A 127,420-nucleotide genomic window follows, 5' to 3' on the forward strand; every position below is an offset into this window, starting at 1 on the left:
CCTTTTAACGAGCTTGTCGCTTTGCAGCAAGAGCTACTCTGCGTAACACGAGCGAATGTTTCGGTGATAACAAACCAAATGGCCAGAATCCGGACAATACCGAGGCCATTATTTTCTTTGCGACTTAACGCGGGATCGGGAGCCCCCGACCCGTCGAACCCATCAAGAAAACAAAATAAATGATCACTTGTTGCACGTTTTTTTTTTGTTTGATCAAGTTCGCTTTTTTGTCCCTCTCTCCCCTCCGCCAGCCACCTTTCGCGACCGAGCGGCCTATTGACACTCGTCGGAGTTCGGGACCGTGCGATCCCCGAACCGACCGCACCCGAACGTCGTTTAGTCACCGCTGTACCGTCGAAGGAGACGTTTATTCTCCGCGTCACTGTGAGGACAATTCTACAACTTTCAAGGACATTCGTGATATATGTATCGGTAACGTGTTTTTTTTTGTGGGTTCCTCTTTAGTGCAATACAATAGGATTATAACAGAATAAATGGATTTATGTGTGCTTTGACAGTAAGTTGACCCGAGCTAGTCCCGTTCTATTCGCATACGTGGAACAGCAGCTTCGCCACTGAAACTAGACTGCTATACCAGGAAGTGTTCGATTTAATTAGCGTGTGAAAGTGTACATTTGCTGCCAATTTCGTGCACTTTCAGCAATTTCACATGCAGTACGCAGGCCATTACATTAGAGTCTACTTTCTATGCATCGACTCTCGACGCACAATTCATAAATAAAAAAGTTCCAATTTAGCTTTCGTAAAATCGCCAGTTTTAATTTATTCCTTATAACTATTGTCACATTGAATTTAATGACGTAATTGGCCTCATAAATCATAATTCCTGGTCCTTTGTCTGTGCCTTTTGCCCGCTTGAAAGCGCGTCTGAAGCTTCAATGGTGTAGTTCCACTGTTCCGTCGTTAGCGGGCGCCACTAACTTGACTCCGCAAAGGTACACTGACCCTTGGGGTGGTGTGTTTGTGTGTGGTGTTGGCTCTCTATTATTGCTTTCTCTAGTCCCCGATAGGCGATATTAATATAAATCGCCTTAAATTACTTCGACCGTTTTTGTCCGCATAGAGAGATCAAGGACACTTTTACTTTTATTAATAAGATGGTTGAATCCTATCGGTATCCGTCCGGGTGTTACGACATTAACTTTCCTGGTCTGGGCTGTTACAAAACGTAAAGATAATTTATGGCATGACGCCTGCAAACGTGTTAAGATAATCGTAATTTCCTAGAACGCGGTTAAGTAGGTGGCATGCTGAGTGGGTATTATCATACCTACATTGTTCAGGTATAAAATTTTCACTGATGACTTTTTATTTCTTGGAGAAATTATTTATACATTATCTGAGATTAGAATCGGTTATTCCTTATTTTCGGTTTAATCAGTGCCTGAGGTCGTGTAGAGGTCGTATTAGTACAGCAGTTCCTTCGGGGTATTGCCTTAGAACAGAGTTTTATTATAACAGAGAACCAACAGCTTGGTAGTCTGTAGATTGCCAGTGCCCGTTAAGGTTTTCATAATATACAGTGTGTAAAAAAAATATTCATATACCATGTTTTTCTTAAACAGTAAACGTACATGAATATATTCTCTTCAAATTCAATTTGCTGTAATACAGTGATATACAGCCTGTCCGAGATTTAAATAAACACCATGGAGAGCTTGAAAAGGGTAATACAATATTAAATCGGGTAAATTGGAAAAAAGTTTCATAATTTGAAACAAATTAATAATCTGTTTTCATACTGGATGAACTCCGAATGGTTATGAATATATTTGGAAAAAACGAATTTGGTGGTTTTCGTTTTTTGCAAATAACTCTTAAATAGTTATAGTTAAAGAAACGAAAGTTTTACATTATCAAGACACTTTTTTGAGACATTTGTGGCAGTGTTGCCAGTTTTCTTGCTAAATTTTGACTTTCGGAGATAAATTGTTGAAGTTCTAATTTTCATGTAGGCGCAACATAAAATATTTTTACATTTTCAAAATCGTCATGAAATTCCCCTTTCAGCAATTTATTACATTTGATATTTTTGTCAGAAGCTATATAGTATGGCCATTGTAACATTTTTTTAATAAATAGGTCATGATTTTGACTTATAACAATGGTACACGATAAATAAAGAAATTGTAGGGAACCGTAAAAAATATTTTAAAGGTGCAAAACCTTAAATTTGATGACATGTACATAATTATACTTACTACGCGTATTCTCAAAATTAGCTTAAAAGAAGAAAGAAACTAATCTAATCAAATTATGTTTTTAATAACAACAATATTCGCGAAATCGCTAAATTTAGATTGAATTGAAGTTTTAAAATATAACAATTGTTCAAATGAATCACCGTTATTTTCAAAATATTAATATGTTCTTTTTAGGGTCAAATCAAAAACTTTTTTTTGGCATTTGTGGGGTAATCACCTTGAGTGCGTCTCTTATAAATATTTGTAATAGTTCTTCGTTTTCAAAAGTTTGAGCGTACACTCTATTTTTTATGTAACCCAAGAGGAAAAAATCCAATGGAATTATGCTCGGAGATCGTGCGGGCCACAAACCGCCGCCATTATGAGTTTCAATACATCTTGGTGCTAACTGCTCAGACATTTCAATAGCATTGATTTATATATTGCGTATCATTGCCAAGTCAAAATCATAACCGATTGATCACGCTGAAAATGTTTTAATGGCTATACCTCATAGAGTTTCAGTGAAAAATACAAAATGTACTAAATGGGTGAAAAGGGAATTTTATGACAATTTTATGAATGTAAATATTTTATATTATGGATAAAAGAAAACTTGGTATTACAGGTATGCGAAAACTGCTTTTGCCTTTAGTGGAAAACAGTTGAAGTTATTAAAAAATTTCTGACCATTAAGATTGTTCCAAAACTGTGATCGCAAATGCGGTTAAACAGTTTAAAAGTCTATAAATCTTTAGAAAATACTATAAAGCAATGAAGAAAAAGAAAAAAAACAGTCTTATTTAATAGACATTTATTAATTCTGTCAAAAAAAAGATAAAAAAAACGTCTAATTATCTAGAAAAAGAGCTCTTCGGTTAAGAAACACCCACAGTTTCAACAAGAACAATGTGAATGCGTTAAAGTAAGAAAAGTTTGTTTGGAAAAGTTTCTAGAAAAAAATCCATGACGTCAAAAAAGAATAGAAAAAAAAGCAAAACTTCATATTGGATGGCCAATTTCCTTATGGAAGCAGGTGTTGTGGTCGGACTGAACAAAAATTAAAAAAATTCGTTTCCGATGATCGAGTTTATGTGAAGAGATCTCGTAACACAGAATTTAACCCAAAGGGCACTATAATGTCCATCAGGCATGGTGGCGGCAATATTAAACTGTAGAAATGTATGTCTGGGCATGGAGTTGGACCCATTACCAAAATTGACGGTATTTTGAACATGCACAAATAGCGAGGTATTCTTGAGAATAATATGCTGCCATATGTACAGAATACCCTTCTTGTTGTCTGGCAGTTTCAGCGGACAATGACCCGAAACATGCAGCGAAAATTGTAAAACAGTGGTTAGTAGAAAATCAAGTTGGTGTTAATAAGTGGCCTGCTTGCAGTCCCGACTTGAACCCAATTGAAAATGTATGTTGTTTATGTAAAACACGCACTGAAAGATGAAAATATAACAAATCTTGCTCAACTTTGCGAAGAAATTCAACAGGCTTGGTATGCCATACCTCAAACACGATGTCAGAAGTTAATTGACTCTTTGCTACAACGATGTAATGAAGTAATTCGGAAAAAAGGATACCCGACTAAACTTTAGTTTCAGTTTAGTAGTACACTGCATGACATAGAAAAGAGAAACACCCCGTAAAAATGGTTTTATTTAAATAATTTTTTGTATGCATTTTTGTATATGGGAAGTCGAAAAACGATTAAATTTTTAGTCATATTTATCAATGTATTTATGAGTTCTCAGGAATTTTAGGATTTTTTTTCCTATAAAAATTACAATGAAATATTAATAATATGATTGCAAAGTATCATTTGTTGGTATATAACGTGCTTAAAAAGTGTTTTTAGATTAATCTTAGAATGTGCCTAGAAGAGGGATGCAGAGAAATTTTCATGAATTTTGCGAGTTTGAGAGAATTCAAATAGAGGGCCTACGAAAGGCTGATCGGTCATTTAGAGAACTGTCACTAGATTGAACCGTAGCATAAACACTATAGTGAGATATGGTCAGACATGGTTCCAAGAAGAGCAAACAGGCAGAAGGAGAGGTGCTGGACGATTCCGAAGAACTACAGAATGCCTTCGAATTATGGTCCTAAGAGGTAGGTTCGTCTCATCAAGGACGCTGGCAAATCAGTAGTTTGCTGAGTATACAAGGCCGATTGGGATTCAAACCATTTATCACTGGATAAGATGTTTTGGACTGATTTCCTACCGTCCCCATTTTGTGTTACCCCTCACCCTAAATCATCAAAATCGACTGCAGTGACACAGAGCACGGATACATTGGAACATGTAACTGGATAGTGTGGCGACTAGTGACAAATTCAGATTCTGTTTGGGTATGCATGATGGTCGAGCAAGAGTAAGAAGAAGACGGGGTGAAAGACGAGATCTTCAGTTTATAATACAGAGGCATATCTATTAGACTGTTGGGGTAATGGTTCGGGATGCCATTGCATGTGGAAGCGGATCATCTTTACTCTTCATTAGATGCAGTATGGCAGCTCAAGAACACATTCAAGAAATCCTGGAACCTTATCTCATGTCTTACATGGAAGCTCTTGTTAATCTAGTTTACCAGCAAGATAATGCACAACCACATGTGGTTAAAGTGACTATGGACATCTTTCAACAAAATGCAATCAATTTGTTCGTTTGACCACCTCGATCTCCAGACCTTTCACCGATTAAACATGTATGGGATACTATAGGTAGAAAGTTGCATAATTTTTCCCATCCCCTACAAACCATAGTGGCGCAATGTTATAATAACTGTCTAGTTAGCCCGATATGAGATCCTCCAAGAGGACATTAATCACCTCATTATATTCGTGCCTAGACGTGTACAGAGATGTATAAGACATCGAGGAGGACCGACAAATTATAATATTTTTTTTCGGTAAAAAAAAAAATTTATTTGTTCAATTTTTTTTGCGTAAGAAATATGAACAACAAAAATTATTTAAATAAAACCATTTTGACGAGGCGCTCTATTTTCTATGTCACCTAGTATGTTAATACGATTATTAGTAGGTTTAGACCATTTTAGGGTTGAAATTTCATCTAAATGGAATCGTTCTTATTTATTTGTCCAGAAATATTTTGTTTATTTGTCATGTGGACCTAAATCTTCATTGGAAACGTTAAAAATGTTATTAAAAATAAATATTATTTAACATAAAGCTAATGTGATAGAGAAATATTTTTATTTTACCAATTTTAAGTAAGGTTGGGACTTTTTAAAGACCGTTCTTGTGTATGTGGCCCCCACTCTACATGAAGAAACATGTTTCAGCTTCAATTAATGGAAATACTTTTTTCTTCCCTATTTGTTTTCGCACTTGTCTCTGTCGAGCCCTATCGGTAGCAAGTAGCGAGTTTTGCATACGCTCCCTCTGATAATCAAGGGCCCCCCACGCTTTCATGCCGTCCGGCCAATCGCTTCGGCGGACTTCACCCACGACTCCCGAATTAATCGTCATTTTTCTTCATTCCAGATCACCTAAACCACAAAGATCTTCCTGTGTTTGCCGCTCCAACAGGACCCAGGATTACTCAACTCTTGTGTAAAAAGTTGTGATATAATGAAGTGAATATATAATATATAGTAATGTAAGTTTGCACCGAAACGCAGCGGTATATTCAGTGCTTGTGATATTAGGAGTAATGCTACTGTGATATTAAAAGTACGGATGAAAGGTCTATGTGCGACAATTCGTCGTGGAATGTGCATGTGAGCAGTGCGTCCGGTTTCAGTAGTGCAATCAAAGATCGGGCGATAGTGGCTAATCACCGAACCGACCATCCAAGTGGACAGTTATCTGCCAAACCCAGCTACAGCAGTCTCGAAAGTCGTGGAATCAGTGGTGAAGTTTACTCATTTAGAGGTGAGTACTGATTCAGTATTTTGAGTGAATGTTGATGGGTATTACATTGGCTGTTAAGATTTCTCTGTAAGTTGGCGCTTGTTTTCAATTGTAAAGGTGAGGATGAAGGCCCAGTGTGTTCGTCTTCGCCCTTCAGTAGGATGGAATTCAACGAAACTCATAACTCTCTTCGTTTTGCCGACGATCGTAGCGACTCTGGCGTGAGTTCTTTGCGTTCAGGTAGCGGGGATGAACGCTCTGGATCCAGGTTAGTTTCAGTTATGTTTTAAAGTCTGTAGGTATTCCAGAATTTAATTCAAAAGCCATGGGTTGTTTAAGAACAATGCCGTAATACAGCAATAATGTAGAAGTTCTGTGATGGAGGCGGAATGCGATATTGGCTGGACATAATTTTGAACATACTGGGTGGCCCAAAAAAACTAGGGTTCAAATTTTTTCTTTAAAGCGAAATCCCCTGCGTAATTTCATATCGCTTGCCACGTTCTGAATTCGAATTATTGCGGGAAATATTAACGTTTGAAATATGACAATTCTTTTGCAATTGACTAGTGTTGAAGTCTCCTAAAAGGCTGCATTGGTTTACGTCAGTTCGATACGAGCATTGCTAAGATTTTGATTGGACATAAAATTGTGCAATGACAATAGGAAAAACCCAATAAGTATTAAGCTTTAAAATATCATAAAACATTTGTAATCTCGAAGCTGTTACTCACCATAGCAGTCATCCTATCGGAATGCTTCGTAATTGAAAACCCTCAATTTAATGTGTTCAATTGGTGAAACTCGTAATGAGATTTGCCAAATAGCTACCAAGGTCAAAAATGAAAACATTATTGGCCTAATCGAAATTTATAGTTAAAAAATGTATTGAAAAACTAGTGCCAATTGAGCTACAATTTGTATTGGCACATGCAATAAATAACTCCTTTGAGTGAGGCATTTTGCCAAATGCGCCCAAAGTAGCATCTATTAGTCCATTATTAAAATAAGGCGACTCAGATTTGTCCAGATAGACTCACAAGTTGGACTTTTCCAAATTGTTTGATATACCCAAGAGCATAAGGTTAACGCTGTTAAGCTATTTTAATATATTAAGTATGAGTCACCATGATATATTCATTCACCGAAGACCCACTCAAATTGCCATATTTGAACATGTCAAGCCGCAATCAAATATGCAGATGACACAAATTGATTGATGAGAATAATAAAAACTTGTAGATCTCTTGATTGAAGCAAGGAAAACCTTACGTTACGATCAATGAATAGTTGACTTTCTGAAAATAGGCTGATGGTAAACAGCAATAAAATAAGCAAAGTTGATCTCTAAGGTATTTAATTCTAATTCGTTGTCAATAGATTTAAATTTATGGAATCCATCAAAATGTTTAAATGAGAAAATTATTGATAGAAGTAGTGCTCGAAGGGTTAGCTTGCCGTATGACCTCCTTTTGAGGCCTTTGATCGCCGAAAATTTTCATGTTTCTGCACGCTTACAGTTGCACCTGGCTAGTGAAGTGACAAGAAGAGTAATATATTAATTTAAAGACTTTATCATAGCTAAAATTGTTCTTTTTCTTTTTTGCTACCCTGCGCGATCAGAAGAATAATTTTAACTGTTGCTTAATGATGTAATTAAAACAAAATTATATTGGCGACTATTAATCGGTTAAGAAATTACCCGTCAAGGCTAGAGCAAGGAATGGGACTATTTATCAAAATATCAGAAGCTCAAGTTTTTTTTAATCAAAATTGAATTAGAGTAGAACCGATTCATGAGTAATAAAAATTACAAACACTAATATGTCAAAAAAATCAGCTTATTTTCTGGACAGAATGGTGAGAACGCTCAATCCTTTAGAAAGGATTACTAAATATGGCCCTGGAGGCGCATCGTTGCACGTGTTTACTCCAGAGTATATTGTTGTTGATGAGTTCAGTGCAGATGACGGCAGCAAGTACCGGAGAAGGAAAAAAAATGGAAAATTAAGAAAAAAACTGTATATTTCAATTGAGTAGGGCGATCACAACATCACTAATTTGAGGAAACAACATTGCTCAACATGTATTGTGTGTAACTACTAATAAACAGCCTAATTAATATATTCCAAAAATATATTTTTTGTTGAAAAATGCGCTTAAACTCGAAAAAAATCTATAATCCGACCTTGTCTTTAGTTCTTAATTGCATTTTACCGCTTGAAAACTTAAAATAAAAAATTAGTAGAAAAAAATATTAAATAAACAAATTACTATTTTTTTTGCATTAATTTTTTGTTTTTAAATTTTTGAAGCGGTAAACAGTAATTGGCCATTGAATTGGGAAATTTCTCCGCTCTTTTTTTATGCACGGATAGCAGTTAAAATGTGACCTCGTTTTTAATTTACGTTAAATGCCTATTTGCTTGAAAGTCACTCAAGTACAATCGCTATGTAAGCTTCTGCAAATTTTACTTTAAATCTAATCTTCCTAAGAAGGAAAGTAAATAATAATTACTTAATGATAATCAAAGAATTAAAACGAATCAAAGATAAAGAGAAGTTTAAAATTTTTTGATATAACCATGAATATTTTTTAGGTGGATTTTGTGCATCATTCAGTATTTTCTTAAACGTAGTGTTGACCACAGGTCTTAAGTAATTCGATTCTTTATAGGTCCAGTGCCTTAAGTTCATCCGACGAACCGAACATTTCATCGGGGCGTCCATCGTCTAATTCGACCCCCACACTCTCGGCTGCCACTCGTTCGCCCCTGTTCGTTCCGGCCGGCGCCCCCATCGCCGAGCCGGTGCGCGTCTGGCGCGATCCAGGCCTGCTCCTTCAGGTAAGAATTGAGAAATCTAGTTCCAAGTCACTCGCACCCAAAGAAATGCAACGGAAAGCATTTTCCTGGCCACCCACATTAAGCTCAAGGACGTCCGAGAGAATGAGAATAAATTTGTATCGTAGGAGGAGCCCCACGTGCGGCACGTGCATAGCGTGCAGCATCAGTCTCTGCTAATGTCGCACCCGCAGCCCCCATCGACAGGCCCACAGCCGCCAACTTCGGCGCCGACAAGCCTCCCAGCTGCTTTGTATCCCCCATCAGTACCGTCAATGGCACCCCATCCTTTAGCTCCTCATCCTGGGATTCCCAGTGGTGAGTTAACATAAGCAATTATATTATGAGTTCAGATATTGGATATATAAATTATATTTAAATTTTGAAATAACCTGGATATAACATCCATTTGATGACTTACTCAGTTTCAATATTTTGGCCAATTTATCGTTTTAACTGTGCAAGGATATTTAGACTTATTTACCTATGGATCGTGTCTTGTCCTTTCCAGTAGGGAGTCATCCTCACTTACCCCCTCATCATCTCCTACACCCGAGCTTCACGGATATCATATGGAAGCAGCAGCCTCAGCGATACGCGACCATGCCCTCACACCTCCTCAGTGGTCAGCAACAGTCTCACACTGCCGAGGATCTTGAGAGGGAACGGGCAATTTTGCAGGAACGTCATACCGAGCGTATGATCCGTCAACAGCACCAGGAGCAGCAGCACAGAGAGTCCAAGGAGCGTTTTGAAAGGGAACGTCACGAACGGGAGAAACAGGAACGTGAAAGGGAAGAAAAAGAGAGACAAGATCAGGCACTACAGAACCATTTTGAAAAGTCTCTGGCTCGGGCTGCGCAGCAAAGGGACCAAAAGTCGTGGAATTCGATGGGGTCAAACAGGGCGCAGCAAGCGCGTTCGGGAGAAGAGGAGAGGAAACAGAATGAGATGCATCAGAGAGAGAGGCATATGGCGGCAGTGAGAGCGAGTGAAGCGAACCATCGGTAAGTAACTGATTTAGGATTGACAAGAGATTGATACTTAGGTAAACTTTATGATGATATTCAACCACCAAGATCGCTGAGTTCTCGTGATTATAAAATGTTCTGTGTCTGATGACTTCCCTACAATTACACTTCATTAAATTTAAATTATAGCAGGATAACACCATCTTTCGTTGGTTTCAGGTCATATTATGGGTCTGTGCCACCAAAGGCGACTGTGTCGGCTAAAGCAGACTACCCGCCTCCACCTGCTCATAGTAGACTCGCACAATCAAAAGCAACTGATAAATTAACGAGTATGCATCAGTCAATGATACCAAAAAGTAAGTAAAGTGTGTTGGTTTTTTTTTTGTTGATAATTGAACTTTAACGATTGTTTTTTCTTTATAATGGATTGTCTGCATTTTTCAGCGGATTTGGCCATGTACGGCTATCAAGTCCACACCCCTCCGACCGCCTACTATGAACCAAAGAAATCTGACCTGCACAAATCGTCATCAAGCGGTCTGGTGGTAACCAAAACCAGCGCCATAGACAGCCGCGATTCCCCCGTGGTTCTAAATGAGGGCAAAAGTTCTGTGATCGTGAAACATGACGGCAAATCGTCACATCACGTCGACTCTCGCGTGTCCATTTCCCTTAGTCCCAGTCCTAAATTGAGGAACGAACTGATGGGACATTACATTTCGGCCTCTGGAGGAGCTGCTCAGAAGGGTATCTACGAATACAGTCGCAGTCCAAGTCAGTCCCCTCATCATCTCAATCCTCTGGCTGCCAGTTCTCATCACCATCTCGAAACCTCAAAGTCGTCCTCGCAGCATCATCGGCCTTCTAGCGGTCAATTGCCCAGTCCTCATCAGCAACGGCAGTCCCCGCATGCGAGTCAAATGCATCATCCACACAGTCAGCAACATCCCTCACCGGAACTTCGATATAGGCAGGAAGCGGGCCCTGCTGGTCAGAGTTTGATGTATGCAGGTGTTGGAGGTAAGTGATATTTGAAAGGTAATTGTCGGACTTGTGCAGTCATTGTTTAACCAGGCAAAGTGGGGGGGTTCAACTATCTGTCATCGTCGATTCCGGCCTTGACGATAGCGTCAGCGTCGAATTCATCTAGTTCAAAACCGAAGGTTTCATCGCCGGCACCTCATCACATATACGGTAAACCGACAGCAGTGAGTGTGGTTCCTGTGAGTAGACCACAGGAAACGCAAGCGCTTTCCCCGGCCATACATAAACCCTTGAATAGTGGCATCTCCTCTCCGTATCAGCAGGTGAGAAAAAGTGTCTGTGCTAATGTTATTTTCAGAAAGTGTAATAGATTTTATATTTGTTTTAGATCTCTCAGTACCAGCCCCCGGTGATTACTGCCGCTTTGCCTGTCAACACGTGCCCGCCACCCGCACACACCAGCCGATTGACTTCTGCTACTGCTCTGGGGTGAGCGATTTATGCTATGTGAATATGTTCGCAGAGTTGAAAATATTCAATGGATTGTCAAATATACAAGGTGTTTAAAGAATATGCGGCAATATTTAAAGGGGTGATTTTTCAGGTTATTTTATGAAAAGAAGTTCCTATCAACATAGATCCGGAAATGTATGGTATCCGAGACACAGGGTGTTAAAAAAATGTTTTATAATTCAGATATCTTTTTTTATTTGGTAACGTTGTAATAATAAGGGACTGATTTGGCCCTAACTATTTCTAGAATGTTTGAAAATGTTTTTGTATGATAAATCGATGTGCAATAAAATGGTTTTTATTTTTTTATCTTGTAAACGAAGCAAGACACAAAAATACAAGCTACAAAAAGAACTATTTTTAGTAGCTTCATCTCACAAAACTACTAGATTAAAAAAAAATCAGACAAAAGATATTTAAATTATTTTTTGAAAAACCGATATTAAAAAATGTATAAACATTGGAAACAATACATTTCCGGACCTATGTTTATAAGAACTTTTTCATAAAAAGACCTGAGAAGTCACGTTCTTATATGTATATTGCTGCGTCTTTTACAAACACCCTGTGGTTTATGATCGTGTTTATATTTGATTTATGTACCGATTAGGAAAACGGAAAATACGGGACTTCATTTCATTTTGAAATGGCCTCTTAGTCTCCACTGTCTTGATGTACCTTTAGGCCAATCGGAAGGTCCACAAAAAAATTGTCATAGAATTCAAAAAAATGAAATAAATTTTTATGAGAAAAACTTAAAAGAATAGTTTAAAATGTTCATGAATGCGCAAAACGCTTTCGCAGCGGTTTCACGCCAAAATGCGGTACGCTCGGAATGCTCGATTAACCAGGCAGCACGACACGCAATAAATTAGGGATTACGGGAGGAATTTTGCTTTTGCCGGTTTACATTGTCTTTCTATTATCTCATTATTCATTAAATTGTTTAGTGCTAAAAATGGAATGCGTTCAAAAGATATCGTTACGAAGGAAACAGCATTAATGGAGACGTCATATCGCGCATACCTTCGAGTACGAATATAAAAATACACTTCTAATTTGCGGATACGATCAATTCACTTACATCCTTTTAAGCTTTATTTATTTTATTTCAGGTATGATCGGCCGCCTTATCCAGCAGGTACTTTGCCCCCAGTTAAGAACATGGGTCAACCTGGCACTTCACCACCCACCATTGTCTCGGCTCCTCTGACTACTCCTCGTTCACACCCCAGTTATAGCATATCGCCTGGGCCGACCAATATTCAACAGGTTCAGACCCAGCCATTGGATTTGGGAATTAGCTCAAATAAGTCTAGGTATGTAGGTCTATGGATGAACATATGTTGTAGGTTTTCTCGTAATATTATTACTTTTCTGCAGAGTGAGAATTTATTACAATGGATAATGATATTGATTCCTTTCAGTGAGAACAACCAATCGCCTTCGTCCAAACGCAAAGGCATTCCCGTAGTCGGTACTCCTGTCAGTCTGGAAGTGAAAAAACGCAGGATAGACGCCCCAATGTTCAGCAACAATGTTCCTTTAACGAGTATGCCAGTGCAATCCTCTTTAGCCGGACAGCCCCAGTTGGCGCGAGTCAGCGAGCCAAGTCCTCTGATCGCTGGCGCCGCCACTACCATTACTACCTTGGTGAATACGGCTGCCTATAGGTGAAGAGTGGAAACCGCTGCATGAACGTCTTAAGATTCTAATTTAACCGAATTTTTCAGACCCCCCATCAACACCACATTGTCATCCGAGCCGCAATTGGCCGCCACCCTTACAGAGAACTTGCCGGACTTGAGCGTGACAGCGGTGACCATTGAAGTATCCCGGCCTGCAAGTACAGAATCGACACATTCCGTTCCTTCGGTCAAGCCGGGTACGCCACTGGGCGTGCCGCCTAGTTCAAGTCCAGCACCCTCCTCTAGAAGTACGGGTACTCCGAATACTGTAACGAATATTGGAATTAGTAGTGCAGTGACAGGAAATAGTGAATCGTTGCTTGTGAACGCGGGTAGTACTGATGGTACGTCTACACCCCCCGTGGGGGAAGAGTGCCCTGGGACACCTCTTCGTGTGGGACCTGTCACGCCGAGCGTAATGGATTCTGAAAAGAGCAACAGTCCCGGACCGCAGAAGAGCGCGGGAGGGATTTATCCAGTGAGACATCTTAAGAAGGTATGGTGATACTTGTCACAACAATAAAAATTGTTCAATTTTCTATGGAAGTGATTAAAATGAGTCTCAAATATAAATTCGCCCATTCCCAACGCCTACCTAATACCTCTGTGGAAGATCATTGTCATTACGTGAAAACATTTCTATAGGTGTTCACAAAGGAACTCCCAACAGTACCACTTAAAAAATGACAAAACAATAGCTGCAAAATTACTTAGGCGTAACACAACGACATTAAATACTAAAAAAATGCAATTCAGATCGAGAACCGGCCATGACTGGGACATACCACCTCCGTTCTTCATAGAATGGATGTTTGTCATTTTTTGCTATGCTATTTATATTTGATACGAAATTATACCGAATGTTAGGACTTTGAGTATCCATTTAATATGATTCGCTTTATTGCTAAATCGCCATGTTAGTAAGTCTTCTTCTTTTCTCTGTGTCGTTTCTCTATAGTGAACTCTTGCAATAAACAGCGTTCGCTACCACGTTGAAAGACGGAAACCGCATGTACATATATGTGGATTAGTAGAATGAGTTCAAATATTTTCAATAATTTTTGTCTAAAATGGCATGAATATATGTAGAAATTTCTTTGGATGGTGTTAAATCTCTAGTTGAAACAAGGTCATCAATGAAGAGGCATTACCATTATATACGTGAATTCATTTCAAAAATACGTAGTGATCTCAAAAGGGCTTTATTAGTATGTGAAGATTTATTTTAAATTTTGCAAAAATGTTTATTCTAACCCGAAGGTTCTTTATTGATTTAAAGAATTGTAGTTGCTTGGAGTAATACCAACTTTTGTGGATAGGAGATTGTCCTCCCTTTTTGGGACAACTTTAACTCTAAGAAATCGTCAAAAATTCGAAACCGCCAATAATCCTTTCTTTCGTCTATCTAGGCGTGGCTTCAAAGGCACACTGGAGAAGATCTCGAAGACACTGTTGGAGTGATCGGTTCCGGCAGCTGTGTTACCTTACCACTAAACATCGACCCCCCGACCTCACCGACGATAAAAAACGAGAATCCCGTCAATTCCATCCATTCGGTCGGGAGTATGGCCGTGAACAGTATCAACAAGACCAAACATTTTTCCTCCAAGCCGGCCAACAGGAAGACGAAGGAGGCGAAGATTAATGGACATCCTAACGATTCGGGGAAGAATGGCGATGACTCGTCTAGTTCAGATCAAGAACGCAGCGGGCGGAAGAGTCCACCCAAGAGGAAACCTCCCAAGCCGAAAAAGAGAAAAGGGAGCGCTGCATTAGTGAAAAAAGTCGCCGAGGAGAAAAAGCGGAAAGGGGAAAAGTTGGTGAGTGAGCTAAGATTCTTAGGATTGTAAATGATTATTGCGAAGTGAAGTATGAGCATTGTTACTTATGTATTGATTTTTTTTACTGGATAATGCAGGCTCCTCAAAGTGAAAGTGGAAGCGACAGTGACAAAGAATCGGACAGTACCAAAGATAGCGATTCGGGGGCGAGCACCACCGTTTCCGGGAGTGGCAAGAAGCCAGGAAAAGAGCCGAGAAAACGAGGGAGAAGGCCAAAAAGTTCAAAAAACGAAAAGGTATTACATTGCGTAGATGTGTTTTCTACGAATCTTATAAAAGTAATTTTTTTTAGGGCGAAGACTCGCGGCCAAAAAAACCTAAAGAAGATCCTCCGCGAGATCCCTTTCGCAAACCACCCGTTGGGCAGCTAAAAAAGACTGGAGAGAGTTTTTTGCAAGATGGTGCTTGTTGTGATGTAAGTTTTCGAGTAATACTGTTTGCAGCAAGATTTCTTAATTTTGTTATTTTAGGTAGCGCCCAAATTGGCCAAATGCAGAGAGTGCAGGTGGACTCCAAATCAACGATCTCGTAATATGCCAAATATATTTTGTCGTTTCTACGCGTTCAGAAGGCTGAGGTACACCAAAAACGGCCAACTGGCGATTGCCGGTTTTAGTGATCCGCACAAGGACGCAATGGATGTAAGTAAAAAAATAAAAACCTCCCGTTTCTCTGGTTAAACATTCATTCTTGCCAGGAGGATATAAAATTGTGGTTACCGAATACCGAGAATCCCCCTTCAGACTTGGATTTGGACACCTCGAGGTTTCTTTTAACCCAAGTCGGAGACCATTTCTGTGGACTTTTGGTGCAAGAAAAGGAGGCCCACGACGAGCATCTGGCTGATGGTTAGTTGGTGAATCTTAAAAAATATTAAATTTCGAGTTTTGAAACGTCTTTTTTATTATAGACAAAGTGGTGGCGTGGAAACGAGTAGTCCAAGGTGTGAGGGAAATGTGCGATGTCTGCGAGACCACCTTGTTTAATTACCATTGGGCCTGCGGCAAGTGCGGGTTCGTGGTATGCTTAGATTGTTACAAGAGTCGGAAAAAAGGAGCGACAAAGTCGCTAAATGAGCCGGGAAAGGATCGGGACGAATTCATGTGGCTGCTGTGCACCAATCGATCTTCACACGAACAGGAAAAACTGATGCTTACACAGATTATCGCGGATGATTGTCTGCTCAAGCTGGGGCGAATGGTGCACGAGATGCGGGATATGTTCAACATCGAGCAATTTTGCGGTTGCCAAATTTCTAAGGATCCGAAAGTGGTTAGTTTGGAGTGTCGCGAAGCGGTCAAAGCGATTTTGGCCGAGAAAGTCAATGGGGTCAAAAAGGAGGGCAAGGAGGATTGCAAAGGTAAGATGTCGTTAAGAGTGCGCGGTTTTTGTGCGCGAATTTACCAGTAATACAAGCCCTTAAAATGTAATATTTATGCGTAAAATCACCCTGCGTCTGTTTCCTTTCAGCTGCCATAAACGGTGTCAACGACGAAAAACAATCATCCCTCAACTGGTTGGCTGATGTGGCTCTCGCCAAGCCAGACCCTGATCGTTCACCTAAAAGCAACGTAAAAGATGAGCCGTCCAGTAGCGAGGACGAGGGCAACTTTTCCACACTTCGGGAGCTTTTAATTCGACCCTCTCATAAAACCAATGGATCATCGAGAGCGGCCTCGCCAGTGCTCAAAAGCAACTCCGAGAAAAAGAAACCAAAACCCGAAAACAACGGCGACGCAGACCCATTGGCTTCTTTTGGGTTGGAAGCGATAACACCCAAGTTGGAAAAGGAAGAAAAAGAGGAAAAGATGGAGCTGAAGCATTATATTCGCCGGTACAACTGGCAGAATATGGGAAGACAGCAGCTGCCCATCAGAATAATGACGCTGACGGAGAGCAAAATTATGTATCCGAACGTGCCTCATTCGTGGCTGTGCGATGGAAAGTTGTTGAGGCTGAGTGATCCTCTATGCAAGGATAACATGAAGATATTCCAAGTGAGTTCAGTGACGATTATAATTCTTTGCGGATAGTAATTTCACAGTTAGAGCCGCGGTAAACATCTCGCAGACATGAAATTGCAGTCTTAAAGGTGTCTATAGAATCAATTTTCATCGATGCTTTTCTTTTTAGGATCAATGGAAACGCGGTCAGCCCGTAATCGTTTCTGACGTATGTAAGACCATCGACAAGTCGCTATGGAATCCCGAAGCTTTCGCCCGCGACTTTGGAGACGAAAAAAACGATTTAGTGAACTGCATGACCGGTAACCTGGTGCCGAATCAGCCCATGAGAAAGTTCTGGGAAGGATTCGAAGAGCCCTCAAAACGTCTCAAAGATGAACGGGGCGAACCCATGTTGCTCAAATTGAAAGACTGGCCTCCGGGCGAAGACTTCGCCGAAATGCTACCCGCTCGGTTTCAAGATTTGATGCAGTCGCTGCCTTTGCAGGAGTACACAAGACGTAGCGGGAAGTTAAACCTTGCGTCCAGGTTGCCGGAATGCTTCGTGCGACCGGATCTTGGCCCTAAGATGTATAACGCTTACGGGTCAGCTTTACATCCCAATAAAGGAACCACTAATTTACACTTGGACGTGAGTGACGCTGTGAATGTCATGGTTTACGTGGGTATTCCCAAGGACGGCGACTCGGACGAGCACATTAAAGAAGCCTTTCGTGCAATCGACGAAGCTGGGTGTGATATATTAACAAGGCGGCGGGTTCGCGACAAAGGTGAACTTCCCGGCGCTCTGTGGCACATTTACAACGCGCGAGATGCGGATAAAATACGCGATCTGCTAAATAAAGTGACGGTGGAACGAGGCGGGAGGTTGGAGCCACATAATGATCCCATTCACGATCAAAGCGGTTATTTGGATGGGCCGCTTCGAGAACGACTTTACAAAGAATATGGAGTGGAAGGTTACGCCATCGTGCAATGTCTAGGAGATGCAGTTTTCATTCCAGCAGGAGCTCCCCACCAGGTGCGAAATCTACACAATTGCATCAAAGTCGCGGAGGACTTCGTAAGTCCGGAAAACGTGGCGCACTGTTTCCACCTGACGCAGGAGTTCCGGGGCCTAAGCGACACGCACACGAACCATGAGGACAAGCTGCAAATTAAGAATATCATTTATCATGCCGTCAAAGACGGGTTGAGCACTTTGGGATCAATTGTCGATAAGAAGTTAGGCAAGAAAGTGGTGTTTGTGGATGGTGGAGATTCGGCGCAGGAAGATGGCGAGTCATAATGACGAAGCCACGAACAGGATTTGAGGGTTTTAGTACGATTCTGAAGACGTGAACAATTTTTTGTCGTTCAAAGCGTTGTCCCGAAGTGTCGATTTTTAGTCAACAGTCGTCGACGCGAATATTTCCAGTGAGAAAAAAGTGTGACCAAACGATGTGTAAAGAAAATGATTCTGCGGTCCTAGGCCAATCAGTCGGCCCTCATTTCCCCTACTCTGTATATACATGTAGCTTAGACACTACCCTGTACAAAACAGATATTTAAATTCGGTTGCGAGTTGCACGGTAAAACTTCCTGTTGTAGATTTTCGTGTCTATACGGCACAAGAGATTTTGTATTTAGTATGTTTACACTTTTTGTCTGTTATGGCGCCTTGAGGCGCTTCCGGCGGCTAGTCGTTCTTCACTCACTTCATCGTTATTAGAAAGCTGTGACGAGGGCCTAACGACTAGGCTCGATTTGCATTCGATACAAATAATACCGTTGGTATTTTTAAGAAATGTGTGCCTATTCAAGCAAATTCTCTAAAGTCTAAAGAAGCGCAGCAGTAAAGTGGCTGCGTTTCAAAATTGTCGAAGCAAACCATTGGCTGTAATATGTGGGACGACGATTTTGAGACAATTTCAAAGCTGTAAGTGCCAATTAAATTCCTCCCAGGATTGTTTTCTCCCCCCCTGAAAAACTATATAGAGTTATGTGCATGAGGATTGACAGAGAGAAGTTGGCTGAAGCGAAAACACATGATCTCGATTTTTCAGTTGTTACGAATCAAACAACGACCTTGGAATTTTTTAAAATAATTTGTACTTTTCCTCTCCATGTAATGCGGTGTTACGTACGTTGAGTGTATTTGCGCCTAAAATGAAGCTTGGTCTAGTTTTAAACACGATGTGTATATTGTTTCAAATAAATGAACGGTAATTTATTTGCTTACAAGTTGCATTGTACAGTTTTAGGTTATAAGTTTTGTACATGCAGAAAGTATTTTCCTTCTTATCCTTTTGAGGATAAAATTTTTTTGTACTATGTATATTATGAAGCATAGGTTTGAATAAAAAATGTTCAATTAGCTGAGTTCAATTTAAATCAAGGCGCAGCCTAAAAACTGGAAATCTCAGAAGAATACTAATAGTACGTTTTCCGTTAACTAAGGTATAGCTATTTGAAAATTTGATGCTCCGCAAGCAGAGAAAAATGAGACAATGTCACAAATTTAGGTCGAGAACCAATGGCGTACATCCCAATTTCTACTAAGAAAGATAAAAAAAAAAACAACTAAAATTACTCCGATTTTAACGAAGTTGGGTTCCGCAGTAGGCGTACGATACAGCATCGCTATGCTGCGGACAAATCTCGAATCGGATAACTTCAATTTTTTGGCCCTAAAATTTTCATGATATATTAGTCTATGATATTTTTCGAATAAAAAAATCGAAGTTGTTCGAATCGAGATTTGATCGCAGCATAGCGATGCTGTATCGTACGCCTACTACGGAACCTAATCTCGTTGAAATTAGAGCACTTTAGTTTTTCTTTTTTCGGACTAAGTTGTCATGTAGGCCACTGACTTCTTTAAAATCTAATTGCGCAACAAATCATTATAAATTTTGAGTGAAAATTTCAGTTGTTTTGGTTTTAAAAATATTTAGTTTCAAAAAGCAAATACTACGTTAATTACACAATTACAAAGTACTTTAATATTCATCTAAGAAACCCAATTTTAAGCTCTTTAAAAATTACAAAACCTTATTTCCTATTATGTACAATTTTATTACTGAAAGAGTTAACGGAGAAGTCGTAAATCAAAGTGTTTATTGCCTTAAATGCATCCCAACACGGCAATCACAACTTCTCTAACCATTGCCGTTTTAATGCTGAAAACGCTATTTTTCTGTGATACGAGGTGCTCTTAAATTTCGCTCGCTCTTTTTAGACCGGTGGCGTCAACTATAAAGCAAGCACTCACAATTAGGTAGATTTGTTCTGTTACGCAAGGCTCAGTTTGACTATTCAAACACAGATGGCGCCTCGTGACAAATTGTTTGATAAACAAAAGAACGATAACCAAATAATTAAAGGTTTCTCTATATAGAGAAAGGTGTAGTGATATAGATGGCACTGTGCAAAGTAACTTTTAATAGAAGATAGGAGGCAAAATTATATCCCCTAACACTGGTAATATGTCACAATCTCAGCGACTTTTTACCGGTTTTACAAGAGGACAAAGTCTAAATTGTATTCGAAATTTACAAATAAATTTTTCGTTTTTATTGAGTTCACAGCCTTAACGTTTTTTGTTTAAAGACGTGTACCGCATGGCGTTTTCGCCATTTCCTCATCGTAATTTACTAAGGTGATTATAGGCTTAACGAATCTTCGAAAGATTTTGTGATATAAGTTATTTCTAGCCGTGAGAGGGTGGTTTTGATGATCACTCTCGAATTGACGTATATCCTTGTAAAATTACTAGACCAATATTGAAATTTGACTTGGTTATTTGCCAATGGTTTATCTCAAATGTCGAAAGTATGACAAACGTCAACATTGTCAACCTAAAATAAATAAAAAAAATAAAAAGGTAAACAACATTTGAAATTTCTTGGGAATGATAAATTCCAAAAGGTCTGCAGTTTTCTGATCAAAGAAAGAATTACCCTATATCAAGAACTGAACATTATGTAAATCAAGGAAATAACGTTTTTTGTTGAGTTGTTAACAAGAAGGACAAAATGAACTGTTTAATGATTTTTGACCACTCAAACGACCTGATTTACACAAAGTATAACAATATAAGCTTTGAGGAACATTTCAAGAAATTAGCAATTAGCCAAGGTCTCCTTCCAAAGGTAAGTTAAACTGTACAGTTAAAATAATAATTACCCTTTAAACACAAAGATATAAGAACCAATCACTAGTGCTGTGACCATTGAATGGATTTTAAATCTACCCCCTCTTGCACCATTTCCCAGAGAGGACTCATCTCCCTTAACCTCGTTACATGATCTATACATTTTTTGGTAGTATAATCAATTTCTTCTTCAGTAGTAAAACGTCCTATACCAAATCTAAGAAAACAAAATAACATATTTAATAAATGCCTAATTACACAGAGCTAAAAAATTTAGCCTACCTGATGGAGCTGTGAGCTAAATCTTCATCTGCTCCAATAGCTCGGAGGACATAAGAAGGTTCTAAAGATGCAGATGTGCAAGCTGAACCACTAGACAATGCTATATCTTTTAATGCCATAAGTAATGATTCTCCCTCCACATAAGCAAATGATAAGTTAATACAGCCTTAAAACAAATACCAAAATACACTATATAACATTATTTGTTAAATAGTTATACCTGGGTATGTGTGTATAGGGTCCCCATTTCTAATTACATGAGTTAATGCTCCAAATATCTTATCCATGAGTCTTTTGCTTAACGTTTCTATCCAAATATGATCATATTCCATTTCAGCTAACGAAATCTCACATGCTCTTCCCAAACCTAAATATTAATACAAATTTTTCAAGCAATGTTTAGAGGAATAGTGGAAAAAAATTACCCACTGCAAGGGCTGTTGGCACAGTTCCACTTCGAATGCCACGTTCCTGACCCCCACCACTTTGAATAGCATCAATGCGTACTCTAGGCCTTCTTCTCACATAAATAGCTCCAACACCTTTAGGTCCATATATTTTATGACCACTAATTGATAACAAATCAATGTTCATGCTCTGTACATTAAGGGGAATCTTCCCTACTGCTTGAGCTGCATCAGTGTGGAAAAACACCTTTTTTGACCTACATATTTTGCCAATATCTTCTATGGGTTGTTTAACACCAATTTCATTATTCACAGTCATTATAGTGACCAAGGAGGTCTCAGGAGTAATTGTCTTTTCTAGTTCCTCCAATGAAATTATTCCTGGAATATCAATAAAACATAAAAGGCTTTATTGTTTTGAAGGGTTTTTTGCACTTGATGTGCCAAATTTTTTGAACAATTGTACAGACTTTCTAACTAAATGCTAACAAGTTTTTTCAAATAACCAGTTTTGCTGATTGTAAATTTTTCATAATGCATAGAATAAACATAAACTTTTTTATGTTAAACCAAATTATTTCTATGCCCTTGTGAATCTTAAATTTCTCCACATTAAATTGACTCAATATACTGAACATATTGCTGAAGATTTTCCATTTACATTCAAAGCAATCTTGTTTTTTTTGGGGGACTTAAAGCTCTCACATTCAAAATTGAGGACCTATTATTTGTCATGTCTATTGATAATCTCACCATTAGTTTGTACAGGTAGATAAGTAACATTAAATCCTTCAGCTTCAAGAGCCCTGCAAGAATCCAACACACACTTATGCTCTGTCTGTGTGGTGATTATGTGTTTCTTTTTTGAAGCATAAAATCGAGCAACTCCTTTAACTGCAATATTATTGCTCTCTGTTGCTCCAGAAGTGAATATGATTTCTCTAGGATCCGCCCCTATCAAGTTGGCTACCTGTAGTAATAATTGTACTAATGCTACTTCTTCAAACCTATTTTGTTGTTATCACTTACATGAGTACGAGCCTTCTCTACAGCAGCTTCTGATTCCCAACCATAAGCATGAGTCCTTGAGTGAGGATTACCATAATATGAAGTTAAATAAGGCATCATTTCGTCTAAAACTCTCGGATCTAAGGGTGTAGTTGCCTGGGCGTCTAGATACAAAGGCCTACCCTCAAAATCTCCCTTTACTTGGAATTTGTTTTCGATGCTGAATTCTCTTGGTGTCGTGCATGACAATTTAAGAGCTCGTTCTAAATATGCTGGGAGAAACTTTGGGTTGCAAGATTTTAATAGATTTAACATCTTTTTTCATTAATTATTAACTTCTTTCGAATTTTTAATACAAGTTGTTTTTGTTGGTTTTTTATAACCTCACAAACTGCGAAATGGAACAAACACATGACGTCATCCTTAATTAGAAATGACTAGGCATGGAAAGTTTTGTAGTTACTAGTCAATAATGAAATAATTGTCTTTGCAATTAGACTCCACGAATTTCTCGTTATTAATTTGGTAATTTCATAATGTGCGGCAAATAACTTATTCACATTACTTCTAAGTCACTATCGTATTAGTAGAAAGTAGAATCAATAATAATTTTGCTTAATTTTTTAAATATATTTACGTATTTTCGTTCTTTAGGATGACGGAGGAGGAGTTTTAGACAAAAATGTGTTAATTCAAATATTTTCACCAATCGTATCATCCCATCAAATTATGCATTACCAATTTGGCAATTCATACACTTCGATAACATTGAACAATGACTTAAAACTTCATTTTTACGAGGTATGTTGCTTATATGTCCTACAGCAACTGCTCAATGCAAGAATATTTTTAGTTCATGGGTTTTCTCTTCATTTCAATTGATGATGATATGATTGAGAATTTAATCGACATATACGTTACTTTAGCAAAGTATCTTTGTGGGCCAGATATTTATCAGTAAGTACATTGGCCGAAATATAGTGTTTTAACTACGCATTCTACACTAAAACTAGTGTCAATTTGCTATACAAACCACGTTCACCAAAGTGTTAAGATGCCAGACTTTTAAATTTGATTTCTCAACTGCTTCAGTTTTCGAAGGTATTTTTGGGAGCAGAATACGTAATTAAGATCCTGATACTGAAAACCGGACACCTTGTATGGAAGACAAAATCACCCCATGATTGCAACTTAATTTGCAGATTGCAACTAAATCAGACATGTGCCGTACTTTATACTCAACTCATAGATAAATGGATGTCGCTTCATAATACAGAACAGAGTGTATTAGTTGAAGCTATTGAGCAATTAATAGTAAATAATGACATAACATCCACGTGCTTACAATCCTTGAAAGACAGTATTACCAAACTGGCAGTGCATGAAAACTGTAGCAAAGTTCATGCTCTTTTATTCGTTGATATGAAATTCCTTTCGTTGTACTCCAGGTGGGTGGATTAAATATCATGAATTTCCCTCTAATTTCTTATATACAATTTTCAGCTCTAACGCAAAGCAATTATCCTCGAGTGATATTTTGTTTATATTGCTGTTAACTCAAAACAGTTCAGACAAGTTACAGAGCTTTAAGGTTTTTCTATCTGGCTCTGAAATCGACAATAAATGCCTGCCACACTCTGTACACATTGTACGGTTATTCGAGAAGCTGTCTCTGGTTTATTTAATCGAGGATGGAGATCCATTAGTCTCAGGTAATCAATCAAAGTAACAAATTAATCCCTGTTAATGTTTTGATCTGTTGCTCAGTGGCCCTTTACGAAACCTCTTTGCATCTTCATAAACTCAGGTTCATTCAAGCCCAAAGGGAGAAGGAATCCATTCAGCTGGGATTCGAGAATTTAGAAATAGCCTTAAGGCGTTTGAATGACGCCATCAAGAAAACCAAAATGAAGTCTTTAAGTAACGATCATAAGAAATTGTTAGTCAAGTGGGACGTTCTTAAAGGCAAATACAAGGTAATGATAGTACTTCAATTTGATTTTAGTTATTATTAAAGCGAATAAATATTTCAGGATTATTTGAAATCTACTAATGATGAGGACCTATTAAGAGCTGAAACTTTATCAATGGGTTTCTTGGATAATCTAAAGGAGTTATACAGTGTTTCAGTGACAGATAACTCAGTACTGAATTCCAGTGCTGCTCAAGTAGAAACGGTAATTCCTAACGTATCTGCGGCTCTCGGCGACTTTGGAGAATATTTTAAAGTCAGGGGCATGAAGAATTTTTCCCTGGGATCATATCCTTTCCAGAAAAGCAAATTTTTATTAATTTTACTTTAAGTTCTCCTTAATTAAGACTGTACAAGAGATTCCCTAACTGTAAACAAGTATCTGGAGGAATTTCCAGGTTTGGTGCACTTTTTATATATCGATAGGAATACGAACAGGGTCACGACTCCGTCTCTGGATATGGATGCTGAGAAGGCGGAATTCATACGGGAAAGGGTAAGTGGGGTTATTGATTTCTTTAAATTAATTAAATTGAAAATAAAAATATTTAGATATGGTCCATGGTGTCTCTGGCAAGATCGCATCTCCAACAAGGCCACACGGCTGTCATATGGAAGGACAAAATTTTTACTTACGGCTATTTTTTATGGTTTGAAGATAGTGGCGGTGAAGGCCTAAAATTGACAACAACCAAAAGCACTGGAAACAAAACACCTGGGATACTAGGGGAAAATTACTATATGTATGCAGGAAATGTATTTAAGGACGCTTAATGGGAGAGTGTTTGCAGGAAACTGAAAGCCGCTCATTTTCCGAAAGTATCTCCGGTCAAAATTCGAGTTTACGAATTATATGTGATGCATTTGGGACTTGTGACACCATCCGCAGTGCTGGAACAAGCCAGGGTGTTGTCGTCTACTGTATGGGAATTGAAGGGTTTTCCTACGCATGCCATTGATTTACTTTGAGTGTAAACAAAAAATCTTGAATAATAATATAATTATTGTTTAGAATCAACAATAAATTTATAACCTAAAGTGTTTAATTATTTTTCTAAGTAAAGCTCGATTTTGATTGCAAGAAATATTTTTATACCCCCCTTAAAAAGACTGCAAGAACTCGGAATGTGTGCGGTGATGAGCCGCAATAATTAATACTTTGTTTTTAATACTTTTTTAACCCCGTAAAAATATCAACATCCCAAATTTAAAATACTAACATAATACTATATTTTGGACCCCTAAGCTTGCCTTTGAATAAAAAGCAACGATAAGGAAGAATTAAAATAAAAGTGCGACCTTACTACTTCCTATCGGCAGGCCTTACATAGGATTTTCCCCCGTTTTTCTCCCAATCCTTATTAAATTCATTTTCTAGAATTTCAGCGCCTCTCTTTCTGGTTAACCCCGTTTCTTCTAGAGAAAGCTCGCACATTTGCATGTCGTCTTTACCTACAAAAGAAAAGGGAATTATGTCAAAAACTTGTCTCGAATCGCAATATTAACATTTACCAGCTACTAATAAAATGGGTTGTTTATCTGGATGCAATTCCATTTGGCGAGCGACGTATTGACCATCGAAGTGAGCGTACCACCAACCTTTCATGTTAGGATCTCCCCCTGATCTTTGGAAGGGGATTCTAAAGAAGCGTTGCGTGTTGTTGTCAAGCACCGCCTTCTGAGGCAATCTAAGGAAAATCTCGATGAAACGTAAAATCCAACTTTAGTAATAAGCAAGAACGGCAAAAAATCCGGTCAAAAGTACTGTAAAAAGATTTGCAAACAAGGCTGATAACCAAATATCAAACTTAGTCCTACCTGGGGGTTTTCTGGGCAGATTCCAAGACCGATAAGGGAGCCCGTTCGTTATCATTCATCACAGTTCTCTTCTTATTCTTCGCCTTCCAGGCATGATACACCTTTAACCTAATGGTCGCAATAGTAAAATAGATTAAAGGTAAATAGTAAAAGTATTACCTGCGATGAAACTCGTGCCTGCAAGCCTCCAACAAGTCAATATCGCAGGAAGTGTTAATAGTGTCTCGCAACTCTGAATACTTCCACTTGGAAAGGTCGTATTTGCCCTTTGTTAGATTTGCTTGTTGGGATCTAACAGCCTCAGATCTATTTCAATGGGATTGTGGTTTACAAAGAGGTACAACTCGGAGGTATTGACAATTAATTTAAGATTAAATAAAATGGGGACAAATTATTATATTGCGTGATTAATGTGTTGATAAAACTATTACTATTCGGTTACTTTTTTTCATGCAAATGCGGTTTTAAATACTGTACAATCTTACAAATCGGTCAAATCTACCTACCAAATTAAATGATGCGAACTACTTTTTAATGTTAGTAATAAATTTCAAGCCGTGCAACTTTGCGCAAAGTATCGTGTTTCTGTACCTGTTGAGTTTAAACGACGCCCTTTGAGGGTCTGTTCCATTGTATCCACTGATGTGCCATGGAAAACAAGAGGCAAATACGTATATTACAATCAGACATATAGAGACAGTCACCTTTCCTACAGCGTTACATTATGTACAGTTTATATATTGGGTAAAAATTGATTTTTAATGGTGACTGATTGCAAAATAAATACATACTTTCTGATTAACGGTGGGCTTTCTTCGATCTGGCCATTGCTCTCTTGAGCCAATCTGAGGGCAAGTTCCCGGTCTTGTCTCTCTTGCTCTAGTTGTTCTTGATACTTGCGTTCTTCTTGTTCCATTTGTTCCTGTTGTTTTTGGAGCTCGATAGCCATCTTTCTATCTGCTTCCTCCTAAATTAAAATCGGTTTAAAATTTTTAAATCTATTGAAATATTAAAATACTAGAAAACAGAAGAATGGAAATCAAAGGACAATTATTTAATTGACGAATTATAAGGAAAAAATCAGTATATACCTGGAAACCTTAGTAGTACACAATGATGTGTGTAACAGAAGAATGATTGAATGTCGTGTGTTAGTCAAAAACAAGAAATGAACGATTTGAAACTAGAAACACTGCATGCAAATCTTACTTGGGAGATTACATCGGCATAGCGGATATCTTGATCCTAAATCCAGCAAAACAAAACAACACATCAACAATGTAACGTTCGTGCATATACAGAAAATTACTCTTCTGAGTTTTCACTCAAACACATTGCATATTGAAATGGTAACTAGAAAAAAACTAAGAAAATTTAGACGTACCGCTCTTAGCCTTGTTTCCTCCTCCAGCTTCCTCTTAGCCTCCATTTCAGCCTTCTTCTTTCGGTTGTCTTCTTCCTCTCTCAGCTTACGTTCTTCTTCTTCTTTCTTACGTCTCTCTCTTTCCATTTCCTCTTGAATTTTTTTCAACCTGAAACCATATTAAGAAAATCTTTCAGCGTCAAATAATTTCAGTTCCACTTGAACCAGATTGGGCATTGACCATATTCGTTTTTATTCAATAGTGATATTCTGTAGCTATTTTTGTAATGTAATCTAAACCTTTAAAGTAACAGATAGTTCAAATTAAAAAAAAATGTTGTTGACGACTTTGTGGACATCACCGTCGCAAGTTAATTCAAAAAATTACCTCTCTTCAAATATTAAAAAAAAAAAAGGTTTTCGACTCAGTTAGATAAGAAGAAAAATACATTTTTAACCTAAAATTTGGACAATTATTTTCTTGCTACTTGTGTAAGAATTCATAACATACCGATCTTGCTCCTCTCGGTTCTTTTGTTCTTGAACCTTTTTCTCCAAATTAGCCAGCTGTTGGTTGATCTTCCCCACCAAACCGGTGTAAATACTTTCTGTAGCTTTCTCGTCCATTTTGTCATCCTTCTGCAAATAAACTTACTATTTATGGATTAAAACCACCACAATAAACTCGCCTTAATCTTCTCAACTGAAGCATTAAGCTCGGACTTCAACTGATTGATTCCATTGATCGAAACTTCTTTATCCTTTTTCAGTTGCTGCGCCACGCTCTCCAGTTGCTTCAGTTTTCCATTCAGTAAACGGATATTTTTAACAGTCTTGATCCTAGGGCCATACTTCTTTTTCACCAGATACCCCCTGAGGTGTTTTTGGACGATAATCAATGCCTGGCGCCTATAGATTATCTTATTCTTCACTGAAAATTTCCAATGTTTCAAAAATTATTTTTCTTAAATAAATTATTACTTTTTATGACGGTCAAGGCACAGAACTGTGCTTTTAGCCATCTGGACTTAATCACCCATTTTTTGACTTTGGCGACTATGGCCGTTAAATTCTCCGGGTCGGAACGCATGATTTTGTCAAATTCGGCAAATTTCCCAGGTCTAAAAAATAACCGAGTAATGCCGAACTTAAAATCTTTGTCTTGAAGCTTGAGGCTGTGCAACATGGACTGAAAATCGAAATGACTTAAATAATTATCGTTTGATTTTTTAAAATTATACTTCGCAGAACATTTTAGAGGAGAGCTGCATTAATTCTTTCGGCAGGTACGTTTTGTACAAGTTATGGAGGTCGGCGAAAGGTGCCCTACTGGGGAAACCATGCTCCATGAGCTCCAAAACGGACGCCATTCCTAAAATATTTTGTGTATTCATTGAAAGCAAAGAGTGGAAAGGCTACCTGAACAAGTTAGCTGCATAAGACTTAAACTGCCATCGAATTGATGGTCGACCATTTTGTTGTTGGGCTTAATGCAACGAATGAAATTTGTACCCTAAAATAGCAGAGCCTCTCGATCACTTGGAAGACATTTATTTAAAATTACTTACATTATTCCTCAACTTTTCCATTAACTCCTGCAGCTGCGTTTTAAATTTACTTCCAACACTAACAAAAGTTAATTTGCCCTTTTGAGCCATGGAAGTGGCGAAGAGTGTTTGGATAAGTTTGTTTTTACTCTCCTGGATGATGCCCTCAAGAGAGGCGTGCAGAGCATCGTTATTTTTGTCGATAAATTGTTTCTTAAATCGGTATAAAAACCTTAATGAGTTAATATTGAAGGGTTTCCAAAATCACTTACAGTTTGATAACAAACCGCGCCGGCAAAATGCCTAATAAGGAAACCTTCGTCGTCTCGAATACTCCTATGGGCTTTAAGTTTGGAAGAGCGTGGCAGCCCCAATCTGGAGATATAGAAATAAGGTGAAAATAAAAACAAAAAATTTTCTATAGCATATTACCTGTAATTCTTGCCCCACGTTTTATGCACCACTTCGGTAAAATGCGTATAAGAAGGCTTGGGTAACTTTGACTCCTCATCCAACAAAGTTAAAATTCCCTTACTTTTACCCTCAATAACATCGATAGAGTCCTGGTTGTCGGTAAACGAGATCTCCGGCACGCTCAAACCTTCTCGCTTGTATAACTCTTGTTCAAATTTTAGGATGCGTTCATTGAAGAATTGTTGCAGCTTTTCGTTGCAATAGTTGATACAGAATTGCTCGAAACTATTTACCGTAAAAAATTCTATGGGAAAAAAATTGTATTTTGTGAGTGAATTTGAATATAAACGTACCAAAGCCTGCGATATCCAATACTCCGATGTAATACCTAGAAGTCTGAAACGGAATGCTTTGATTGATTCTGCTGACAATATAGTCGAAAAGGTTGCTGTAAACTGCCTTTGCCAACGCATCTCTTGCGTTGTTTGCTTCGTGTAATTTCAAAGGTACCCTGCAAGTAAATAAATTGGATGTAACGAACGATTAGCCATTTACCATCTGACGCATAGACAACAGCTGATGAATACATTCATTAGTTGCTATTTGATCGTATATTGTATATATTTAATTTATAGTGAATGTACTTAAGGCTTTTTTTAATTGTCACTCTTTATTTGTAAATAATTTGATCAGAATCTTACATTATAACTGTGCCTTTAAGGCCGCCTCTAGCGCTTTGCATTACTCTCGAGACCAAGGCCTGCCTTAGTTCTTCAGGATCAATTTCTAATAATTTTGAAGCAGTCACCAAAGGCTTCTCACCTCCTTTGGCAACTCGACAACCTCCCCTTGTATCTTCAGGATTTTCTTCGAACTCTGTAACCAAAATAAACATGAAAACTACAGTTTTTAATATAAAAATTCCTTACCGATATTTCCCAAATGTAATACTGCGGCCACTGTTGAATATACCTGCAATCTCTCGCCCTCAGACATGTCCAATCGAGAAAGAGCCAAATCCAAATTTTTAAAGTCGTCTACGTCGTCAATAAGTATATCCCTCAGTGCACCCTGCTTGATCTGCGCAGCACTCTTTTGTCCGGGAGAGAAACCTTTCTCGGTGGAAGGTTTAGCGAAGTATCGCGTACAACCATGTTTTAGATACTGAAACCAACATTTCACAAAGAAATAACACTGGAATGAGAACTAATTACATTGAATTCATCAGGTTTTCCAAGTCCCAGCTTCTGTCTTAAACTCTCAGGACCTCCTGCCATCAACATGTAAAATATGTGGTAGCTTCGCTCCTCGCCTAGCGGAGAACAAATCCTGCTCTTCTCCAGCAAATAATGCGAAATGTAGCCTCCAGCCACTTGGAATTTGTTGTCGAAATGTACCTCAATAAATTTACCAAATCTCGAACTGAAACACAAAAAAATCAACAATTTAAGTAACTGTTGCACACAACACACCTACCTGTTGTTATTCCTTGTGGTTTTGGCATTACCAAAAGCCTCCAAGATAGGATTAGCATCCAGGATTTTGTGTTCTATGGGACCAGCGCTTCCGTCCTCACACAAATACTTCAGCAAATGTTTAGTGGATTCGGTCTTTCCTGAGAAATTGATCACATTAATAAAACGAAATAATATTTATGTAAAACGTGCGTAATAAGATTTTATGAGACTTCGTTTATGCACATCAGTCACTTGCTTTATTGCACGCACAACTTTATCGTAAAGAGCTCTTTGCAATCAAGTCACACATAAAAGAAATTTTTGGCCGTCAGTCCATATACAAGCATTGTCGATTCTACAAAAGATACATATTTTACCTGTTTTATTGACCTAGATGCTATAATGAGTGAATTTATGGTTGTAAAACTGTGCCATAAAGAGCCCCTTTTATCCAAATCCGACATAAAAATTGCTATTTGAAACATACCGGCTCCTGATTCTCCAGAAACGATAATGGATTGGGACTGCTTAAAAACTCTCATGTCTCTGAAAGCCTTATCGGCAATGGCAAAGACATGTGGCGGCAACTCTCCTAACGATTTTCCCTTGTAGGCTTTGATCGTCTTGGAGGAATATAGTTCTGGAATTTCTTTGTAGGGGTTTACTGCTATTAAAATGTTGGCTACGTAGGACTGAAATAAGGGAAAATTGCAATAAATACCTTAAAATTATGTCAATGCATTTGCAACTCACATAGATTTTATTTTTGTAATACCTAGTACGAATGTTGTTTAGTAAAGAACCTTCATTGAGAAACATCATCTCACCTAAAAGTAAAATAGAGCGTTAGAAAATGATATTGAATGATTGATAACACTCACAGTTATCATCATAATCTCTGTCTTTTTCCACGTTAGCTCGAAAAATGTCGCTGAAAGGCAGGATTCTTTTGGTATATTTGGGGTCTACTGGCGCCACCTCAGCTCCATCGGCTGTGATTTCGTTGATTCGACCAAGGATAAATCCTTCGATAGGGTCACGAGCCCACACAGTTTCATCCATAGTTTGATCTGTAGCACAAAAAAATATTTATGATATTAGACATGTAATTAATTAAGTTCTCTTGCTATACCTGAAATAAACCCTTGTTTCCTTGAATAAAACTGAGATTCTGTGAAAACCGTTGTATTCTCCGGTCGCAACTATAATAATTTCATTAAAACCATAGAAAAAGTACGCAAACCGTTACAAACCACAAAAAAGCAACTGTTGCTTTTTAACTTTAATCACCATGATAAGCCTTATTTAATTTTTTGCTATTCTATCTCAATAAATACCCTCACCCCCGCACGTGTGCCATTCCTAACAACTTACGAAGAATTTCTAACTACCATTTTGTGTCAACATCACAGACTAATCAGCTAGATACAGCGTTATAATATTATCAATAATGAATCAATGATCTCAATGAATCAGGGATTAAAAATGTACCAATACAATATCACGAAACACATAAAACTGAAAACCACAAGTAATTTAGTACTATCATTATCAAATCTCACTTGAATACCTTACACTTGAAAATGTTTGCTTTTGATGCTGGCCTACCGACTCGTTGAAGGGTTTATCTGTATATGTGTTCAAATCCTAGATAAAGTGCTAGATAATTTCGTAATATGTGAATTGAGCTATAAATACGTATCGGTAGAATTGTGATTTTGTAATATTGCACAGCTGAATTGAAAAAAAAAAAAAAAAAAGGATGAAGGTGATTATTTTCGATTTTTCGAAGTCAATTTCTCTCTGGACTCTTTGATACGGAATTTCACAAAAATCTAACTAATAAAGAGTAGACCTGTCTAAAAAAATATCGTTACCGGATTGCCAAGAGCTAATCGTACGCGAATAACGACAATAGCTATATGAACAAGGATTATTGACGACAATACTGACGAACCCCGTAGGAAAAATGAGGTCTATTAAGATCGGCTCTTATAAGACTTCTATGCTCCTATTCAATTTTTCCATAAAATTGAGGTCACTCACCTACTAAGGCTTTCAGTTCCTTTGTTGCAATGACCCAACTAGACGGAGAAACTTTTAAAGTTAAAAGAGCCCTTATTCTGGCCTTCTTGCTATTTTCATAGACCAATCGTTACATATCAGTGATAATAACTGAAAAACTTCTATTTTTAACTGTCCTGAAGGTAGGGTTTCGTGTTTTATCTGCCGTCGACGAAGTTCCGCTTTCCTGCCGGAAATCGACTTATCTACCGTTTCGACCTAATGGAAACAAAAATTGATCTATAGCGACGCGACATTACGGATTTACGGTTGGTGCCCATTATCGACCCTTTATTTATGTGCACCCAGAAATTTATAATAATGCAATAAAACGACAACTTTCAATTTTAACTATTAAAAATAGAAATTGAAGCTCGAGCAAATTAATCTTGAACGGTAAACCGCTTTAGTAGGTTACAAGAATTACAGGTTTATACTCTGATAAATCCTAGTTTCACGGGTTCTTGCCCATTTCTTCCGTTTTAAGACAATTAAATTACTCAACAAGAGATTGCTTTCTATACCGAGTGTCTCACATAAGAAGGAACAGCATGGAGATCTTGAAAGCGCTATGAGATACGACATCGTTTAAAGGGGGGAAAAGATCCACAGTGGCCATAAATTTTGGATTGAAAGAAAATTTTAAATATTGCAATATCTTCACGTTTTTGCATGAGTCTGCGTTCGCCATATTTTCAAGAAACATTGTATGTTTTGAATTTGAAACGAAAATTTTTTATAAATTAGGCGACCTTTTGAAGTGAAATATTAATAAAACAATAAACGCTATTAAGGTACATTCGCTGATTATTCGTAAATCAATTTTTTGTTAAATAAACTTCCATTATTCAATCAAATTAATAATGTAAACTAAATTTCTTAAGAATTTCGACCCGATACAATAGCGAATAGTGATATTGTAAGAACACAGTTATAAACAGCCCCGTCTCCCGTAACGGCATATGCCAACAAGCGTATCAAAATCATTTACCTAGGCTCTAAAATACGGAACATTTTTGCCTTTTAACCGACTTAGTATCTCGCACTATGCCCCAGATTCCAATATTATTTGATCACGCATGGAACAACCTGCATACAACTTCTAGGACAAAAAGTGAGTACTTTATTCATACAAATGCTCATATTTCCGAACAAGATTATTATCGGTATGGAAACCCTCAAGGTCTGAATATTACAGTGTAAAGGTCTATACTTGTGCCTAATCTACATGGTCGAGTATTAATGGAATTAAACCTTTTCACGTCTTACTTTGCTGCTGATTTGTTGGTACATAATTGCAAAGCTGCATGAATCACTCAGTAGGTACCAACGCTGTATTTTACATTTAGATTGTACCTAATTAAAACTCATTGCAAAAGCAGCTATTTGCGCTAATAAAATCCAATATATGAGAGATCATTCGCCGCAGCATGGATGCGATGAGGGTGAAAGTGTTAAGAGTTTGAGGATTTTATTTTTCATTTTTATATGATTTTTATTTTGTTGAAGGTCGTGCGCCACGGGGCTAAAAACGGATTTGTCACACGTTTTATGTCGCCGACGCAACCAGAGGATCCCACGTTCATTAGTCACATAATATAAAGCTTAGCGAAACAAGAACAATGATCCATTACCCACTTGTGAAACATGGACAATAAAATAATGAATATTGCGTTTTCAGTATTGCAATCATAATATATTGCATTAAACATAACTGTAAATACTGCATTGGCGGGTATTTTGAGAAATTTTCAAGAAAACCTTGATCGGATCGTGAATTGGACAGGACTTTTTATGAGCCCGTTCACTAAAAAAATGCCTCAGTGCTATAAATACATAAGTTTATTGCATTAGTACTTAATACTCATCACTTATTAATTAATTTGGAGACAAGACAATGTTACTGATAAGAGATAACATCACTGCTATTTGATAATTTTCACAAAAATGTAAAATTTTGTGATTTGCACAGGAGCAAGAGGGATTAAATGAGTGGTGACCAAATTTTCATGTTATTCAGTCCTGCGCGTCTCTGATACAACTGAAGAGTCGTTGGAGAACCACTAGCTCTATTCATTTCCATTACTTACACATTTTTATATCAATTTTGCGGTATTTGTATAAGATTTACATTTGTCTAATTGTAACTTTCTCATAGGTCTTAAGGATGCTAAATAATATATACTTCATGGAACAGATTCAGAGAATTGTTTTAAGTAGTGCAGACCGTCACTCAATGATAACACCTAAGTTGGGTTGTGACTGTTATAGTAAAACACCATTGAAATCCATTACTCGGTACTCGATAAAAAAATAGTTTGTTAAATGACTTTGCACAGTTATTTAGTGGCGGTCTTTGTAAACCTGTACTACAGGTCAATATTGAAGACATTACACTCAAGAATTGAATAATAATTAATTAGCATAGCTCTTACCTTAATGCGATACTTTAAGGTAGTTTTAGCTGGTGTTAAACTAAAAAAAACAACGGACTTCTACAAAGACACCTGTTGAGTGACCACGGGACAAACCTCACAACAACAAAGCAGGTAGCGACTAATGACGAAACACAAACGCGAACGCCGTTTCTAGTCAGACAAGTGACAGTGACAAGTAGTACCGGGTCCATGTGATGACGTATTGGAAAAAAATTAATTTGTGTTTGAAGAAAAACTTTTCGAAAAATTAGAAATATAACCGGTAAGGAGGAAAGATTATTAAAATGGACGACTATTCCTGACCTACCTACCTTAATAAGTGGAACGGTTTCGCAGGATTCGCTCGTTAATTAATTTTCCAGCGAGAGAGATGCAAAACTGGAAAAACATCGATGTGGTGCCAGGTGTCGCATTCAACTGTACTTTTCTTTTTTACACTTTATTACAAAGGTGCAATAAAATGAGACAGAAAATAGCGACGTGAATTAAACGCTAGTCTAGATATAATACAGTAGCGTTTCAGGGTCAACATTTAAAGACCATAAATGTTGAAGGAAAATGTTCAAGTAGTTACCATTTTGATTTTGTTGGTTTGACTGCCAATTACTTTGTATTTACATTTCGTGCACAGAACTTTTTACGGTTCTTGATACGTCTTGCTACGAAGATATCCCTTCAAAAAAAAATTAAGAGGCCTTTTATTTTTTTTGTGCGCCGACTCTGGAGAATTTTCCCGACTCAGCATTGTTGCCACATTTAGCCAATGTTCACTAATTTATATATTCTGCGTTCCCTAAAAATTACGAGATATCTTCTATCTCTGTCTAGTAGATTAAAAAATAAAGGAACCAATGACATTACAGTTCATAAATACAAATTTAACAATATCTAGACCTAAAAATAAGAAATAGTTTGGTTATATTTTATTTGAAAAGTATAAAAGACGATAATAAAATATTCTAAAAAACTCCATGGACGAAGACCTTGCTGAAGACTCAACTTCAGAGAACACTATCCTTATAAATTATGATGGCATCGACTACTTACATCAAAAAGCCTCCTCAAGCAATGCCCATTTACCTAAAAAAGCTTCTCCTCAAAGACCACACAAAAATGTATACACTTTAGATGATTTCTCTGATATTGAAGACGATTATGTGTGTTTGAAAACTAGAATATGTAACAAATTATCTCAGAAAACTGCATCATGGACTAACAAATTCTCTGCTCAAGATTTTTGTGAGAATTCTAATGACTTTGACTGTATAATGAATGCCGTATCTCAGTTCAAATCATGTGAAAATCTCAAACAAGAAAATAGTAAACAAGTTTTTGAAAGGGATAATATCAAGAGGCTCCAAAATGAGACTGATAATCCTGATTCTGAAGAACTGAACATGGCTGGTTTTCATGGATTGGAATTACAGAAAACTAACAGAGGAGAGAGTTTTGTTGTAGGAAAAACTACAGGAAGTGTGGATTTTGGGGACACTCTCGGTGAATTACATTCTTTTAAACTATTCAGTGTAATGTTTAATTAGGTTTTTGTTTTTAAGAACCAAAAGCTAAATTAAAAAAAAAGAGTGAGCACAACTCAGAAATTGGAAATAACAGAGGCAATAAGAAAATAGATAAAGAGTTGGTTAGGGCAGCCAAAGCACAAGAGAAGGAACTGAAAAAAATTGAAAAAGAGAATTTAAAAGAGCTAAAAAGGGTTTTAAAAGTAATTGACAATTCTATCAAACCTGATCAGTGCATGCAGGTAATTATTCCTCTTTATTAATGTTGGAAAATGTACTATATTCAAATTTTGTAGTACTTTACTGTTAATCTTGATGACAACCTGCAAAAAAAACCATATGGGGAGACTATAATCATGTTGTTACAAAGCAAAGCCTATAACTATCAAATCTCCAAACAATGCATTCCAAATTTAATTACTTTTACACGGACAGTACTTACTGTGGAAAACATGGTAATAAGAATTGATTGATTTTGTTAACCTACATAGGCACTGGCTTATTTCTCTGGCTGTAGCATTCTTATTTTTCCACAGATTTTGAAAACAAACTATAAACAAGAAAAACACTGTGTTACAGTTATAGAACTCCCTGAATTGTTAAAACTTATTAGTCAAGATAGCCTAATTGGTTACATTCACTCGCTCCAGAGTATGCCTGAAATAGAACATCTGTCTGTAGCCATTTTAGGGCTGCAAAAATACTACAATACCTTAAGAAATGAGAAAAATAGAAACCGTAAAGGTGAGTTCAATTGCCTGAAAGATAAAGAATAAAGGTACACACTTATATAGTGATGTTGCAGGAACTAGCAATCACAAAACTGTTAAAACGCAATTTGAAAATTTGCCTAAAATCAGCAAACAGAATATAGATGATCATCTAGTTCAATTACAACTATTTTGCAAAAAGCTCTATGTACGTCCTGTAGAAAAATATGAGGAGTTGGCAATCTTTGTTGGGGAATGTGCAAAATCTGTGGCCCAAATTCCATTCAAGTAAGATTAGAAATTAGGCCAACATGGTTTTATGACTGACCATATAATTTCAATTTTATTTTAATAATAGTTTTTTTTATAAATTTCATTAGTTAAACTGAAAAGAAGACATGCAAATTCAATTTGAATAAGTATCAGGAGCTCAGGAAAATTTAATACTGGTTAAATTTTTTGTTTGTGTTTCGGGTGTATTATTAAAAATTATAGAATAGAAAATCTATTGAAGAATACACAAATAGTCGACTGTTCAAGTTATTCAAATGGTCTAATAATGTTAAGCTATCGAGAAGTTCTCAATGGTTAAACTACAGAATTATTATAATAGTTTCCAACAGTGTTAATTTATTGACTATTTGAATGATTTCATTTCAGTGCATTCGATTTTTGGAACATAATTTACTACTTAAATGTTTAAATAATTTGAATGTGATGTAAATTTCAAGGGCGGGGAAAGAGCAGTTTCTGCAATCCGAAAACCAGCTCTTTACTGTAAACAACAGGGACTGTGTACGAATTGACAAGGACGGTAATGGGTTAAATCGATTGTGGAACCAGTTCTTGAGGATGTTCCCTTTGGCTAGTTTGGAAACTGCAGAAGCTATTACATTGGTTTATCCAACTTTAAATTCGTTGATGGAGGTAAGCAACAAAGAGTTGTGGGAAGTTTTTGAACAATTTAAATATTTCAGGCGTATGAAAATTGTAAAGAACCAGAAGAGGGGGAGAAGCTGCTGCAAAATATATCAGTTAGAAGGGCAGCAGGACCGTTGAGCGGCCAAAAAAAGTTGGGGCCAGCGTTGAGTAAAAAGATTTATAAAGTGTTCAATTCGCATGAAAATGTTTCGCTTAAGAAGTAAATCAACAGAGAGGTTCAGAAAATAAAAATCAATTCTATTAAAATATTTAAAAACTTTTAGAAACGACCGAATAATTACATGTATAAAGTTTCATAAAAATCAAAACACATCTTTCAATAAGAAAAACCTAGAACTCGTGAACGCGCGAAACGCTCTCGCAGTTGTGTGATGTCACAAAGAATATAACACTCAGTAAGTGTAACCTCTGCTGCATCATTTTCTACATTAAGTAAAAAAGACTAAACTTGCCTATTTAAAATATTGTGACTACAAATTATAAATATTTTTTTAAATAAAAGTAACCCTTTCACCATTAGTCTTTCTTTACTTGCGGATTACGTTATGTGATCAATCGAGAATCTTAAATCAATATAAAAATTTTAATTCCTGACATATTGAGTGAATTTGTGGAACTGCTCGACTATAACAGCCACAACTGCGGTTACCGAAGAATCGATTAAGATCTGCATATCATTCACTGCTTCTTCGTCACCTAGATTTAACATTAGTTTATCCTGGACTTTTTTCACTGCTTTATCCGGCTCTAGCGCTATATCCATCACACTTGCATCCACCATTAGCGAAAATAGATTCAAGATCAGGTTGGCGTGCCTGAGTATATTAATTCATATAACGATGACAATAAATTTTAATTTATAACTTACCGCCTCAAGTGCAAAAACGCCGTATTGCATAACTTTTTAAATCTCTGATAATGCTCAGAGTTAACCCCGCCCATGGCCTCTACCATTTCTTTACTGAGTTTCATTGGAGGAGGTAAAGGCTTTGGGTCTCGGCCCAAGATGTATCTGAGAGAATAAGATCAAATATGCCAAGAATTTTAAGGTAAGACTCACCCAAAATCTATATGAAACAAACGGCCATCTTTGGTAAGCAGTAGATTATCCAAATGCCTGTCTCCCACTCCAAGTAGGTACGTAATGACGCAATAACCTGCACAGGAACGTACGTAAGCGTCCATTATTTCCGGCTGAATGCCATAAGGGGCTGAGGGTTGCGGATGGTGTTTTTTGAAGTAGTTTTGAATGGTTCCTAATAAAAAATAGTAGTTATTATTATCATTACTTATTAAACAATATTTTATACCCTCAGTAGCAAGAACTTCAGCAACAGGTAAAGACTCAATATACTGCACAAATCCACTCTTAATTCCAGTGGCCAACACTTTATAAGGGGTAAGCTTGAGATCGAGATTCTCTTTATTTAATAAATTATCCATAAGAGTAATCATTTGCAAAATTAACTGATCCTGTCTCAGATCATCACCCAACTTAAATATGGCCACATACTCTTTACCTTCCGTGGTCGTAAAGTGCAGCTTTGCGGGCATTTGCGTAGACTTAAACACCATAGTTTTGTCTGCTATTATGCCGGTGATGTAAATCTGTAAAAACACCAATACTTCCCCAAGAAATAAAATTAGTCGCAATATACCTCTGGATCCAAGGGGAAGGGAATCGGATCGAACCTATTAAAATTAAACTTAAACATGTTTGGATCTGCCAAATATTCTTTTAACTTTTGGTTTTTTTTGGACCGCGAAACGTTCTCTTTGGTGACATCTCCGATCAGTTGCACCAACTTGTCAATAAACTTTTGCTGATGGGCTAAAATAGCGCGCTTCTTTTGCATTGAATCGGGGCCCCTGGCCAAAGTTTGCGAAAAAGTTTTCATTACTGTCAGGTACATATTACGAGTTTGCTCCTAGTTAATTAAAAAAACGTTTCGATACATTATATTAAAGTTCCTGCAACTAACATATTTCTCATCTTTAGGTCCTTTGTCCTTTGAATCGAGGTTCAGTGCAGGATCTTGATCTCCGCACTCCAGCAACAAATACCAATAGAAATAATTGGCCAAAGTGAAGTTTTTGCACGCTCTATATATTAGGAAAGAAGCCAAATCGTTTATGTCTTCCTCTTGGTACATGTTGCTTTGCAAAGTATCTGTGTTGCCAGACTCCATACAGACATTTTGAGCCTGATTTTGGGACATGCTCGCTGCAAGCTACAATATACGATTTTATTTAAAATAGTCATATTATATGGAACAATCCAACTTGATCTTGTACTGTAGTTTCGACAGCAGATTCAATCGAATTAGTGGTTTGATTGCTCTGTACCGATGATTCGGCAGTAACCGTCCAATTACTGTCTTTTGAATCCTTCTTGTCAAGGTAGTTATTAGTGTTTGTATCTTCACTTAAAAGCGATTGGTCATAAGTTGAAGTTATCCTCACATATCCTAAATAAAAACAACAATAACACTCTCAAAACAAGGAAGAAATTTTACCCTCTTCAATGGTTTTGAAATTTTCATATTTTAGCGCCTGCACTAGTTGCAAAAGATACAATAAAATCTCATCGTCTGGTGCCTGCTGCAAGCGACTTATTGCGTACCTACGCACTGCGAGATTTGTGAAATTTGGACTAAGAAGTTCTAGGGCATCTGAAGAAAACAGGGTTGAAAATTATTTCCCGTTCAAGTATTACGCAATCTTACCTTCAACGTCCATGGGCACCCAAAGATTAATAAGGTGCAGCGCCTGTCGCACTTCATTCTGATGACGCCAATTTACGCACTTGAGAAATTTGGCCAATGCTTTCTTCTGAGTACTCAAATAAAACCTATAAATGTCTTCAGTTACGCGAAGAATTTAGTAACCTTAAACCAAGAACCTAAACTTCCAAATATCATCTTGTTCTTCGCTGGAAAGTTGCTGAGTGGGCGGATATGACACAATTTTGTTTAAATTGTCTCTTATAGCTGCGTTCGGCTTGGCATCTTTGTCGTTAAGTCCACTCCTCAAAGATCTGGCCAGCATGTGATGTTTGCGTTCTACCAAATTTTCCTGAGGATGATAATAGCATCGTAAGAAATGGCGGTATTATGCGACACAGAAAATTGCACGGGCACATTGCTATTTTGAACGATAAAATGCTTACTAACTTTGACCCTAGTTGAGTTAAAAGAAAACCTTGTAATCCTTTTAAATTGGATTATATATGTATATTTGCATTTGTACACGTTCAGTTCAAATCATTCACAATAAGTTATGAGATTTAATTAACTTAAGTTTCTTCAATACATATTGCGTGTTAATTAGAAAACTTACTCGCATATACTCATCGATCTTCTCTCTCTGCAAACAATTAACCAAATCCAATTCGCTCACCAATTTCGTCAAAATGGCGACCTGTTGCCGAAGACTCTCATTTTCCTTTTTTGCCATACTCAATTCGAAATTAGTGGGGATCAAATTGGCACAATCGCGACATTGCCAGTCGGCCTCGCTTACATCGAACAACATACAGGCCCGGTTGAGACATTTCTTGTGAAGATATCGGTTGCAATTCAAACATTTTACTGCACTAGATTTGACTATTTGTTCACAAAGTTGACAAACCACAATGTGGTGTTTGGTGGGTTTCACTTCTTTGGTTTTTTGAGAGGTTAATTTTGTGGCAAGAACGTCCCAAATACCTTGAGATTTTGACATTGCTCAGAAGGTTTCCAAGTCATCACTGTGTTTGAGGAACGACGAAAATAAACAGCGATTTGAATGAGACTTACATCATTATAGAACATATAAATAAATATGGTTGGATTCGGAAAATGTGACTGAAGCTATTCACATAATATACACAAGTCAAAAATACAGATATAATTTACATTGGTATTAAGAGGCTTATCAATCAGATAAACCAACAAAACTGTACACTTATCTATAAAGTTAGTCATATTAAAATTTGTACTTGGGATCACCACGTCTCTCAATTAACATTAAAACAATTTAATGCAAACATTCATATTACCGCGCACTACTGCCGAATATTTTGATTTTCATACACATATGGTAACTGACCTACTTTCAAACTTTCATTTAAGTATAAAGAGAATTGTTAAAAACCTGAGAGAATAGCGAAATCATTGTTAGTTCAACTGTAACTTACCTAAAAGAGAGACTGTAACAAAAATTTACCTTTCCAATTTCTGCATCAGGTACAAATACCAAATCTGGATTGGTCTTCGTAGTAGGCACATATGAATCATCATTTTGCTCAAAATACACTACATGATTTAACACATTATCCAAAAACACTTTCTGGAACTCCACAGTTAAGTACATGTAACTGGAGGATCTCTTCTCTTTTTCTCTGATAACTTCCAGTTCTCGAAATGTGAGTCTGTTTAACCAGTCCACCTTAAAATAAACATTTAATGAATTTTAATTTCCCTGCAGTTGGAAAATGCACCTTTGGTATATGCCCATTTCTATGTTTTTTCTCTAGCTTGGCAAGCTTCCACATTTGATCTGTGAAGTTGTCCTTACCATTGTGTCCTTTGCCTGGTGTGGTTGTAGGAGTTCTGCCATCAGCTACCACATGGGGCCAAACTCTCAAATCAATCATTCCCTATAAATTTATCTATAATATTTGAAAATGTAAGCAATGCACATACTTCACGAAACACGCCATGTTTACTAAATAAAGAAAGAGTGGTACCACCAACAGGAGTAAGACTGTCTGGACCAGCACAATCATACACAGTAATTGCTAACTGTGCCGTCCTAGGAAGATCACAAAACTCAAGGGGCAAATGCAGCCATTCATTCCAGCTAAAACACTCATGCAATGCATTCAAATTTACATGTGAAATTAAAACATTACTTCCAACGAGTTGTGAATGGTTTATATTCAGTGCTCACAGGCAAACTAAGGGGCTCATTGTTGTCCCAGACCTGACACTCAACCATTAAGTCAGAGCAACCATCTTGGCACACACCAGAAAACTTCAAATGCGGGTCTTTCAGGAGTTCCTCGTAGGTGGGTTTGTTTCTTTTTCCTTCTAAAGTGCCACTGGAGTAGGAAATAAATAGTAGTAAAATGGAAAATAATAATAATAACAATCTTATTAAAAAGGTAAGAACAGTGTTTTTGGTCAGGGAACCGCCGAGTTATTTTGAGGTTTTACTATATTTTTAGTCCATAATAAGTTCAATTTCCTTACATTTTTATTTGAATTCTTTCTGGCACCTCTGAACTGTATAAATAATAAAATTTATCACTTAGTTCTTCCATTGATTCTTCCATATTTTCTCAGTGGTGATTAAAAAATTCTAATATTTTGTTATCACTATTAACTTATTGTTTCCAAATCCAATATAGGTCCTTTCATTACTACATTGTTAATTTATACCAAACAATTAAATATTATTGTAGAATAATATAAATATTTGTTTATGATCTGACTTATGAATTGACAACCTGCTAATAAAGGTAGAGACCATGACAAATGTTAAAGCTACATTATGTATAAGACAAAGCAGGATAGATATATTTCTTCGACATTTGATAGAAAGAAACAGAATATTTTCTGTCACACTCCATTTTCAGCACGTTTTCATCTTTCAAGAGAAATCTGCCCGAATAATTCGTTATTTATAATTTTCCGTGGCAGATGGCGCCTCAGTGCGGGTTTTTTTCAAATTTAACTATGTATAGCACTCACACAAGTTGTCACGGGATTTCTAGTAAAGTACTGAAGGGGTTCAACACCGTTTTATATACACCCTGTATATCTTCCTTTCCTCTTTAAAGTCTCATATTGTTTGTCATGTTAGGGGGAGGGAGGTAACTTATAAAAAATAATTCTAACTGAAACATCTGTATGCAGAGCAATGGATGTATTCTTGCCTTCCAAAAAAATTATCCTCTATATACAGTTGGTAGTACTTTGATTTGTTTTCTTGTAGGAATTATATGTGCATATCAAATTCCTGGTAAATTTATTAACAAGGTACTTTTGGAACGCTGCCTTTTGAAAAGAGTATTGGTTAACTTCTTTATTACAATGGAAATGATCTCTTAGGAAAGATTATTAGGAGACCGATATATTGAGTCTTAGAGCGGAAAAAACTCCACATAACCTTGTCAACAGAATAATATCCAATCCATGGAAACAGTCAAACAGGGTCAGCAGAGCGTGGGTTAGTTTCCTGACTTCCATGTAAATCAACCTGGAGATAAAGACGCAAATAGCTTGATTTATGAACTCTTATCCATGAAAAACCCCTGTTGATTTTATGTAATTTAGCAACTGCAAATTTCCATTTTGAAAACTCGCGTGTAAATAAACTTTTTCTGTTTTCTCTGCATTAACTAGTATCCTTGAGATTCCGACAATAGTTGTGTTGGGCAATTAATTCTGCGGAATGCATATTAAGCATTATTATTTGCACAACAGGAAAGAGTTAATAAATTGCCATTGCTGGGTCGGAATTTGCATACATTGGTATCACCAATTGAAGGAATAAATATGTTTGTGTATTAACTAACAAAAACGACCGAAAATGTTACCTCATATTTAAAAAAAAATTATGGAAGTGTCCCAAGCTAATTTGGCTTGTTAGTGTAAATGACTGATGGGGATAGGGCCTAATTGTTGTGTTTGGTTTCCAATTAAAATTCTATTCCCATGGGCGTTAATTAATTGAATCCCATTTAAAAATGTTTGCCATGACAAAATAAACCTTTCCAGAGACTGGAAAAATCGTCACTTTGGCGAATCTATGCCCATGATAACCACCAGCAGCCAATTTGACCAATTAGTATAAGTATTGCAGGTAAACATTAAATAAACCATCTTGAAGTTCATCATCCAGTTTTGATTAAACTTCGTAATCAGCTGAAAGCCGATTTTCTATCGGTAGAATTAAGCAGAAAATGATTAATTTCCCTGTCGAAAATCAATTGTTATAAATCCATGAGACCTTTCAGAGTGGCTTCGACGGGAGGTGAGAAGCAGCAGGTTCTTGCTGCATAGGGTTGGGCGGCCGCATCTCATCCAGACCGACGACAACGTCGACGCCGACGCAACAAATACGGCGCCTCCGAAGCTGCGGACCAACCTCATAGTGCGGTGAACTCGTACGTTGGACGTTTCTCAGTGCCGGATTTCGTCCGGAAAAGTACGCGCTTTTCCGGAGTTTCCGAGTCCGCTCGTTTTCGGTGTTTCCCTGAAACGACACCTTAAAAAAATGAGGGGAAACCGCGTGTGGCGCTTAAAACGGAATTCTGCGATTCCAAAATGATTACTCTAGGAAATGGCTGTCGTGTTTGTGTTGATGCTGACTTTGGCGTTGGCTCTGGCAGCTCCGGATTGGACCGACTGTCCGTCGCCGTGTCATTGTAAGTGGATTTCGGGCAAACGGAGTGCGTTCTGCAAGAAACAAGGCCTTGCTGGGGTGCCGGCCTACCTGGACGAAGGCATTCAAGTCCTGGATTTATCCGACAACTCCATAACGCAGTTGCCTAAGACCGCCTTTCAATCCGCCGGCTTAATCAACTTGCAACGAATTTACTTGATGCATAGCGGAATTAGAGAGGTGCATCCGGAGGCTTTCAAAGATCTCACCATTCTTGTCGAAATCGACTTGTCTGACAACAACATTGTCATCCTGCACCCGGATACGTTTTATGGGAACGAGCGGCTGCGGTGGTTATATTTGAATAGGAATCCCCTGCGACGGCTGAGCCGGGCTCAATTTCCCGTCTTGCCGCACCTGAGGAATCTGGAGCTGGAGCAATGCCAGCTGCAATTTATTCATAAAGACGCGTTCGTGCACCTTACGGCCCTGGAATCGCTCAATCTGAAAAACAATCTTTTGCGAAACTTGTCCGAGGCGACTTTTATGAGTTTCGCCCATTTGAAAACTCTAATGCTCGACGGTAACCCGTGGAGGTGTGACTGTGAGCTGCGCGGTTTTCGAAACTGGTTCCTCACGAGTAAACTTTACTCAGTGTCCCTCTTGTGTTTCGAGCCGGAAATTTTGGCCGATCGGCGTTGGGAGGACGTGGAGGCGTGGGAATTCGCGTGTGTCCCTCAAGCATTCGCATTCCCGCAACAGCAAGTGCAAGCGGAAGCCGGGGGTAATGTCAGTTTCGGTTGTCACGTGATTGGTGATCCAGAGCCCAAAGTCTCGTGGATGTTCGAGGGACATCCCATCAATCACACCTGGCTCGTCATCGAAGCAGAGGAGGGAATCCTAGACAAGTGGGTGAACATTACTGTGTACAATGTCAGTGAAGTAGACGTGGGTTTCTACACTTGCATAGCCAAAAATGCGTTGGACTCCGCGGAAGTTAACGTGAGTTTAGTGCTTCCTGAGGTGGTGACCGCGACTACTCTCAGTAAATCTGACTCGGTGGTGGTTTGGTGGGGCTTGATAGTGATGGCGGTGGTGTTGACTCTATCGACTGTGATAACAGTGTCGGCAGTATGCTGCGCCCGCAAGAGGAACTCTATGCGCACTCGTAACATGCAGGCCAGTGTAAGTTTCACGGACCAAGAGAAGAAACTGCTGGATGTGAGCATCGCCACGACTACCGACAGAGGGACTGGTAGTTGTGAAGCCATCGGCCCGGACATGGATATGATGGATCCTCCTGTACATATCACGATAGAGCGAGAGCCTCTTCCCATGGTCGTATTCCCCCCTCCCCCGGAATTCTCCACTAGTACCCTTCCGGCGGGGGCGTATGGCAACATCTTCATTTCGGTGTCCCTGAGTCGCGATCCTAATTTTGTGGACGTATCCCGGTGTCCAGATTTGCTAGATCTGCCGCATCGACAGAAACCAGTTTACCATGGTATGGCGACCCTTCCGAGACGTCCCATACCAGCTGCCATACCCAACTACGACAACATGGGTCCACGAGTCACGGCGGGGGGTAGTTCCACTCTCTCTCTCCCGGACGAAGCAGGAGTAGCACCAACTTTGAAAGAAGTTCCACCGCAGTCTACGAAGGTACCCCTTTGCGTCCCCTCACAGCCCTCGGAGTTTGTCTCCCTCTAACCCTTTCGATTGGTCGATCTTCAATTAGTGCCTTTGCTCACATCAGTACTATTCAGTTTTGTCTAAATCGTCGAATGTAGGTGTATGTGGGGTTGATTTAAGGGAGGAAGAGTTGGTGATGTTGCACGATGATCGAATAGAGGTTTGGTGCTTCGCCGATGGGCCAAAATCCATGTTACTTACCGATGATTTATATAGCTGATAGGTAGGTACCATTTTCCTACATATAAGATAAATTGAGCTTTGAAATGGATTGCCAGACATATCGCTCTCCTAGCACCTACCCCATCCAAAACTGTATCAATATCTATTCAAAATTAATCTCCATGAAAATGGACATTTCTGGGGTTTGAGGCCTAGGTTTGGAATATCACCAACTCGCCTCTGATATAATTGTGAGGGCCAATATTTTCCATTCTACCTCTAGTTCTGCTTGATAAATAGAACTTGTAATCCAAACCAAATTCTCGATGATAATTTTGATAGAGTAACTAACGCCCCCCAAAAATGCAAAATATTGACCCAGTTCAATACAATACTTAGGTATAATGCATTTCCTCCCATGTGATTTTTTGAAAATACATTCTACATTATAAGGACATTAATTAAACTTTCAGTCGATTTAAGGAAATACTAAATTCCCAACAAAGAACTCCTGAAACTCAGCAACCTCAAGGGCCTTTACGCTCTAGTTTAGGGTTTGAGGTTTCGTAATAGACCTCCAGTGTATTTGAGGTGAACGAAAGGTTTGCATTCAATAGACGTGGTTTGTTTGTAACTTTAACACTTCACTATCGGAAACTTTGTTTTGGGGTTTCATTGAATTGGCTGAAACGTTATCGTTAACCGTACTTTAAGCAACCGCTCTGTAAATGTCCCCAAACTTCTCCAAATTTATGTATCATCAAAACCCTATTATTAAAATGAGAGTAAGACTTTTGGATTGCACTATTGAGAGTACTTTTTCGTTTTAATATTATATGTATTGTTAAATAATATACTAGAAATAATAAATTAATCTTTTTAAAATACTGCAGAATTCCTTATTTAATTACATTGAAATGAAATGACGATAATCTTAATAGGATTGAGAAGGAAGGGACCTCTTAAATCAATACTCTTTTTCTTTTTTTCGCTCTTGGAAACTCAGTTAATGCATAAAAGTTTGAACTTTCATCAAGGATTTTACAAATAAAAGCAAAAAACATAGACAGCGTCATTTAAATATAAACGAAGCGGGAATTTCCAGGATTAAAACATATCGAAAAGGAATCGAATTCAATAACTATTTCCATCTTTTTTACTGCATCGACTAATATTCAAGAAAAAGTTTGGCTGCGAAGTAACTAAATACATCTTCAGAATGGAAAGGCGAAATATTTATCTTTGAGGCTTTCTCGAATTAATTCGGCTCGTCACACCGCAAAACTCCCATTTAGCCGTCACTCTCCCAACTTCAGACTTTAGGGATGAAACTTAAAAAGTTTCGAAATGTATCTTTAGCGTTTACAAAATTTCCAGGGAAGTTTAGAATGAAATTCTAATTTCTTCTGGAATCTGGAGAGTGGGCAATTAAGCGGCTGTTAAGAAGTAGCAGAAAGAATGTTAGAGCTTTGGGGCTTGTTACGAGTTTAAGAAAACGAAGTTTGTGCTTGCTACTGAATATCCACACACCATGTCAGAGAATATTCAGAATCACTGAATCAAGCTATCAATATTTTCCTTAACGGCCGAGCCTTCAAATCCGGGATATCGATTTGTCGGGGCCAATTTCAGCACAGTTTTAAGGTAAACAGAAAGAGGCGAATTTTACATGGCGATGACTCCAGACTGACTGGAAGAGCGTTGCTGTTCCAATTACTTCGCCCCGTACTGATAATATCCCATCATGGACAATATGGACAAACAATCCGATCTGTCTCTAATAAACCCAATAAAGTGCCGGCGGGGGAAAAACCGGATTTCTCCTTGAAGGCGGACACAAAGTGTTCCTCCCGAAACACACATCGTTTATCTCCCGAACGATTTATCCAGAACTTCGACGTAAGGGCAATATCCAGGTCACTAAAAGACGCGTTCTCACAGCCATAAGAAAAGAAAAAGTCATTAATGTCCGAACAAATAAAGGACTTCATAAGTTTGTCTGGATTGAGTTAGAAAAACAGATATACTATTGTGTGTCTCGGTGGGGCCTGAGAGGGATTAAATAAAATTGTTGCTGACTTTTTGATGATGAAGTGCTTTTCGGTATTGAGCAAGAACTTGAGTTTGAACATTTTTTATCCCTGAAACTTTATGGTTTGAAGTGAACTAAAATTTGAAGCTCGCGCAATACCAGGGATTTTTGACTCGTCATAAAATGCCTAATTAATTTCCATAATAGTCCCCTACGAAGCATTAATAAACGAGTCAGATATTGTGCAGAACCTCAGCTCTAACTCCAAAACGGGTTTTGGTGTATTTACGCTTTACGCCGTCGCTTTCCTTTTGCGATATCAACAATAAATCTTGCTTCACATTCAAAGCACGCACGAAAACGTAATTTAAAGCAAACACGAGGATAATTATCTTACTTGGTTTCATTACATTATAAAACACACTATGTCTAGAGAGATACATACGTCTAGTGCTAAAATTGTATAACATCTGATGCTGAAATTTGGGCGATGCTTTATTATGATACCGAATTAAATCATGATGAATTTTACAGAACTGTGGCGACAGTTGATCTCATTTTTCCAACGATGTAACAGCAGTACCAAAGTTAGTCCAATACTAATTGAAGAGGAGGATTTTCACCGGTAATCTGACTCATCTAAGCGAAACAGTATGCTAACGACTCCCCTTAATTTTTTGTTTTAAAATTGTAATAGCACTTACCGTTCAATTTTAATTCTGTACACTTTGGGTATATTAATTTAATAAAATGCGAGAGTCTCAAGCTAATAGAGCCAAAAATTTCTAGCAACGCAGCGAGGAATTCCAGTTATGTTCGGTGTATAATATAATTAAGCAAGGCCCATGTGCTTCTAAAAACCACCCACCTGCAAATAAACGAACGAATAGATTGGGGCAAAAAATACTTGCGAAATGCCTCCCCTAAACAATTTTCTAAGAATTCAATTTTTATGGGGCTGAAGAATAGTATATTATACACCAAGGTTGTAAAATATATCAGCCGAAAGTTTAGTTCAAATCTTATAAAGTAATAAAAATGCATCTAAGACGTGAGGATCATAAGTATTTTACTATTAAAAATTAAGAGTAAATTAAATCGGAAACATACGAAGACAACTCGTCTTGAACTCAGAATATCATCAGTGATGTGTCATGCCATTGGCAACTGTAGATAACAGGGATTGTAAGGACATTAGCGTGCTAGGTAAACACCGAACCATTTGCAGGGTGTTTGGTATACCGACACACATCCGAAAAAGGGTGGAAGATGAGATGATTTTGACCGCATTTGACTACATATATTCTAATGTGAAGTGTAACCTATTTCGAGATATCGTATTTTTTCCGAATTTTACCAAATTCACTACTTACTTCCATTTAAGTGACAATAAAGATTTAGTAGAGTATTTGATTTGACTCTATCTTTTTCTATAAACTTGGATACGTATTTTATCGAAATCAAATATGTAATGGGATCCACATATGAAAAAAAGATGTGACCCTTTAAAATTCTAAAAATGAGTTTCTCGGATATCAAACCTCGACTTTGTAAGCGAATGAAAAGAAAAATGCAAATGGAAGAGTCGTTCAAATATCTTTAAAAACTGTTTTGATCTTTGCTCTTTCCAACGGTGTATTGAAAGACGTAGACTTAATACTGCATAAGGTATTTAATTGAAAAAGAAAAAAGATTGCAGAAAAAATTCACATGGCGATTTAACAAATTGAATAAAAAATTAATAAGTAATTATTATTTATTCATTAATAATATTATTTACTTATAATTAATTTTCATGCTCGAAATGAGAACCGTCCTTTCTAATATAATTCCGGCATCTTCATTGCATCTCTGTGGTGGTTACTCTTAACCTCATTTCAGCCTTCATTACTTCTGTTGCCCCATTAATTATTTGATGAGATGGTCTCGATCATGAATTTCCTCATTGTATGCTAATTCCTTCATTCGGCCTCAGATATAATAGTCGATTGGGGTCAGATCTGGATATCTCCCAGAACAATAATATCGGTTCAATTCGCTCTGTCCATCTATATGAGCTGTCAAAATTTAAAGTAAAACAATTTCGCAACCATGCAAACGCATGATTAGCTCAGGCACTTACCCGTAAATGCAAGTTTTCCTGAAATATTTAATAATTCCATTAACATTTAAGATAAATATGACATTATTTTATACCCTAAATGGAGAAAATTTAATTTTATTTCGTTCGACGTCATAAAAACACACTATCCTGTTCGAAAACATCAGGAATATTGAAGTTAAAAAGGTAATAATTAAAGTTGTTTTTGTGAACAGCATGTGTGTATTTTTGGTTAAGTGAGTATTCGTGCCAGCTAAGGTGGTCTTATATGAGTATCCATCCTAAGATTATCAAAATTTAACTTAACTCAACTGTAATATTAATTTTTCTACGAGACACTGCAAATTTTTCAAAGTTCTTTTAAACCGTCATAGCTTCGAGTTATTGTATCCAAGCGTAAAACAAATCTAGGAAGTAACACAGGATCAAGAGCGGAGTTTATCATGGGAAAATAATTGAGGTGGTCCTTTTTAGAAAAATGACACTTTATGGCCCAATTTTTTGGGACACCCTGTACTGTTACGTATTTTCATAATTAATGTTTTTCTAAAATCGCAAATAAATTCATAGGAGTCCGAGGGGCTGTTAAATGGATACTCTGTATAATGGCCATATACGTACTGCACGGCTATATTTTCATATGGAATATTTAATCCATTCGAGATTGAATTCCTGTTCAATTTCGAGCTCAAGGTCGATTTATCTCATTTTCGATTTATGGTTCTGGAATTATTGAAAAATTTCTGGATTGGAGCCAGACTACTTCACTGCTCTATAATCTTCTAGTAACTAATGGTGAATTCTGATAACAGCGCAGTACGTGTTTCGTGTGCCAGTATGTTCGGAAAACGTCATAATTTTACAAGGGCAACGGAAAAAGATAAGGCGCATTGCCTGCCCGAATTCGCCATGATTGCCCAATACATTGATGCATTTGATTGGCTCGTTGGTGTAAATAGAATCATTGTAAGAACAGCTAAATTTGGCAACAATGCCAAATTTCCGCTCTGCATTATTTGACATTTTTCCGTTGCATGGCCTACCATGATCGAATTCCTGTAAATTTTTATCACTAAAATAGGCTTTTATTGCAAAGTGTTTATACAATGGCCTATAGATTAACTTTTCCCCTTTACCTAGATATCTACATAAAATATATATAATTGCATTGACGTTAGAATTGTTTTCAATATTTGGGTGTTCTGGCTTACCCACAAAAGTTCGGCAATAGTGGAAGAAACTTCTGAACTCTCCAAATATTTCCAGTTCGTAAGAACCATTGCTACACTTATTGTTTTAATTAAATTGACTATTTCGCACCATTTCACGCACTGTTCCAAGTTAATTAGTTATTAAATAAAATGCAAAATACCTCTCGCATCATCGCGCTTCAATGCACTACTTGAAACTTTTGACAGCGAAGGGTGATTGCATTTTGTTTTCTCGGAATTGCCGCGCGGCATGCGTAGCTGGAAGCATTTTGTCGTTTCAATTTTGAAATTTACTTCCTTTTCTGACTTTTACCCTCTTTCTTAATTCTTAATTTTATAGTGACATGAATAAATTGACAGCTTTTTTCAGTTACTTTCCTGGAGATAGTTTTTTTTTAATTGCTTAGAGCGATATTTGCAGGTAACTTTTGCCAAAAAGATGTCGATCCACCTCATGCATCTGCGCACGCGCCATGAACTGTTTCCTCAATTCTTAAAAGTCACGAATTGAGGGGACTTTGAAGGTGCGTCTGCGCCAAAAATTAGGAATTAAGAGTTGGGGAGATGAGGAGTTGGAAGAACCTGGTCCCAGCGCGTAAATGTAGTTTTGAAATTATTCATTAATTCAAAACATGCATCGCGACACCGCTCAATTATGGAGCCAAATATTCAGTCTCGCTTTGGGCAATCCGTGAAATTAAGTTTCGTTATATGATGAAACTATGACGTTGCAAACAGACAAATCCCATAAGCAGGCCATAAAGATATTTTCAAATCAATTAACCCTCATGAAAAATACACAGCTAGTTACTCAACCAGGTCTATAAATCAATAGATTTTAACTCCTGTCGGATCAAGTAGTGCCCTTCCTGGATTCCATTAAGTTTATTTTAAGATAAGGCCTATTTTTGCCCCCCGCTGGAAATAAGTAGGTGATAAATTAAACCGGTATCTACAGTAACTTCGAAAATAGATTCTTGTTTATTTGGCTTCTCTGCGTTATGTCCGTAACCATCCACATGTATACAGGGTGTCCGTTTCTCGCAATTTTCCAAATCATAGTTTTAGTTCTCGAGGTTCAAATTGCGTAACTTAGCCCCAATTCAAATGACCTCCTGTCCTTTATGGGCACTTAGGCCCCCATGGTAGAGCCACAGAGACGGACACTCTGTATATCAACTGAAAAATGGATACAGCTTAATTTCGAAAATGTATTATCCATTAAAACCCGCGTTTCAAAAATTCAGGCCTAAACAGATAAGTTTTATTGGGGCGGTTTACAAGTAAACTAATATTAGGGATCACATTAGCCGGATAAATTGGCTGCAATGTGGGTATAACGGCGCAAGGTAACAATTACATAAATGTTGGCCGTAATATTATGGTTCGCCAGTAATAATTATTAGAGACATATAGGGCCATTAAAATAAAAAATGGGTCCCTTGGGCGTTAAAGGCATAACGTCGGATTATTAACTTCGCGTAATCCAGCCGGGTGGAAGTCCCTGATGGAAAGAACTTGAGCCGAATTTCTCGGCCTGGTGGGAAATACCTGGCAACTTGTTGTAAAATGTTGAGGTTTTTATCCAACGGGAGTAGTATGTTGAACCCTGATTGCCAAACGTTGTCGTTCTAACAAAGAGCATGCATAAAACATGGTCTGAGCGGCCGCGTGGATCGCGAACAATGGAACTTGTACAACAGTTTTTTCCACGTAATTCGCCTTTTTCATATCGAAAACTCGATAAACGTATTCATAGATTAAAAATTTATACAAATCCACCGGTCTCGCTTAGCATAATCTCCAGCTGTGGAGGCAAAAATCCGAGATAAAAGAAGAGGAGATACTTGACAGGCATATTTGATATCCGCATTTTTTGGAAACACTGCAATAGGGCAAACAATCTTTCTAGTTTGTGTAAGAAATTAAAGCGACAAAGTTAATTTCGCTAATGCCACGTTTGCCACTTGAGACACGGGGTCTCCGCTTGAACCGATCGATTCAAATCGATTTTTTCGCGTGGAAGCCATCTTGCCACCAACTGACTTTTCCGTTAGGTTCAAGAAAATGATTCTAATTCGAAAAAGCTTCCGGTGGAACTAATCAACTTATTTTATCAGGCAAAGCGGTGAAAAAATATTCCATTTCAAACGATGAAATCATACGTTGGCCGGCACGTTCACCAGATATATCTCCATTAGATCGTTATTTATGGGCAATTATGAAAGACCGCATCGAACTGTCCTTAACGTGGTGTACGTAATCGTAACCAGGACAAAAACTGCATCTGAAAATGTGAAAATCCAATATGGCGCCCATAAGAAAAAAAAATTGAGGATGGTTGAAAATCAAAACGTCGGTTTTCAACTATGACAGCGCCACGTTGCGGAAGGGATAGTGTTGCGTTGATTAAGTATTGATCATCTTGAATTATACCGCCAAACAAGGTGAGACAAAAATAAATATGTTTTTCCAAGGACCTGCGAAAGTAATCGGAATTTTCAATGAACTTAAAGTGTTGTGTGTGACTATCAAATTTTCTCCTTATCGCGCCCAATCTGACAAAATCATTTGGACAAAATTAGAGAACCAACCCCATTCAAAGTGAACCTTGAAATAAATGCATCTAATTTATATCTGACCGTTTGTACCGCAAAATAAAATACCTAATTTTTTGGGAACGACCGGAAATATCTTACGGATAAATTGCTTTAAATATTTTTGCCCGAAATATCGTGCACTTGGGGCAGATATTATTTGACACAATCCAATTTCTCTTTTCGGAATAAGGTTTAAATGTAATACTTGAGGGATGGAAAAGGTTTATTTTTAGTTTCGCGCGATATCAATATTTCAATCCCAACTTACGTAATACGGCACTTCCGTTCCGAGACACGCAACAAATATTACAACTGAAAATCATAAACTTTCAGGATAAGGGCTGAAAATAGTTTTGCTAATGACGAGGACATTTGTTTTTCTAGAAGTTCGAGCTCAAAAATTTGACTGCCTTCGATATACTAATTTTTCACCTCTGCTCTTATTAAGAGACAATTTATTGAGCAGCAGCTCTAATGGCCGAAGGCGTTTAATCTACTGCTATGCAGGTTTGAGGCATCAAGAGATTTTAACGCATTAGAATGTGGTTTTTTTACAAAAGCAAAAAACTCATGATTGATTTAAACCACAAACTCGGGATATTTATCGTTCCCGACGGTATTCCGAATTTCCTGATTCGGATTCGAGCGTAAGGCCACTTCATTTTTCGTGCCAAATCGCCGTAAGTGACAAAAGCCCCACCCAAATTGGAAATTATCCATCAGGAATATCCTTTGGCCTCGCAGTTCCCAACCCGCATAGAGCATTTCGTAAATTGGAATAGAAAATATTGCACCTGAAACAGTAACAAATGCACCTATACAGATTTGGTTTGTCCTGGATTGCTTATTGCTTCCCCTGTATTTGACGAGTGTGAGTATCTCCTTGAAGCAATCGCTTCCTGTTTGATGGAAGCAAACATTTTGATTAATTTAGTTTTATTTATAAAGGCGCACATTACCGCAATCAATATGTCATGGTTTCTATCTTCATTTGGTATCTAGACACTATATGGAAACAACAAAGCATGGCAGACATTAATCAATGTCGTCGAAGGGCAAAACGCTGATATTCGATAACAGTTGCTCCCTTATCTTGAAATGCAGGGTACAAGTGTAGGAATATTGACTATTGTATTGGGGTTTATGAGATTTCTAATAAGTCTTTGATTATGATGATGATGATGATGATGGCGCACTTACCAGATTACATTGTTCGCGCGGAAGTGCATTTGCCACACACAGGACATCTGATTGGGCCTGCTCCGGTGGAGTCGGTGGATCTATTGCCGCGTACTTCCTTGTTTTTATGCTCTTCGCTTCAAGCAAAAGAATCGACTTTAGAAGGTTAACGAAAATCTGAAAATATTTTTCGTTAGTTCTTCCGCGCCAGGGCAATCTCCGGACTTCCCCAGACTTCTCCCATTTTCATTCATATTGGCCTTTTGCTGGGTAAAATGATTGCCCAGAATGATCTGGAAGTCTCGGGATCTGCACGAAATCAACATAAAAACGTGAGAGTTCGAAGCTCGACACAGATGCCGAGAGAAGACAATCTGTAATTGTGCCCAAAGATCGTTCTTAGAACCCCCTTCGCATCTACTTTTTCGGGTTTGACCTGGATAAACGAACGGATATTTGACGATAATTTGCATGAAATTTTGGGCAAATTCGGTCTGAAGACTGTTGTTATTTAATTTAGCTCACCACTGCTGCAAATGACATCGATTCTAATGGTATTTCAGCGGTATGAATTTTAAACTGGAAATTTTCTGTGTACATGTTATTATATTTACGTTCAATATCCGTTTGAAAATATCCCTGTCGTGTTTGCAAATTCAATCTCTCATAGCGTATCGCCGGCCTATTTTGTATGATAGATACGTATACGTAGTCGGATATGTATAAACACGCCCGTGAAGGTATTTTAGAAACGTATCGAGAGTTTAAATCCGCTGCGACGTCTATAATGCATTTATTATGCGGAGACAAACAAGCGCCTTGAAAGGCTTTAGAAAAACAAGTTTAATTAAAATTTCAACAGCCCCGAGAACTAGGCTTTCAATTCCGGTTAAGCGTGCAGAGATCCGGAAACGGATTATCCAGATCCGGGACTGAATGTGGTCCCGGAAACCCAATAAAAAAGATATAAAACCAAAGCTACTACATTTTATTAGAGAATAAATAAAAGTCTATTGACATACAGTTCGCACAATAAAAGAAAATGGAACAAGCCGCGGATGGGGGACAAATAATGAAATGGGGTGTAAATATCTTGATCAGGGCATAAGTCGTTGAGGAATTTATATCTCCAAAGAGATTTGTCTTTCATTAGCCTCGGGAAATTCTCTTTCAACACCAACTTATCACGGGTTTCGAGGGAATATTAATGGAAAAAAATACCAGAAAACAAGTGAATTGTTTCGGCATGGAAACTCAATAAAACTGATATTATCGTTTGACAGTCGCTGGGAAAACAATTTCAGCGGAAATTGAATCAGTCACCGGCCTGTGCTATCCCCGAACTCTTTCCGGTGGATTAGTTACGAATATGTCACTCCTGTTCGATAGATGTTTCCAATTGTCACATCATCGATTTTCGTCAATTGCCCCATTTCCAGATTTCCACACGACATTGCAAGCTAGGAGTTCCTACCAAAATTACTGTCATATTAAATTCCTGCTCTTCATCCCACTTTCGTGTACGATCTATTAGGATATCGAACTGTCCTATCTGGCCGTCGTTGCGAACTAACCCGAACTAACCTCAACTGACCTGAATGAACTCGAGCTAATTCAAACTAACCCGAACTAACGATTTTTTTCTCATGGAATGAACTCTCATGAAGTCGTTCGGTCTGGTTTTTTGGCGCCCGGCCAGTGTGGGATTTCCCCGGACGTTCTCCCCCTGTTGTTTCCGGCCTTCTCGTGCATCGTGTACAAGAATCACCCAAGGCACTTGCCCACTAAAACACCTTGGGTTTGCCCATTTCCTCCCAGCGGGCACAGCCGCGAGACGGTGCTTCCGATTACCCCAGCTAACCTGAACTAACTTTGAAATATCACATTAAATTAAAGATGTTCGTCCTGCTTTCTGACTGATCAATTAAAGTATTAAATTATCTTCTCTGGATGTCGTAGTATCTTGCATTTTTTGAGGTTTCCTGCTAATTCCGGTTCGTCCAGGTTAGTCCCCATCATCGATTTTCATCAATTGCCCCATTTTCCGATTTCCACGCCGCATTCGCAGCTGGAATGTTCTACCGAAACTACTAACGTCCAATATTGTATTAAATTTCGGCTCTTCATCCCACTTTTGTAAACGATCAATTAAGGTAATAAATTGTCCTATCTGGACGTCATAGTGTCCTGCGGTTTTTGAGGGCGGCTTGTAGTTTAACGACCCAACAGCCGGGTCAAGATTTACGCTCCGGAATTGAATACGGGTGCAATCGTCATTTCGTGTGCCTCCATTTTTTCTATAGGATCTCACTTCACCCTTATGACAAATTTAATGGTTTCTATTACAAATTCGTAGCTGACGAAGGGTTATCGAGTGAATTACTGCGTAGGGAACAAAAGTGTTTTAGAAAAACCGGCTTTACAAGGGGCAGGTTCTCTTCCGAAGAGATTTATGGTATAAATCCGGTTTTCCTATTAAAGTTTATCTATACATGCCGGTCGCGAACTCCATCGCAAGTTTGTGCAAACATAAAAGAATGGTCGTTCTGCAGATCCTATTATTCTGCCCTGTCGTCCCATTTATCCTACTTTCACGACTTTAAAGTTTAGCTGGGAATTAAATATAGACGTTGTAAATGGCTGCCTTACTACACCGTCTTTTAATAACGCGAGAAATGGTCGTGATAAGGCAAAACTCAAAGATAAACTACTGGTGTCTTATAAAGACGTCATGAAATTGCCACTGGCGAGTGTTGTTTTAACTGCCCTAAATATTAGTTTTGATAAAAATATTGAAATGTTTAATATATCTAGAGCATTTAGTTAGATCTACTTTACCATTAATTTGTCATTTCCTGGGGAGCAAGTAAATGCCTCTTAAGTGCTTTAGATTGTTATAAAAACAGAAAAAGATCTATCAATGTCGCTTTCCGGAACGCCTACCGTGTAACAGCAAAACCTTTTCTATACATGTTTTCTCAACTTCCTGTCGGTTTTTATTAATGCCCTTAAATTGTCAGATTAACTCAGACGTTTTACAAATTAATTTAAAACCTCCTAGACACAAATCTACCGAAACGACAAAATACGCATTCACCATAGTGACAAGAATTTGGTTTACGTTTCTTGACAATACGATGGACAAACTTATTGTGTTCAAATGCCATTTTTTCGCATCTGTCCAATCTAAAACTTTCTTGCCCGAAATTTTCATAAAATTATACCCTATTCCGGTGTTATCCTTGTTTACGCAGCGGGGAATAGATTGCGTATTTTACAAAAACCACAATTTTACTATTTAGGCTCCGCTCGGTCGCGTATTTGTGCCGAAAATAATGGTAGAGATAAAATCCGAATGGCAGACGTTCTTTAGGCTCCCCACTTTTGATTGTCTCATCCAATTTCCATTAAAACGGATAATAAATTAAGAGTTTTCATTTTAAAAATTCATCAAATTCTGCCGTGGAGATTGAGGCGAGTGCTGGGATACAGTGAAATAAAGCAACAGAGATTGAAAGTTATTACAAATTAAAAATATCTTTATACAACCTTTAAATTTCGAACTATTTCCTCACAATTTCATTAGATCTAGTAATAGCTCGTAGGGGTATCTACCTACATATATAAATGCATAACGTACGAACAATTTTCATGACGAATTTCGCTCCAGTTTCACTGTTTATGTGAATTTCTTTACATTCTTTATCCCCAGGGTATCGTACAACATTCCTCCTGTAATAAATTATGCATATAATTTCGTGCTGCGGTATAACCAATTTTATTCTGGACAAAGCTGGCTCCAGAGAGAGGTCGTCTGACTCTGGATTAGATTTATGGACATAAAATTGTGTCGTTACATATTTTTAAAACTGATGGTTGGCTCTTTGACCTATATATGAAGTCCATAATGTATCGAAGGGAATAATGAATTGTATTTAATAAGTTCAAACACTTAAAGTGCGTCCTTCCTTGTTGGATTGGACATGAGGAACATATCGGAGCCATTGGGCCGAACAAAAGACGCATTTAGCCCTAGTTTGGCACCTATATTTGTCTTTATCTAGGTAGATCTAATCCCATTTAGACGTTCCTCGATAAATTTTCTTTTGGTCAAACGATCCCTTTTCCACGAATAAATTTCTTAGCAAAAGTTTCCTGTTAGTTTGGGTCATGTTAAGTGAAGTTTGGGAAGGCATCGTCCTTTGATCAATAGCCCAGAGCAGTTGGGCGGTCAATGGGCTCTTCGATAATATCCACCCCGTCAACGATTATTAATATTCAGGCTTAAGTAATCTCCTTAAAGCTTAAGTAATCTCGTTAAGTGTTCAATTAAAAACCGGCATTGTTCTCGCGTAAAAACAAATGCTCGAAATAGAGCCGAGAATTCAAAACGGAAATAAAGGTTTGGCAAATGTGCGGCAGTTTGCTCGACTTTGTCTCGATTTTTCATTTGAGAAGGAAAACCTCCCCCTATGAAGATGGAAAGTGAAACAACATTATTTCGAACAATGATAAATCGCCACCTGACCGAACTCTGTTTGGGAATATTATGAAGTTATACAGGGCCGTGGTGGGTTTACAGTTGGACTGTTAAATCGAACTTTGCAGAATTACGGAATTATTAATATATCAGCCTAGAAAATTGATGAATTCGTTTCAGTATAAACTAGTCCCAAAACAATCAATGAGAGAGGGGAGAAAACAAAGTTTCCAATTTAAGCAGGGCGATAACGCAAGAACGAATAACCCTGTAGTGGGAAATTGTGTAAAACTTAAGGAAAAAGAGGATTTCCTATATTTCTGGTACAGCACCTCAACAATTTTACTGTAAAAACGTCTGAAAAATTGATACAGAAACAAGCATAGAATCTCCTAAGGTTTTAGATATGCCTGTAGTGCGGGCTCTAAAGTTTGAACCCTTTGCAATTTCAGCATAAAAAAAGGGAGAGGGGCAAAACAATTTCCATAACGCAGGAATTCAGGCCATTGGAAGTTCATACAAAAAAACTCACCATTTTGTCAAAATTCGTAGTTTTGTCGCAGTAATTTACGAAAGGAGGATTTTTTTAAATTGTAAATTGACCGTGTCTCCGAGATACGCCCCATGTGAGAACCTGAACTAACCTGAAATCGATAAACCAAAAAGACAAGGGTGAGACTGTTCATCTGTGGTTAGTGAAGCCACGAAACAGGTGAGACACGTCTTACGTTCTTGAGTTAGGGTCAGGGGGTATTAGGTTGCGACATAGAGAAGGGTTGTGCAACACGCGTCTTTACAAGGCTTATGTTCGATATTTAATTTAGAGGACCCTCTCTGGGATTGCGGTAGGTCCGTGAAATATCAACCTGGATTTTTTGCAGCGCAATTTATTTCGGGAAACAAACGTCCTAAAAGTTAAAGCTCCCATTTAACTGAACCCGGCGTGAAGGAATGAAACACGTGGTTGCAGTAATTTATATTGGTAAAGGTGGAGAAAAAGACAAATTGTACTGTAATTACTAACCTCGATAGGCTGTTCGGTTCGGTGAAGCTTTCTCCTGGATACGTTTTGCTTGCTTTTGATTTTTTGAATTAACCGGAAACGAATTGAGTTCCAGTTATTGATCAGGTGCATATGGTTAAACAGGATTTTTCATAAATAAATGTTTGACCCCTACGTAAAAGAATCGGAGATTTTATTTGGCCGACTTTCCATTTACTTATTCCGCTTTCTGTTTGTGATTTTCTTGAATTATTTATCAGAAGGGACGGTTGTTTACCTGTCCCGGGATAGAAACTCAAAACAATGTTTTCGAAGCCCAGAAAATCAATTTCACAATTAAGAGAATATCGAAACGTACGTCAATCTAGCTTGAGCTACCTTAAGAGGGCCCTTTATGAGACATTTCGCCTATAAAACCAGAGATATAGTTGGGCTGTAGAGTCGTAAAATAAAATATTGACTCGAAATGACTATTCATAACCGTCTAAATCCCTTGATATACGACCGGAACATTCTACATGCAGCCACCATAAAGGACATGCAATTTGGATGGACGTTTTACTAAAGCAATTTTGTTCAAATTCGCATATCTTTATTGCCCTTGGAGGGACTGCGTGCTTTATGCGCTGAGATTTCGAACATTATTATCTTAAAACAAATACTAAGTAATATGTTAAAAAACTCCCATCCCTCATCGCTGCGTGTATACGAGTTGTCTCAGACTGAACAGTTTAAGTCTAAGGCCGATTGATCTTGATAAGCAACAGTTTAAACTAATGCAAAGAATGATAGAGGCAGATATCGCGGTTGAAAATGTCTGCACGCTTTTGTATCGTTCCGCTATTTGTTGAGGCATGATTTGTGAGCCAATAAAAACGAATATAAATAGCATTTCATATTCCAGGCACTGCCATCAAGAAAATACGCAATTTTATTTAAGTGGGTTGGAAACATTACTCGGAAACCTATTCTTCTAAAGCTTTTATGGCATACAGTTCCCTCAAGCAGTTTTTTGAGCAACCATGTTACCATTAAGGAACTAATTTATGAGTTACCACCGAAGTTTGCACAACTTATCAAATCTTGTCACAAACATCGCACCACTACCCGCGGGAAACCAAAACAACATCTCGATCGATAATACATAACACGTGTTTTGATATTTTCCTTGATATACTGGAGGGCCCATTTAAAACGGTCCGCCCGCAGCATCCTGAATGGAATTGTTATCTTCGGAAAACTCGAAACACGTCACTTTCACATTTTAGTTTTAGAAGAGAAAGTAAATATACTAAACAATTGGAACAAAAGGTAGTCAGTGTAAAATAGAAAAAAAGTTTTTTAATTTAAAAATAAAACTTATAATAACAAATCAACAGAGCAGTGATTGGAAGACCTCTTCTCTACTCTCTTTTGGCTCCTCTTCCACGCCCATTGCAGCATCATTCAAAATCTCCCCTACATTCTCATATTCCTTATTAATACTGCCTTTGTCCTTTTTATTAACATTCAAATCAAAGAAGTTAGTTTTTTTCTTAGACAACTGAATGTCGCCTCTAAGTCTCTTATTTTTCTCTAATTTTTCATAAGTCAACCTCTCGTGCAAGTGGGTCCGCTTGAAGTTGGATAAATATTTCATATTCCACATATAATCATAGCGTTTTGACTTCTTCCTGGTACTTATTTGAGTGTTGTTGAGCAGAGCAGCTACCCTTTTGGCAACACATTTCTCGTCAAATTCCACCCATCCCTCAGTGAATTTCTTTGCCATTTTGTGTTTTTTCTTCTTTTTGTCTTGTGATTTACTGTCTGAAAAAATACAAATAAAATGTTTTGAACAGTATTGCATGGTTATTAGTTCCAGTTGAAAAAACTAAAACGTTTTAGTTTAAGATCATAAATCCGTAGGTGCGGAGTCGTCTCCCTAAATAGGGTGACGACCCCTCCAAGAATCTTTAATGGCATTGGAGGTCAAGTGACATACCAAATCAAAGGTACTTCAATTCTCTTTACAAGTGTGTTGAAGTTTTTTTGATCCGTCTTCAAATATTGCAAAAAAACCGTTTTAAAATATCGGCGAAATAAATCGAAAAAAAATGAACTAAACTTAATAATAATAAATTCACCAATCCTACAAAAAATTATGCTTATCATCGAATTTCCAAGATAAGACAATAGGTTTTGTTAGCATTCTACTGGTAATTTTGTTCCGATTTTACACTGATCAGAATTGTCCCGTGAAATTGGTCGATTCGGCTGACGATTCAAAGTATCATGGTTTGCGCTACGGCGGAAAGGATCGAAATTGTCACCATGTGTATTGAGCGACATAGAAAAGAGAACACCCCGTAAAAATGGTTCTATTTGAATAATTTTTGAAATGTATGTTTGTGTATGGTAACAAAAAAACGATTAAAATTTCAGCCATATTTATCAATGTATTTATGAGTTTTCAGGAATTTTAGTTTTTTTTTACTATAAAAATTCCGATAAAATGTCAACAATATAACTGCAAAATATCATTTATTGGTGTACAGTGTGTTTAGAAAGTGCTTTTATGTTAATAAAACATGCGTAGACGCAGAATACAGTGAAATTTTCATCAGTTGAGCCAGTTTGAGAGGGGTCGAATACAGTAAGTCAATGAGAGGCTGGTCGGTCATTTAGGCAAATCGCCGCTAGACTGAACCGCAGTGTAAACACTATAGGGAGATATGGGTAGGAATGGTTCCAAGAAGAGCAAACAGGCAGAAGGCGAGGTAGTAGACGATCACGAAAAATATCAGAACGGCTTCACATAGCCCTAACAGATGGGTTCGTCTCGTCGAGGATGCTAGCGGATCAGTAGTTTGCTGAGTATGGAAAGGCCCATTAAGATTTCAATAATTTATCGCCGCATAAGAAGGTTCAGCCTGATTTCCTATCGTCTCCACAAAATGGAGACGATAGGAAATCCTGGAACCCTGTGGAAACCCTCACTTTAAATCATCGTTAATATCGATTGCAGTGGTACATAGGACGGATACATTTGAATCTAGAATGGAATAATATTGTGTTTAGTTGCGAATTCAGATTCTGTTTGGGTGTATATGATAATGGGCAAGGGTAAGAAGACGCGGTGAAATACGGGATCTTCAGTTTTCAACACAGAAGCGTATCCATCAGACTGTTGGGGTAATGGGTTGGGGAGGTGTTATTGCATATGGTAGCAGGTCACATTTACTTTCCATTAGAGCCAATATGACAACCCAGCGATACGTCCAAAAATTCCTGGAACCTCATCTCGTGTCTTATCTGGAAGCTCTTGTTAATACAGATTTCCAGCAAGACAATGTACGACCACACGTGATTAGAGTGACTATGGACTTCTTTCAACAGAATGAAATCAATTTGCTACTTCGGCCACCTTGACCTCCAGACCTGTCACCGATTGAACATGTACGGGATATTGTAGTTAGAAGGTTGCATAATATACCTCATCCCCCACAAACCCTAGCGGTGCTATGTCATGGTGTCCAGTTAGTCTGGAATGAGAATCCCCAAGAGGACATCAATCATCTCATTAGATTCATACCTAGACGCGTACAGGAATGTATAAGGCACTGCGGAGGACCGACAAATTATTAATTTTATTTTGGTTTTTAACAATTAAACTTATTCAATTTTTTAATAATTTAGCGTAAGAAACATGTAGCATCGGGGTGTTTTTCATACTACTTAAGATATATGATGTTGGTTATATCTTTGTAATGAAATCATAGGTCAGAGAGAAGGTATACAAGTTTACGTTTATTGATACGGAATATACAGACTAATGAATGTAATGAGCGCGGACACGACGACTGCGTTACAATTACCGACCGTATCCCAAAAACAAGGGCAAGGAAAAGAAGAGCCCTCCATGCCTTGTCCATCCTTAAGTACCAACACCCATGGTGATGAACCATGGGCGTACCTTGACCAGAGTGCCATCTGCACCATTTGCCGCACCAAACCGTGGCGTCTTAACCAGGAATTGGAACTGCAGCTGTGAGACCGACAAGGTCTATTACGGGCAATTCCAGCACCGACGAAGCTCACTATATGCAGCTCCAATGCCGACCAGCTTTATTGCGGGGATTTCCAACATCGACAAGGCATGGCATGGGAAATTCTCATGCTCTAGCCAATGCCTACCAGTGCCGTGCCTCAAGGGGTATTTCTAACTTAAAAGTAATTCCTACTGCCTAACCCTTATCGAACTTACACTTAACGCATATTTACAAAATGACTAGACACGAAACTAAAGCGCAGGGTTAGTTACGTAACCCTACAAACATGCATATCAACAATAATTTAAATAGAACAATTTTTACGGGATGTTCTCATTTCTATGTCACGTAGTATATTTCAAAAACAATGAAATAGTCCGAGAAACTACAAGAATTTTTAATGGAAGGCATCACAGTGAGAATCTGAACCATCCCTATGTGATAAATTTAATTTCTAAATTCATGGAAACTGGATCTGTTGCTAACAAAACACATGAAAGGCAACATACCGTTACCAACGATGTTGCACATATAGCAATATTCGAGCATATTGAACTGGATCATGTAAATCACGAAATGTTTATTTCAAGCACTTGAGAATACAAAGCAACATTAGGGATTCCACATAGTAGTATTCACAGGATCTTGAAAAAGCATGATTTCCATTTCTATAAGATGCGTCTCATTAATAAACTCAATGAAGGCGATCCAGATCGTCGTATGCAATTTTGTGAGGTGAATGAGTGAAACCATTTTGATCAATCCCAAATTTTCATGTTCTACATGTTTTCCTGATGAATTCACATTCCTTCTAAATGGTTTCGTCAACAAAAGTAATTTCAGATATTGGAGTGAATCCTCGAATTATGAGAGAACGGTTTTAACAGTATTCAGCAAAATTTAATGTATGGGCTGGGATTTTGGGAAGCCATGTTGTTGGACCTGAAACCTGATGGATCAATCTTATCTCAATCTGCTTCAAAACTTCGTCTATGCTCATATTGGGGATATCCTTGAAAACGACGATCAGATCCCAGAGAATGGTTTATTTTTGCAACCCGATGGCGCTTTGCCACATTATGTAGTTCCTGTACGTAACTTTTTGGATCAACATCTCTCCGAACGCTGGATTGGTAGAAGAGGTTTTACTAAATGGCCCCCAATATCGCCAGATTTAACATCATTTGCCTTTTTCTTATGGGGTTATTTAAAAACTGTTCTTTATAATACGAAATCCACCTTTTTAGAAGGTTTTTGCCACCGAATGGTGATAGCATGTGGTGAAATAGCTCTCGAAATGCTATAAAATGTTCGGAAACAGGTTAAACAAAGTCTTTATTATTGTATGGAAGTGAATGGGTGCCAATTTGAATACTTAATTGAATAGAACATTATTTAAAAATTGCAACATTTAAAGGCGGAGCAAAAACATTTCGGCATACTTGTAAAGAGAATTGAAATACCTTTGATTCGATATGCCGCTTGGCCTCCCGCGTGATTTAAGATTTTTAAAGGGGTTGCCACCTACGAATTGGTGATTTAAATATCAAAAAGTAAAATTTACATGTTTGGGGTTTTCTGAAGAAAAAAAATCATTTAAAGTATTTCAGGTGGACTGTTTTAAATGGGTCACCCTGTACACGCGATTCAGCAGTCCTGAGTATTGCGCTATTTAGTCGAAGATCAGACTATCAGTTCAATCCTAGTGGTCCATTGTGTTGCTAATCTGAAGTAACTTTTTTTTTATAGAGAATTTGATGATATTCCGCCAAAAATGTGGCCTAGTTGAAAACGATCTTAGGTGCCGACATAGTGCTGAGTTGGTATGTCCACCCAGGACCATGGACTGATGGGATTTTTTCACCCTTTTTACACTCACAGCCCGGTCGGAGCTGAGTAAGCAATGACTCCCGAATGGGGTTCAACATCAATCCAATTTTCTTGCCTTCCTTACAGTTCTCCTTTTCTTCGTTTCATCTCCGTCTTGCTCTTCATTATTCCTTCATTCGTTTTCGTTATCGGCGTCCAGTATTTTTCATCCTTTATTAAAATTTACGCGATATTCTTCCCTGCCAGGTAGATGTGGCAAGTCAATTCTGCCCGTCGTCTCTCTTCCGCCAACTTTAGACATGCGAACCTCGTATGGTCAGGGTCGCTCACTTGGCCGCAAATAAAACTAATTTAACTATAAGGTACATTAGGTTACACATCACACAGCGATGTAACATGAATTTTAAGGGGAAGCGGTGAATGGAGCCCCTTAACCTGGAAGTCCTTATAATTCCCTGGGAAATACACTTAATTGCTAAAAGCTCTTTCGCAATATTGTCAAGAAACATTAGTTTCGCACCTTATTAAATTTGGTCAGAAACATGGTACGGCCACCCTGGAGAAAATCCACGTTTTCGCAATTTCTGCGCTGAAATCGGTCCTGGGAGCTCGCTTAGAGCATTTAAAGAGATTTTTTTGGTCAGTTTTACATTAGATAAATTTTAATAATTGTAACAAATTATCGTTTATCTTGGTGGGTGAATTGAGTGACGAATAGAGCGTACAGGGAAACATAAACAAAACCTGAATGGACAACACAGAGGTCTGTGTTCATCTAACTAAAATTAAATGGCCCTCGCAAAAAGTTTACCGGGGAACCTGCCGGAAAAGGGATAGTTTGCTAACCTCAATTTATTACTGGCCATGCTAAATAGGGCCCAGGTAGGAATATCATAAACTTGATATACTGTTTCGGTTCATGTTGCTTTTTATGCTTGTTACTTCCATTAAAACGTTACGTGTGGGATATCGCTCGATGGCCCTTTAAAGCCACTATATTTAATTGCATTATTAAACGACCTACTAGAGTTACAATACAATGACAAATAGCCTCTAGTAGATAAAAGCCTCCACGATTGGCATATTTATGCAATCTAATTTGCGGATAGTTCGTTTGTCATGACAGGCCGCACTACATTACAACAATTAAGGCAATTAGTAGTCAATTTAACAGGCCTGAATATCGAATTATTTCACTGTAGATCAAGCCGTTACTTTAATGAATTGTGTTCATACTGCGAGCTCAATGATGCTGTTTTGAAGTCCATAGACTGCAAAATTGTTATTGTTGATATAAATGTGGATTCTTCGCTTCCTCTCACGCAGGAGGAAACATTTTAAAGTAATTCGATGATTCCAAACATACGTTAGGGAAGCGTTTCGAAATAAATGGAGATGTAACCGAAGGTAGGACAATATTGATCCAGTTGGGCCCGAAAGTTCTGCGTTAATTGAAGTGTTTTTGCTCAGAGATAATCTAAAAATCTACGAAAGCGTGGAAATTGATGGAATTGTTTAGATAAGTTTGGGAGTAGATTTCAATTTGTCGGTCAGATTGTGCGTGGAACGTACGCCCCTATGTTGTCACAAATCAACTTGACAATGAACATCCCTGGTAAAACCTCCCTCACTACAAACCTCTTTAATTCAATTATAAAGGCAAAAAGTTTGAATACTTGAGGAGCATACATAAATACAAGTATGTGGCGAGGTAATACGCATCGCAGCGAGGCATAAGGCCTTTATCCACTGTTTCGTGCTAGATATGGATTAAATTATTATAGCGACCGGTGGGAAATAAATTCTGGATCGCCTTGATCATGCGGAAAATCTTGGGTTCTGTGAGGACCGCACTGAAAGATAGGCATAAATATATATATATATATATATATATATATATATATGCAGGGTGTTCCGGAATGACGGTCAAATCTTTTAACAGGGCATTTCACCAGTCATTTGGGGTGGGAGGGAGGGGGGGGGGGCGGTTTTAGTATGAAATTTTTCATTTTGGACCCTTCTTGTTCAAATATTCGGGTCTCAAAATGGCAGAAAATAATCTTTTTTTTAAATTAACGGTTACACTTTTTTTTTTGTGCCCGAGAAGGTGAAAATCTTCGAAAAGACACCCGGCCGCTCCAGGTCGGGTAGTGTGGGATTCGAGCCTATGCCCGCCTACCCACTAAAACCACCCCCTCTCTTCTTATGGCCCCGGTATCGCCTGGTAGGCATTCCTTCGGGGCTCCCGGTCGTAAGAGCTACTCTCTGTGCTTCCGTCCTTGTCCTTATGTACCGTTCCCGCTCAATCTTCTTGCGCATGATCTTCTTGACCATGCACTCAAACGCTCTCCACTTACACTCACTCTCTACGAGTTCATAGCAGATTGTCCTTCGGTGCAGGTTGAGTCCCGCTCCTCTGGCCTCATTTCGTTCGGTCTCCCACTCTGGACATCTCCGGATTGTGTGCTCTGGGGAGTGTGCAACTCCTGGCTCTTCACAGAACCAGCAGCCGTCACTCTCTTCAAACTTTATTCTGTGCAAGTATTTCCCGAACACTCCGTGTCCAGTAAACACCTGCGTTAGTTCGTACCCGGTCTTCGTCCATTTGCATTCGACCCATCGTCTAATGCTCGGAACGAAGACCTTCACCCATCCATCATACACACCCCACTCACTCTCCCACTCACTCATCACCCAATCTCCGGCCTCCCTCCTAAAACCTTTACCTCTCTCCCGCACCATTCTCCTCTCTTCCATTCGCAGGCTGATGGGCGCAATCCTGGCCAGTGCCAAGAGCGCTAACGGTTACATTTAGAAATTTTAATTTTGACACACATTATCAGTTAGTCAAACACTATTTTGCAGTAGTGTCCATTCTTTGACACATGTTTCTGGAGGGCGGGAATTAGCAGTCCCTAATTTTGTTTTCATCAGAACATTTTTCTACAATAAACGATTTCAACAAAACTTCGTTTTTAAATGCTAAACATGATTTAAATTTTTTTTCACTCTTGTCATTCTTTCATGCAACCAACAGTTTGCGCAAAAAAAAATAAAATAAAAAAATAATAATAATGAAATAAAAAATAATAGTTTTTCTTATCCAATTAAGTCTTTAAGTCATTTAAAATTCACACACAGGTTCTTTACATGGTCAGCAACGAAATGCAGGAAAGGGGAATGTAATCAGTGTTCAGCAACAACGAGCAGTTTTGAATTTCTTTGAAGCAGATCCTGGAAGAAGTGTCAGAGAAGCAAGTAGGTATTTTAATATGCCAACAACTAATATCTGGAGAATACCGTCGACAGACGGATTGCATCTTTACTATTTCAAAAGGGTTCAAGAATTGTTACCCCCAGATTATGATCCTCGCCTAAAATTTTGTACAGAAATACTTCACAGACGTATTAGAAACCATAAGTTTACACAAAAAATACTGTTTGCTGATTAAGCCCCATTTACACGACAGGGTATTCTTAATTTTCACAACATGCATGAATGGTCCGATGAAAATCCCAATTCTGTCATGACGGGAAAATATCAACATAGTTTTTCACTAAATGTTTGGGCTGACATGCTCGAAGAGTTTTTCATAGGGCCTTTCATTTTACTTAGGCGTTTAGGAGGAGCTGAATATTTGCACTTATTTAGAATATAATCTTTTCGAGTGGTTGGAATACCTGCCTCTCCGACAAAGACCAAAGATGTGATATATGCAAGACGGAGTTCTTGTCCATTTTTCTTTGTTTGTTCGGCGGTGTCTTAACGAAAATTTACCAGGCCGTTAGGTTGGGAGAGGTCAGGATGAACCCATATACTGGCCTCCGAGATGTCCTGACTTAAATGCTCTCGATTTCTGTTTATGGGGCCACCTGAAAGACTTAATTTATGCAACAGAAGTTAACACCGTACAACAACTGCAAGAAAGAATTTTTAATGTTTGCAATGAAATAAAAGCGTATGTGGACACTTTACGGTCTCTAAATTTTAATTTCATTAAAAGGCTACAATTGTCAAGAATGCGCCGGACACCATTTTGAACACTTGCTGTAATTTTTTTTTATTATCTAGGGGATTAGACGAATTTATTTTCATTTGTTCATATTGTTAATAATTAATTAAACTATTTATTTCTTAATGTTTGCCTTTGGTCCATGGTCAGTGGTGCGACTACGAGCTTAATAGGGTAAGAAAAACATTTTTTTTTAACACAAACTGTTGGTTGCATGAAAAAATGGCAAGAGTGAAAAACATTTTAAATTATGTTTAGTATTTAAAAAACTAAATTTTGTTGAAATTGGCTATTGTAGAAAAAAGTTTTGAATATACAGGGTGTCCGGTTTTCGTTGGACAGCGGCTGTATCTCGGTAAGTAAAGCAAGTAGCAACTTCGGACAAAAAATTTTATTACTAATGTGACTATGAGAAATCTCTGGAAAATATTTTCAGCTTCGTGAAATCGCCGTAAGGGGGCGTAGTAGGGACGGTAGTTCCTTAAAATCGACAAATCTGTACTAAGTCACTAGTTAAGTAGCACAGTTTAATTTACTATCAATAAGATTACATCATTCTGAAACTTTTTTATTCGACACATAATTTCATAACTCACATAATAAAAGTGGGGGAAGCCGATGAATCATTTTAAGTTCAAACTATCATATCTCTGTTTCTAATTATCCGATTTCAGTGATTCTGTACTTCATTGTGAGGGAATTATAAGCCGATTTAATATCCACATTGACCAAAAATCCATAGTCCAGAACAAAATCGCTAGAGGACATTCTTTCAGGTAATAGCGGTTTTCTTCATTTTTCTTTAATAAATCAAATGGAACTATACCATTTTCATAAGTCCAATATTGAAATGCGCCTTTCGGGAAAAATGTAGGTTTTTTAAAGCTTTACAAGATGGACTTATGAAAATGGTATAGTTCCATTTGATTTATTAAAGAAAAATGAAGAAAACCGCTATTACCTGAAAGAATGCCCTCTAGCGATTTTGTTCTGGACTATGGATTTTTGGTCAATGTGGATATTAAATCGGCTTATAATTCCCTCACAATGAAGTACAGAATCACTGAAATCGGATAATTAGAAACAGAGATATGATAGTTTGAACTTAAAATGATTCATCGGCTTCCCCCACTTTTATTATGTGAGTTATGAAATTATGTGTCGAATAAAAAAGTTTCAGAATGATGTAATCTTATTGATAGTAAATTAAACTGTGCTACTTAACTAGTGACTTAGTACAGATTTGTCGATTTTAAGGAACTACCGTCCCTACTACGCCCCCTTACGGCGATTTCACGAAGCTGAAAATATTTTCCAGAGATTTCTCATAGTCACATTAGTAATAAAATTTTTTGTCCGAAGTTGCTACTTGCTTTACTTACCGAGATACAGCCGCTGTCCAACGAAAACCGGACACCCTGTATATATACATATATATATATATAATTTCCCAAAGTGTCAAAGGTCCAAAAGCGCTCTTAGAAGGTCAATGCCATCGCGAAATTCTAGGTAGCACTAAATACTAAGAGATATTTTCACCTCTTTGACTTAAACCAAGTTAAGGTGGACCTTAAAATTTCCCATATCCAGGGTGTTCGTTTTAAAACGAACTACCCGAAATATCTTTTGTTAGAATGAAAATTTAAAATAATAAAGAAAAAAACCTCTATTTAGATATTCAAGGGGAAGTTTAATTTGACATTACAGAAAATTGCACCAGTCAACCCCTCACCCTCAGCTACCCGTACTTTGATATTTTAAATGGCACCCCCCATCGAGTGGCACATTATTGGAAGCGGAATTCAATTTACTATGTAGCTGTACTAAGAAAGCTGAAATGGATTAACGAAGTCGGAAGTTATAACGAAAAATGTGTACTGGTGCAAATAGCTTACTGAGATTAAATAAATCATTTTATTAAGTGCTCAAACTGTGAAACGGTATTAGCGAGGCAATAATAGTCTGTTTTGAGGATGACTCAATGAACGATTTCCAGAACAATGGGCTGGCAGAAAAGATGTATTATAATGGCCAGTACGATCTCCAGATCTCAGTCCAATACACTTTTTTTCTGTAGGGTTATTCAAAATGTAAAGTATTTCGAACTCGACACATTTTTCCTTCTACTATAACTCCCGACTCTATTAACCGATTTCAGTTTTCTTGCTACAGTTATGTAGCAAACTGAATTCTGCTTGCAGTTATGTGCCACACGAAGAGGGGTGTCATTTGAAACATTAAACAGAGGGTAACTGAGTGTGAGGGCGTACAATTCCCTCTAATGTCAAATTAAACTTTTTCGTAGAAATCTAAATAGACGTTTTTTGTATTATTTTAAATTTTCCTCCGAATCAAGAGATATTTCGACTGGTTAATTTTGAATATGTATATGTATATGTAATATGTATATGTCGGGGTAACGTAAGAAATATTCTCCATCATCAAAAATTTTTATGTTTTTTTATATTAAATGATAATAAGGCAAGGCTAACGAATTCACTACTACCCGACCGCTACTTTGCCCTTCTTTCTAATTACTGCCTTCGCCACTTTTCCCATTCACCGTGGTCCCCTCGGCTCAAGGGAATGGTACCTGTTAGTCCTGGTTTTCTCATGGACCGAATTTCACACATGGCCCCTTAAATGCGTCGTTAACAGTGACCTCGTTCGACAGTGCTTTATCTTCACGATAAACCTGTAAGCCTGCTCCTCAACCTTATTGCTAACTCAAATTTTACATTTCTCAACTTAAGAACTAACAAATACAGAAAATAGGTAAAAAACAAGAAAAAATCCTTAATAAAATTATTAAAAAACAAAATTTAAGTGTTTCCAACAGAGTATGAAAATATTTTACCGCTTTAGAAATTTTTCAAAGGATTTTTTTATTACTTTAGTCGAATACGATTAAATTTTAATCGCAAAAGTTCGCGTATGCCCCTAGCCGGTAGTGTAATCCGAGTGATGCGTTACATCAGTGTCACTAACCTGAACTAACCCAAACTATCTAACGAAAAGTTAGTTTTTCCTAGAATTTTCCAGTCCCAATCCGAAATTCGTTGCCTTCATAACTTCGCTATTATTAAAAACATATATTCCCCCGAAACCTTATGTCTCTGACTTGAAAACACCCACCAGAATAATAACACGCTCAATGTACTAGACACAAATAAATGAAGGCAAATATTAAATAAATTTTACGATTTTCCAAGAGCATACTGTCCACAAAGTATATATATATCAGCCCTTACATTCATAGCTAGCGGTAAGCAAATAGTAAAATTTAAGTCCGTTCGCTAAACGAATAAGTAAAATTCCTCATAGCATCACTATTTCGCGCTCTTTTCGATGTAAAGAAAGAATGAGATGAAAATATTTATTAAGGCGTTTACTATGTCTAGAGATATCATACTTATGGCGTATCACTCGTTGTTTGTGTCGCACTGCGGCTTGGGGTGGATTGCTGGTCGTACAACAATCTAATTCTAAGGGACGCAAAGGGCCTCTTAAGCTTGGAGCCCCTACGTTTAGCTGAGAAATACGGTTAGGCGCTAAAAAGAAAGGAAAACGCGCCTTCATAATATTGTCAAGAAACATTAGTTAAACGGTTCCGACGCCATATTTAACCGCTTTTAATTTTTTTAAAGCTTTTTCTGTGGAAGCTTAGCGGAATACAATAAAGTTTTAATAGCTTAAAGGTTGGCGAGTGTTCCACTTCTGCAGGTTAATTTGCGGATATCCGCCTGCCATGACATACCACACTCCATCACAACAATTACAGTAATTAGAACTCAATTTAGCAGTCCTGAATATCGCATTATTTGGCTGGAGATCAAGCTGTTAGTTTAATCCGAGTGGTGCATTACGTCAGTGTCACTGGCCCAGTTTGGAATTTCGCCAAAACTAGATTATTTCGCTTTTGGAAACTTTATTGGACCTCCGGGAAAAGTTACAATCAACTTCTTTTCCTGATATCAGCAAAATATTTACATGTGAAGATTAAGCGGTCGGGACCGGAGTTGATGATGGAGGAAGGCTGCCATCATGGCAACGAATCGAAACATCCTTAAACGGTCCCGGATTTAATGTCTCTTCGATCAGTCTCCGGAGCAGCCGTACTGATATCTTGAGGTCGAGATCCTAAATCAACATTGTTTTCCCCCATCAGGCAAATATCCTCCAATTAACCTGCCCGCCCAGCAGCTCCTGTCCGTCCAGCCCCAGGAAATTTACGACTTTATCTGGGATTCCGTTCATTATCTTTTTGGAAATCGATCAGGCTCTTCCACTCAAATCCCCAGACAATTTGCGGTCCCTAATATAATGCTTGACTGATCAGGGGATAGTTTTGGGGTTAATTTGCGAACTATTTTCGATAACCCACTGCAAGGTAGTTCCAGAAATGCGACTCAATTTCGAAACATAAAGACAAGTCTGGCAAGGATTTATTAATGCGTTCATGCATATTCAGACAACTCGAAAAGTGACAATTATTCAGTTTCAAATGCACGAGCGAATTTTATCTTTCATGTAAGATGAATATTCCTCACGCAGGAAAGTAATATAGAAGAAGCCCAAATAGGCAACAGCACCGGAGTCTAGGTGAATAACCGTATTTACATGAGTGTACCGGGCTGAAAATATATTCCGAAGATTGCTACACCCGAAGCCCTAAATCCTTCCAAGACACGTTTTTTGCTTTTGATTACATTGGAACTGCAAGTTGTGGGGTCGACTGCGAATTCCACTTCTTTTTTGTCTATCCCTTGGTTAGGGGTTTTGGCAAAATTTCATATTTACCCGAGAGACAATGGGAAGGGTATATTCAAAACAAAACATCCCTGAAAGTAATAATTTGCGTCTCAGACAAAGTCCGCCCTAACTCACCGAATTAACTTCCTATTAGTTCCGCATCGTTTGCCCTTTCCCAATCGCTTTTTCTCATTATTAAGCAATTTAATCACTGATCACGAGCATTTGTCTGTTTTCTTTTGCGGATGTTTCTTCCGTTGGATGAACGGAGGCTTTGTTGTTCGTAAAATCGTTTTATTGCCGAATTTATCAACAACGAATTGGTTTTCCTTCTGGGATTTAAATTCCATCCATCAGGCCACATACGAGCGCATATTGTAAATGAGTTCTGTAATTAGCCCCAGCTATAAGGCTTGCTAAACCATTGTTTTCCGTACCTGCAGTTCAGAATCCGAGTACATCTGCAAATAGGATTTGCTGCTGGCAGGCTGCACTTCTGTTTAATTTACCTGTAAAAGCTAATTTGGCTATTTAATAGAGGCTCTATGTGCAGCATAGAGGGAAGCTGTCCGGCTGATATTGTGAACCCACGCGTTTGCAGGACACAGCCATAAGCAATACACCCAAACAATCACCTCTAATATGACGCTGTTTGTATCGCTGATAGTTTTTAATTTGCCGTTACCTTTAAACAAAAAAATACAATAAACAACATCTTTTGCGCTTTGTTGAAGCGTCAGTGAGCGTGCTGGATGCTCCTGTGAGTGTCTGGTAAATATGCGTCTTGGAGGTAATGACGGAGTGTGTCGGCGGATCTTTTCCGAATGCCCCAGTTGTGGTGTACGGTGTGCCCCAGGTTGGGCCCACGTGCACGGGCATCTTGCGCCCTGTAAGATTCGGAAAAATACTTAAGCGGGAAAAGTCAATGACCAGTTCCATGCAGTCGTAAAACCGACTTTTCATGCCTGCGTTAAAAGACCGAAAGCTTCCGTTTTCGGGAAAATACTGCAAGGTCCCGATTCCAAAAAAAAAAAATTCGTTTCGAACCAATAACAACTTGGACAAGGGGGCCTTCTGCGACCTGTCCACACGCGTAATCAGCGGTCAGTTACGCCGTTTCGATTCTGTATAATCGTCATTAACTTGTTTCGCAGTTTATGATTTACCTCGATTCGAGTGGAAGTTTGACCCTCGATCGAAAACAACCGGAAAACGGTTAGGAATGCGAGCTTTCTCACTGAATGCCTTTTTCGTGTAACAGAGCTTAAAGCAGCAGCAAAAAAAACTTACGCGCAGCGTTTGTGCTTTGGTAAGACGCAAGTGGAGCCGTCTGTCGGTGAACGCGGAACAGGTATCTTGAATGGGTCCATCGTCCTCAAAAATCGCCCCTACAGGCCCAATCAAATGAGTGGCTTCGACGCCCTGTGGAACGGCACGGGCAACTTCAGCACCAGGAAATCCTAACTGAATCGATCCATTGTTCACCTTCCACTACACCTTACACTAATTTGCATCATTGTTTCTGGGACACTCTACACATTATATTATTATTATTTCCACCAGCGAACGGAAGCGTCTCAAAATTCCCTTTATAGCTTTTGAACAAAACCAGGTAAAACATTGCTCTGCATATAGAGGCGCTCTACTTATAAAGTATTAGAAAGCGGATGTTGGCTGCCGTAATGAAACAAATTTAGTGCGGTTTCTGGCGTTTCCAAGATAAAAATTTTGCCACGGCGCCATGTCAAACATTTATGATTAATCCAACGTAAGTTGAAGCAAAAAAGTTAACAACTAAGAGAACTAACTCGGGGTGAGATATCAAAATTTCAACCTCAGAAAGAAACGAAACATTCGTTCGATCTTGGAACAATTTGTCACGTGGACAGGCAGACGTTAGTCTTCAGAACTTGGCCTCCGTAACAAATCGTTCTTGGAGATTAGAAGGACTTGGACGAGTGACCAGGTCTGAAACGTTAAGATGGGCAAGAGGATCGAAAAACATTCTTCACGCATTAGAGTGGTTGATAAAAAACGCGGTCACCAAATCCACGTGCTTTGTCGTATTAATTCCTACGCCACATACGTTGGGAAATCCCGTGTCGTTCCATTGGAAGCTGGAAACGTTGAGCAAACAATCTCTTAAACAAACTCTCCTTTCAAAAGACCCGAAAGCAATGGGATTTATCGAGCAAAGCGGCAAATGTGGGATATAGTGGAAGGATTTTTTTTTGTATTCGCAAAGTTGGTCGATTTAATCACATAATACGAAACATCCCTGACGTGGTCCACGTGCCTTCATGATCGCGAGTAGATTTATTTGCGAAAACAACAACACTCGCAGTTTCCAAAAACAAACTGCATATCGAGCGGCTAAATGTGGAACAAGGTACTGGTAGGAACAAAATATGGGCAAACATGTGCTCTCAGCAACTCTAAATATTAATATTTCGAGGTATTGCTGGGGCTTAACGGTAATTTATCTTTCTAGAACACGTAAAACGTTTTGCTGCAACCTGTTCCTATTGGTTTAAATGCGGGCTGCAACTTGGGGGTTAGTTCAGGTTACAAATGGCGGAAGAAATATGAAAATATGGGGCCTCCAGTCGAAGCCTCAGGCGATTTTTTGCAACGGGGAAACTTTATGGTTTGCAAATTTCTCGATGATTTTCGAAATTCGCGCCTCCATCGATGATACGATCTGATATGACGTGACGGTTGCGGAAAAAAGTATTTAGACGCCGCTTTAGACGAAGTAGAAACATGTTCGTACCTGTAAAATATTAGCGCCTCTAAACAAAGTACTGGGTGTCCACGCGAAAACTCCCTCTAAATTTTTGATATACTGCGTGACATAGAAAAGAGAACACCCCGTAAACATGGGTCTATTTAAATCATTGTTGACATGCATGTTTCTTACGCTAAATTATTAAAAAATTAAATATATTTAATTGTTAAAAATAAAAAAATATATATAATTTGTCGGTCTTCCGCGGTGTCTTATACATTCCCATATACATCTAGGAATGGATCTAATGTGGTGATGGATGCCCTCTTAAGGGATCTGGACGACATGCCATGGCGCCGCTAGGGTTTGTGGGGGAAAAAGTACATTATACAATTTCTATCTATAATATTCCATACTCGTTTAATCGGTGAGAGGTCTGGGGACCGAGGTGGTCAAAGTTGCAAATTGATTGCGTTTTATTGAAAGAAGTCCATAGCCACTCTAATCACGTGTGGTCGTACATTGTCTCGCTGGAAAACTGGATTAACAAGAGCTTCCAGATAAGACACGAGATGAGGTTCCAGGACTTTTTGGACGTATCGTTGGGTTGTCATATTGTCTGTAATGAAGAGTAAAGGTGACCCGCTGCCACATGCAATAGCACCCTAAACCGTTATTCCAACAGACTGATGGACACGCCTCTTTATTGTAAACTGAGGATCCTGTCTTTCATCCCTTCTTACTCTTGACCGGCCAACATGCATACCCGAAGAGAATTTGAATTCGTCATTAAACATGATATTATCCCATTCCAGATTCCAATGTATCCGTTCTCTGCACCACTGCAGTCGATTTTAACGATGATTTAATGTGAGAGGTAACACAAGATGGACACGGTAGGAAATCAGTCCAAAAGTTTTTATCCGCAGATAAATAGTTCGAATCCCAATGGGCCTTCCATACTCAGCAAACTACTAATCTGCCAGCGTGCTCGACGAGACGAACTTATCTCTCAGTGCCATAATTCGGAGGCGGCGATATTGGCATTTTGTAGTTCTTCGGGACCGTACACTACCTCTCCTTCCGCCTTTTTAGTCTTCTTGGAACTATGTCTCACAACATCTCACTATAGTGTTTACACTAGGGTTCAATCTAGTGGTGATTCCCCTAAACGACCGACCAGCTTCTCGTAGGCCCACTGTTCGACCTCTCGCAAATTTGCTCAATTGATGAAAATTTCGCTGCATTCTGTGTGTAGGCACATCTGACAGGTATAAAAACTTGTAAAAAAGAAAGAAACGTAAAAAATACTTTTTGAAGCATTTTTTCCATTTTTTAGATAAATTGACAAAATTTGGTCTCTTTATTTTTCGGCATACACCATTTTGTATAGAAAATATTGATTATAAACGCAATAAATTATGGAATTTAACTTCGAGACAATCCATAACAAGGACAAAAAAATGTCCACCACTGACCACATCAGCCATATTGTTTTCGCAACTAAACAAGATATATTTGTAAGACACCGTCATGGAACCATGTTGCATGGGAGTGAATTTTTCAAAAATCATAAGATTTGAGAAATGACATAATGTATATCGTTGAATTCATAATAAAACGCGGATTTTGAATATATAAAAAAGGTAATGCTTAATTGTTCAAAAAGTGGAATATTGGCTGAGCACACGCTTATTAAACACCTTATATAAAACTGCTAAATATTTTTAAAAACCATATGAATTTTCAAGTATTTTTTTGTCAGAGTTATCTTTTTATTTCAACATATTAAAAAGTTAGATGGGGGCTGGGACTTTTCGCGTGGACACCCAGTATATACCTATAAAAATGATTTTCAGAGCCAGGTTTTTTAAACAACATTAGCAATATAAACATGTAAACCCAATAAAAACAAGTTATATTAAATTTAGTGTGAGAAGCAATTGGAAAAAAGTATATAAACACACGTATGCTGCTTTTTATTTATTTGCTATTTTTGGATAAACAAACAACTTGTAACGGTTTGTTCACCGCGACCGTTTAAAATCAGTTTCTGCTTCATTGAGATAATAAAAACTTAAAATTTTGTATAATTGCACAGAAACCTAGAAAATTAACAAACAAACTTTTGTTATTAAATTCCTTAAAGATAGTAAGTCTACAAGAGAAATTGGGAAACTGATGGGTAGGCACCATTTGACGGTGGCATATACCACAAAAAAATTTCAAATTTCAAATACAGTCTAAAATAAAAAACAACCCGGCAGACTTCCAAAATTTGACAACAGAGATGAACGCTCTATTGTCAGAACCACTAAGAAGAACCTATTGGAAAGTTCAACAACTATTTTCAGAGATTTGAATTTTTCACCAGGGAAGTCTGTAACACTAAACAAACACCAAATCACGTGTTAAAACACCAAAGAAGAAAAGTGAGAAACAAGTTGAAAAAGGAAGGGTTCAAAGCGTGCACTGTACGTTGTAAATAAAAAATTAATAATGCGAATAGAAAAAAACAATTAGATTTCGCAAATGCTCATAACAGCAAGTCAAATGAATTTTGGGAAATTATTGTAATTTATGACGAAAGTAAGTTCAGTTATTGGGGATCAGATGGACGAAAATTGGTTTGGACAAAGAAAGGTACAAGAAAATCTTTAGCATACAGTGTGTTATGAGGCACATGTACAGCATAACACACTCTATGCGTGCAGCATAATGTGATGTTATGAGGACGTATGGCGGGAAATGTTGTTGGAAATCGTGTATTCATAGATGGTATTATGAACCAATACTCTTATTTAGGCATTTTGAAGAATAATTCACGTCAAAGTGTCGTTAAATTGAATCTAGATGATCGTTATCATTTTCAACAAGATAACGATCCTGAGCATAAATCATGTTTGATAAGGGAATGGCTTCTTTGCAATACACCCCATATATTGGAAACACCCCCGCAGTCACTTGACGTGAATGTTATTGAACATTTGTGGGAAGAATCGGATGGAAAACTTCACAAAAAACCCATACACGAATGTACCGATTTGAAAAGGGAGTTAATGGACGCATGAATGAGCATCTCTCCAGAAGTTACTAAAAATTTTGTTCATTCTATGCCTAGGCGGTAAAAAGCTGTTATAAATTCTGAAGGATACCCGACAAAATATCAGAACGTTTGTTTGTTTGTTTGTTATACCTCGTAGAATTAATCTAAATACTTCGTTCCTATTGCATTTCATGCTTGTTTCAACATAATTTATTTTTTCCGTTGCGCACTTTCGTTTTGCTAATAAATTATTTAATATTTAAAAAACCTGGGCGTAAAACTTATTTCCTATTATATACAGGGTGTTTCTGAATAGATAGTAAAAAATTTAATGGGTGAATCCTAAGCCAAATTTAGGACAAAAGACATCATATAAAGACATATCCAAAAAGTCTTCGGCTTCGATTTACAGGGTGTAAAAACGCTTTTGTGTTTTTACAAAAACTGCTAAAAACTATTGTTTTTTTGGTAGTTTCAAGCAATTAACAGTCAATAGTTGTTAAACCTGACGGCAAATAACTGTAAAAAAAAATCATGGCTTCAAAAAATCAGAAAACTTCACTGTTACTTTTATATTGATTATATGAGGATTGATATTTATATTGATCGATGTGACCGCTCTTGACTGTTATCGCCAATATTCCCTAAACCATCGATTTCAGCGAAATTTTGCAAGAGACTGAAAAGTGATAAACCTCAATGCGGATTTCAGGAATTTGTCTAAAATATTTAAAATATTAACAGAAAAAAATGCGATAAACGAGAGCTGAAGGCCCGGAAATCCGCCTCACCTCGTATATAACATCAGAGGTTAAAAATTTCCGTTTGCGGAAAACATTCGGTGTATGATATGTATAATACACATTTTCAGCAAGTTTCGACAAAAAACACGCAATTAAAAAAAAAATAAAAAAAAGTGTTTTTAACACCCTGTAAATCCAAGCCAAAGCATTTTTGGATTTGTTTCTATATGAATTTTTCGTCTTTGATTCGACTCAGGAAACACTCGCTCAATTTTCTACCATCTATTCAAAAACACCCTGCATATATAGTGAAGTCCAGCTAATAGTTTCGGTTTTGGAAAGTTTCGTATTCCAAATGAAGCGGTAGTTCCCGTTACTGTACATGCAGTTCTGGTTCCCTCAGCGAGACATTCCGATAGTTAGATACAGACGATGAATATCTCAAAAACTGCCAGAGGTGTGAGCAAAATTAGAGAAACTACGTGACACCCGGCATATCGAGAAATCTTTTGCGTGAGACGAACTTCGCCAAATCGCAACGTTATCGAAAGTACATGTAGACGAAGTCCAGCCCATTATGTGCGACCACCCTGTACGATATGCAAGATTTACATCCCTGTTGGAACGATCGAACTAATTCGCACGCTCGTGCGAGTAAAACGTTCGTAAACTTTACATTCGTGAGGCGCATTCACTGGCGCACTGAGCGAACGTTGGTCGAACAAAGTTCGAGGTTCGTTGGGTCGCAATGTGTTGTTCATTTGCTGAAGCGACCCCGGAACGAATTGCGTCCATTTTTACACTGGCCAGTCGACATTTGCTTGCTGAATTAAAAAAAATTCGAAAAATGTTTATATTTCTCGCACTGAAAAGCCAGCTCGGCTCAATTATCGCGAGATAACTGACACAGAAAATCGAGGAAAAGCTAAACGGAAGTCGGAGATATTGGGTGTCAAGAGTTCACTAAAGATGGAATCAATATAGGGGATCAATAGGGAGAATTTGCATGGAGAACTCGTTTGTCTACTGTGTGTTAGAACGTGTGCAATGATCTAACGCCTGCCATTAAATCAACGAATCATCAAAGAAAATCGGCGTTCAATGTCGACAGTTTAAATTAGTGGGGAGAGAATTTAAATGAATGTCCATTAGATTTGCTTTACAAATTAATTACCAGGCTTGTTGCAAGTTTGTTGTCGTAGTTTCACCACTGGGGATGGACAAACAGAATGACTCCAATTAATCGAATTATGTAGGAGCGAAACATGTTTATAGGATCTCGAGTAAAAGTTATATAAAGTAATAGACAGAAAATTTGATGTCAGGAATAAAATTTCTATTAAGATTAATTGTGTTGTTGTCGAAGGAAAAAGAAAGATTAATTCGTTTCTGGCATCATTTAGACGAGAAAGGCAATCCATATATTCACATCCGAATCAGAATTGCGAACGAAGCATAAGTCATCAACGATCGCGGGAGTTCTTTACACGCTCATGATGAAATCCAGCTAGAAAAACTAGCCAGGGAGCGCCTACGAAGTTGTCGCTTACATAAAGCGAGCACAAACGAACGAACGAACTCAAGCGACATGCTCATCCGAATCTGGCACTGCGACTGAAGAATCAATCGTTGAGGATTGCGAAAGTACGTTGCATGCTCATAAAATTCAGAGAACAAGCGAGGAAGCGAATGTGAATTTATTATTTACATAATGGGAGCACAAGCGAACGAACGAATTCGTTTGTGCTCACGGTAACGTAAACGCTGCACAACGCACAGGTCTCTTTTAAATTAAATTAATAAATTAAGTTCATAGAATGTTCTTTCTGATTTTCAGACATCTCTTCTGTAAGAGTTTTTCTCGGCTTTCCCTGAGAAAGCAGGGTTCAAAAGTTATAATAGAAGGAAATGATATCTTCTCAGTGAAAAAGCAATTTTTGAGCCACGACATATAATTCGATTACATTTGGGATTCATGGAAGTAGATGAAAGTTACACGAGCCCATGTCAACCCGAGGCATAATTGAAAATCATCTCCTCTTTTGCATAATAAACGGAAGACAACGCAAAATTTTAATTAGGGAAGAGCAAATATTTTCCTCTAACAAAAGTTGAAAAACATTAAAATGGCTCTAGCATCAGTATTCGAACATTTAAGCCCTCTAAGTGTGTGTGTGTGTGTGTGCAGGTCTCAGTCGAAATTTCACGCCGCAGAAATAGTAGCTGAAGCTTACGTAATCTTTGTGTCGTTGCCTGATTAAGATTAAGCTACATAATCCAGTCAGATCCTGTGATCTTTTACTTAACACCCCTTTCAACAACGTGTCTAAAACAAAGTTTAAGGCCTGCCAGTTATTTTCCCAGCTAGGAAGGGCTTAGGACGTGTGAAGGGGTTAAGACAATAATAATTAAATTAGTCGGGAAATATATTTTCCTTTAGCCGCATTTTGATGTTAGCTACGCCTAGAAGTTTACTCCTCTATTAGGGTCGTTCCGCCTTTTGCGCTTCAATAAATTACATTTTTTTTTCTTTCATGAATTACGTGTATTGAGTCTTAAATGAACAAGAACAGCTGCTTTAAATAAAATATCTTAAAAGCTCGCAGGGCTTATTTTCTTAAGCGTTAATCGGGGAAGGCGATAGAAGCGCAGCCAGGAAAGAGGGTCAGGAATTTATGACGTGCTATAAAATTTCAACTAGTTTCTAGTTTCGGTGCTAAATAATAGCCAGCGCCATTTATGAGGGCGTGAAGCTTGAATTACCGACCTCGCGGGATAGCTAGGAAACTATTAGAAATGGTTTATTATTTCCATTCTACCTTTATTAAAAATAGGATGCACTCCGGACCTAATCCTAATGTATCCATAGTACATAATAATTATCATCCACCATGCATGACGAGCGCTCCTTCGTTATGAAACGCCATAAAACTTCTGCTTTTTCCAAGCTGTTTACGTCGCGTTTTGCAACAGTTTTTACATGGACGCTTTTAAAGTTTTCAACATAAAGAGGATTAATGGTTTAACCGTAATTCCCTTAGACAAAAAATGTCGATCCCAGGAACTGGTTGCCACGACTTACCAGAGAATTTATTCAGGTCAAAAACCTTTAGGTGCTCTCAAGGATTTTTGCGTTGAGCAAAGCTACAACAGACCTCTATTTAATTAGTCCAATGTAGGATATAATCCGTTTACGTTCTGGAATGTGTATTGCAATCCTGGGACCCAATATTTGTCCGTTAAGATTAATAGTAAATTCGAAACTTAAGAGGAAACCCTACAGCAGGACGGCTGGCTAATTACTGCAGTGGAAACAGCATCTTCCATGACTTACGATATTAACTGAGAGCATAGAATTATTTTGAATTTTGATTTGCGATCGATATTTTCGTTAGGTTTTCGCCTTTGCTGGGTATCTACCACGGTAGCTAAATTAAATGTGTTGAATACATTGGAGATGGATCGTTCATTCTTCCATTTACTTTTTGAATACGACGCTTCCCACGACATTAGGGGTGGAATTGCGCGCTATCCAGTTAAAACCAATCGAGGACGACGTACGCCCTTCACCAAGCGCTGGTGATACCAACAAAAGTTTGCGGTCTTCCTATTATTCCAAAGTCAGTGCACTCACCATCGTCAAGAATTCCAGTTTTTTCGATTTTTTTTTTTTTTGGGAGTAACGCCTCACACACGAGTAAGGGTGGAATTGCACACTTGATTTACATCTAACTGAGAATAACATTTGCCCCTTCCTAAGTGTCAGATCTAAAAAAAAGAGAAGTTCTCTTTTTATTTTTTCGAAGTCCCTGCACCCGCCATTGTCAAGAATCCCATGACTTCGTTAATATTATTTGGGAATGAGGCCTCGCTAGTGAATTTATCAAATCTGCGGGCCTGCATTATTTGCCTGAGTATTAATGCACCTGCCTACCCTACGCTTTTGCGGAGCCTACGGTTCGTTAAAGGTGCTTTTAATCTCACGCATCTTGAAACAAAGCCATCTTCTCCGCACGTAAAAATAGCAAATCATATTTAAAACGGAGGACAGTGGAACAGTTCGGCATCTTCGGTTCCTAGTTGTTTATAATTCCCCAAAAATAAGAGAAAGAATAATGACGAAGTCTTTCCATTATAACTGGGCCAATCGGGCTTCTGCTCCGACTCTCAAGGAGCTTTAAATATTACCCCGTAAAACTTGGTGTGTGTTCCATAATTAATTCAAACATGCAGAATTCTCTCTGAAAATGTTTAGAACTTCTTCCAGCTTCAAGCGCAAACTTTACCGATTTGCAAAGATGCGAACTGAATATGAATATTAAAGTTTTATAATGCAAAATTGTATTTGCTGGTATTTTTCCCAGGACGTCGATGATAACCGGTGAAACGTCAGTAACAAAAGCCTTTATTACATTGCCGTAATGCTGTATTACTTGAATTAAAAAGGGTCAGAGACGAATTTTTCTGCTGAAATGAATGATACTTGCTCAGCCAAAATAGAATTTACCGAGCTCATAAATACTCGCATGAAACAATTTAATTTGTTCTGCTTATTACACGCCTTGAAGCCATTTAAGCTCTTTTCCTCGCAGGGGAACGTTAGTGCACAAACGTCCTTTGAGCAAGTTGCAGGACAAACGTAAATCTAATTAAAAAATCCACTCATGATTCTGCTTGAAAAAAATTAAATCTCTTTTATGAACAGGATAATAATCTAGTCCAATAAAATTAACCAAATGGCTTCGTGGACTCTCTGTTGTCTTAATGAGGGTACCTTCTTAAATATTCCAACAGCGCCGCCGCTGCTGCAAGGTGTGATTAATTAGGGCTCGCAGCAGGCGGGCAAATTACTTTGTAATTTGCTGATACTAAAGTATACCTGGTATAAGGGGACTTTTCTGTTCGGTGAAAAACTCAGGTTTGTCCGAACCGGGCAAGAAAGCAACAGTTCAAAACTTTGCGCTCACGGTTAACAAGTTTTCCGTTTAGTATGGCTAAAACTTATTCCATTAGTGTCCCCGCTTACGAGAAGTTTCCTTTGTTGCACAGAAAAAATGGGCAATAGAACTCTAGGGAAATCGTGATTCATTGGTCAACTAAGTTGGTTTGTAGCTCAAATTGCTATTTATTGCAAAATCCAATTAATCTCGTGGATATCCCTTGTATCTCCCTATTACTCCACTCAAGTTTAATGAAATTCTCTTTAACGGTTTTCGAGATATCGCTTTGTAACACTTAGAAACGTAAACCTGTAAATACGTAAGAGCGATATATCCAACTGTGATTATTAATAGCAAATAGGGTAAAGAGTCTCTATACAGGGTTGCTCATTAGTGCGTCAAAGTGCGATATCTCAGTAAATACAAGTTAATATATATTATATAATATATTATAACATAATTTAGTACTACCACACTTTTATGACAGACCCTGTACATTTGAAAATAATTTAAAAATACGTGCCTTTTATTCCCCAAAAACTTTACTCACACAAATTCCCCTCCAAAACTTATATTTACTGAGATATCGCATTTTGACGCATTAATGAGCAACCCTGTATATGACCATTAGAGAAGTTTTTAGAAAAAACGCGGCAATATTTAACGGGCGTAATTTATCAGGTAATTTTACGGAAAAAAGTCCTATAAACACAGGTCAGAAAATATGTTGTTTCCAAGATACAGGGTGTTAAATTTTTTTATTAAATAACGGTTTTTGAAAAATAATTCAAATACCTTTTACCCAATTTTTTTGAAATTTGTTAGCGTTGTTATAGTAACAAGGAGCTGATTGGGCCCAAATTAGATTAAAATTATTAAGTCTAGTGGCCTGAGGGCGGGACACCTCAAGCAAATTTGTTGACAAACGAATGTACGTCCCTGACTTCAAGTAAATTTGTTTTGTGTCTGGCATGAAGCAACTAAAAACAAAACTTTTTTATCTCTTGATATTTCATCGTATCTTGCTTCGTTTACGAGATAAAAAATAAAACCCATTTTATTTCATGTCCATTTATCATACAAAAAACATTTTCAAACATTCTAGGAATATTTGCGAACAATTCGACTAAAAATAACTGTTATATTCACTAACATACTGTATGTGTTTAAAAATCTATAATGTGGATATCCTTTGAATGCGTTTCGCGATTAATCATTTTGTATGTGTCGAATTGTTTGTTCAAATTTTTGTTTGATTTAACACCCTGTATCTTGGAAATAATATATCTAAGGACCTACGTTTTTGATTTTTTTTCATAAAGTGACCTGAGAAATCATCCTCTAAAATATTACCGCTTCGTTTTTAAACACCCTGTATATTCGATGTGATATAGGGTGTGCCAACTAAAACGAAACAGAACTGTGTTCTGGGTTAATGAAAGAGCTATGCAAAACTGCTCGGACCCGTCAACTTTCATATAGAAGGGGATGGTGTTTTATTAAAAATTGACGGTGATTTCCTTCACCCCCCTCATAGGGGAACACCACCACCTAAATTTTAAATGGCAAGGGGAGTCGAGAAATGCACCGACTTAAAGGGTTTTTTGACGGGCTCTATGGTAATATCAACATTTCTGATTTTGCAACAGCAGTTGACGAGTTAATCGTTTATTTCTGTATGAGCATTATTATTATATGATATGAAGCGCAAAAACATCTAAATCAGTTCATAACCTGAACGCAATAAGTAGATCGCTTGTGAAATGTATACAGGGTGTTTGGTTTACCGATACACATTCGAAAGAGGGTGGTAGATAAGATGATTGTGAACGTCTAATGAAGGCTTCAAATCAAAATTCAATGAGAGATAAAAAAAAATTGCGTAACTGACCGGGAATTTCATTAAAAAAAATCAACTGTCTGCATGAACGAATAAAGAAGTTCTGGTGTGTTTAACATTTGCCCTTGTTGCAATTGACCACTACCTCTAGTGGTTTTACCATAATGAACCCCGTTGAATGTGCCCCGAGAACCAGAAAGATTATACACGAAATTTCGTAGCAATCCATCTGGCCGTTTTCGACTTATCTGCAAAACTTAAAAAAAAGTGAGACTTTAAGAGCTTGTACCTCTAGAAGGAGACAATTCCGTATATAAGTATATCACCATGAATTGATGTTTTTGACCAAGGAATATGTGGTTAAGCGTTGACTCCCTCATTCTGGGACACCCTGTATGTGACCATTCAATAGGTCACGTAAAATTCGTTTTTACAAAAAAAATTCTCTCACCCACTTCAACAAAGAGATTCAACTGAGGCGTATAGACGTATCGTTTTTTGCTCGTTTTTATTTTGAAATTTATTCCAACAAAGATTACACAAGTTGATTTTGTGTTCAAATGAAACCCAAAGAATCGAAATCCTAATTATGGTGGGTTGTGGAGATGGCACCCAGAGACAACAAGAGAATTTGTGAATTTTTTAACGAGAAGTACCTTGAGCAGCATACCAGGTATACCGGTATGAAGTGAGCGTCAGGATATAAATGTCTCGATATAGGGCATTCGTTGTAAACAAACCTTTTTTTATGTTTGCTTGGTTGGTATGCAAATCGACAAACATGTTTAGTACAAATCAAGTCCTTGAACAAATAACAATATATTATTTCATTGTCCCAAAAATGTCGAATTTTGTACTACAAAATGACGATTTGCGGAAAGCGTTAATTTTTCGCTTTCATTTGGAGGAAAGTGCTGCAGAGCCGCATCGAATGCTTGTCGAGGCATATGGCGATTATGCTTTATCAGAAGCAACATGCAAAAGATGGTTTCAACGATTCAGAAATAACAATTTTGATGTGCAAAATGAGGAACGTGGCAGACCACCAAAAAAGTTTGAAGACGCCGAACTGAGATCAATATTGGATGAAGATGACACTTTAAGTTAAAAGTAAATGGCAGAAATGTTAAATGTTGCACAACGAGCAATTTCTGATCGTTTAAAAGCTGTGGGAAAGATCCAAAAGTGTGGAAAATGGGTGCCGCATGAATTGAATGAAAGACAGATGGAGATCCGGAAAAACACCTGTGAAATTTTACTTCAAAGGCACGAAAGAAAATCAGTTTTGCATCGAATTGCTACTGGAGAAGAAAAATGGATTTATTTTCAAAATTCTAAACGGAAAAAATCATGGGTGGATTCGGGGTAACCATCAACATCAACTGCAAAACCTGATCGATTCAGCAAGAAGGCAATGCTGTGTGCATGGCGGGATCAGAAAGGTGTGGTGCACCACGAGCTTTTAAAACCGTTAACACTGTTCGCTACCGATAACAATTGATTAGTTTAAACAATGCATTGATCGAAAAACGATCAGAATGGACCAGAAGACACGGGAAGGTAATTTTGCTCCGTGACAACGCACCTGCACACAAAGCAACGCCGATTCAGGACACCATCAAAACACTTGGCTGGGAGTTGCTACCCCATCCGCCGTATTCACCAGACTTGGCTCCTTCGGACTACCATTTGTTTTCATCGATGGGACACGCATTGGCTGAGCAGCACTTCGATTCCTACGAAGAAGTAGAAAATTGGGTGTCTAATTGGTTTGATGCCAAAGAGGCACATTTCTATTGGTGTGGTATCCATAAATTGCCAGAAAGGTGGTCAAAATGTGTAGAAAGCAACGGTCAATATTTTGAATTAATTTTTTTTTTCCTTGTTAAAATAGGTCTTTTATTTTCACAAAATAGCGTTCGTTTCATACCGGTAGACCCGGTATTATTAGTTTTGCATTAACAGTGGAGGAAAATCCGTTTTTATTAAGCCGTCAGATCGTATTGGATCAAGGGATAAATCACTCTCCGGTTTTAAAGTCCCTAAAGCGGAATGAATAGCACTCCCCAAAGTTCATTTGATGCAAGGACTTAATAAGGATGATTTTGACCGAAGGGTTGGATTTGGCGAAACAATGATGTGGAGACGCCATAACGATTTGCAACATTCAAGTTGTAGATTTTCCCTTGTCGACGCAACTTCTTGTTTACACGGTTATGTCAAATAGGTAGATCTGCAAAAATTGGACCCTTGAAAATCTACAGTGGATGGTAGAAGCGCATACCCAACCCCCACAGAAAGTCAGCATATGGGCAGGGACTGTCGGTACTTCGGTCACAGGGCTGTTTTTTGAGTGAAGGTGCACTAAATGATGCGAATTACTTAAAAGTACCGCTGCAAAATATAATACCGGTAATTGCTGGGCTCTATTCAAATGTGAGACAGCCCCTCTGTTGGGGAAACTCCAACATAAAGATCGCTCTCACGCATTGTCCTAACATCTGGGCGATAAATTTGGTAAAAAAAGAACACAGGACCCAAAACTCGACATACCATTAGGTGCCAAACCATGGGTACCGCGCTAATCACCTTTCATCTGGTTTACTTCCACCCTGATTTGTGAAGTGCAAATTGTCCAATAGATTAAGGGCCGCAGTAAATTAGGATGGAATGTCGCAACAAACTCGCAAGTGGACATGAACCAGAGGGTGTTAGGGATAAGGCAATGGTGTGAAAGCATCAAGGTGGTGATTCTCCCACGGAATCGTGGGAAATCAAACTCGGGAAGGAGCACCACCACTCTTCTTAGAGCGACAGAACCGTTTCTCATCTCGTTGCGTTAGCAGCAACTTCCCTCCTCTCTCAAAATTTCATAAGTTAGACTACAGAAGTTAACAAACTTCTCACGCTCTCGTCGCATTAGAACTCTATACACGGGCATTAGTGTTAATAATTTAATCACCACGCACCTCTGTAATTCAACAAGTCTCTGATTAAATTTAGTGTAATTCGTGTAGCAGAGTTTCTATATCCTCTCGAACCTTTGGAACCCCATTATTTTATGACGGTAGCCCGTCTGGTCCTTCGACTCAATTACGAAACCCCGCCAGCGCATTTGGATTCCTCTGTGGGTGCCTACTGAGGCAGTCACTGCTGTTAGGCAGGAACTCAGGGAGCCCCTGGCCTTAACACCCTCATACCGGATACGATTCTATTGTTTCAGCGGGGCCGGCACATTATTCACAACCTGTTCGAAATTATTTAAATAATATTTTCTCAAACAAATAAATTGGCAGGAGAGGACTGATTGAGTTGCCTGTTAAATCCCTAGACCTACCGTTGTGGGCGAAAGTATAGAATATTTTTTGAAACAACATTTTCTTGGTGATCATTGTCGTTTTCGTCTTCAAAGTTTGATGACAAGGTGAAGGTATGTTCCTAAATTCACCGTACAATATTTGGCTCATAAATGTTGTTGTTTAAAACAATTTTTTATTGGACAAAAGTGTGGAATGTTATGTGGTGTTGTCGTTCATAGCGGCATTTTTAGTTATTCAGTCCGATTGTGTGGTGCATTTCAAATGGAATATGCCGAACAAAAAATATTATCTGGAAAATTTTTGAAATTCAATAGTCCACATGTCACGCGATAACCACAACCAAAAAGATTGCGAAGACGTTCAAAATCTGCCAATGGGCCGTCTCCAAAATTTTAAGAACATTTATGGGGTGTAAAAGATGGTCTAAAACTTGGACGTCCGAGAAAAACGAATGCCCCTATCGATCGGCGCATTAACAAAAAAACTTTTGCAGATCCTGGCAAGTCCTCCAGGATTATATGGCAAGAAATCTCTAACAATGGTAACATAAGAAATCGCACTGTACGTCGTCGGTTGCGCAAAACAGGATTAGTAGACAGAATTACAGTGAAGAAACCTTTAATTTCTGAGAACAGAAGAGCCAGGACTTAATTTTTTCAGGAACATTTGTTTTGGTCACCTTCAAAGCGGAGCACTGTTCTTTTCAGTGATGAAACTAGAGTTAATATTTTTAATTCTGATGAAAAAAATTATGTTCGTAGGCTTCTAGGGACTCGGTTTGATACCAGCTATCAAAAACCAACAATAAAACACGGTGGTGACAGCATAATGCTACGGGGACGTTTTTCTGGCTCCGGCGTTGGACCATTGGTCAATATTTATGGAATCATGGATGGGTTTCAATAAAAAGCCACCCTTGAGAACCATATGCTCCCATTTGCTGATGAAGATGTGCCTTTACTTTGCCGTTCCCGACAGCACGACGTTTCTGAACATTTATCTCGATTAATGAAAAACTGGCCGAATCATAACGACACCCCCGTATTAGAGTGACCGGCTCAGTCGCCGGATCTAAATCCGATTGAGCATTTCTGAGAACACTTAAAACGAAAAATTGAGACAGGAATTTGTCCAATCGGCAGGAGTTGTGGAAAGTTGTGTAGGAAGAATGGGTAAAGATTCCTATTTTCGTTTGTGAAAATCTAATCGATTATATGCACAGTCGATGTCAGGCTGTTATCCACTCGAAAGGATATACCACAACATATTAGTTTATTTAAAGTTTTGTATTGATTTCATGGATTTTACGAAGTATTCCATTCGTTTGTCCATAAGTGTAATTTCACTCGATATATATATATATATATATATATACATATATAGGGTCATTCACGGTGAGTGTCCAATTAAAAATTTACGGGGTTCTAATATAGCTAGATATCTAAAATTTTGGATACTGATGTAATGGAGTTTGATCTGTTAAATTAAAATATCGGTATCGTTGCGACATTGACAGATCTATGTGTAACTGACAACAACTTTGTTATTTTAAATGGCACACCCTGTATTTTATTCCATTTTCGAATTTCGCGGATTTAAACCCCAGTTCGTCTATCATATGCCATAGCTATGATGAACCGTTTTCGAAATAAATATTAGAATCTTTGAGAGTAAAAGGCACCACTTATTAGTTGATTCGGTTAGGGGGAGGCTATGGGTTAACAAAGTAAAATAAACGATATTGTAACATTCTTTATAGTAAACTAGATCTACATAATACAAATGAGATTAGAGATTTTGCTTAAAATTTTGATAAAAAATGTATAAAAAAATATTTGCCAATATCTCAAAAACAACCGAAAACAATTATGTAAAATATAATATTTTTCGATAGAGAATTTATTGATCTTTCAGATGCCATCCAAAAATATAGGGTGTTCTAATTAAGATTCTCATTTAAAGCTCAGATTTATATCCTTCTGATACCACATTAATTTTCCACGCCCTGTATGTAAATCCAAAAAATGTATAATATTAAGAGATATGCGCTTTTCAATTTAGAGCTGCTTGTTGCCAAATCAGTCAAAAAGAATAATTTATTTCGAAAACGGTTCATCACAGCTACGGCACATGATAGATAAACTGGGGTTTAAATCTTCCGGGAAATTCGAAAATGTAATAAAATGCAGGGTGTGCCATTTAAAATAACAAAGTCGTTGTCAGTTACACATAGATCTGTCAACGTCGCAATGATACCGATATTTTAATTCAACAGATCAAACTCCATTACATCAGTATACAAAATTTCAGATCTCTAGCTATATTAGAACCCCGTAAACTTTTAATAGGACCCTCACCGTGAATGACCCTGTATATATATATTTGTAAATTAATTATATATTTTTTCGTGGGGCTATCTAAACTATAAAGTTTATGTCAACTGATCCAATAAATATTGAATTTTTAAAGATTAAAATGATGGAACAATTCTAACTAACCTCTCCTCAAGTGTTAACCAGCGTCACAAAAGAGTGAAAATCCCCTTGTTTATTGTTAGCAAGTAAATGGTGGCCAGTTTAAACAAATACTTTAATTTTCTTACTGTTTATCTTTGAATTATTTACTTTTATATATATATTTTCTTTATATTTTTCAGTCGGTTTCTTAGGTTGAAGTAGATAATAGACAAAATTCCTATGTAACCTATTTGAAATGTAATCGTCCTATATGCAGAATTGCTAGATCTCTCAAATTGCGATATTAAAAGGTAGGATTAGAATGAAAAAAAAAGGGTATAACGTCATATCTATGACTTTAATGACATCAGGAGAAATCTTTTTAATTTCAAATTTACCCATCCATAAATTAACGTCGACGACTTTTTTTCTTTCATCTGTATACATTTTATTTAACATGATCCATATTTTATCTTTGCACTGTATTATAAGCATCAACTGCGCCGACGCGTAACGTCTCTCCAACAACAACATGGCGTTCCAAAAGCCAACCCATAGGATAAGTCTTCTGTTCAAAAAATAAAACCAATTTTACTAGAATTCAGGAGATCATTGTTTGCCACATCCAGCCCAATATCGCTGTGCCAGAGTTAAAATTGAATTTAAGGCCAAATTTATATACGACCTGCACCGAGTAAACAAAATTTGTTTTAAAGCAGTTTTGGTCAGAAATTTTTTGATTCGCAATATCTGCACCAAACAGCAATAGCAAAATATATCAGATGTCAAATACAAATTCTCAAATCCGCGTAGCCCGTGAGTTAAAATAAATTCCTAAAAATCCAATGAGAAAATCGAGTAATGATGAGACCGAACTGAACCAAACCGAATTGAATAATGTAAAAACAAATAAACTTTGAGATGTTATCTGGCAGAGGACAACAAATAAGGCCCTTTCTTTACGAGAGAATTGCCGATGCAATTTCAGTCTTTATCGAGACTGGAACAAGAAAAATGAAAAAAATTAAATTGATAAACAGGGTCCAATATAAGGATGTCCAGTTTAGAGGGTATGTAGGGAACGGCAATAGATATACAGGGTCTGTGCTATAAGTTTTTTGAACGCGTAACTTTTCTCCCAGTTAATTAAGTTGGTGTGTATTACCGGTTACAAGATCACAAAGCTGAGCATTCTTATCTTGGTCCAACATTTTTTTTTAATTAAGTATGGCAACATGGCACGTTCGAACTGACAGCGACCATAATTCGAGACCTCGGTCGGATCTATGCCCGACTTCAACCGATTCAGCATTCGTATTTTGCCAAATGGATATCACGTTGTTGCCATTTAGCGATTATAGTAATGAGTGACGAAATTAGTTCGTTTTTCAATAAAGAGTCTATTTTAAATCAAAAAGGAAATTTGCGCTTGTGAGACATCAAAAGCTCGAAACTCTGTCTGATACAATACATTTTCTAAAAGATTTGGTGGAAACAATTCTAATACAGTGAAATCTCTCTTAACGGACACCCCCAATGAAAGGATACCTGTGTGGAGCGGGTACTTTTTCGCAGTAGAGAATTTGGTTATGGAGAATTTCATATAAATGGCCCTATCTTGAACGGACACTCCTCTGGACCGGCGCGGACACGATAATTCCACACAGAACGCGTCCAAACTCTCGTTTGAACGGACATAAGATTAGTTCAAATTTCTTATGTCGGAGCAACATCGCATTAGAGAGGTAAGTTGTCAGGGAGTTTCCCGGCTACAAATATGTTGTTCCTCGTGGTACAATTTTTGCTCCTTGGCCTCTTTGGATATTTATTTAGTGTTATGAAATTAGGGGTTGTTTGAACGCCGCATTGGAAAAAACGTCCGGAAAACGTCGCACTTTAACTCTTAAAGAGAAAATTGACATAGAGGAAACGCACAACAAGGAGACACTTAGCGTAACAAATTTGTCAAAACGTTTTAATACAGGGAAGACACAAGCTGCTGGAATTGTTAAAAGTACAACAGTATTATTAAACAAGTGGCATTCTAATGACAATACACGGGTGAAACTAAGTTTTCTGGAACCAATGGGCTTAAATATCAATATACTTTGTTATGATTTGTTCCTGAAAACAAGAAAGAACGGAATTTTTTATCAGGCAAATGTACAGACAGGGGTGTAATTATTTTTTAAATTTAATTTTTTTAGGGCCCTTAGTTCGGGCTAAAGCAAAAGATATTGCACGGAGTTTGCAGTGCAAGAATTTCATTGTGTCATCTGGGTGGCTTGCAAAATTCCACAACAGGCATAATATAATTTTCAAAGCCATATCTGAGAAGATTGGAAGTGTCAATTCTGTAGGTGTGGAAAGTTCTTTTAGATAAGATTAAGTCATCGATGAACGTTCGTTTATTAAGAAATATCTTTAACGCAGACGAAACAGGTCCATATTTTCACGCTTTACCGGACAAAATTTTAACGTTTAAACGAGAAAAGTGCACCGGTGCAAAAATTAACTGAAGAAAGATTTACTATTCTGCATTGTATTAATATGGATGGGGAGAAGGAAAAATTGTTGGTAATCGGTAAATCAAAAAATCCAAGAGCATTCAAGAATATTAATGTGAATAATTTGCCTGTTGTGTGAAAAGGTAACAGAAAAGCTTGGATGACATCTGCTATAATGGAATAGTGGTTAAGAGATTTTGATAGAAGAATGGGAGCAGGAAAAAGGAAAATATTGCTATTTTTAGATGCATGTTCTCACCCTAAAGTCATTCAACTAGCAAGCACTCGACTAGTTTTTCTACCGCCAAATTGAACCTCAAAAGTTCAATCGAAAATTTCAAAGCTTTTTATAGATCAATTATGGGTAAAAATTTATTGTCGGAAATGGAAGCTGTTGATAGTATTCAAGGGCTTACTGAAATCGTAAATGTGCTGGATGCTATTTATTTTTTCAAAACTGCCTGGCAGAAGGTAACAGAACAGACAATTAAAACTTGCTTCCGCAAAGCTGGAATAACACGGCAAAATGTGAAAATAGAAAACGGAGATGATTCAGTAGAAAGTGATCTACCTTTGTCTGTTTTGTCTAAAATATTGCGAAACAGTGAAGCTATATGGATTAGCACCAATAATTTGGACGACTTTATAAATACAGCGTGTCCCGAAAATGAATGTCAAAAATGTTATCTTGAAATCATATCGGTCAATGCATTAAGATTCGGTTCAAAAAAATAATTGAAGAAAGGTTCTTGTTCGGGGGCTATTGACGGTTAAAGTTCTTGAAAATAAACATGCTTTTTGCTATAAACGGGGAATACTTCAATGGACTGCAATGAAACTCATTATGCATTTATTTGTTAGCACAGCGATTATTTTTATGCCCTGTTTCGGTCTATTCGCATTGTGCAAGTGGAAAGTTCTTAGCCATCTTCATCCAAAAATGACCAGAACATTTCACTGTGTAGCTGCATCGTGACGTTTTTTTTTATGATACATTAGCCTCTTCTCCAACTATTTTATCCCTTGAAAATTTCCCGTACGGTTCACAGCCGAAAAAAAAAATCCTTTTCTCATACAGACTACAGATTTGTCACCACTTCAATAATTATCGATATTTGTTGATGTTGCCTGAACCTGCGATCTAACCTGAACTGACCCGAACGGTGATGTCGCTTATGTCAAATATCATAAAAAATTATCAACGTTTTCCGAAGTTTTTTGAATTGTTTCTTTTGAGATCAATAATGGCGTTTTCTAGTGAAAATATGACGGATATGGTTTAAATTATTGGTTTTTGTGAAGATAATCTAACATATCGTGTTACGGTTCATGCGGCACGCTTCCCGAATCGTCGGAAACTCGATCGCTCAATATTTCCGCGAATGATTAGGTCGTTGCGGGAGTCCCGTATATCGACTTGAAAAAAACTAATGATTTTAACCATATCGGTCATTTTTTCATTAGATAACGTTATAATTGATTGTGAAAGAGATAACTCGAAAAAAATTTTAAAAATTTTGATAAAGTCTTAACAATTTTGCACAAGTGATAACAGCATTCACATCGACAAGTATCGATAACTATCGAAGCGATGGCTAATTGGTAATCGGTGTGAAAAAACAAAATCATTTTTTTCGGCTTACAACGTTAACCGTAAAAGATATTTCCAAGAGACAGAAAAGTTAGGGGTGGGACTAACGTTCCAAAAAAAAAAAAAATCAATACGATGTAGCTAACCAGTAAAAAGTTCTAGGCAGTTTTGGACAAAGACGGACAAGAACTTACCAGTTGCATTTTGCGAATCGACATGAATGTTCCACAAAAATAATCCCTGCGCTAATAAATAAATGCCCAATGGGCTGCATTGAAATTCACTGAAACATTCCCTAGATATAGCAAAAAACATCTTTTTTCAAAAATTTTGACCGTCAATAGCATCTAGACACTTTGTTCCAAATATTTTTTGAACCAAATCTTAATGTATTTACCAAAATAATCTCATGATATAATTTTTGACGTGCATTTTCGGGACGCCCAGTATTGCCACCGACTTAATATTAGAAGGTGGCGATGATGAAGCACTGACTGTCGATTCTGTAACACTAAGAGAAATTATGCTCATTTCGAATGACTCGGATGCAGAATCAAACCTCAGTGATTGAACAACGCCGGAAAGTTATCAACAAGTTATCTCTGCGGTCAAACAATTACAAAAATTTGCAAAAAATGGAAGAAACGCAGTAGCAATGGAGATATCTGATTTAGAATTATACATTTCCACGATAGCAACGTTAAAATGAAAACTCACCGAAATACGTTACTAGATTATTTTAGTGTAGCATAATTAAATTTGTACATGAATTTGTTTATATTTAATTACTAAAATTTTGAAATATAATATTAATAAGTATACTATGCTTTAGTGAGTGTGTTTAAATGAATCAGGTTTTGTTTTTGTTTACAAATTCCCATAAGCGGACACGTCCATTAGCCGGACATTTTGACAGTCCTGACGGTGTCCGCTTATGAGAGATTTCACTGTACTTGACTGGCACCCACGTTTTCTTCCAGTTTTGATAAACACTGAAATTTTATCCGATTCGTCGGTTAAAATATCGAATCGTTTGGCAAAAGAAATGATTTTATTTGTTGTTCGCTACCCAACGACGTCCCTCAAACGCAATTGATGATTCAATAAATTTCGAGCGTACCCTTAACATGTGTATGGATGATAATGCTCAATGGTTATTTCATTTTAGGAACCCGAGCTTAGAAACCGCCCTATCGGCAAAATGTCCCTAATACTGAGAAAACGTAATTTTTTTAAATAACGTTAAAGGCCTCTGCAAAGCGATTTAAGCGGAAGCAATTTATACCGTTGTTTACAATATTTCGCGTCTAACAATGGCCCTGATAGGGAATATGGCATCTGATTTTAGGGGGCCCCATTTTATGGAGGAAGGCAATCGTGCGTTTAAAGAGATAGCGGCCCCATTTGAATACTTTACGTTACTTAATGCCGAGACCATCGGCGGTATAAAAAGACCTTTGTATGGTTGTATGTATTATCTACGTACTAGATTAGAAATTTTACTATAACGAGTTATTTGAATCACAAAAGGAAATTGGAGCGTGTAAGCAGAAATAAGGAGAAAATATTAAAATGGAGCCACTAAACTCCCCAGAGAATCAGCTTTGCTTCGGAGTAGAATTATGCCGTGAATAAATGCTTAAGACCGCGACTTCTTTTGACTAAACACTGCGGATAGCATAAATCTCCTGTATTCTTCCTTTTAAGATAAAGGCAGAATTTACTTCGGGCTAAATTTATAGGGGGAATTGTGCAAATTACCAGCCCAATTATTTCTCGCCTAACTATTATGTGAATGGTAAGGTGGTATTAGAGAATGAAATGAAAAATCAATACTCCCGTCTTAATGGCTAGGGAAATTGCAAAAAAAAAAATTTTTAATGATAAAAATGTTATTTTATTTTTATCATTAAAAAAAGTTTATTATAAAAAACGCCGATTCCTTGCCGCTGATTGGAGAAAAGAGGCAGCCGAGAAGTTGTCCAGGCCATGCAGCAAATGCCCCTAATGGAGCACATATACAGGATGGCCTAACGAGAAGTTTGCACCACGATTTTCAGTATTTAAAATGGGAATGTATAAAGACAATAGGATTCGTCGAGTTTTTATTCAAGAGGAAAATTGTTTAATTATATCTTTAATCCTTCAGTTTCAACCCCTGAACAGGGGTGACAGTCACCTCGAAAATTTTTAATGGAAAGGGACGTCGAGTGATATCTCATTTTAAAGATAGTTGAACCCCGATTAAAGCCTTCAAGTTTGAAGTTACTGTCAGTATCCTCGTTGGTATGACAGCTTGTTAAATTTTGCGGAGGAAAAACTTTTAGTTAAGAATTAATTCTTTACAAATAAGAGCTGCAAACTTCAAAATGAGTATAGGAAAACGTTTAAACGCGAGATATCACCGAATTATTTTGGCGCGGACGATTTCCACCCCTCAAGTTTAAAAAGGGGCATGTTTCTCCACCTGTCATTTTTTCTTAAAGAAAAGGTGGGGCAAAGGGAAATAAAGGTGGGGTCGCATTTCTTTTCTGATCAATTTGCTAAATGCTGAAATTGATCGTCACTTTTCTCCATGCGAGAAATGAAATTTCGTTCGAATTGCCTCACGTTACGTAAGACTTCGAGTGTAATTTGGTGGCATACATGATTACTCGATTAAGGGCGAACCACATCTCCCTCAAAACGATTTATTGATATCTCGCTTTTAAAGTCCTTCCCATCATCATTTTGAAGGTTGCAGCCGCCAATGTGATAAATTAATTATTAACTAAAAGCTTTTTTCCCCCAGACTTCGACCTAGCCCTCATGTCAACAAGGATAATGGCAGTGACTTCACAGTTCAAAGTTATAATCAGAGTACCTTTCAAATGAGGTAACACTCAATACCCTTTCCTATTAAAAGTTTTAAGTGTAACTGTCACCTCTATTCAGAGGTGGGATTTGAAGGATGGAAATAAAATGGAAATTTGTCCCCCTCGAATGAAAAATTGACGAGTTCGAGAGTTTTTTCGCATTTTCATTTTAAATGCTGAAAATCGAGGTGCCGAGTTTTCGTTGGGCCACCCTGTATTTAGAAGGACGCGACTTGTTTACTTCATAGCCATTTTTTTCTCTTTTTAGACCAACGTTTAGCGTATATTCATAAGCAATTTCCATTACAACTATTGAGCAATTTAATACCCCCTTTCAGCCTGAAAAATATTATTATTGTAAACATCCTTTGAACATGCTTTCATATTATAATAAACCTGCGACCTCGGATAATTTATCAAATCTTCACGCCTGTCGATTTCGTTTACATTCGTGTTTTCCATATTTAGCGTCTGCTCTGGGAATTTTAAAAACGTATTTTTGTAATATCAATTGGTAAAAATATATATATAGTGGCCCACTTAATTGAGATTATATCAATCAATTTGCAACGGTTTTGAAAGTTCAGGGGTAAAAAAGCAATCTGCTAAATTGCGTTTAATTTGCTTAAAATCCCCCCAATAGAAGCACATTATCGGAAAAATGGGCCTCGAACTCCAATCCCGACCAAAACTTGGGAAACCGTTGAGGGTGCTTTCTCGAAACAAGGGAAACTTCGATCACTAGAAACTTTAATTGCGAATTTAAATAGACGCGGCTTCAGCGATTGAGTTGTGTTGTGGATTAATTGGTTTAATTGGAAAACTGATTTGCTTTTTTAACCCACACCAGGTTATATTAGTCGGATTGAGGCTCACGAGGATAATATAATACCTCCAAGTTAATCGTGTCACGTAAGTTGGAACGGGCACGTTCTACGATCGCATCAGTTCGGATCTAAACTACGCTCTCCCTTTTTTGCTACTTGAAAATTCTTGTATACAAACGATCGATCTTGATTTCATTTAAATAAAAGAGATTTCTTATCCTCATATCGTCCTTGTCAAGTCGGAACGTGCTATGTGAGACCTTATTAAAAATGCAGCTGAAATTAATCATCTGCGTGAGCCCGCATTGGGCGAGTTGCCCTATCTCTTTTAGTTCCCGAGATATGAACTGACATTTATATCGATTGGTGCGATTTTACGAGTTCCTCGAATTGGAAACTCTTCTAAATGCATTTTTTGCATTCGGGAATTTTACTTAACACCACTTGCAAAAATCTGAAAATGTCCTTAAAGTTTGCAAAGGGGAGGGTGGTACCCGATTTCATGAAATTTTCAGATCGTAAGTTCCGATGTTTTGACAAGGTCGAAGGTCAGTTGCATTAAGGAAAACCGTTCCATCATCCTTGATGAACTCTATCAGCCTGCACTGCGTGGGCTGTTCCTTTTCGTAGAGCTCCCAGAATAGGGACTGATTTTAATACTGTTTTTCTCGCTTTTAAAATAGTCTTGAAAAGGAGGTTCGTCAAATAGCAGTTTTGAGGTTCGGAAGTCTGAGGGGCTGCAAAATGTTCTTGAAAATATGCCAATAAATAATATGCTCTTTGACCTGGAACTCTTCGTATTGTGACCCGGCCTAAGAATATACACTTATTATGTTGAATACATTGTTAATATCATCAAACCCTGTAATTTTTTGTTTAGGAACAGGCTGCGGCTAAAAATAAACCAATAGAGAGTCAAAGTATATGATTACTCATGTTAATAAACCTGTAATAACAAAAAATTGACGCTGTGAAATACATTAGAGAATTTTTTTTTGACTATGAAAGAAGCTCATAATGGAAACATAACTAAAATGATCCGTTTAAAGTCCTTTACACAGGCCCATTCCCCCGGCTATTGAATTGAAATATAATTTTATTTTGGCCGTCCTATACAGGGTTATTCACCCCACCCGTTCATTAAAAGTTTACTAGGATCTAAAATTGATAGGAATTCGAAAATGTGAACTCATGTTAACATTGATGAGTACTTTTTTTAAAAATATTTCTAACTTCTTATCGCTTCCAGTTTAACCGGGAATAGCTGCGACCTTCCTTATTTCAAATGGGACTTCTAGTATATTATTTTTTTTTAGATTCTACGCGATAATTCAGACACATTTCCTGCATAATATCCTATACTTAACCCTTATCGTTTTTGAGATATTCAACCTTGAATTAAAAACGTGCCTCCGCAATGACGAAATTCAAAATTCCGCATATCCGCAGTTAATAATAAAGACATAATCTCCATATTTCCAAATATCAATACATAGTCTTAAATTCACACTCCTCCTACGGATATGCCTTAATATCATACAGGGTGTCTAAAATTAAGCTCCTAACATTGATATTTTTGAAGTTGCAAAAGTCAATTTTTTTTTAATGAAGTACTATAAATTTAAGCAGAGTCAACTAGATAATGTAATTCTCTATCAACCTGTATCAAGGTTGCCCATACCCATTCCAAACTATTTTCAAAACAATTATGTTTTATTATGTGAAACTAGTACATGTTCATTTTGGTAATTTTTTAATAACTTTTTTATTTTTAAAATAATTTTCATCTATAATAGATCAACGCATTATTTATTTTTCCATGATCAACTATGTGAGGAACTGAAACTTGCCAGAACGAACATGTGCTGCTACTTTCACATAAAATTCAGTTATTTCGATAATGGTTTGGATTAAGTATAGGTGAGCCTGATAGAGTTCGATAGAGAATTACACTCCCTACTTGAGACTGCTTTAAGTTGTAGGCTGCTCCATTTGGAAAAGTACGCTTCGGCGACTTCAAAAATGTAAATGTCACGAGCTGAATTTTGGACGCCCTGTACAATACTAAGGCATCCACATGGCAAAAGTCTAAACTTAAGGCTATGCATTGACATCTTGCAAAATACGAAGATTATGTCTTTAATAACTGTGTAGATGTGCAATTTTAAAATTGGTCATTTCGGGAGCACGTCTCCAACTGAAGGTTAAATATCTCAAAAATGGTAAAGGGCAGATATAGGGGATTAAACAGAAAATGTGTTTGACATGTTACGCAGCACCTAAAAATAAAATAAAATGCTGGGGTGCCGTTTAGAATAAGCAAGTTAATAAATATTTTCGTATAAACCGCAAGTGACAGAAAGTTATAAATAAAAAAAAATATAGTACACGTCAAAGTTAGCTTAATTTCAATTTTCAAATTTGTACAACTTTTAAACCCTAGTAAAGTTTTAATGAACGGGTTGGGTGAATAACCCTACAGTAACACAGAGGTGACTTTTTGCGCTTTTCCATGTGAAATCTCCCTGATAAATCACCAATCAAATGAAATTTTCCTCTCGATTGAGCAAAAAGACATAAAACGGCAAAGGAATCAAGAAGAGCTAGAGGTAACATCCATAAGCGTCAAGTGAAATTAATTTTCCGAGGTGCTAATAAGGGGCTGTCGTGAGAATTTTTCTCCCACCTAACGCTCTGCCGCAATTTCCCTAGAGGCCGATATGAACATGGAGCTCGGTTTAATCTAATTAAATATTCTGGCTCGATAGTTTACGACACTCATTATTCCGTATCTTCTGCTTTTGATTAAGATCATTTGTTCCTGGCAAGCCAAAAAAACCCCCCATTCGACGCATTACTGTACGCGAGCTTAGGATTATTTAGCCATTTAGCCTAAGTTTACCGTTGATTTATTGGAAAATTTAGCGTAACGTTGCGGTGGAATAGTGAAAGTAAAAAGTAAATGGGGCGTAAACGCAATTATTTCGTGTTAATGACTCTTCACCCCTCACCTTTTTTAAATAGATTTATGGAGTAATTTTGTTAGAACGGAGATTTCCGTCTTTTTGCGGAGTAAAGTCTGATAATTAACTGGGATTTGCGTCTCAGAAATAAAGCACTTTGTTCAAGATTTGTTCCTCAAAAATTCGGATTCGTTGTAATAAGTCCTCCTTGCGGATGGAAGAAAAATCTAAATTTAAATCAGTAACGAGTGAATATCATTTCCATCGAATCAGCATTTTCCGGGGGGTCTTGAAACGTTCCAGTAAATTTGTATCAATTACCATCGCTAATTCAGAAATATCCGATTAGCAAATTAAGTCATTCTCATCAATATGTTAATATTTCAGACATCCCTGGTAGTTTGAGGTGATACCAAAGCCCGATTGAAGTTCAGCTGCTTTGACAAACGGAATTAAACGATATAATCAAGATAGATCACCATGATTTGTACATTTTTAGATGCTTATTGACACCGTGATATATGACGTGTCCGCACCCAGCCGATTAACATAGTCAAGGTCAGAAATCGAAGTTTTTCCAAAATTCATTTTTTTTAATCTCAATCAACCATTTTTGCGTTGATGGATTAAACAGCTCATCACTCGCAACTGTTGAATTTACATTCAAACACTCAGGTCCAACTATTTCGAACATATACACAGCCGAATTAAATCGAAATAAATTAGCAACGAACTGAACATCGATAAACCCATAACGGTAATCAAATAAATGAAGCTTATGGGCCTTTGATTGATTACCTGTTAACTCGGATTAAGATTAAATATTTTCACTGAAGAGTGCTTATTTTGAAACGTGTACATTAAGAAAAGCCCGAAATACCGTCGGGTAATTTTGCATATTTTGCTTTCTAAAGGCGTTAAAACATAAAATGGACGGGAAGATAAATCATACCCCGGGGGATTATATTGAACTTTTGAGGGGCAAAACCATTGAAAGATCCAGGCGTAAAGAAAAAGAATGATTATGTAATCGCCGAACCCCAAACGCCGCTTATCCATAACGATCCCTGTAAGCCTAATTTGCCTTCACAAATAGAGATTTCAAATCGGGGCTCTTGCGTTCACTCATGAAATTTAGATTTTGTTCCAAATAAATTGTCTTTTTTATGCTAAATCAAGCCGAAGCTCCACGTCACCTATGTACTAGAAAGTAGCTCCATCATAATTTTGGAAGAATTTTAAATAGGCAGGTCCTAATTAACGGCAGCATTAAGGGAACAAGTGCTGTTCAATAATTTAAAGAGCTTTTAGGGCTTGGTCGCTTTTATCTTGGTGGGCGTTAAAAAGTAACCTCGCATTTCTTATTTCGAGCCATGCAGATGAAAACCAAGATGAAACTGAATATTTAATGCTACATATTCATAGCCGTGAGAAATTCTGCAATTTCCCTTTATCTTACCGTTGAAGTGGTCACGATATTGTCGAGGAACAACGGATTTTTTATGGGAAGCTGTTGCCGGGAATGTTCCACGAGGAGCTGGTGAAAGTAATGTTTTTTTGAGGTGATGGCATCACGTGGCTCTATCTCTGTTCAGTACGCGGGAGCAGCTATTGAAACTCATCTATTTATAATGCCAAGCGTAAGCACATAGGGCTTAAGTTACCATGCACGCGCAGCAATTTCCACATGTCCAGCATGCAAAACTGAAACTTGTACATCTTAAAATTTTCTAATATTCAATTCTTTTCTGTTTTTTTTTATCAGAAATTCTTGCCATAAAGTATTTTCTGGCAAAACAATAGTTTTTATAATATTCCGGTAGTCAAACTGAAACTCCTCCAACGCGGATTCCTAGTTATTAAATATGTTTCCATTCGATTGTGTAATTCCAAATTTACTTTATTACTTATCCGTGAAGTTTCACTTGCAAGTGCAATAATTAACGTTTTTCGATTAATGAAACGTCAGAGACGCCAAACGGCTTAAGCAGAGGGACAAAGTTGGCGAGTAGCCGTCTTAAACTTGGAAAATCGCGCGGGAAAACAAGAAAAATCATTAACAGACTATACACCACGACGTAAAGCATTATAAAACGTTATATTTGTAGCATCGGGTGTTTTTGGTGCTACTTAAGATATATGGTGTTGGTTATATCTTTGTAATGAAATCACAGATCAGAGAGAAGGTAGACAAGTGTACGTTTATTAATACGGAATTTACAGACTAATGAATGTAATGAGCGCGGACACGACGACTGCGTTACAATGACCGACCGTATCCCAAAAAACAAGGGCAAGAAAAAGAGAGCCCTCCATGCCTTGTCCATCTTTAAGTACCAACACCCATGGTGATAAACCATGGGCGTACCTTGACCAGGGTGCCATCTGCACCATTTGCCGCATCAAACCGTGGCGTCTTAACCAGGAATTGGAACTGCAGCTGTGAGACCGACAAGGTCTATTACGGGCAATTCCAGCACCGACGAAGCTCACTATATGCAGCTCCAATGCCGACCAGCTTTATTGCGGGGATTTCCAACATCGACAAGGCATGGCATGGGAAATTCTCATGCTCTGGCCAATGCCTACCAGTGCCGTGCCTCAAGGGGTATTTCTAACTTAAAAGTAATTCCTACTGCCTAACCCTTATCGAACTTACACTTATGCATATTTACAAAATGACTAGACACGAAACTAAAGCGCAGGGTTAGTTACGTAACCCTACATATTCATGCTCGTTGGCTAAAAAATAAGGTCAGGAAATCTTCAAGAAATATTTTTAATAAGTTCGATGCACGTTGGAGCCCACGCAAAGTTGCAGAAAATTCAAAATTGTCTGTTCTAAAATCGACAAAAATTGATGGAAATCGAATTAAAGAAGAAAACTAATCCCCAAGACCATTACAAATTTATTGCATAAAAACAACTTTCATGGTGGAGCGGCACGAAAGAAGTTATACGTAAGCAAAGCAAGCAGAATTAAACGTTTTCAATTTGCTTAAGAACCCAGAGGCGAAGATCTTTCATTTTCATTTCAGAACAAGGTGATATAAATTCAACATTTTTGGTTATGATGAAGTAATTAGAGTATAGAGAAAACCCAACGAAAGACTAAAATCCAATAATTTGCGAACAATTGTAAAACACGGTGGCGGCTCCTTAATGGCGTGAGGTTGTCTGTCCGCCAAAGGCCCCTGTATTTTATTAATGGCATTATGAACGAAAACGCTTATCTTGACATCTTAAAATGAAATCTTAAGCAAAAGGCTGAGGAGTTAGAAATAAAGGATCGTTTTATTCGTTCTCGAGATAATGATTCCAAACATAAGGGGACTAAAATTGAAACCTGACTGTTACCTAATTGCCCTAAAGTTATGGAAACACCTCCGAAAAGTCTCAACCTCAGAGTGATGGAGCATTTTGTGGTACGAATTAAAGGTTGCAATTAGAAAATATTAAATTTCTTACATTGGGCTCTTTAAACTGGCTCTGCGGGAAGAGCGGGGAAAAATTACATCGGGATTTTGCCAAAATTTAGCCAATTTACGTCACGTGGTTTAGGGCAAGGAATTGGTAATAAGGAATTTTCAACTAAATGCTAATTTCAATTTGTTTAAATCTTTGTTTTCGTTTCGTATTAGTCCACATATTTAAGTTTAACTAAAAAAAAATAAGATGTTTAACTTTTTTTTACAATATACACAGTGACATAGAAAAGAGAACACCCCGTAAAAATGGTTTTAATTAAGTCATTTTTGGTACGCATGTTTCTTACGCTAAAACAAACTTTTTATTCAAAAATTGAAATAATTGTATTGTTAAAAACAGAAAAAAATGAATAACTGGTCGGTCCACCGTGGTGTCTTATACATTCCTGTACACGTCGAGGAATGGATCTAATGAGGTGATTGATGTCCTCTTGGAGGATCTTATTTCAAGTTAACTGGACAGCGTGACATAGCGCTGCTAGTATTTGTGAGAGATGGGGTAAATTATGCAACTTTTTACCTGCAACGTCTCATACATGTTCAATCGGTGATAGGTCTGGATCGCGAGGTGGCTAGTCGCATGAAAAAAGAATTCACATCAAATGTAGCGATCCATTTTAATTATTGAATTTTGAAATGAAAAGAAGAATTTTTTAATAATTTCGCACAAAACAATTAGATTAATTGTCGAAAAAGGAATATCGATTTCCTATAGACCTTGTTATAAGGTGGACTCTAACAAGAGGAAATTAAAGACATTTCCTTTCGTAGAAATATTTTTTTTATTGGACAGAAGGATTGTTATCAGTTTTAAATAGAACAAAACTTTTTTAGAAGAAGAATGCAATAATTTCAATTATCTCAAAAACAGACAAACATCAAGGATAACTCTGTAGCAAAGCCTCTAATAAATTTTTTTTTAAATAAAAGATATTAATTTTGTCAAGATCTACAAGGAAATGTAAAGAAAATACGGGATTGCCGTTTGAAAAAAAAGCGGCCCTTGAAATGACTTTAAAATATCGTTTCGACTAAAACTCACTGTCTTCGTAACATGTCCCCCTTTTTACCGAGCAATTTTTATTTGAAATTTTTTTCATGCAACGTATTGTTTTTGAGTTATCTTCAATCACAGCTTTAAATGGGACATCCTGTATATGCTCAACCATTTTCCTTTTTGAGAAATGTTTCATTCTTGACCATTCTTCCCGAAATGTATACGGAAAAATCTAAATAAATGTTTAGATGAAAAAAAAATCGAATTTAGGGTGTTTAAAAAATAATGTCTGTTTCAAACCTTAAACTTTCAATGTATCAGTTTCAAGTAAAACAAAACTTTATTAATCAAAATAAGAACCATTTCATTCATTACACGTTGACCAACGAGACACAAGTTCATTGATGCCAGTAACATAAAATTCCGAGATCTTGGAATCGATGGAATCATTAAAGGCAGTTTTGGCATCGCCTTGGTTGCTCAAACATTTAGCCTCTAAGTTGTCCAAATGTTTAAAAAAGTTGTAGTCAGTGGGCAAAAGGTCGGACGAGAATGGTGGGTGTGACTGGATTTCATAATCCAACTGGTTCAATTTTTGTGGGGTGAATAGTGCGAATTGCGGCCGAGAGTTGACATGAAACAGGATCGGTCCTTTTCTGTTGACTAATGCTGGATGATGTTGTTGAAGTTTTAGCTGCACTTCGTCAATTTTTTGACAGTATAATCCGACCATAATCATTTCGCTTAGATTCAAGAAGCTGTGGCGAGTGAGGCCAGGTGCAGACCACCAAACAGTGACCATCCCCTTCTTTTGGCGTAACTTTGGCTTTGGAAAATGCTATGGGGCCTGATCATGGTCCGACCATCGACGTGATCACCTTCGGTTATTGTACAGTATCTATTATTACACGTCACAATCCGGTCGAGGAAAAGATCATTATTGTTGTCAAAAATGAGCAAAGATCCAATTTCAAACCAACGACTGTTCGGGTTTTCATTCAATTTATATGGAATCCATTTGTCGAGCCGTTTTCACTTACCAAGTGCTCTCAGGTGGTTCGAAATTGTTTCAATTGTAACATCTAGATTTCCTACAAGTTCTCAGACTGTTGTACGAGGATACGCCTGCACCAAAGCCTTCAATTGGTCCTTATCGATGGCCATATCTCGTGCACGGACTTCTTCATCTTGCTTGGCGAAATTTTTGGAGCCGACGTTGTAGCGTGCCTTCGTTAATGGTTCCTTTGCCGAATGCGCTGTTAATGTTGCGACTTGTCTCCACTGTTTTGTGATCCAGTTTAAACTCGTATAAGGAAATGCCACGTACTCGCTTCTTTTCCATATTAACTTACCAAATTGATAATCCCGTTGTGTAAATTTAAATAATGAAGAAATTCTAACACAGAAACATTGAGGAAATTAAACACTTTAAATGAGTACATAAAACACGTAAAAACGATATAAAGGTTCTGTCAAAATAATGTCAAACAATTCGGATCTTTAAAAACCGACGTTATTTTTGAAACAATCTGAAAAATATAAACTTTGAAAAAACCAAAAGTAAATTTTAAGGAGTACTATTTTCAATTTTATGGATTCTATATTAAATGAGGCGCTCTGGGCACAGAAGAAAACCTTTAGGTCCTATATAATGAGCCCAAGCGCATTGAAATTTCCTTTAAAACGGTGTATTGGGTTCCTATAATTAAATCGTTGTATTTCACGGCTAAATGCTTCTTTGTAAATCATATCTGAACCAAATATATGGGCGTTTTGGCCGAACGTGGCCGTGCAACGCTGTGATGGTTCTAAACAAACCCATTACGCGATTGCTCATAGGGCCGAACGACACATCAAAAATAATATCTCGGTACGAAGCTAAAAGTGATGATCGAGCTACGAATTTTTTATTGCAGGAAAAAGGTATAGTGGCCCGAATCCTGACCAGGGGCATAGATAACAAATTGCGTTTTGTGACGATATTGTAATATAAATCTGTTATTGGATATTGTTATGCCAGAATCTGTTTTGTCAATATACAAACGTGCTCAAAATTTAAGGATATTAAAGATTTTTATTAATAAAAATTTCTTTCTCTATTTTACAGTTATGTGTGCAGCACACCATGATATCTGCAATGTTTATTCATGGAAACGTACAAATAGCAGGTATTTGTAATTAGTTTCATATAATTTTTTCTGCAATATATGAAAAAACAACAGTATATTTGACACACGAAATGATTATACTGATAGTGGTTTTGTTGCCTTGACAACGTTAAAGGGAAAATGAAATTTTCCGAGCTGTGGGAACGCTTGAATCTGGGCTATTGCAAGTTACTACTATTAATGCCATGGAAACCACCCAGAGCGTTGTCTCTCACTTCTGGACCCGTTATGGAGAGACTGGCAGCGTACGAGAGACATTTGGGTCGATCAAGGGGACAAGTTCTTGTATGGATCGTTATGTCCAATTAGAAGCTCGAAGAAATGAAACTGTGACTGGAGTTCAATCTATTAACCATCTACACGAGACTCGTAATGTAGCCGTTTCAAGACTTACCATCTACAGGAGATTGAGAGAGGGTAATTTAGTCTTCACAAGCCCTTAAAGAGGCCTAACCGCAGTAACCACGCCTCTCCACTAGCATGTACTTAGGAACATGTGATATGGGAACCGAATCGTTGGAGAAGCATTTTGTTCAGTGGTGAGTCTCGACTTGGTTTACATCCAAATTCTCGAAGAAGATGCATTTGGAGAGCACCTGACACCTGAAGTCGAATTTAACTCGCACACGAATTTCACTGCTACAGAGGAAGCACAATCATGATGTGGGCAGGAATGTCAGTTGGTTGTAGAACCAATCTCGTTTTCCTAATTACGTGTTTTATTAGCACATGATTATGTTATGAGCGTTCTAGAACCTATTGTCGTTCCACAGAGGAATATCTTCTGTCCAGATTTTATCTTAATGCATGATAATGCCCCTCCTCATACTGCCAGAGTCTCTAGAAATTTTCTGGATCATTGCAGTTTTAGACTGACCCGCGCGATCTCCCGATTTCAACCTGATGCAGTTTGCTTCAGAGAAGGGTTCTTCAAAACCATAATGAATTTCGCGATGAAATCAATTATTTTCATCACTCCAGTGGGCCCGAAGTTGTATCAATCAGCAAGATTTGGGTAACCTGATCCTGAGATTGGAAAGGCGTCGTGGGACCACCATCAATGCCTGGAGAGGACACGTACCATATTAAACTTAAAATGTTTATGTTTTTTTTTTAAGTTTTCGATAATTTCCTCTACTCAATTTATTATTTGCACACCTACAAGTCGTCTTTCATGCAGATCCCTTAGTTTGGCATTTGGCAAATTGAGATAAGACAACTGCCTTAAGTAAGTTCAAGGCTCGGTTCAACGTGAAAAAAATGATTTATTGTCGAAATCTGGAATATTTTTAAATTTTGAGCACGTGTGTATTTTATTTGGGAATAACGTCACACACGGGTAGGGGCCGAATTTCACATTATTCTCACTTAAATCTATGCAACTGAGAATCAAATTAGTTGTTTGTTTAACAAAAATCTTTCTGAAGCTAAAACTCTTGGTCGTTCTGAAAGTTCAACTTACGCTGTTGGTCGCAAATATCTTCCTAACGTTGGCTTCACTTTAACTATAGAAGAAACGACTGAAACGTTCTCACAAAGATACTAACAAGACCTTGGAATTGGGTCAAAACTAATTTTAGTTAAATCGTTGAAAATAATACGAAACGTAACTCCCATCGCACAAAAACCACTCAATTCTTTGCGTAAAGAGTAAGGAAGCAAATTTACGAGTACATATACCACACTTAAACACCATAAAAATGGAGTCACGAATGAAAAATGTCATTTTTATGGCGTTTTTAAGATCTTCAACAATAAAGCTCCTTTAAGGCTTAATGCTGGGAGCATAAACTCGCCAAGGTCCAGATTTCAGCTAAATATTAGGAGGAGACAAGAATTCTTTCTGATAAAAGTACTTTCGTTTCTTTCCATCGTCTCAACCATTAAATTATTTTAGCATTGTCGAAGGTGGCTTTGGACCACCATGATGGATGACAACGGCACAAGTCTGTTTGCATTTGTTCGTAATGGCGTCAACGCAGTGTGACGCATTCCTGGCCCAAGCCAAAAAATGACGATCGAGTTGCGATGTCGGAAATACGCAAGAAAATTACAGCGGCTCGAATTTCGATCAGTGGCGTAGGCGACAAATACATTTTTAAGTCCATGTCGATCAAATGTGATATCTAACGTTGTTAGACAACAATTTGGTTTTTTTGCTTTAACCTAGAACCTCCCCGGAAGCAGTTTCGAGTCGTAAATATTTTTCTTTAAAGTATCAAATTTGGAAGGCAAACCATCATTAATGCCTTGAGAGAAATCGCGGCCGGGTAAAGGGGTAATTTATTCTAAGCCGGGAAGCAGGATTCCCTTACCCGTAATACTTGTAAATTATGCTAAGTGCCGTTATGGAATCACTAAATTCGGTTATCACAGCATTTAAACCACAACAGATTAACATAATTAGCAGTCATCGTATGTCTTGTCTTCTTGAGCGATAGTGCGGAAGAAGACATTCATTTAGGGCGGTTTATTGGCGCAATTAGCAAACCATTATCTGGTACGATAAGCCCCAATACAGTTATCTGAAGGCCTGTAGCACTGTCCCTTGGCTCACCTACCTATATAATAACACCAAATCACTAATTCACAGAGACATTATGCGGAATTAGTGCCATTGGCTGCTTATTGGGGCTTTAAGCCGGGTAGCTCACAATCATAAGCTCTTACTTTGTTTTGTATACTATAGGCCATTTCTTGACCTTATCGGGCCCGATTGCCTTGCTTAAAAAAGATTTTTTCGATATCAAATTTGTTGCTTTGTGGCCCTCCGAAAAAACTAAATCAGATTCGTTGTAATGAGGCCCGTTCAGTTGGAGGAGAATCTGAATACAAATCACTAACGAGTGAATATCGTTTTTAACAACTCAGCGTTTTCCAGGGTATCCAGAGACATTCCAGTTCATTTCTATCAACCACCATCACTGGTTATATTTTATTCATTCGAGGAGGATTGTCGGAAATATGTGTATCATACAATTGAAAGATATGAAAAAAAACCCTCACTATCTTGTAGCATGGACACCGACAACTTTTGTAAAAGACACATTTAGCTGCACGCCATACTCATTTGTATCAGTGTTTCTGGGACATCTTATAAATAATGTACAATGGAAAAATGGATTATGTGAATGGACGGTATTCTTGGGAGGGAAGGACGCGGCACAGACACGGAAAACGTGACGAAATCAGTGCACACTTGCTCGTTTTAGAAGAATTAATTTATTTACGATCGGAATAAATACATGAGTGTTTATTCTATTTGGTATTTGGTTTAATAGTTGTAAATTTCCCAATATAATGAAATAAAGTTACTTTGTACAATTGCTGCTATTTTCGACACGCATTACACAATGCATACCGTAAATAAAGCGTCATGGCGCAATTATTGCCTAATTTATTTGCCATTAGCCAATTAGCATTACGCCCAAATAGTATGAGAATTATTTAAAGTTGTATTGCAAATAGATATATCAAAATTGCAGTTGATTAAACTTGAAACGTACACTCTAAAATAGAAAAATCAGTAAATTTTCCTCGTCTTCGCATAATTCCAAATTACGTTTCCTTTATTTTTTTCATTGAGTGGATCCGGAGGTCCTTTTTCAACACGAAGTCGGTGGTAATAAATTCCATTATTGTAACAGCGTTTTTAATCTTGTCCCGGCACTCTAGTGGCGCCACTTCGCATCTGTAATTTGTCATAGAAATTCGCAGTATGAAAAGAAACTTTGAGGCTTTCAGAAAAAAAGGATAAGCGATACTTCTGCTGAAAATTACGTACAGAAGTCGTCCTTTCCTGGTAATTTAAACTTCTGCCTCCTTGCTTTACAACTTAGCTTTGTCGCATACATACATATAAAAGCCATAAACCGACCACTGATGAAACGCGACTTATGGTCTTGGCTTTAACGTCGCCCGTATTCTTGCACTAGTGCCGAAACATAAAATAAAAGTATTTTTGAAAGATGTAAAATTTTACAACCGCAAAAGGTCATTTTATATTGCTAAATTTATTTCTGTTATTTTTCAGTAATAACAGCTTACACACCGGCAGCGGTAAAATTGCACATTACACTCAGGACAATCTAGCTTTGTTCTTTGCCAAACGATAGCGATACAAAAAAGTACTCTCTTATTATTCTAATGACGGTGCATCCGCCATTGTCAAAAACCCCGTATACTCTTATTCCATTGGGGAATAACGCCTCACACACAAGTAGGGGTGGAATTGGATACCATTCTCACTTAAAGCGAACTGAGAATAGCATTCACCCTTTACTAGCCGCCAGTTATAGAATAAGAGCTAAGTGCTCTCTTTATTTTTCCGATGACACTGCATTCACCATTGTCAAGAATTTCTTTTTGTTATTTTATTATTTATAAGGCATAGTATCACACAAGCAGAGATGGAATTGCACACTATTTTCAGTTGGAACTAACTGGAAATGACATTCACCCTTTACTAAGGGCTCGGACGAACGCCCTTGCTAAAGTTAAAGTAAATTGTGTCGACACAGCGTATTGACGTGATAGCATGTATCGATACATCAACGTATCTATACCGGCGTCTGAGGCGTCGTTCCCTTCCCAAAAAAACAAGGGACAAACATATTTGTTGAATTTGTTTTTATTTTGGATAAATTAGAGACGAGCTGCAAGTACTTTATGCATTTCGAATTTGAAATATTAATTATCCGCGCATCTCAAATGAAAAAAGGGCTTTGTGTCGTTGGATCCACCTACGTGGCCCTAAACTCTTCATGAAGGTAAACAATTAAAAGTGCATAAAATATCGATTCGCCGGGATTTTTCCCCGTAATGGCTAACAATAGCTTTCAGGACTTTTTGTACACGCCATTCTAATAGATTAATCAAGTTTCAGGAAAATACTATCCGCAACGTAATGGAGTTTTCCCCTCAGGAACGCGCCACACCTCGATAATAATGAAAATGTATGGAGTAATTTTACAGGGCGGTAAAAATACATTTTGTGTGTTCCGTAACGACCGTTTTGCTCCACAGCGGATTCGCCCTTTTGTTCTCAAGTATCGGGATTTACTAATGCTCTTTCCTTCCAGTTCGATCCAAAATTAATTTACTCGTTTTTGGCGCCCAAAGAGTTCGATTAGAGAAAAACGAATTAGTTTTTTCCTTAAAAGTTCATAGTGAAATTTCTAAAAAGTTGTAGTGAACGACATTAAAACCCCCGCAATGTTCCTTTGCGGAAAATCCACAGCCAACGATAAAAGAAAATTCTTTTGTATATAAGCTCCGTGTGTCAAGGAGTGAGTTTCCTCTTCGATGGAGGCAATTTTCCCTTTTTAAACTTTAAGGCAACGTTCAGGGCTCCAGTCAGAAACTTACGGTTCTTGAGATAAAAGATACGAGGACCGGGGCTGTTTGCCACTATTTGAGGCGGCGAAACTATTCGCGATAGCTCCGTTAAAGGTCTTAGGGCTGCTTCTTGACTTCAAACTAGGATAGCATGCAACGGCTTCGGAGACAAGTCTCTTCAAACCCTATTTGAGAAATTGCCACACGAACTTGGAAAAGTATTAGGAATGTGTAGACGAAAGCACTAAAGACTTATAAAGACCCAATGTCTTTAGAGAAAATTCCCTCAAAGGTGATTTACAAGACTTTTGGGACTGGGAGGAGGGAGGATCGATCTAGCATCTGAATCATTAGATATCAGCGAAATTAGTTCTATCTTAAACCACAGTTAGGAGATGCACAGTCTTGTGTGTTGAGTTTGGATCGTGAACTACTGTGCTCGATGCCGTCACATACCTTGTTAAAATCCATGAATACTCTTGTGGATTTTCTACCGTTTAGTTGTGTTGTTCGCATGTTGTGCTTCCAAACAGAAAGGTAAGTGAACATTCGATTAGCAAAACATTATCGGTACCGCTTCATGTTCGATAACTTCACATTATTCAGGCTTATCTGACACACAATTTCACGCCGTCTTCGTTGTATATTCACTTATCAAGTCTTAATTATTTATATATACCTACACTGACAGTTTTTGGCGAAAGACACATGATACTTTAGTAACTCCCGAAAATTAAGTTTACAGAGCTTTAACACTAATTGCTGGGGATCCCCAAAGTTTGCGGACGAAATCCTGGCCGGAGGTAATTTCATTATGGGACGTCCTTTGGTCATAAGTGCAGAAGTTCTCGAACAAAGGACAGAATAGTTTGGTTATACTCCTGACAGGCTAATTATTATTACGAGGCAAATATTGGAGATATTGGGGCTTTTGGCGGCCGCAAAACTTCAGAGTTTTGAAGTGCGTCAATAGATGACGCGCATCAATATTAGCATCGGCAGCAAAAAGAGTAGTTAATAAATGAGGATCATAAATCCCGATTTTTAGCATAAAAACGATGTATTAATTTTAATTTTACGATCCAATTTATTTCGTCTGTCGGGACGCATTGCGATAGATCGAAAAGCTTGCGGGCAAAGGCACTTCTGACGCATGTTTATTCCAATTTACCGCGTTAAAGTGCATCGAATTATTTTCGATTTGTGTTCCGATGATGATAGGAAGTTGCATCCGGAAATAATCACTATTTCTGTGATAATTTTTGTATTTATGCGTCGAAGTTTTCCATAATCATCGAATTGGAAATGCTAACTCGTGATCTGTCTCAGTTACATACTGAAGGGGGATCTATATTTGCGATAGAGAATAACCATCCCGATCGATCTCAATTAACAATACAATCAAGAACAGGCCCTTGCCGGTAACTGACGAACACGCCTTGAAGCGATTAACAACCGCCGCACGTCAACATAAATTTGACCATCGACCATTGTCAGTTCCTCCTTCTGTGCACCAACTGCCAATTAAAAGTGTCAATTAACGAACACTAATTAGGCGCGTTTAATAAACCGCCCGGAGATTAGGATATTATTTTGCGTTATTATAATTTTGGGGCTTCCAGTTGATAATGCGGTTTCCGACAGGGTAAATTACTAATTAGCAAGGCGGCTGACAAGCCCCAGACCTTTTTTACTTAATTATTAACAACATGATTCCTGAACATGCTCGCAGGGATAAATTAAGCGACAAATCGGTTGCTGTAACGAAGTTTCCTGTTAATATTCTTGCAGCGGGCCGAAGTGGAAAACTATTGGCGAAACGATCTTGTAGCTGGAGAATTATCTGTATGAACTTTATTCAAAGTGTTTCTATATCTATATTTCTTTGAAATATTTGCCTTTAGAGTCATTTCAAACGATGGGGAAATACGTTGCCCGGCATATTTAACCTGAAACAGAACTAACCTGAACTAACCGACCTTGCGAGATTTGGAGTATCTAAAATTTCATTATTTTTTTCAAATACCTCCAAAAATCCAATTGCACGTTGCGCAACTTTGCTTCAATTCCACCGACCCCGTACCTTTCTTGTTTACGGAGATCCCTATTGAGCCCCAGAAATGGACACCCCGTATATGAATTTACGATACATTTCTTATTGTACTTAGGTGAACCTGAAAGTTTTCTCCATCTACCCTCCATATAGACTTTCCAAAGGTCTATTTCCGTTTCGGAAAAGTTTTAATGAAAAATCTATCCCATCGAGTATAGTTCCTGCAGGATTTTCTTTCCGTTTCCAACTCGTAAATAAATGGCGCTTTTTCATGCACAAATGGGAGGTGTGTGCTACTTGGAAATCTTTGACCCACATGGATTAAAATCCATTTCTAGAGTCACTCCTGGAAGAGATTGCGCGAAATCGGGGTCATACATCAGATTTATAAAGTTGTTGGTAGCGTGTGTTAGCAACGGGCCCGTTTTATCTATTGTTTTCCGTTAACAGCTTTTTCGCTTCAGGAAGCCCACCGATCCTGGAAAAAAGCGTCAACGCTAAATATAATAAATTTCCCTTTCATCGCCCAATTTTTCCACACAAAGGTATTACCCTCGATCATTTAACTTCCTTATCCATCATCAACTTTTCAACGCAGTTTTAGAGAATTTGTGATTCCGGGTAAATTCCCCGATATTATCTTCTGAATGCGAACGTTTTGGTGAGGAATTATGGATTCGGGATTGGTACAAAATTATATTGTGACAAACTCTCGGGTGAAAGGGAAATCGAGGGCTGCACCAATTTCATTGAATTTGCGGCAAGGCGAAGCTGAGTTCATTTGAGATTAAGGAGAGCAAATTGTGTTGCAAAATAATCTCATGCTTGTTTCAACATTTCCCCACGCATATCGATTCCTGCCATCGTAAACATAAATTCAACTAATGACCTGTTATTTCTGAGACTTCGTGGGGGTATTATACGTCAGGTCATGGAAATAAAAAGTTTATCGACGCCTCGAGCTATCCGCAAAGGGAAACTTCCGAGCTCTGCCCTCAACAGTTTCATCAATATTTTAAATATTCTGGATTACTGCTTTACGGAAAGGAGAGGCCTGCGGCCTTCGAGATCTTACTGCAACATTACTATTAAATTTTCCTCTTCTGAATAATATTTCTTTTACAATTTCGTTGCTGATAGGAAAAAAATGTGGCCAAAGGCCGTATTAAGGGAAAATAATGCCAACTTAAAATTTAAGTCTTAAAAATAGTCTTTAGATTTTCTGCACAGAATGGTGGAGGCGTCGTGTTAAAATTTTCCCTCCAGCTCGATGATAAATTTAGAACTTTTTATAGGGTTACAACCCTTCCAGAGACTACAACACACGCCACACCCATATCCACTTATCAATCATACAATCAGCCCATTTGTCTAATAAGCAACACGATGTTAAATTATCTAAAATTGTCACGAAAGTCCCTGAACGCTACAAATGGAGAGAAATAAACACTAAGAATACTTATCCGAAATTATGTTTGCAGGAGGGAGGTTCAATTAGTGCATTAAGGCCCTTTTACAATGGACTTGGTCTTTGCCCTTTATCTATTATTCTTCCAGCGCTAACAACTTTTTTCTACTCGAGCTGTATAGTCGACTTTGTTTAATCAGAGAGAACGTTTAATTGACAATTAAGATAGGGACAATCCAGGTATAAGAGAGATTTTTTGTGAATGATAAGTGTTTTCCGTGCAAAGAGGGCAGGAAATTTCTTCTGGAATTGAATAAAAACATGGGGTTGTTTATGTTTAGAGGTCCGATATTTTCGAAGCAACAGTGCCCGACATTTCCTTAACACATCTTAACTTTATATGGATCAGATTGTGCTTTGGATAAAATACTGAAAGGAACGCTGTTTGGAGGATTCGTGCCGTTTATTTGTGCTGAAATATGGGACTATGGCAGGGTAATCCAATATCTAGGACGGACATTCCTGTTTTCTCAAATTCTGTAGGAAAAACTTCTAAATCATTCTCTTAGCTTGGAGATCCCTTGCCATTGAGGTCTGACCGGGGAACCCCGGCATCATAGTGCCACCGGAGAATCGATCAGTCATTGTCGATTACGCAGTAAACAGATACGATACCCGTTTTATTCTACTAGGATTATAAATTCACCTGCTTTATTATTCTCGGGCTATAATGAATCAATTTACGGTTCCATAAGAGAATCATAAAGAGCTCTTTATACATAGTTATATCTGACATAAAAATGCAAATGCGGCTCCCACTCGTTCGAACCGTTGTAAACAGAGCTAAAATACAGAATATCCCGGTCAACAATTATTAAGACAAACTTTACAGCCGTTTGCGGCGTACTTCAAGGATTTTAGCCATGCAAAACTTAATCTGAACTATGCTTCTCCCTAGGATTATTCCCGTTTACAAAGCCGTGCAATAAGCAGGGAATTGTCTTAAAACGGCATGGCACTCCGAATAATGTGCAACTATTGTCGCGAGATCTTAAGAGCCCGTTTGAGCATAAACTAGGGAGTTGACCCACATATGCGAAGGTGAGAACTGGAATTAAATGGGTCATTGGATCGACAGAAGGTTAAGTTTCCACTCGAAATATTGCGAAAATGTAACTAACACCATATTCCTTCGCCATTTTGCACAGAAAGTAGACATGCAGTTTTACTTAAACCTTGAAACCATTATGTTTTTATTAGCATCGCCCCGGTTTCCGATCAAATATGGTGCGTAAATTTAACATCAATCTATTAAAATGTCGCTTAATCAACTTAGTGTTCAATAGCCAATCTGAATTTTACGTGCATCCATTATCTTTGAAATATCGATTTCGCTACACGGTCGCCCTAAACATATTATGCAAACTGCGGAAAATTGCCATTTTAGAATTCAGTGGGGCCATAAAAATCCATATATAGCTGGTGGCAGTGAAACCAAAAAGAGTTATTATTTATATCTACGTGCGCGTCGAAGCCAAAATGGCTGCATAAAATACAAAAGATTCAATCGGGGCCGGCGCGATGTCATGTTTCGTGTAACTAACTATGAAAGTGTGCCTTAAGGGAGCGTTTAGGGCTGGCAGTGATATATGATCGACTGTTTAAATGCACACAAGTAGGCTCAAGTTCATTTTTTGCGTATGGGCATACGCCTTTAAATTAAGACATCTGAAAGGCAAAGGGGCTCCCAAGGACATTTTCATGTCAATAGAAACGTATTCGGCTCTTTCTTTTACAAGGGGCCAAATTTTTCACGCAACGAGCAATTTCAAAGGTGAGATTTGAATTAGGGCTGCGGGGCTTCGCTCTGTATTCAACATATATTTCGAATTAGGGAAATGTCTTTTCTACGATGTGTGACGTACCTGGAAAATTACGCAGAGCAACGCGTTTTTGATGGTCCTGCAATGGAAAAGCGAACATGTCATCAACAACACAAAGAGCCTGGACCAAAATCCAGTTCATCACAGTTGCAACGTTTAAAACTGGTTAATAAATCAACGTTTGTATTTGCAGTAATTTTCCAAACAGTAACTAACTTTAACCGCACATGTTAACTTAATATTCCTGGCCAATTTGCCACCCTAATAATTGCGCTTTTTGATGCCCAATGGGATTGCATCACAAATTGCTGATTAAATATATCTCTGGCAGACGAAAACTCAGGTTAAACGAAAATAATTGTTGTTTGCGAGTGCCAAATTCACCAATTTGTCCAGAATAAGTTTTCCTTTGCAGTAAAATTCGAACCTCTGGAAGAAAATTGTTCCAGTTTCCATTTTGATTACGGCCTTACATAGGGCTGCGATAATGATTTTTAAAGTCCTTTTACTGGGAAGTAATCGTTCCGGATCTAGGAAAATCCTTAGGACCGGCATTTCGAGCACTGGATAAATATTAAAATTCTCGCGATAGCTCGCTAAGTGTTTTTACTGGCTGAATTTGCAAATTAATAGGTGGGAAGCGGAAAGTGTTCAACTTTGAATACTCGAGTTGAAACGCGATAAAGGCGGAATAGGAACTCGTGTTTTATGAGTTTTGAACAAATATTTTTAAATCTGAGTTAATTCATCTGGGTGCGTTACTGGCATGTAGCACAATTGCAGTTGAGCCAGGTGGATTCGCGTAAGCTCACTAAAAACCAAAGTGGACTTTTATCTGCATCAAATGTTTATTTTTCATTTCATCCCGAGAAGAGGATTTTGTCTGAAAGCATGTTTACGTTCTGGCTCACCGGTTCTGCAACATTCGAATGCAAAACAACTCGTGTAAACGTAAATGCAGAACCGAATTTAAAGGCCGAGATAAAGTGGCCAGAAAACCGTTTATGGCCAGGAAAAAATCCGCGAGTGTTGCATTTCAGCTTCGCACAGCTTTATGAATTGCCCCCGGCTTCGTTTCCCTTTTTCGGGGTTTTTGTTTCGACTTTATTACCGACGATGGTAATTTAGTAGGCGAGGGCTTAGTTTCGGGTGTTGATTTATCGAAAGAAGTCGGGTAGTTTTTAATTTGGGAAAAGCATGTTCCTGGAGTGCAGACAATGCCTCAAATTAATGGGACAATTATTCAAAAAAAATTGTTCGCGAGAGCCCCTAATGCTGCTCGCACACCCGCGCTTTAGTCACTAAAACTTGATTTTGGATACCAAATAGTCCATTGATGTATGTAGTTCAACTGTTCGGACCTCTGCAGATAAACTCATAAAACACAAGCCAATGTAGCAACGCCACAATCCTGGGTTACGAGGTCCCTTGTTTAGTCAAAGGTTTTTTTTTTTTAACTTTTAGAACGTAACAGAGTCTCCCATGTCTAGTACAAAAGCTAAAACTGTTGTGCTCCGTCGACATGCGCAGTAAGTAGTTGTCCGCGCAATCCTAACAAGGCAAACAACACTAGCCGATGCCGGCTCTGTGGGTCAGCAGTCCCAGCGATTTGGTTACTGTCATCTTCCTTTAAAAGCACGCGTTAGACGCAGGTAGATACATAACATTAAATTAACTACTTGAATAAAGATACAAATACAGTTTCCGCCAATTTTATCTACCTATCAAGGTTTTTCGCATCGAGCTGTTTTCTTGGCACCTCTGAAATATTTGATCCTGAAACACTTGTTTACTTCGTTCATTCGTTAGTTAATTATAATCAGAGTAAAGTGCCGAAGCAGTTATATAGCCTGTATAAGGAGCTTCTAGCTTCTTCAATTCGCTATTTTCAATGAGAACGAGAAAATAATGATCTTCCGTTGCCCTTAACTGCTATTACGGCACTGAGATAAATCAGTTCAATTAATACCTTGATCAATATTTAGCTCGTTGAATAAATAACGACTCATATGAACGTGATTCATCTCCATGGCAACCACCTTTGTTCGCTCGATGAGTAAATAATGAGTCAGTCTGCTTAAGAAACCAGGCGAGAAAACGTACTTAAAAAGCGGAAAGCATCGAAGTCGAAGCCACGTCATTCGTAACAACGTGAGGTAATACGATCAACTATTAGTAAGCCTGAATGCCGGTAAATATCCCGTGGGTTTATTCCAACAGCATCTAACAGCACTTTTAAAATCGCTGCCGCAATTGATTGGGTTGCTTCCCTCGACCTCATTCTTCCACAATTTTCATTTATTCCAGAAAATTTATTAACCCACTCGCCCTGGAATAGCAACCGTCAAACTGCGTGGGCAAACTTCTAACGGTTAATCATTCCCTACGCCTCAGCCCTGTCCACAAGATACCGTCGTTTGATAGAGGCAAATTTATTGAAGTCATTTTCGTATCAGGCAATTTCCAGTGAGTTTACAACATACGTAGATTTAATCACATTATGGAAACAAACTAATTTTAGGTCGGATAAAAAGTGGCAGAAAAGCGAGGCTTAAAAAGTAATTTGGTTTTTGCAAAATACCGCAATGCCTTGGGCGAATAAGAAGACGATATTATGTAAATTCGTCGAGCCTAGCGGTATCACACCTGCGGAATTAAATAGCACCTCTTGTAGGGCTTGAAACGTTATTAATGAAGCCATTAAATTTATAAAAGGGCCTTATCTGATACAAGGGGCCCGTTCGGAGTCCGAGCCAGTTTTTCCCGTGAATGCGCTTTTTAATTTCAACCGGGACGCCTCTGAAATTTATTAAATTTCTTTAGTCATATCT

The 127,420-nt window shown here is 37.8% G+C and overlaps 8 protein-coding genes across 18 annotated transcripts; 4 read left to right on the plus strand and 4 right to left on the minus strand.

The window, feature by feature from the left end:
* The first annotated feature begins 335 nt into the window (after window positions 1–335).
* On the plus strand, window positions 336–19,261 carry Kdm3 (Lysine demethylase 3). The gene is made up of 21 exons (XM_066290212.1): window positions 336–517; window positions 5,730–6,119; window positions 6,216–6,366; window positions 8,776–8,944; window positions 9,070–9,259; window positions 9,453–9,948; window positions 10,132–10,271; window positions 10,360–10,935; window positions 10,990–11,222; window positions 11,288–11,388; window positions 12,528–12,731; window positions 12,840–13,085; window positions 13,146–13,596; window positions 14,510–14,920; window positions 15,019–15,177; window positions 15,234–15,356; window positions 15,412–15,582; window positions 15,639–15,789; window positions 15,852–16,301; window positions 16,412–16,938; window positions 17,075–19,261. Exons 2-21 carry the CDS (start codon window positions 5,936–5,938, stop codon window positions 18,191–18,193), a joined length of 6,252 nt encoding a protein of 2,083 aa, XP_066146309.1. The 5' UTR covers window positions 336–517; window positions 5,730–5,935; the 3' UTR covers window positions 18,194–19,261.
* Window positions 19,262–20,437: 1,176 nt separating this feature from the next.
* Nfs1 (Nfs1 cysteine desulfurase) lies at window positions 20,438–23,154 on the minus strand. Of its 2 annotated transcripts, XM_066290241.1 has the most exons (7): window positions 22,759–23,153; window positions 22,483–22,699; window positions 21,748–22,110; window positions 21,543–21,689; window positions 21,323–21,488; window positions 21,073–21,257; window positions 20,438–20,744 (listed from the first exon to the last, which is right to left on the minus strand). In XM_066290241.1, exons 1-6 carry the CDS (start codon window positions 23,050–23,052, stop codon window positions 21,104–21,106), a joined length of 1,341 nt encoding a protein of 446 aa, XP_066146338.1. In that variant the 5' UTR covers window positions 23,053–23,153; the 3' UTR covers window positions 20,438–20,744; window positions 21,073–21,103. The 2 variants fall into 2 exon arrangements, with proteins under 2 accessions (XP_066146338.1, XP_066146339.1); XM_066290242.1 differs by lacking the exon at window positions 20,438–20,744 and having other exon boundaries at window positions 20,772–21,257; window positions 22,759–23,154.
* Window positions 20,742–25,747, plus strand: HPS1 (Hermansky-Pudlak syndrome 1 protein). Of its 2 annotated transcripts, none has more exons than XM_066290224.1 (10): window positions 20,742–21,038; window positions 23,392–23,538; window positions 23,591–23,694; window positions 23,940–24,185; window positions 24,241–24,449; window positions 24,505–24,713; window positions 24,771–24,997; window positions 25,088–25,205; window positions 25,262–25,452; window positions 25,501–25,747. In XM_066290224.1, exons 1-10 carry the CDS (start codon window positions 20,922–20,924, stop codon window positions 25,676–25,678), a joined length of 1,746 nt encoding a protein of 581 aa, XP_066146321.1. In that variant the 5' UTR covers window positions 20,742–20,921; the 3' UTR covers window positions 25,679–25,747. The 2 variants fall into 2 exon arrangements, with proteins under 2 accessions (XP_066146321.1, XP_066146320.1); XM_066290223.1 differs by having other exon boundaries at window positions 24,771–24,996; window positions 25,063–25,205.
* Window positions 25,693–36,238, minus strand: jar (Myosin heavy chain 95F jaguar). 7 transcript variants are annotated; one of them, XM_066290214.1, is made up of 26 exons: window positions 35,808–35,948; window positions 33,355–33,591; window positions 32,190–32,378; window positions 32,062–32,135; window positions 31,796–32,000; window positions 31,328–31,466; window positions 31,066–31,273; window positions 30,781–31,015; window positions 30,553–30,727; window positions 30,205–30,362; window positions 29,870–30,155; window positions 29,710–29,812; window positions 29,459–29,650; window positions 29,310–29,403; window positions 29,132–29,262; window positions 28,872–29,079; window positions 28,580–28,821; window positions 28,402–28,529; window positions 27,912–28,059; window positions 27,737–27,772; window positions 27,319–27,494; window positions 27,119–27,166; window positions 26,687–26,833; window positions 26,528–26,635; window positions 26,222–26,397; window positions 25,693–26,161 (listed from the first exon to the last, which is right to left on the minus strand). In XM_066290214.1, the coding sequence occupies exons 3-26, from the start codon at window positions 32,368–32,370 to the stop codon at window positions 26,013–26,015; spliced, it is 3,747 nt and encodes a 1,248-aa protein (XP_066146311.1). In that variant the 5' UTR covers window positions 32,371–32,378; window positions 33,355–33,591; window positions 35,808–35,948; the 3' UTR covers window positions 25,693–26,012. The 7 variants fall into 7 exon arrangements, with proteins under 7 accessions (XP_066146311.1, XP_066146313.1, XP_066146310.1 ...); XM_066290216.1 differs by lacking the exons at window positions 33,355–33,591; window positions 35,808–35,948 and adding an exon at window positions 36,122–36,238; XM_066290213.1 differs by lacking the exon at window positions 33,355–33,591 and having other exon boundaries at window positions 35,808–35,966.
* Window positions 36,239–36,413: 175 nt separating this feature from the next.
* mms4 (Methyl methanesulfonate sensitivity 4) lies at window positions 36,414–39,501 on the plus strand. Its single transcript, XM_066290226.1, has 7 exons — window positions 36,414–37,307; window positions 37,367–37,572; window positions 37,627–37,785; window positions 37,867–38,074; window positions 38,136–38,328; window positions 38,772–38,967; window positions 39,018–39,501. The coding sequence occupies exons 1-7, from the start codon at window positions 36,782–36,784 to the stop codon at window positions 39,183–39,185; spliced, it is 1,656 nt and encodes a 551-aa protein (XP_066146323.1). The 5' UTR covers window positions 36,414–36,781; the 3' UTR covers window positions 39,186–39,501.
* Pi3K59F (phosphatidylinositol 3-kinase 59F) lies at window positions 39,199–44,472 on the minus strand. Of its 3 annotated transcripts, XR_010732791.1 has the most exons (16): window positions 44,217–44,472; window positions 43,877–44,065; window positions 43,668–43,824; window positions 43,463–43,621; window positions 43,189–43,410; window positions 41,885–42,057; window positions 41,709–41,833; window positions 41,499–41,654; window positions 41,266–41,450; window positions 40,965–41,213; window positions 40,641–40,910; window positions 40,293–40,590; window positions 40,043–40,238; window positions 39,851–39,994; window positions 39,514–39,797; window positions 39,199–39,405 (listed from the first exon to the last, which is right to left on the minus strand). XR_010732791.1 is itself a non-coding variant. In XM_066290221.1 (15 exons), the coding sequence occupies exons 1-15, from the start codon at window positions 44,297–44,299 to the stop codon at window positions 39,566–39,568; spliced, it is 2,838 nt and encodes a 945-aa protein (XP_066146318.1). In that variant the 5' UTR covers window positions 44,300–44,472; the 3' UTR covers window positions 39,199–39,565. The 3 variants fall into 3 exon arrangements, 2 of the variants coding, with proteins under 2 accessions (XP_066146318.1, XP_066146319.1); XM_066290221.1 differs by having other exon boundaries at window positions 39,199–39,797; XM_066290222.1 differs by lacking the exons at window positions 43,189–43,410; window positions 43,463–43,621; window positions 43,668–43,824; window positions 43,877–44,065; window positions 44,217–44,472 and adding an exon at window positions 42,322–43,143 and having other exon boundaries at window positions 39,199–39,797.
* A 1,515-nt stretch (window positions 44,473–45,987) lies between these two features.
* On the plus strand, window positions 45,988–49,094 carry LOC136343551 (leucine-rich repeat-containing protein 24-like). The gene has a single exon (XM_066290332.1). The coding sequence runs from the start codon at window positions 46,312–46,314 to the stop codon at window positions 48,061–48,063; it is 1,752 nt and encodes a 583-aa protein (XP_066146429.1). The 5' UTR covers window positions 45,988–46,311; the 3' UTR covers window positions 48,064–49,094.
* Window positions 49,095–64,185: 15,091 nt separating this feature from the next.
* On the minus strand, window positions 64,186–64,584 carry LOC136343765 (activator of basal transcription 1-like). Its single transcript, XM_066290689.1, has one exon. The coding sequence runs from the start codon at window positions 64,582–64,584 to the stop codon at window positions 64,186–64,188; it is 399 nt and encodes a 132-aa protein (XP_066146786.1).
* Between the last annotated feature and the right edge of the window lie 62,836 nt (window positions 64,585–127,420).

The sequence above is a fragment of the Euwallacea fornicatus genome, chromosome 15 (genome assembly GCF_040115645.1).
Source record: "Euwallacea fornicatus isolate EFF26 chromosome 15, ASM4011564v1, whole genome shotgun sequence".
In the NCBI taxonomy this organism is placed as follows: Eukaryota; Metazoa; Arthropoda; class Insecta; order Coleoptera; family Curculionidae; genus Euwallacea; species Euwallacea fornicatus.

Coding starts and splice junctions, on each gene's coding strand:
- LOC136343765 (XM_066290689.1), bottom strand. CDS start 64,584: ATGGCAAAGAAATTCACTGAGGGATGGGTGGAATTTGACGAGAAATGT.
- HPS1 (XM_066290223.1), top strand. CDS start 20,922: ATGAACTGTTTAATGATTTTTGACCACTCAAACGACCTGATTTACACA. Junction 23,539..23,590: donor TAAAACTTCATTTTTACGAG/GTATGTTGCTTA, acceptor GAATATTTTTAG/TTCATGGGTTTTCTCTTCAT. Junction 25,206..25,261: donor CGGAATTCATACGGGAAAGG/GTAAGTGGGGTT, acceptor AAAAATATTTAG/ATATGGTCCATGGTGTCTCT.
- Pi3K59F (XM_066290221.1), bottom strand. CDS start 44,299: ATGGAAGAATCAATGGAAGAACTAAGTGATAAATTTTATTATTTATAC. Junction 43,411..43,462: donor GAAATGGGCATATACCAAAG/GTGCATTTTCCA, acceptor GTTTATTTTAAG/GTGGACTGGTTAAACAGACT. Junction 41,834..41,884: donor GATGATATTTGGAAGTTTAG/GTTCTTGGTTTA, acceptor AGACATTTATAG/GTTTTATTTGAGTACTCAGA.
- LOC136343551 (XM_066290332.1), top strand. CDS start 46,312: ATGGCTGTCGTGTTTGTGTTGATGCTGACTTTGGCGTTGGCTCTGGCA.
- Kdm3 (XM_066290212.1), top strand. CDS start 5,936: ATGTGCGACAATTCGTCGTGGAATGTGCATGTGAGCAGTGCGTCCGGT. Junction 9,949..10,131: donor GCGAGTGAAGCGAACCATCG/GTAAGTAACTGA, acceptor CGTTGGTTTCAG/GTCATATTATGGGTCTGTGC. Junction 13,086..13,145: donor GTGAATACGGCTGCCTATAG/GTGAAGAGTGGA, acceptor CGAATTTTTCAG/ACCCCCCATCAACACCACAT.
- Nfs1 (XM_066290241.1), bottom strand. CDS start 23,052: ATGTTAAATCTATTAAAATCTTGCAACCCAAAGTTTCTCCCAGCATAT. Junction 22,700..22,758: donor TAGAGAAGGCTCGTACTCAT/GTAAGTGATAAC, acceptor TTATTACTACAG/GTAGCCAACTTGATAGGGGC. Junction 21,258..21,322: donor TTAGCTCACAGCTCCATCAG/GTAGGCTAAATT, acceptor TTGTTTTCTTAG/ATTTGGTATAGGACGTTTTA.
- mms4 (XM_066290226.1), top strand. CDS start 36,782: ATGGACGAAGACCTTGCTGAAGACTCAACTTCAGAGAACACTATCCTT. Junction 37,308..37,366: donor GGATTTTGGGGACACTCTCG/GTGAATTACATT, acceptor TTTGTTTTTAAG/AACCAAAAGCTAAATTAAAA. Junction 37,573..37,626: donor AACCTGATCAGTGCATGCAG/GTAATTATTCCT, acceptor CAAATTTTGTAG/TACTTTACTGTTAATCTTGA.
- jar (XM_066290216.1), bottom strand. CDS start 32,370: ATGGATGAAACTGTGTGGGCTCGTGACCCTATCGAAGGATTTATCCTT. Junction 32,136..32,189: donor CAGAGATTATGATGATAACT/GTGAGTGTTATC, acceptor TTTTACTTTTAG/GTGAGATGATGTTTCTCAAT. Junction 31,467..31,795: donor TTCTGGAGAATCAGGAGCCG/GTATGTTTCAAA, acceptor TCAATTTCTCAG/GAAAGACCGAATCCACTAAA.